This window comes from Dendropsophus ebraccatus, chromosome 1, assembly GCF_027789765.1.
Source record: "Dendropsophus ebraccatus isolate aDenEbr1 chromosome 1, aDenEbr1.pat, whole genome shotgun sequence".
Lineage (NCBI taxonomy): Eukaryota > Metazoa > Chordata > Amphibia > Anura > Hylidae > Dendropsophus > Dendropsophus ebraccatus.
The window spans coordinates 85,579,635-85,723,813 of record NC_091454.1 but is presented as its reverse complement, the minus strand read 5'-3'; the positions used below and the strand labels follow the sequence as shown (position 1 = coordinate 85,723,813).

Here is a 144,179-nt window from a genome sequence, read left to right as displayed (position 1 = left end):
TTGTCCTAATACCCCCAAATAAATTAGAATTGTCCCTTTTCCCCAGCTAAATAGGTATGGCCGCCATTCCCATTAGAGGATGCCATGATGCAATTACAAAGCTTCTGTGCGGCCAGGACAGTAGAACCCCCCCCCCCCACAAGTGACCCCATTCTGGAAACTACACCCCATAAGGAATCTAACAAGGGGGGCAGCGGTGATATGGCCCCCTGGTGACGGCCACATTTGGGACGTGAAAATGAAAAAAATGGTATTTTTTATTTTCACGGCACATGTTCTACATATGTACCTGTTACCAGTGGGGTCCATATGCTCACTGCACCCCTTGTTAGATTCCTTATGGGGTGTAATTTCCAGAATGGGGTCACTTGTGGGGGGTTTCTACAGTCCTGGCAGCACAGGAGCTTTGTAATTGCGACATGGCCTCCATCCTCCATTCCAGCCTCTAAATGGCGCTCTGTCCCTTTGGCGGCTTGCCCTGTGCCCATATGGCACAATATGTCCACATGTGGGGTATTTTCGTACTCAGGGGAAATTACCCTACACGTTTTGCATTTATTTTCTTTTTTAACCCCTTGTGGAAATGGAAAAAATCAAGGCTAGACCAACATTTTGTGTAATTTTTAAAAAATTTTTACTCTAAATCATTGATCTTGTCATGATTTTTTCATTTTTTACAAGGGGCTAAAAGATAAAAAAAAACACAAAATGTGTAGAGAAATTTCCCCTGAGTATGGAAATACCCCACATGTGGACATAAAGCGCCATGCGGGTCCAGGGTAAGCCTCCAAAGGGAAGGAGTGCCATTTGGCTTTTGGAGGCTGGATTTGGATGGAATGGATTTCGAGGGGCCATGTTGCATTTAAAAGGCCCCTGTGTTGCCAAGAAAGTTGAAACCCCCCACAAGTGACCCCATTATGGAAACTACACCCCTCAGGGAATGTAACACGGGGTGTAGTGAGCATATGGACCCCACTGGTGACAGGCACAAATGTGGAACAATGTGGCGTGAAAATGAAATATTACATTTTTTACACTATAATGTTGGTTTAGCCTTAAATTTTTCATTTTCACAAGAGGTTAAAAGAGAAAAAAACACACAAAATGTGTAGAGCAATTTTCCCCGAGTCCGTAAATACCCCACATGTGGACATAAAGTGCCATGTGGGCGCAGGGCAAGCCTCCGAAGGGAAGGAGGTTGGATTTGGCTAGAATGGATGATGAACGCCATGTCGCATTTACAGAGCCCTCGTGCTGCCAAGACAGTGGAAACCCCCCACATGTGACCCCATTCTGGAAACTGCACCCCTCAAGGAATCTAACAAGGGGTGCAATGAGGATATGGACCCCTTGATGACGGGCACATTTGTGCCATGAAAGTGAAAAAAGATATGTCATGAGAAAACAATCTCAGAATCAGCCGGATAGGTAAAAGCATCCCAAAGTTATTAATGAATAAAGTGACACTGGTCTAATTCATAAAATTTGTCTCTGTCCTTAAAGCGTAACTGTCATGGTTTTTTTTTTATTGCAGAAATCAGTAGTATAAGCGATTTTAAGAAACTCTGTAATAGGTTTCATCAGCCAAAAAAGCCTCCTTCTGTACTCAAGAAGCAATCTCCCAGCCTCCCCCCCTGACTTCTTATCTGTGCATTATCAGGCAAACACGTCTTCATTACAGAGAAGCCAGTGAAGACGGGCTCTGCTCTCTCCATTGTAAGCCTATGAAGGGGGGAGGGGCTGAGGGAGATGAGGGAGCAGGAAGAGGTGACATGAAGGTCAGCTGTTTGTAGACTGTCTGGGCACCTAAGACGCTAAATTCAGGGGTCAGAAAGGTCAGTGCTTATCTATGAACTTACTGAGAGAAGATTGCAGGGTGTTGTGCTGTGCAGAAATCCTCCGTGCTCAGTCACTCCTAACAGCCCCTCCCCTCTCCATAGCCACATAATGGACACAGAAATCCTGCTTCATTTGATGTGAGGGGGGAGGCTGGGAGATTGCTTTTTCAGTGCAGAAGGAAACTCTTTTAGTACATAAAACCTATTACAGAGTTTCTTAAAATCACTTGTACTGTTGATATTTAATGTTTTCAGATAAAAATGGCCCTGAAATGACAGCTACGCTTTAAGGCCATTTCAGGCTCTGTCCTTAACCCCTTGCCGCAAAATGACGTTCCTGGAACGTCATGTAAAGCAGGTAGTTAATGCAACATGACGTTCCAGGAACGTCATGGCTTCCCTGCCTCCCCCCTCTGTCCCTAATTGCGATCGGGCAGCAGGAGGAGGCTGTGTCACACAACCTCCTCCTGCTACCACTGCCCGGAGGGAAGCCGCGCTCCCCCCGGGCAGTTAACCCCATAGACGCCGCGGTCGATGTGACCGCAGCGTCTATGGGGAGATTTGTGGCTTAATATAAAGATCGGGCGGCAGGAGGAGGCTGCGGCATGCTGCCTCCTCCTGCCGACACTGCCTGATTCTCCCCCCGGCCAGTTTCACCCCCCCGGATCACTCCCCCCCCCCCGGATGTGCATTACCCAGCCCCCCTCCCCCGTGCTCCTTGTCCTCCCCGTGCTCACCTTCCCTGTGTTCCTCCGTCCCCTCCTCCGATCTGGACCCTGATCCTCTCCCCGGCCTGTTGCCCCCCACCCCCGATCCGTCCCTCCAGCACTGATCGCCCTCCTGTGGGCTTCAGAGTCCTCCGCAACCCCCCCCTCCCCCGGAGCCGCACGAGCAATCGCACGGCTTCGGAGGGGTTACCATAGTAACCCAGACGCTTCCCGGTGCGTCTGGGTTACTATGATATATAACGATCAGGCCCTTGCACTGTAGCAGGAGTCTGATCGTTTGAATGAGTAGTCAGTGTGTAACACTGACTGCTCATTCATTCATTCATTCAATATACAGTATAGTGAATTACAGCACTCATCACGTGCTGTAGTGCATTATACTGTATATATGTACCTGAAAAGTAAAAAACACAAAACACACACACAAACATAAATACATTAATAAATAAATTAATTAAACCAATAAATAAATAATTAACTACATGAATTAAATAAATAAATAATTAAAATAAACAAATAAATATACATATTCCCCATCCCCCTTTATAAATGATCCCCTATAAATAAAGTACACATATTTGGTATCGCCGCGGCCGTAATCACCCCGTCTATTAACCCGTTACGTTAATTATACCGCCCGATTATTGCCATTAACAAAATAAATAAAAAACTAACCAAAATGACATTTTTTTGTTAATCCCGCCCCCTAAAAAATATAGAAAAAAGCTATCAATAGCACACATTTACCCAAAAGGTTTACCACTAAAAGTAACAGCTTGTGCCGCAAAAAAGAAGCCCTTACATAACTCCATTGGTGAAAAAAGTTTAATAATACAGGTCTTACAATATGCAAGACACAAACAGTATATATAGTATAAATGCCATAAACTATAACAAAAGCTATATACAATGGATATCAATGTAATCGTACCGACCTGACGGACAACTATAACATGTCATATGTGATGTATAGTAAACGTCATGCAAAAAAATGGAGAAAAACTGCTGCTAAATTGTGTTTTTTTATTCGTACCACCTCATAAAAAATGTAATAAAAAATTATGAGGGTGTCACATGTCCCCCAGAATGGTATCGATGGAAACATCAACCTGTCTTACACAAATATTTTGGCACCGCAAGGCCTCTGTGACATGATATAATGGCTATAAAAAACCTGAAATAAGAAAAGACCCCAAAAATACACAGGGCTTCTGTCATGTCTGCGGCCTGTGGTTGAGTCAGGTGACGCACAGCAGCCACATATGGGGGATTTATAGAAACATTGGAATAAGGGGAATAAATAGTGAGTGGTATTTCTCAGTTAGTATTTGCTGTGTTAGAGGGAAAAAATTGATTAAAATGGAATATCTGCCAAAAAAAATGAAAATTTTAAATTTCCCCACCAACTTGCTTAAATTTCTGTGAAACACCTAAAGGGTTAATACACTTATGAAATGTTACTTTGAATACTTTGAGGGGTGCAGTTTTTATAGTAGAGGGATTTATGGGGGTAACTAACATACAGGCCCCACAAATCCACTTCAGAACTGAACTGGTCCCTAATAAAATCTGAATTTGAAATTTTCCTGAAAATTTGAAAAATCGCTGCAAAATTTCAAAGCCCTCTAACATCCTAACAAGTAAAAGGACGTTCACCAAATGACGTCACCATAAAGTAGACATGTTGTAGATGTTGCATTAATTATTAGTTCATGTGGCATGGCTATTTTTCTCAGAAAAAGAGAATTTTGAATATAAAGGATAGTAAATTTTTCAAATTTTTGCGCAAATGTTGTGTTATTTACAAAAAACTACTGAGTGTATCAACCAAAGTATACCACAAACATGAAGAAGAATATGTCACGAAAAAACAATCTCAGAATAACCGCGATAGTTAAAAGCATCGCAGAGATATCACTACATAAAGAGAGACAGGTCAGATTTGAAAAATAGGCCCTGGGCATTAAGGCCAAAACAGGCTGAAGAGGCAAGGGGTTAAGGGGTTAAAGAAACCATAGTAAATGTCTTATCGGGGAGGACCACTGACAAGAGAATAGAAAGTAGGATATAAAATAATAGCAATGTTCAATGGGCTATTTTAGCTCAAGTTTGATCAAGAGTGAATTAAAAAGGGCTGCTCTTTCCACTAGGGCTCCCTGATTTTTGCAGCTGACACCTTTACTTCACACTCCTATTACTGCCGAATCTAAGAACAGACTTATGGCTTTATTACACAGCCTGATGCCCTAAGGAAGAGAGTGCTGACCTGTTAACTCAGAACCTGTTTTCCCCATGTTCTAGTAAACGCACAGACAGCAAGTGTGGAGTAGTGGGAGGAGCCGCCCTAACAATGCGTAGATTATTCGAGCGGCCCATTGAAGTCAGTGGTGGTCTGCTGCCACTGCTCCAATTGAATGGAGCAATGCGCTGCAGACTGTTAAATCAGCCGACATTGTGCATGTCGGCTAATTGTTGCCTTTCAATGTGTGCTATTATATTGAACGGTCAGTAATTGGCCAAGTAAGGTGTATAATTGTTCAGTGTAACTAACTTTTTAATTTGACAATTTTCATGTTCTTCTTAAGTAGTTTCCGAGGGTTATCTCAGCAAATTTATTATAGTGCTTGAAAAAGCACATTATTGTAATCCGTATTCTTCTTCTTTTTCTTCTTCCAGCCATTCTTCAGTGATTAAAACAGCCCGATCTGCTTTGCACACAGACTCTGTTCAAACTGCGCTTCGAAGCCCTTGGCGGTGACAGGTGTGCTATCTATTTTTTGTTTTTATCGGATTTGTTGTTTTTAAGAAATTTACTTTTAAAGACCCCTAATTTCCCATAGGAAATAATGGCCCATTGAAAATAATGGCCACACTGTAAACCAGGGCTGTGGAGTCGGAGTCGTGAAGTTGGAGCTAGTTTTGGCTGGAGTCGGAGCTAGTTTTGGCTGGAGTCGGAGTCGGAAAAAAATGTACCGACTCCCGCTTTAAAAAAAAATAGAATTGAATTTTGATATGAATTTTACAAGTTTTGCTCATGAATATATGTTATGAGCAACATTCTACTAGGACACTGGCCCTATTACATAAGGGTGGTCATGGAAAAGTTGTCGGTCACTATTTGGCAGTTTGTTTCTGAGCTGGAAGAGTCCATTGTGTGGGGGGAGATCTCTGCTGTTCTCTTCCTGGATGCTGGATGACTGTATATGAGCAGCAGTGTAATATGAAGATATCCTGTGTAATATAGAGGAGGAGGAGAAGAAGACATAAGCAGTGTAGCAGTAACCTCTGTCCTCAGTGTGGTGTTTTCTCTCTGGGAGAAGATTGTGTGTTTTTCTTCAGTGTTCTATGGCTGCAGCTGTGTGTGTGTGTGTGCGCGTGCTATGGCTGCAGTAGGCTGTGTGTGCTATGACTGCAGCAGGCTGTGTGTGTATGCTATAGCTGCAGCAGGCTGTGTGTGTGTGTGTGTGCTATGGCTGCAGCTGGCTGTGTGTGTGTGTTTGTGCAATGACTGCAGCAGGCTGTGTGTGTATGCTGTAGCTGCAGCAGGCTGTGTGTGTGTGTGTGTGTGTGTGTGTGTGCTATGGCTGTATGTATGTGTGCTATGGCTGCAGCAAGCTGTGTGTGTACTATGTCTGCAGCAGGCTGTGTGTATGTGTGCTATGGCTGCAGCAAGCAAAGTGTGTGTGTGTGTGTGTGTGTGTGGTGTGCGCTATGGCTGCAGCAAGCTGTGTGTATGCTATGGCTGCAGCAGGCCTGTGTGTGTGTGGTTGTGTGTGCGTGCTATTACGTGCTCCCAGTGACCTTCTATATCACTGTGTGACCCCTCTCTATATCACTATGTGTGACCCCTCTCTATATCACTATGTGTGACTCCCTGTATATTACAATGGTTGACCTCTATATTACAGGTATCTGGCATTGTTAGCAGTATTTCTTTAAGTATGGTGAATATTTAGTTAGAATCATGGAAGAGTGTCAGCAGGAAAAGACTAACTGCTCCATCTAGTCTAGTTGTGAGTAGTTCAGGACATGGAGGCTGGAGACTGGCTGCATCCACTGCACACACAGGAGAATCTGCTTTACATACAGTATTCCTTTATTCACTCAGAAGGATCATGTAGGACATTAGGGAGAAGCTGTGATAAATAACTCCCCTGGTATATGACTGGCCATTTATGAAGGAGCAGGAGTCTGAGTCGGGAGTCGGAGTCGGTCCTGATAAAATTCAGGAGTCGGAGTCGGAGTTGGAGTCAGTCCTGATAAAATTCAGGAGTCGGAGTCGGAGCTGCGGCTTACCGACTCCACAGCCCTTCTGTAAACGCTAAACAGCCAATCACAGCACATATGTAAATAGCTGAAATATAGCAGCCAATAGAAATTCTAAGGTCTTGTCAGTCTATGCCTCACAACATCCACACAGTCACATGTCCACTATTGGCCAATAGAAGATGTAAGGTCATTAACAATTTTGTCTCACTGACATGAGTAAGAATGTCATGATAACCGAGCAATGATCTTTACCATTATAAGCAGCAGAGTTCAGTCAGTAAAGTAGCAGAGCTTAGGCAGCCATTTAGCAGAGCCTATACCCGCACTATGTAGCAGAGCTGAGGCAGCCGTGTAGCAGAGCTGATATCCGCACTACATAGCAGAGCTGGGTCAGCCGTGTAGCAGAGCCGATACCCGCACTACGTAGCCAAGCTAAGGCAGTCGTGTAGCAGAGCCCATAGCCGCACTACATAGCAGAGCTGAGGCAGCCATGTAGTGGAGCCGATACCCGCACTACGTAGCAGAGCTGAGCTAACCGTGTAGCAGAGCCGATACCCGCACTACATAGCAGAGCTGAGTCCGTGATGTAGCAGAGCCGATACCCGCATGATACAGCACAGTTGAGTCAGTGAAGTTGCAGAGGTACCAAAGTCGCTCTTAAAGGGAGGTACCAAAGTCGCTCTTAACGGGACGTTACCCAAGCCGCTCTTAAAGGGATGGTACCCAAGTTACTCTTAAAGGGATGGTACCCAAGTAATTCTTAAAGCCGATCTTAAAGGGATAGAACCCAAGTCACTCTTAAAGGGACGATACCCAAGTCGCTCTTAAAGAGATGGTACCCAAGTCGCTCTTAAAGGGACGGTACCCAAGTCGCTTATAAAGGGACGGTACCCAAGTCGCTCTTAAAGGGTCTGTACTTAAACTGGTCTTCAAAGGATGGTACCTAAGTCTCTTTTAAAGGGACAGTACTTAAGCTGATTTTTAAAGGGACAGTATATAGGTCACTCAAAGAGGTGGCACCAAAGTCACTCCTTAAGGGACTGTACCAAAGTTGCTCTTAAATGGACTGTACCAAAGTTGCTCTTAAAGGGAGGGTATCAAGAGTTAAAGTTTAAAGGAAAGTCACTGTTAAAGGGGCGCTCTTTTCAAAAACTATGTATTTTCCTGGAAATGCAAATCTAGTTTTATATGTAAAGTTATATAACTTAGTAGTAATTATTTGTATATAAGAAAATGTAAACTTTTTTGATTTACATTTTTACACTAACAAAGGCCCCTCTACTGCCAGCAATAGCTATGTCAGGTACTGCAGGGCTGCATAAGCACTAGTCCTGACACAGATAACGCTAACACTGTTGCATGCAATGATGGCAATATTGAGCCTCCACTAATGTCTATTCTAGGGCATATTAGCATTAGCATAGACATTACACTTGGGAAAAGCAGTCTGTGTCAATATTACATGATAGTTATCCTCATTTGTTTTGCTCCACTGTGTTGTGGCTGCAGCATTAGAATAGACATTACAGAGAGCTCAGAATTGTTAATGTTGCTTGCATTGCTTTTGCTGTGATTTTATTAAAACACAGCAAAATGATTCTATTTTACCTCAATTGCCCATATTGTTATAAGTGCAACATTATTTGTGCAATTAAAAAAAAAAGTTGGACTCCTTGTGATTAGATTACCATGTGATTAGATCATCTCCATCCCTTGAGTCTTGCCAACAGGGGATCAAAGATCTCTTTGGCATATGCGAGTGTATATTTAAAGCGACTCTGTACCCACAATTTACACCCCCCCCCTCTAAAACCGCTTGCACCTTTGGATAGCTGCTTTTAATCCAAGATCTGTCCTGGGGTCCATTCGGCAGGTGATGCAGTTATTGTCCTAAAAACTAATTTTAAAGTGTTGTTGTCGTATATTTTTTTTTTGCAGAAATTAATAGTACAGGTGATTTTAAGAAACTTTGTAATTGGTTTTATTAGGCAAATATGCCATTATCTGCATTCAAAAAGACTTTTCCCAGGTCCGCCTTCCACCTCCTCTCTTATTCACTGCTAATGAACAGGAAATCTCGACTCTTTTACATCAGTCGGGCCCTGTGTAACCTATGGAGAGGGAAGGGGGGAGGAGGGAAATTAGTTGCCAGCAGGGAGCAGAGAACAAAGGATTACACAGCGGGAGCTATATGCAAACTGTAGGTCAGATAGGTCAGTGCTGACTTCAGAGGAGATAGCCCGGTGATGTAGCTGTAAATTAAATCTTTGTTGTCCTGTTTTGATGTCTCATCTCCCTCAACCCCTCCCCTCTCCATAAGAGAACCATGGAGACAGGGGGGAGAGCTTCAAACTGCTTTTTCATGATTAAAAATAAATTTTTGGGCTAATAAACCCAATTACAAAGTTTATTAAAATTGCCTGTACTATTAATATCTGCAAAACAAATTTAAACAACAGTAACACTTTAAACTTGCAGCCCTGTGTCAAATTGGTGTGGCCTAGATTGTCTATGTTATCCACACACCACTCTTACTATATGCACAAGCCAAAAAGACAGAAATGGCTGCACACCGCACCCATCGTAGCTTATTCAGCTACATTTAAAACCAACATCAGAAGTTAGTATATAATTTGGCCAAACCATATTGCCTCATGTACCACGTGCAGGTCTTCTGATACAGATGAGTCCCTAACCAAAAAACATCACTGTGTCGGTCAGCGACCACAATCCCCGCAAAACATGCGCAAGCAGAGAAGGGGGGCCACGGTATGGCCCGGCAACCGGATTGTCACAGGACCAGACCCTAAAAGGCGCCCCCAGACCCCACAGGCGCCACCGGCGGAAAAAGTGGACGCCAAGCAGCACAAGTGTGAACAAGCTCTTACCTCTCTCTCCATTCCTCTGCAGGTAGAATGGGAGAATACTAGGAGATCCTCCCCTTATGTACACAGGTGCTTCCTGCTAATTTGGATCACATGAGTCTTACAAAGCACAAGTGCTAGCCACAATGAGATGTGCAGCCATTTCTGTTTTTTTGGCTTGTGTCCACTCTTATTATATGGCAGCGTGTGGTGTTGTGAGTTCTTTGGGATTCTGAGGGAATTGAATGGGGTGCTGTGTCAGGTCACCTAAGTGTATCTTCTCTATAGCACACTTGTTAGGCAGACTCCATTGTAGTAAAGTTAAACAGGTTTTATTCTGGTACATTATCCATACAGTAAAACTCCATCAGCCATAACCATCAGAGTGAGACAATGTTGAAATGATTCTTCACATAGGGAGGGTATGTTTCAGGTACCTGTATTTGTCAGTCCTATCCTGTAACAACCTCTGCTGCTTCCCACTGGGCTGGAGTCTCTCTCCCTGTGGTAAATCCTGGTCTCCCTCTGTGGTAAAACTTGGTCTGTAATGTTATTTTCTGGCTCTTTATATAAATCTGACTTTCTCTGTGTGTTTTTACCTCACAGTACAACAGGATCTCTTGTTCTCTTGTTTCTGTCTTTTTCACACAACAGAATCCTGCTTCTTTTTACCTCATATAGCACACACACTGACTCACAGACTCTGACTAAGGTTACAAACCCACTTGGCGGGTCTGCAGCGAGTCTCCATGCTGCGTTTTTGCAGCGAGACTCGCTGCAGATCCCGGCCCTATGCTTTTAATGGCAGACAAACACGCAGCAGGGATGTACATCCCTGCTGCGAGTTTGTCTGCAGCCCACCCCATTAACCCCCCGGCCGCCGGAGCTGATACTTCACCTGATCCCGGCTCCGGCGGTTCCCGATGTCTTCAGCAAGCCGGAGCGGGGACCAGGTGAAGTATATGCTCCAGCCAGCCGCCCGCAGCCCCGGCCGCCCGATCGAAGCCGGGATCAGGTGAAGTATCAGCTCCGGCGGCCGGGGGGTTAATGGGGAGGGCTGCAGACAAACACGCAGCAGGGATGTACATCCCTGCTGCGTGTTTGTCTGCCATTAAAAGCATAGGGCCGGGATCTGCAGCGAGTCTCGCTGCAAAAACGCAGCATGGAGACTCGCTGCAGACCCGCCAAGTGGGTTTGTAACCTAAATCTCCACACAAGATCCTTCTGTGCCCCTTCCCTTTTTCCCAGCATGCAGAGCACACATCTGCCTGTAAACTGCTTCACTGCTGGACAATTACCAATATTATGTGCTGGCACCACTGGCACTCTCTAACTGCCAGACAGTGGTCATTATTACCCTTTAGAGTAATAATCAATATTACCCTGGGCCACATCTATTCCCCCAGGCTTGCACCTCCTCTCCGTCACTACTCTCCGCCCTCTTCATCAATAGGGATGCCACAGGCAGGATTTCTTCCGAGTGAACACTGCACATATGTTGGATCGTTAAACATGCGCAGTGTTCAGACAGGTGATGAATAAGAGAAATGCTAATTCCTAATGTTGAGGTGGGACGGAGAGGCGGTGCAATCCTACGGCATACACACTGTAGGCCACACCAATTTGACACAGGGCTGCAAGTTTAAAAGTTGATTTTTAGGATAACAACTGCATCACCTGCCGAACAGACCCCAGGACAGATCTTGGATTAAAAGCAGCTATCCAATGGTACAAACGGTTTGGGAAGGTCAGATTGCGGGTACAGAGTTGCTTTAACCCCTTAGCGACCCATGATGTATCTGATACGTCATGGTGCCGCTCGGGGTGTTCAGAGAGGGGACCCGCCGGGACCCCGCTCTGAACGGCGCTGATCCCGGCTGACACGTGCAGCCGGGCAGTGCCTCTATTAGCCGGCGCGGGTCCCGTTGCCGCGCCGGCTAATTAAGCCTCTAAGTGCAGCTGTCAAACCTGACAGCTGCACTTAGATGCTGTGCTCTCCGTGTCCCTGGTGTCTAGTGGGACGGATCTCCCCCCCGCGATGCGATCGCGGGGGGGAGATCCGTTCTTCTGCCCGTGCCGGGCCTCAGCGTCGGAATGACGCTGATCCCGACTCGGCAATAGATTGCTATGGCCTGCAGCAGGCCATAGCAATCTATGACCGATCTGATCGATCTTTGCTGTGTATATACACAGCATTGATCTCTATGAGAGATCAATGCTGTTTATATACAAGCCCCCCAGGGGGGCTTCTAGTTAAAGTAAAAAAAAAAGTAAAAAAGTGTTTTTATTAATAAAAAATCCCCTCCCCTAATAAACGTCCAAATCACCCCCCTTTTCCCATTTTATAAATATAAATTAATAAATAAATAAATAAACATATTTAGTATCGCCGCGCGCGTAATCGGCCGAACTATTAATTAATCACATTCCTGATCTCGCACGGTAAACGGCGTCAGCGCGAAAAAATTCCAAAGTGCAAAATTGCGCATTTTTGGTCGCATCAAATCCAGAAAAAATGTAATAAAAAACGATCAAAAAGTCGTATATGCGCAATCAAGGTACCGATAGAAAGAACGCATCATGGCGCAAAAAATGACACCTCACACAGCCCCATAGACCAAAGGATAAAAGCGCTATAAGCCTGGGAATGGAGCGATTTTAAGGAACGTATATTTGTTAACAACGGTTTGAATTTTTTACAGGCCATCAGATACAATAAAAGTTATACATGTTATATATCATAGTAATCGTAACAACTTGAGGAACATGCATAACAAGTCAGTTTTACCATAGGACGAACGGCGTAAATGCAAAACTCCCCGAAATCAAAACAAATTCGTTTTTTTTTCAATTTGACAGCGCAAATGATTTTTTTCCGGTTTCGCAGCATATGTTATGGAAAAATAATGCCTGTCATTGCATTACAATTGGTTTCGCAAAAAATAAGTGCTCATATACGTCTCTAGGTGAAAAAATGCAAGCGCTGTTGACTTTTAAACTTAAAATGGAATAAGCAAAAGCGCAAAAACGAAAATTGGCTTTGACTTTAAGGGGTTAAAGATCAGCACAGTGTGCTGGTTGGCAGTAAAAACTTTTATAAAACTAAGCTGTAACCTGGCTAGGATGTCTCAATATAGTAAAATGATAACCAGGTTTATGGCCAGTGAAATAATTCTGGCAGATTATGATCATACTGTATCAAAGACGCCATATGCTGTAAAATCACAACATGTATGGCCTTTTATGTCTGTGGTATAATGATGTGGAGGGCTCGCAGTAGGGAATCATGGTTCTTTTTGTATGTTCGTTGCCATCAGTTTTTGACATCTAAAAGCGTAAATGAGTATAAAAATATGAGTCTTTTTATGATGCCTTGGGTAGCTGTTACCCAATAAATACTTGTTAAGCATTTTCAAATTTCATTGACCTGTTAACATGGCACTTACATCCTCTAAGTACCAAAGGTTTCATGCCATGAAATGACTCGTAATGTAATATTATACAAATGGTTCTTATCTTATCTCAGGAAGTTAATACATATTTACTTTGTGTAATGACACAGTTTATTCTTTAAGTTTTCCTGTTACATGGTATGTTAAATACTTTATAAAAGCCTCTGCTCTTCAGAAAATATTTCAAGGACCACTGATCTTTAAATACACACTGGCATATGCCAAAGAACGGCCTATAACAGCTATAAGAATATGTGTGAGAATTTTAGGGCCCCCACAAGAATTGTAGAAATCTGTGATCAACCTGTAAATGTGTAGAAGATATCTGCACATAGAAGTCTTTAGTGATCATACAACCGTTTATACCACTATTGGCCAAGCAAGCATGTCATTTTAGCTTAGCCAGTGGAGATACGGTTCAGCAGCTTTTTTGTGGAAAGTGACGGTACCCACATTCTGCTCCCCACCCCAAACCGCTTATACCTTTGGATAGCTGCTTTTAAGGATTCACGGGGCCCCATAGCAAAAAATTTTAAAGGGCTCCCCTCCCCTACGCACAACATAAAGCACTGTGCATTTATATATGCACAGAGCTCTGTACATTTTCCTTTCCTACTTGATTGCTGCAGCCAAGAACAGAGGTCAAGGGTTATCAGTGCAGTGAAGCAGAGATCTCTGTCTTCTGCTTGTTAACCCTTTCTTTGTGTTGCAGCATGTAAGTAAACATTGGGTCACTTACACACTGCAGTACATAAGAGGTTAAGCAGAAAGACACACGCTCTTACCTTCTCCCGTGGGCCCCCCTCCTGCATGGGCCCCATAGCAACTGCCTACTCTGCCTCTATGGTAGCTACGCCACTGAGGGCCACATATGGGGTATTTCTATAAACTGCAGAAACGGGGCAATAAATATTGGGGTGCATTCACTGGTAATAGGTTTATAATTATGAAAAATATTGGATTACAATAAAATCTCTGCACAGAAAATTAAAATTTTAAAATTTCTTGCACACTTAGCTTTTATTTCTGTGACTCCCCTAAAGGGTTAAAAAACTTTCTGGATGTGCTTTTGCAGAGTTTGGGGGTGCAGTTTCTAAAATGGGGTGCTTTGTGGGGCTTTCTAACATACAGCCCCCTCAAATACACTTTAAGGCTATGTTCACACTATGTAAAACTACGGTCATAGTTTTCGCCGCACAACTACATCCATAGTTTTGCGGGGTGGGCTTTATTTTTAATGGGATCCCGGCCGGAGCGTACACACATCGTATGTGCTCCGGCCGGGATCCCGTGCGGTGCCGGAAAAAACTGACATGTCAGTTTTCTGCGGCCGGAATTCAGTGAATTCCGGCCGCAGAAAGACCTGTCAGTTCACACAGTGAAGCAAGCGGCTCCGGCCGCTCGCTTCACTGTGGGCTATAGGAAGCTCTGATGCGGGCGCGCTGATGCGCCCGCATCAGAGCTCCGCGGCCGGAAAGATCACCCGGCCGGTACTTAAGTACCGTTAGAGATGATCCGGGCAGAAACCGGCCGTTCCTTGACCTGGCCGGGGTCACAGAACGGCCGGTCTCATACGACATGTGAACATAGCCTAAACCTGAACAGGTCCATAAAAATATCTGATTTTGAAATTTTAATGAAAATTTGGAAAGTTGCTGCTAATCTTTTAAGCTTTCTATTGTCTAAAAAAAAATGAAAAATAGTTTAATAAATGCTGCCAACATAAAGTAGACATGTTGCTAATGCTATTTAATATATAATTTATGTGGCATATGCATTTTCTGTAGAAAAGTAGAAAAGTTTCAAAGTAGAAAAAATGCATTTTTTGTAATTTTGTTTTTTTTTCCATAAAGATTTGTTATAAGTATCGACTTATTTATCAGGAATGTAAAGTACCATATGTCACAAGAAAACAATCTGAGAATCAGCCGGATAGGTAAAAGCACTCCCAAGTTATTAATGAATAAAATTACACAGGTCATATTCATAAAATTTGTCTCTGTCCTTAAAGAGGATGTACCACCAGGTACGTCCTCTTTAACCTGACACAGGGATAGAACGGCGCAGTCACGGGGAAGCCGCTGCCGTGGTCTGTTTTTCGAACAGCGGCCCGATTCCACTGTACAGTGCCGTTCTTTCCACGGTTACCGGTCTGTGCTCAAGCACTAAATGTAGGCCGGCCTGCCCCCAGTAGGAGGGAATTCTCTCCCCTCTATGACGCAACTCCGTTAAAATCAAAGTAGCCGCTTCAGAGAGGGGAGGGAATTCCCTCCCACTGGGGGGGCGAGCGGGCCTACCTCCAGTGCTTTAGCACTGGCCGGAAACCGTGGAAAGAACGGCGCTATACAGGGGAACCAAGTCGCAGTTCGAAAAACAGACTGCAGCACCGGCTTCCCCAACCCGGCGCCATTCTATCCCTGTGTCAGGTTAAAGAGGACGTACCTGGTGGTACATGCTCTTTAAAGCCATTTCAGGCCTGGTCCTTAAGGGGTTAAGGACTGGGCAGTGTTCAAACAGGGCACGTGCACAGACAGGCGTACTCAACAACTTTTAGTGAAGGTCCACTTACCGGGGTCTATTGTCAGGTGAAGGTCCAAGCTGAACATCAGTAGGAAACGTGTTTTGTTAATTTTCACAAACGTTCAACTATTTACATACAGAATTGCTGCTTATTAGCAGGAAAACTTGCATTTTTTTCTCTCTCAACAGCCCTTTGATATTAGGTAAAAAGGGGGTGACTGCCCTGGTAGTATATAACCCCCCTCGTTGCTCCCCCAGTAGTGTATAGCCCCCCTGTGCGCTCTCCCCCAGTAGTGTATAGCCCCCTGTTGCTCCCCCAGTAGTATATAGCCCCCCTGTGCGCTCTCCCCCAGTAGTATATAGCCCCCTGTGAGCTCCCCCCAGTAGTATATAGGCCCCCCTGTGCTCTCTCCCTGTAGTATATAGCCCCCTGTGAGCTCCCCCCAGTAGTATATAGCCCCCCCTGTGAGCTCCCCCCAGTAGTATATAGCCCCCTGTGAGCTACCCCCAGTAGTATATAGCCCCCTGTGCTCTCCTCCTGTAGTATATGGCCCCCTGTATGCTCCCCCCAGTAGTATATAGCCCCCCCTGTGAGCTCCCCCCAGTAGTATATTGCCCCCCTGTGAGCTTCCCCCAGTAGTATATAGCCCCCCTGTGGTATCCCCAAGTAGTATATAGCCCCCCCTGTGAGGTCCCCCCAGTAGTATATAGCCCCCCTGTGCTCTCCCCAAGTAGTATGTAGCCCCCCCTGAGGTCCCCCCAGTAGTATATAGCCCCCCTGTGCTCTCCCCCTGTAGTATATAGCCCCCTGTGAGGTCCCCCCAGTAGTATATAGCCCCCCTGTGCGCTCCCCCCAGTAGTATATAGCCCCCCTTTGCGCTCTCTGTAGTATATAGCCCCTCTGAGCTCCCCCCAGTAGTATATAGCCCCCCCAATAGTATTTAGCCCCCCAAGTAGTATATAGCCCCCTGTGCTCTCCCCCTGTAGTATATAGCCCCCTGTGAGCTCCCCCCAGTAGTATATAGCCCCCAGTGCACTCTCCCCTTATAGATGGCCCCCAGACAAAAAAAAAACCAAACAACCCACAACTCACCTAGCACCTCGTTCCCCGCTGCGACTGTCTTCTTCTCTTCTCCTGTCGGTCCGGCCCCCGGCTGATACGCGCTCTGTAGGGATGTCCCGGGGATTCCCCAGCAGAGCGCGCACCAGTGACCTCAGTGTGTGCTGCCGGCCTGTACTTCTGGGAAGTTCAGGCCGGCGGCACACACTGAGGTCTGTGGAGCGAGCTCTGCTGGGGAATCCCCGGGACATCCCCAGAGAGCGCGTATCAGCCAGGGGCCGGGCAGACACTGCCCCCAGCCCCACAGGCATACTGACATCTAAGGACAGTACGCCTATGGGGCGGGAGGCAGTGCGGTGGGGAGCGGGACCTCCTAACCGCCCGGGATCCGGTCCGTCCCGGGCGGTTAGGAGGTCTGACCAGGGGTCAGGACAGCTGGCCAGTTGAGGATCCCTGCTCTAGGCCACACCAATTTGACACAGGGCTGCAAATTTAAAAGTTTTTTTTATTGCAAGAGTACGGCACACAAGCGCTGTCTCACAAGAGGAGGGCGGCACATCCAAGGACGCTGTTTGTATGAGCATCCCCAAAGGGAGGGGGGAGCGGAGAACAGGGATAGAGAGGACAGCTTTGAAATAGTTTTCTGTGTCATGAACAGAAGGCAGCAGACTCAGAATTCGGGGAAGGAGACTTCCTTACCTGTCCATGGTCCCCTGGTGTCCTTCTGCCTGTTCACCGCTCACTGAATATGCCGCTGACACTTCCGAGTCTGTCTCTAAATTGTCAGGCTACTCGGGCTTGGAAGTATCAGCGGTGGCTGTGGTGAGTAGGTAGAGCAGGGGCAAGACAGCAGGAAACTGGGGGAGTGTGAATAGGTAAGCATAACATTTATTATTTTCTTTAATCTTTCATCAGCCATTGGCCACACGTCTCTATTACACGTATCGATGCGCAGTTGGCAGCCAATCATATTTAAACTTGCTGAAAGACAATGGTCAGCCAATGAGCGACTCTTTGGGGAATTTACGCTTTGCAACTGATTATCTGTACACATGTGAGTAAACCGAAACGTACGCTCCTACTGTATGTTCGTTATTTGTTTGTGAATGTTTGGCGAAAAAATGTTTTATGTTCGTTTTTGGGATCCGAACCGAACATTCGCTCATCACTATTATAACCAGGTCTAAAAAAGGAATGATGTGAATATGAGCAAATCCAGCACAACTGTCTGTGATTCCCTGGAACATTTCCATTCCTGCAGAGTACATGAAGCCACCTCCAGATCCTGAGGCATCTACACAGGAAAAAAGAAAACTTTTAGCACCTAAACTGGGAGTCTAGTCTGTTTCCAAAAGAAACTATGGGCAGTACCGCATTGAGTCAATGAAGAGAATCACCACAACAGTTTTCACCATATGCATGTTTTTACAAGTTAGCCTTTAGAAACATTGCATATCTGGACACTGAGTCATAAGCTACAGCTGAAGGAGTGTCCAAATAATAACACACAGATCAATTAACCATATCATGATAGCTTTGTGCATTTACCTAAACAGTAGTCAACTACCATTTACTAATAACTTCTGTAGCTAAACATTACACAGATTTATACAGATAGTTCCGTGACTGAAAATAACTAAAAAAAAAAAACAATAAATAAAAATAAATAATAATAATTAAAAAAAAAAAAAAAAAAAATATATATATATATATATATATAATATATAGTGTGGGAAAAGATTTAGTAGAACTAGTTAATTATAAATTATTGCTTATTCTAGGTTAGGGTTAGGGTTTTCAATGTGACAGGTTCTCTTTTAGGTATTTAAAATAAAAATTTATATAATCTCTTATTTAATAAATAATGATTGACTGCCATGGTTTAATCTACTCCTTATAGCAGGGATGCCTTTGGCTGTCCAGGCATGATGGAAGTTCTATGAAGATTACTTGTGCAAAGGATAATGCCTTAAGGCCCTATTCCACGGAACGATTATCGACCATATTCGGACAATATTGGGCGTTACAGCCGATAATCGTCCCGTGAAATAGAAGGCAACGATCAGCCAACATCATTCATGTCGGCTGATCGTTGCAGTCCTTTTTTTTTCAACATGTTGAAAAACAAACGACTGATACAGCAACGATCTGCTGCCATCGCCTTGTGGAATAGGAGCGTCGGCAGCAGACGCTGCTGTATGCTATGGGCTGCCCGGACGATCTAGCGATCACCCGGGCAGCCCCCCCCGGTCCTCCCCGGACTCACTGCTGCCGCGTGGAATAGCGGTGGCAGTGAGCGGAGAAGGAGGAGCAAATGAGCACTGAGAGCGCTCGTTTGATCCTCAAGTCGGCCCGTGGAATAGAGCCTTTAGGCCATTGTTCGGCCGTTGTTCACTGAATACAATAGACTGTGCAAACAATGTAAAGTACGGGTCCCAGCTAATTGGAGTGCCAGCACACAGAAATGGGCTCGCATTCCAATTCAAATAAAGTGATATTCATGTGGCGGATACTATAGTATCAGCAGGGTGAACATCACATACTGGTCGTTGTTTAACACGGCAAACACTGACCAATGTTTATGTGTGAACATTGCCTTATAATGTATGTACATATAAACTGTACTCACCTTGTTGTAGTTCTCAGCTATCTTAAAGGGCTGTTATATTGATTCTAAGCTCCTGGCGCCAATTAACTGTGAGACCAGTTTCAAAAAGAAGAAATCCATCATTGTGATACAGTTGTATTCATTACAACTGATGCGACTTGTCTCCTGAGACTGAAGGACTTAAACATTGTGGACGGTTTATAAAAAGGAGTAAATGAAACACAATACTGTATAATGTTGCTCACATAATCATTTTCTTATTGACATAGGTATACAATCAACTTCAATGCAGCCTTTGAAGTGTACTCTCTTTATTTGGTGCCATTGTAATAGTTCATTTTCTTGCCATACTGTAGCTGGTAAGAAGATCATGTCTTTTGCTGACACATCTTAAATAATAACCACAGATTGGCGGCAAACAGGTAACCACGCTGCTTCTGAGAGAATCCATCACAGCAGGAGAGTGATCGCTTATCGTCCGGGCAGCCCATAGGATACAGCAGCGTCTGCTACCACCGTTCCTATTCAATGGAGCGACGGCAGCAGATCGCTGCTATATCAGTCGCTTGTTTTTCAACATGTTGAAAAACAAGCGACTGCAACGATCAGCCGACATGAACGATGTCGGCTGATCGTTGCACTCTATTCCACGGGACGATTATCGTTCGTAGCGGCCGATATCGGCCGAATACGAACGATATTCGTTCCGTTGAATAGGGCCTTAAGGCTCATGTTTTTTGCATTGATTTTTACATTGTGTGAACATAGCCTATAGATACATTTACATGGTTTTTGAGTAACAAGTACTTTTGGAACGTGTTTTTTCACGTTTCTGTGGATATAGAGGGACATTTATCAAAATGTGCCCCTGGCGTACACCATGAATAAGGGGACGATTCACCCCCTTTCCATGTTGTATGCCAAAAACATCCCCTACTCCCCTGATGGGTGGGTAGAGGCAGCGCTGCAAGGAGGGGAGGAGGATTGACCTCCTCCCATGCTCCATTTATCAAGTTTTACGCCTAGAAACAGGTGTAAACCTCTCCATAGCAGGTATATATTGTGTGCACCTCTAAGTGAATCTGAAGGGGTAATTGGGGGTGGGGCCTAATTTAAGACAGATTAATAATTGTTCCCCATTATTTAACACTAAAAACAGCTGTTTTTTAGTGTCCCATTGATTTCAATGGTAGACAAAACCGCCCGTACTGTTCAGAGATGGGCCTCCAAGAAGTCACATGTCACTTCTTTAATTAGCTTAGTTTTAAGAAGCCTCCTTTATTGGAGTCTATAAATTATAATAGGAGATAGTGGGTGGGTAGGGGTTGTTCTAGACAATCTCTTTTAACATTATTTACCAAAATGGATTATGTCCTCAAGATATGATGTAAGATGAGAATTCAGGAAGTGAGAAATGAAATGCAGGAAAAGAACAGCTATTAAATACAGAGCGGATGAAAAATACAAGGGTTCCATGCAGACTTCTAATAAATCTTGTTGGCCAGTTCAGCCTTTACCTATAAATTTACTGATGCTGCATAATCTAATATTCCAAGACACATACTGTACGAAGCTATACAGTGTCTAGTGTTCATTTCCATGGGATGATATATATCATGACAGCTCCAGTGCCCGTAGTGTGCTGCTGTATCTTTTAACCACTAGTCGCCCAACATAACCTAGGCTTTTATGCACTATGCTTCTATTAATTATAAGGGTAACTGGAATCCACTTTCACATTTATTAAAGAGCATTTCCTTTAAGGTCCTCATACACATTAGACAAAAGCCAACTGATTCTCCCAATATCCAAAATTTATGGTGGCCTCCTGACTATAGGCCATACATGACTATATTGCCATACATGAAGATACCACCACCCTGTTGGGCCCCAGGAACTTCATTTTATACCTCAGTGGCTTGTATACAGCCGGCATCAGTGCAGTGCAGATTGTATCAGTTTAACTGCACCCCTGAAGAAGATTGCCAAATCAAGCAAGAAATGCGCTGGTTGAACTGTCATGTCACTATCATTTAAAAGGTTATGTAGTAGCAGCTATTGGGTAGGGAGTGGGACACAGTATATATTCTCTCAGGTCTGTCAGTCTGTTGGACTGTCTACTATTTGTAAGGACTGTAAGTAAGGACAGATTATTGAAATGGACTGTAAATACTTAGGCATTCCTATTTATTGGATGAAGTGAATACTTGTTTAAAAGGGGATTCTGATATGTGTGTAACACTAATGGTGAAGGTGATTTGGAAAATAAACAAAAAAATAATTATTTTAATAAAAATGATGTGTTGGTTTTGCAAACTTCTTGTGACAGTGTTTTCAGTGAATTTCAAGGGCTTATATCTACAGAATTCCACGTCCCTTTCACATGCGTCCAGCGTGACCAGACAGAAAATACAGTATACGTACTATACTGTTTGGCAGCTAGCAATATGATCTCTTGCCGCATTGAGAAGTGATGAAAGAGTCTCAGATCTTACAACATACAATCAATGTCTCATAGTTTTCACCTTGCGAGGCATTTAGAAAGTTATAACATCTGAAAGAACTCCCAGCACAGAATAATATTATAAATGAATCATGTTTGCCATGTTACTTTATGGATAGACCTAATGTGTGGATTGTGTGTTAAAGGTCTTTTGTAAACTGACATCAATTGTATTCCTTAATTCATTACAGAAGAAAAGAATGACTCATTTATGAGAAAGGCCTGAACAATCACAAAAGATTAATTGGCACCTTTACAGCGTAGATTTAGTGTCACTGAGATGCATGCCTATTACCTCTGCAAGGTCTTCAGCTTCCTGAATGTCCACATTCTAATCAGGATTTAATTCCATCTTACACTTTTGCCAAATATATAAAAGATGGGGCTGAAAACAAGAAATATATACCAAATATGTATACTTTACCCAACATGCATCCACTGACATTATGTTGTATATGGGATCTGAAAAAATGAATAAGTACTAGAGATATCGAGCGTTCGGTATTTGATTAGCTGAGGCTGCTGAACTTGGATAAAGCTCTAAAGTTGTCTGGTAAACATGGATACAGCCAATGACTATATCCATGTTTTCCACATAGCCTTAGGGCTTTATCCAAGTTCAGCAGCCCCCCCCCCCCGCTAATCAAATGCCGAATGCTCGATATTCGCTCATCTCTAATAAGTACCCATTAACAGAAATGTTATCATTGACGCAGATAGGTACAGGGTTAGGTTTTATTCACACCACTTACGTAGTGCTGCAGGCTGAGAGAATACCGTCCGGAGTGTGTACACATGGGGGGAGATTTATCAAATGGTGTAAAATTGAGACTGGTGCAAACTACCCACAGCAACCAATCACAGCTCAGCTTTAGGCAGTGCTGAAAGGAAAGCTGAGCTGTGATTGGTTGCTGTGGGCAGTTTGCACCAGTCTAAATTTTACACCCTTTGATAAATCTCCCCCATAGTATACACTCCGGCCATGATCCCTAGCAGCACCACAAAGAACTGATATGTCAGTTTTCTGTGGCCGCTATTTAGTGAATAGCGGCCATAGAAAACCCTGTCAATTCACACAATGAGAGGCATCCCCATTGCTTAGCTCCTACTAGTCAGTCAGCCATGCGGAAGTAGTTTCTCTAAACTTTCCTAAGTTTGTCAAGTCCTTTGTCCATTAAAGGGGTAGTGCAGCACTCAGCAATTATTCACAGAATAACACACATTACAAAGATATACAACTTTGTAATGTATGTTATGTCTGTGAATCGCCCCCTTCCCGTGTCCCTCCACCCCGCACGTGTACCCGGAAGTGCGGTGCGATATACATACCTGACCTGTGGCGACCCCCCGTCTTCTGTCGATGCAATCTTTAGGAGGCCAACCGACTCGCTTCAGCCGTACCGCATGCCGGCCCCCTCTGCAGCGTCATCAGCTGCTCAGCCGCGATTGGCTGAGCATAACTGTGCTCAGCCAATCGCGGCTGAGCACAGTTATGACGCGGCAGAGGGGGGCCGGCAGGAGCGGGTCGGACGGCCTTCCGAAGATGACGTCTTTGAAGAAGATGGCGGACGGGGTCGGTCGACACGGATCAGGTATGTATAGCGCACCACACTTCCGGGTACATGTGCGGGGGTGGGGGGGACACAGAAAGGGGGCGATTCACAGACATAACATACATTACAAAGTTGTATAACTTTGTAATGTGTGTTATTCTGTGAATAATTGCTGAGCGGCGCACTACCCCTTTAAAGGGAACCAATCACACTAAAATTGGGCATAAAGGTAAGGAAATGTGCTAGTACATCAGCCAGCACGCTTCCTAACCATCCCCCTGTCCCCACCGTCCCATGAACATTCAGCCCGCAGTTAGTTTAATCGTGTCCCGCGCTCTATGCAAATTACCATACAAGTAGTCACGGTGGGCGGGACAGCTGTTCGAGTAGTCACAGTGGGCGGGGTCTTCGTCAAGTAGTCACTGGGTCCTGAGCCGGCTCCTGCGCTGTAATCACGCCCCTCCGGGCGTGTTGTAAGGCGGCGCCTGGTGACGTCACTCGGGGGGGCGGCATTGCACGTCGGCCATGCCGACGTCCTTACTAAACTGTGCATGCGCAGTGCAGCCTGAGAAGACTCTGCTGTACTGCGCTTGCGCAGCGTAGTACAGAAGCGGCTTCGACCACTGTACTGCGCATGCGCAGCTTAGTAAAAACGTCGGCGTGGCCGACGTGCAATGCCGCCCCCCCCCCCGAGTGACGTCACCAGGTGCCGCTTTACAACACACCCAGAGGGGCGTGATTACAGTGCAGGAGCCGGCCCAGGACCCAGTGACTACTTGACGAAAACCCCGCCCACCGTGACTACTCGAACAGCCGTCCCGCCCACCGTGACTAACTTGTATGGTAATTTGCATAGAGCGTGGGACACGATTAAACTAACTTTGCGGGCTGAATGTTCATGGGACGGGGGGGACAGGGGGATGGTTAGGAAGCGTGCTGGCTGATGTACCAGCACGTTTTCTTACCTTTATGCCCAATTTTAGTGTGATTAGTTCCCTTTAAAGACTTTATATTTACCTTCCAGCTACACAGTGCATCAATATTGTATAATATAAATATGAAGTCATGTTATGGGTATGTCCATAAGGCCGCAGGAACATTTGTTATGTGAAGTATATATTTTAAAAAAATGTTCAGATTTTTACATAGCAGGAGAACTTGTCCCTGTGATAAAATTATTAAAATCTACCCACTGTGTGCAAATAATAAAGAACACTGTTTCTCATGCAGAGCTTCTAATTGCCATAGTTATTATACAGTTTTTTTTATGTGTCCTCCTCCTTAGTACATCCAGTTGGACATAAGCTGCAGTTTCAAAAGTGAACATTTTAGCAATTTTCTAATCTTTATAATATAGCCACTGAGGAATAGTAAAACAATCATAGAGGCTGATTTCATGGCCCTTGGAATGGTGTGAAATTACTGGATGGATGCTGAGAAAAGGAAAATATAATAGAGTTACAGGAGCGATACAAAGCGAGCAGGGCTCAGCTTTAAAAAGAAGGTCCAAAACAATAATATGAGATAAGCAGCCTTCATGCAGGGGTTGTGTCACAGTCTGTTAATATATACTGCAGTGTTCCTGTGCCATACTCATAGATTTCAATGGTATATATATATATATATATATATATATATATATATATATATAGTATATAGTAATGTTTTCAGCCCTGGGATCTGGGGCAAAGTCCATTCATGAAGAGACACAGACAAGGTTGCAGTCTAAGGCTGGGTTCACACTACGTATATTTCAGTCAGTATTGTGGTCCTCATAGCAACTAAAACCAGGAGTGGATTAAAAACACAGAAAGGATCTGTTCACACATTGTTGAAATTGAGTGGATGGCCGCCATATAACAGTAAATAACTGCCATTATTTCAATATAACAGCCGTTGTTTTAAAATATTTGCCATTAAATGGCGGCCATCCACTCAATTTCAACATTGTGTGAACAGATCCTTTCTGTGTTTTTAATCCACTCCTGGTTTTGGTTGCAATATGAGGACCACAGTACTGACTAAAATATACGTAGTGTGAACCCAGCCTTAATGCGGTAACCTCCGTAGTTTTATTGGCAGCAGTGGAGGTGCAATGGAAACAGGTACAAAATAACATAAAACAGTAAAATAAAAACCTGCTCGTCTGAGCACTACCTAAACAGTGTTAGTTCCCTCACTAGCACTATAGCAAACAAACAGACTTTGCAGGAGACACAGGCACCTTCTGTGTGCAGCTCAGTAGACCAACACTTTTCCTTGTGTAGCTACCACACCCCCCATCCAGCTGACTAGCTGGCTCTAAATAGGCTGCACAAACTGTGGCCTGGAACACGGGGAGTAGTTACCCACCCAACACTGACTACACCAAGTAAGAACTGTCCCGGATCAGCTGTCTACAAACAGCTATACTAACTATAAAAAGGTGTCAACCACTTACTGCAGCTAACACAGCTGAATTATCGGTTCTTACTTTACCAAGGCCCGATACCTCGGTAACATGTATCTAAAGAACCTAGCTGGAATATATACACCATTAAATACCTTCCGAGCTGCTGTCTCACTATGTATATATAGATAGATAGATAGATAGATAGATAGATAGATATAGATATATTTTTTTTTATATATGCTTGGAAATGGACCGAACATAGATACTAGTAGACTATGTTGGTCCACTGAACTTACTGACCTGGAAAATGTATGTCAAGCTATACATGCTGTGCTGCCGTATCCCCCAAACATAAACTATTTATCTAAAGCAAACCTTAGAAATCTTTGTTTTTGTCAACAAGTCAAAAGTTCTTGTCTGTCACCAGGGGCGTAACTAGAAAGGTCTGGGCCCCATAGTAAACTTTTGTTTGGGCCCCCCTCTTCCCTATGCCACTGTAGGTAATCTCTCTATTTGTTAGCCCTCCGCTCAGTAGATAGCATATATTAGGCATCTCCCCTGGTATTCTGCCAGTAGATAGTGCCCCCATGATAGACATCTCCCCTAGTGTCCCCCATGGTAGGCATCTCCCCTGGTATCCCCCCAAAGATAGTGTCCCCCAAAATAGACATCTCCCCATGTATCCTACCCCCAGTACTGAGTGTCCCCATGGTAGGCATCTTCCTGGGTGGTACAATTACAGCTCAGTAGGCCCGGTGTATTGCAGGGATGGGCCCCCTGATGCAGTGGGCCCCATAACAGCCGCTATGGCTGCTACAGTGATGTCACTTAAACCCCCACTGATCACTATGCAGGTGAGTGGTCCACTCCCAAGCTCATCACCCGATCAAGTTAGAGGTTTCAGTAGAAACGCATTCTAAGAATGAAAAACTAAAGCATAAAGTGTTGCCAGTTCTAAGGAGAGAGCATTTATAGATCCATTTGATAAAATAAATACATAAAATGACTATGAAGATAATTCAGCAAGACAATTATAGAATGGTGGCGCCATCTACTGGATATATCATGAATTACATATCATGAATTGCCATGCCAATAAGTAGTTTTACCTCATTCAAGGCCTGATGCAAGAATATCAGTATTTTACTGTCCTGGCAGACTTAAAAAGCAAAAAGTGAAAATTACTGAAATAGTACCAGTGAGTATTCTTCCCAATCCCTAATGTCCAGATCAACATTCCCACCTAGAATAAAAGCCTATCAGAAGCTTTGGTGAAATATGGCACTGGCATCGGTTGCCAGTGACTAACTGTCACAGTGACATGTTGAAATAAAATGTCATACATAACAGCAGAAACAAGACCTTGTATGGGGCCAGGAAACATCTGACATGAGAGGGGCATGAGATTAGAAAAGTAGATACAACTCTTAACATGTATTAGGGTAAAATCATTATGGGGCTAACAACCACTCCAACAATCCTTTTTACATTATCTTATACTTATTTTAAGCCTCAAACAAATGGCATCGGGGTCCTAGACATCTAAGTGCATCACTACCATTCCTGAAGACATGTTCTTTTTGTGGCAGGAAATAGATAATTTGTGTCTCTTTGTGTTTCTGTGTAGATAATAGTAACTGGGATACCATATTGCTTCTCTAGACAGTACTCTGCTTTACTATTTACAGATACAAGACCTTCCTACAAAACTACACCAAATGAAACCAAAGACTCCAAACTGTACACCAATAAAACCAAAATGTAGTGGCACAAGGAGCACCATTTCCAAAGTCACCCCATGTTACTATATATGGAAGACATTTAGTAATTTTCATAACTGTATTGGGTCTGTGCCTTGCCATTTGCAGTGAGCTGTTGTATTTTTTTTTATATATGGAAGCTTGCAATATTATCTGTTTTATCATTAACCTGAAAACATTTTCCTCCATTGTGTCCCTGTGCTTATATAAAGAGATGAGCGAATCGCTAATCTATACGAAGTTAAACGCTCTGCTCATCGAGGAAATGGACCCCTTAACACATCTCTAATTGTCGTGATCATACTGGCATGTCATTGTACTACTGTATTTGTGGCACAAAACACCCATTTTAAATCAGTGGGTCCACGCAGATGCAGCTGGCTTTGGATGCACATCCGTAATGCTGTCCGTAGTTAAGGACAGAATTACTAGTGTGTGAATAGGGCCATAATGTCCACCAAGGGAATGCTAGTTTCCTAACATTACAAATTACATATTTTTGGCTTCATATTGAAGTGCTTGTGTTCAACTTAATGAGAGTTGTGAATCTGTATACCATGAGCTGGGCCTGGTAGTCCCTGCAGGAAGCTGCTATGACCAAAGCAAAGTATAGGAGGCAGTTCAGTGTTGAACCCCATCCACCCATGGGCATGATAACAGTAATCTGCCCTGAGTCTACAAAAGGTGCATCAATTGCTTCCAAGACAAGTCCTTCCACTTTGCACCTGAAGCGGCTCAATAAAATAACTAATAATATTGGTCTTAAATAACTCAGAATCAAGCAGAGAACATTTATAAATATTAATATCAGAGCCTACAGTAAAATATCTGCACTGAGCTAATATGACATGTATAACACTGTGCAGTCCATTAACAATAGTTCATGAATATTTCATTTTATGTATCAGTTCACATTAGGAACTTCATTCTTAAATTATGCAGCTTGATGAACATCCATAAATCATTGACATCAAGACAGCTTGCCTATATAAGTTTACTTAATCCTATTCTTGTAATGAAGCATCAGCTATTTTCGGTGCTGCGATTCTGAAATGGCTACAAAATTAAACTTGCCATAAATCGATTTAGCTCGAAAACAATTAAGTGAATAGAACCCAAAGCAGCACAGTTTTATTTCCATGACTAGACTGTAACTATAGTCCTTGAAAGTTTGGGAATACAGTGGACCCTTAACTTACAATGGCCACGGGTTACAATATTTTCAACATACAACCGCTCTTTCTGAACTGTTGTAACTTGAGACCAGGCTCGGCATACAATGCTAGACAGTCAGGATTTGGCTTTATCAATATTAGTTATCTGCTTATTTTTCTTCAAATCTTTTTTTTTTTTTTTTTCATTTTGGGATGACATTTTAGAGACTTTAGAACCAATTACCAGTTTTCCATAGCGTTACCAAAGAGTTTTGGTCTCAAGATATATTCAACATACAATGTTCGCCCTGGAACCAATTAATATTGTAACTCGAGGGACCACTGTATTACACTTCTATATTGACCTCAAACTCAAAAATATGAGCTCCTGCACAATAAAAGTAAAAAGGATGGGGTTCACAAGCTTTAGCTCCTCTGGAAGGATTGGTGAGGTTCCTTCTTTTTTTTTTCCCTCACATCTGCCACCTGGTTGGGGGGGACTAGGGGTGTGGGGTTGGATTATAAAAAAAAATAACTTTGGACACGTTCCATTATACGTAGAGCAGATGTTCTCTCCTCAGGTCTGCAGTGTGAGAGCCTCAGGTATGGGATCCCCAGGCAGACACAATGACAAATCATTGTGCCAGCCAGTGGCAAGATCGCATCCCCATGGCTGACTGGCTGTGATACTGCTCACTCTCTCCCCGCTCTCAGAATACCACTCCATAACCAGGGGGTGGGGGCTTCCCACTGAAAGATTCACAGTGTAACTTTGCCTATGTTGAAATAGCTCACAACTGAAGATGAGCTGGCTGTCAATCTTTCAGTGAGAAGACAGGGCAGCCTGGTGATGGAACTGTATATAGAGAGAGGAGGGGCACCAGCAGTGTTACAGATATGCCTCTGTCACAAAAAAATAAGATATATTTTACAAACATGGAACAAAGAATACATATAAAGGTACTGACAGTCTGCTTGGTTAATAAGTAACTCATAACTGTAAGCACACATATAGGCATATACATGCTCTCAGTTTTCCTTTAAAACTTAGACAACCCATGGTGTAGTGGCATGCCGTGGCATCAGGGCCGTATTTACCACTAGGCACCCGTGGTCCGGTGCCTAGGGCAGAACCTTGCAGGGGGCAAGGAGGGGGAAGGAGTTCAGGTCTGGCAGTGTTACCAAGTCACAGTATGGCAGTAGTGGTTAGGTCTGGTGTGGCGGTGTTATCCAGTCATAGTATGGTGGTACTTGTCAGGTCTGGTGTGGCGGTGTTATCCAGTCACAGTATGTCAGTATTGTTCAGGTCTGTTATAGCGGTGTTATCCAGTCACAGTATGACGGTATTGTTCAGGTCTAGTGGGATGGTGTTAAATGTGACGCCTGGAGCTATTACCGCCCAATCTACCAATCCTGTGGTAAGAATTCCCTCAGATAATATGCAGACTGCTCTAATCATTGATTCAGATGGGGGCGTCTTAAGATTTAGTGCCTAGGGCAGCAGTAGCTGTTAATACAGCCCTGCCTGGCGCTGCTAAAGGGGTACAGAGAGGACAATCAACACAGTACCAGCCGGGGACCGCAGATCATCACCGACAAGTAACAAGTGATCCTTGCCGGCTATTTACCATTCAGATGTCACTGTCAAAACTGACAGCAGCATTTAAATGGTATTGTGGGAAACTGAACCGTTATACTTACTGCCTGATGCCTCTTTTGTGCTTCAGATCCTGTTCCGGCTTGGCGATTGCTATAGGATGCAATCATGGTATTGTTCATAGAAGTCCAGTGGGGGATGGGGACTATATGTTTAAATTTTTCTAATATATATATATATATATATATATATATATATATATATATATATATATGAAAAATGCAGTAATAAAAGTTTAAATCACCCCCTTTTCCTATTTTTCAAATAAAATAATATATATATGAAAACTTGTTTAGTATCACTGCATGCAGAATTGCCTGAACTGTTGAATTATAACATTCCAGATGTTGCACGGTACAAAGAACAAAATTGCATATTTTTGGTGACATCACAGGCTGAAAAAACTGCATAAAAAGTGATTAAAAAGTTACATATACACAAGTGAGGTATCGATAAAAACTAAAGATGATGGTGCAAGAATTTCCTAAAAAACAGGGAAAGGGTGCAAGATAGGTTATACATGTATATTAGACATAGGGTCATAAGGCGAAGGGGGATTGTTTAGAATATTGTTCTTGTTACTCTGATAACACCTTTAATATTCTTCATTATATACTTTTCTGTGAGTTTATTAGCAGAATTTCTAAAACAGACCTATCTGTCTGTAGGTGAAAAAATTAAAGAACTATGGCCTTTTAAACACAAGGAGGAAAGTGCAATGGTCCTCAATGGGTTAATTATTATTTTTTTTTTCTGTAATGGAAACACCAATACCAAATGATGCTGATGTTGTTTGGTATCCATTGCAACATTGATATAACAGTACAACTTTTAGACTGAGAACATTGTGTTCATATGGAAAGTTGCAGTATGTTTACTGTGCCTAAGGACTGAATCAAAATGTTCCAGGGAACACTGCTTGATCCAGTGGTTTCAGTGACAACTTGTTCAAAGCAGAAGGACAGTAATGCCATCAGGAATTTTGTGGTCTCTTTCAACTCAAAAAGAACAGCTTACTCCTTATCAATCTCTTCTCTAGTTAGTACAATAAAGTGTTATCTAAAGCGATGTTATTCCAAGGTGACTCATAGAGTGTCCAATAGAGTGTTTGTAAAAATTAAAATCGCTTTCTATACAGACAAAAGTGATTCAATACAATAACACATGGAATCTGTGACAAATTAAAGAAGTCCGGTAAAAAAATTTATTTAAGTATTGTATTGTTTTAAGTTATACAATTCACCAATAGGATGATGGCAGAGGGCCACTGAGGGACACAGGGCACTGGAGGGACACTGAGCATCCCTCTGCCATCATCCTCTCCAGCAGCCACAGCCGACACAGCTCTGGGAGATTCCTTTAAAGGAGTACCCCCCCCCCAAAAAAAAAAAGCACACACAGGATTTTTACTTACTATCCCTCCAGTGATGATCTCTGTTCGAATTTCCCGCCGTTTGGGTCCCCGCCATCTTCGTCAGCCTTCCTTACTTCCGGGTTGCGGAGTAGTGAATGGCAGAGAAAAGGCTGCTGGTGCTCATACGCAAGGCTAGATACGGGACCAGATAGCTTATTATCACACATTACAAAGTTATATAACTTTGTAATGTGTGTTATTTAGGCATAAAAGGTTAATTGCCGCACTACCCCTTTAATATTCTTCGTGTTCTTCTTTTCTGTGAATTTATTATAAGAATTTCTAAAACTGTAAACAACACTACAGTAGTCTTTGTATTTTTTTTTTTTATTGATGGGGTTGACAGGGATAGACTCAAAAAAAGAGAAACGGGGCATGACTTTCCTTTGTATTTTTTTCCAAAAACTGTACTATGTGGACCCAGCATATGGGGTATATTGTCCATACACAAGGGCCCAGATTTATCAAAGGGTGTAAACTTTAGACTGGTGCAAACTGTCCACAGCAACCAATCACAGCTCAGCTTTCAGCTCTGGTGAAAGGAAAGAGGGGCTGTGATTGGTTGCTGTGGGCAGTTCGCACCAGTCTAAGTTTACACCCTTTGATAAATCTCCCCCATAATATTCATACTCATGTTCATAAAATGACCTCAGTGATTACACAGCAGACTTCTGGTAGTAAGTATAAAGAGATACTAAAATACAGTAAATGTCACACCCAGAGGAAGTGTAATAAAACCTCCAAACGTAAAGTAACAGTGTAGACACAGTGCATGGATACCCAACACATTTACAGTGGTTTTGCCTGACTATATGCTTACAGTATAGCATACAGGAAAAATGTTTTCTTTAATAGGAATAATGAATGCAGTTTAAACAATTGGAAAACAATTGGAAAATTGCACAATGGAAAAAGGAGTTGTACAAATGTAATCGATATTCACTGAAGAATACATAAGTTGATATTCAACAAGATTCAAAATATACATTTGTCCAAAAGAACACTAATAGATTTATAATATGCCATATATACTTAGTTCATTATGTTTAACTTAGGCAAGGGGAATAGGTGATGTGTTTCAGAGAACAACACAGAAAAGTGCGTCTGGTTGTCCCCCTGGCCTGACTCTGCCTGGCTCAGATTAAATGACAGGTCTCTCCCAGCTCTGTTTGTAGGGAGAGACCTGTCACTCAAGCCAAGGGGGAATGGGGGGAAGTTAGGAAAACTTCTTTCCCACTGCCATGTCTTGGGTCATAAATAGAGATGAGTGAACTTCAAGCACGCTCATCTTTGTACAAACTTAAATGTGCAGTATTTGATTACTGTCAGCTGAAGAAGTTAGATGCAGCCCTAAGGCTGTCTGGAAAACATGATACAGCCTTAGGCTCTGTGCACATAGAGCAAAAGATGCAGAATTCTGCGGCGGAATTGTCCGCCACGGAATGCTGCCAGCCTCCGTGTCATAATGACACTCAATGGGAGGCTCGCGCGGCTCCACGAGCCTACCATATTTTTTTATTATGACATGGAGGCTGGCGGCATTCTGGCGTTTTTTCTCTGTGTGCATGGAGCCTTAAGCTGTATCCATGTTTTCCAGAACTCCCCGGGGATGCATGCAACTTCTTCAGCCACAGGTAATCAAATGCAGCAAGTTCAAGTTTGGATGAACCCAAGTGTGCTCGAGGTTCACTCATCTCTAGTCATAAACTTTTTTTCTCAGAAACACCGGTGTTTTGGAGGAAAGCATAGGTTGGAATTAATCAATAGTGGCATTTTCTACACCGCTCATATCTAGTATCACCTGTGTCTGCTCTGCTGGATTTATTGATAGGCACATGCCTCTCTGAGAATCCACAGCATGTAGTGGGAGCCTGTGGAAAAATATGGTCAGAAACAATATACCAGTATGATGATATAACCACTGGAATATGGATTTTCTAAGCAGGAGGAGGCCATTAGTGTTAACTGGAGGAGGTAGTTAGCCAAGCCCACCAGAGAGTGGTATTGAGACCCGAAAAGTTATTACCTCCTTTACAGCTTTGGCTATAAACAAATATAGACAATAAATCAACTGTGCCTGAAAGAAAGGGATAAAAGGTCTTACCTGATATTTTCCAAGGTGTTGGCCATTGGCACATGTAATAAAGGATTGATAGCATGGTTAAAAATAGGCAAATCACATGTGGCAGCATCACACGTCTAAAATACATTCTCCTTTCACCTAGTACCCAGCAGGGAATACTAGAATGTGCTATCTTTGGCACGGTTGAGTATACTGCAATATGTCATTGATTTGTCTGGTATTGTTGTATTAAGGTGTACAGTCGAGCCAGATCCCGTCTCAAATATTGCCTAACTGTGGCTAAATATGGTGGAAGTTACTAAGCATTTCTTGTGGTCTTCTTACTAAAGTGCCTCATGTACGCAGATTTGTCTGGTACAGATCTGTAATATAGCGGCCATAACATTTTGTGTCCATATTTTACCACTATTTCCCATTCAATCAGTCTTCTCCCCCTGTGTCCCACAGAGGCCTCCTTTGGAGCAACACACAATGCCACTAACAGAGTGTACGGGATTGGACACATGACATGAGTATCTAGTTTTCCACTTAAAACACACTAAAATCTGTCCTAGTGATTTAGACATACATCTTGAGCTTTGATAGAAAAGTTGTTATACTATAGCTCATGGAATATTTAATTCACTATACACAGAAGAGCTAGAATGCCAGCTGATATGTAGCTCTGTGTTTCCTTCCACCTCTGGTGTTCTGGGATCGAATTTGACCAAAGATAGTGTTTCTTTGTTCATCCTGTGTTTAGAACAGGGCAGAAATGAAGCAGACAGATATAGGCTTGTGAGTGGTATCAACACACCTCCTTCATTAAAGCATTACTGTCACTTTAGGAAACTATTGACATGTCCCCCAGCAGCATAGAATAGCAGTAGCACCAAGTCGGACACAGGGATGAGAAATTAATGGGTATTACTTCTTGCTGGAAACATTTTTTTTTTTTTAACAGGGAACTATAAACAGGTTAGACAAATCTAATCTGCTGATAGCCCCCTATTTTGCAGGAGATGCCGAGGATGAAGGTATGGGGCTGGTTTCAGCCATAGTATGGTGAAATAACCACCAGGTCTGTGTATAAGGCAGCAATGCCAAGATGTCTAAGCAGCATTTATTTCTATAAATTGGGCCACTTATGATAATTATTTTTGTGTCATGGTTAATGATCAGTGATAAACCATTGTTTTATTGCTTATTTTATTTCTGATCTGCTATCATTAGTATTGCGTTCACAGTTTTGTCTACCTGCAATACCTATAATTTAGTAAAGTGAGCGTGCTAGTCCATCTAGGTCTATTGCAGTCGTTAAACTGCTACTACAGCTATTGCAAACTATGACCAAAAAAGAAAACAAATACTGATTTTACGTGATTAATATCGTATGTATCCTCCAGGACGCCACCACCCCGACACGCGTTTCGTTGCCTTCGTCCGGGGGTCCAGGACGCCACCCCCCCCCCCCCCGGACGAAGGCAACGAAACGCGCGTCGGGGTGGTGGCGTCCTGGAGGATACATACGATATTACACTGTAGAAGGTATCTGACTGGCTGGATCCCTGGATATGATGGGGTGGTAATATTTAGGTGAAGGGTGGATAAGAGATTAACTAATTGGCTGTGGGTTTGTTTATTGAATGCACTAGCACTTTATTTGCAATACAAGTATCATAATACCCTACTGTATGAGATTTCAGAATTCATCCCCCTGGTTTGTGATGCAAGTTGTAGGTCAAGGGATCAAGGGATGTGTATTTAATAAAGACATGTTTTTGCTACGTAAAATCAGTATTTGTTTTCTTTTTTGGTCATATCATTAGTATTGCTCAGAATCTAGCAAATCAGGGCAATTATTGTAAATGGGCCTTATATAAGTTCTAAATACAGCTCTGTATGGGACTGCAATGTTATTACTCTAGAAGTTGCAATGGTTGTGTGTTAGTCGTGTGAGATGAATGTTACTATGTTGGCTAATTGTAAAAGTGGTTTTGTCACAAGAAACATTTTCATGCCAAAAGTCCTCAAATGCTTTTACTTAACCCCTTAAGGACCCATGCCGTACAGTAATGCCATGGAATCCAGTCACTTAAAGTATTACTCCTGCCCCCCCCCCAAAAAAAAAAAAAAAACAACAAAAAACAACACAGACACACGGAATATATATTTACCATCCCTCTGGTGACGATCGCTGTTCGAATTTCCCGCGTCCCCGCCATCTTTGGCCGCTGTCATCACTTCCAGGTCAGGGTGGGAGAGAAAATACTGTTGGTGCGTCAGCTTTTTCATTGGCTGTAGCAGATCAAGAGAAAGAAAGACATAAAGAGACCAGGACCGCCCCCCTACTGTATGACATCGACCCAAGACAGTCCACAGTGATTTTGTATGTATACTTCATTTAACTTTCGGGGGGGCTTGGGGTGGGTAGACAGCTTATTAACACACTTTACATTACATTACATTACATTACAAAGTTATATAACTTTTTAATGCTGCGTTTACACGGAACGATTCGTTTGAATTTTCGCGATAACGATCGCATTTGATTGATAATCGTTCCGCGTAAACGATCAAGCGGCGAACGAGAGATCGTTCATTTTGATGTTTGAACATGTTAACAAATCATCGTTGGTCGTTCATTGAAAATTCGCAGATCACTTCGTGTAAACAGTCTTTTACTGATTCACCCTATGTGTGAGATGGGCTTAAATGATCTTAAAACAATCGCGATTTTTTCAAACGATTTATCTTTCCGTCAACGCTGATCGTTATAAAATCAAAATTGTTAAACAATCGATTGGGCGGATTATCGCTCCATGTAAATGTAGCATAATGTGTCTTAATTAAGCAGTTAAAGTAAATGGCTGCACTACCACTTGGAGTCCGGTGGTGCTTTGAAGTAAGCTCAGGAGCTGAGCTTACTTCATAGCAAGTGGGGACAAGCTGCTATATGTAGCCAGGTCCTCATTGTTAATGACGGGCCCCGGCAATCATGCCGCCACCTGTCATTAACCCCTGCAGTGCCACAATTGCGAAACTTACATCAGTGACAGGAGCTAAATACAAACTGATCAGTTATGCCTCATCTACACAAAAGTAGTACAAATGAAAACTAAAAATCATGGCGCAAAAAATGACACCTCACACAGCCATGTATGTGAAAAAATAGAAAAGCTATGAGTCACAATAGGGCCATTGTAATCAACTATTACAATCATCTATTTGCAAAAAAAAGTTTATATAGTATAACATTAGAAAAGCTATATAACCTGCATATCGCTGTATTCAGACTGACCTATAGAATAAAGATAAAAAGTCAGTACTGGTAAGTGCATTATGTAAACAGGGACCCCCCCCCCCCCGGCACACACACACAAACTGCAGAATTGTATTTGTTTCCCAACTTAACCCCATAAATGATATTTTGGGGGTTTCATCATACATGGTATGGTAGATCAAAAGTCGCCTTTATAACATACACCTGTTCCTGAAAAAAACAAGCCCTCACATGGCCCAGTAGCTAGAAAAATAAAAGTGTTATAGCTTTTAGAAGATGAGGAGGAGAAAACAAAAACGCTAAATTGAGAATCGTCCCGGTCCTTAAGGCCATTTTGGGTTCTGTCCTTAAAGGGTTAAAGGGAAACTATCAGCAGGTTAGATGAATCTAACCTGCTGATATGTCCCTATTGTGCAGGAGACGGCGAGGACTAAGGTATGTCTTTCACCTTCATCCTTGGTGCCGTTCTGGTGCAGTTATTCATTTGCTCCACAGTCCCCTTTAAGTAAAAGCATTTGAGGACTTTTGGCATGAAAAGGTTTACCCCCTTTTACAATTTGCCATTACATGAACATTCATCTCACACTACTAACACACAGTCACTCCAACTGCTAGAGTAATAACGCAACCTCACAAATTTGTTTTTGGTTAGATTTAATCAAATTAGCCATTAAATTCATACAGGAGGAGAAAAAATGTTAGATGATGCATACAGTGTATACTATGTATGCTCAATGCACAGAAGCAAGGACTCCTGCAATTTGACAGGAGTCCCTGCTCTTGTATGTACTTTCCTTACTCTAAACTTTCCCACACTGCTCAGATCCATAGCGTACTTCCCCATGTCTCTCTTTTTTGACCTGGGAAATAGATTTGCATCAATAAACTTTCTACATTGCATTGGTTTCTGTTCATTAGACCTGACTTTCATATTATTCCATCATCTGGTGCAAAAATTGCTAGATTCAGAAAATTGCGCGAGTATTTAAGATACAAAGTATTCAGGCATATAGAAATGGATGACATTCATTCAATGAACTATACCTGTCCCACCAATTTGCAAGAAAAACAAAAATGGCGGTCGACATGCTGTCTGGAGCATCACTGGGCGGGAGAAAGGGATTAACCCTAATCACTAGCGCCCATCCAATCAGCTGCAGGCTCCTCTATGGTGTCAGCACCTCCCCCTCACCCTCTATATAAGGTGGTTTGTTTCCGGAGTGGCCAGTCAGCTGTGTGTGGAGGAAAGAGCAGGATTGCAGCAGGCAGTTAGAGCACAGCAGGTAGAGACTAAGGGTGGGTTAACACTATGGAATCGGGGTGGATAATCCGCTGCGGATTCGTCACTTGCACGTATCTCCACTCATGCCATAGACTCCATTCTATGGTCGGGTGAATTCCGCTGTCGGCCCAAAGAATTCACATGTCAATTCTTTGGGTAGATGGTGGAATTTGCCTACCATAGAATGAAGTCTTATTATATGGGCGGAGATGCACGTGAGCAACGGAATCCGCGCGGGTTATCCCAGATACTGGAGTGTGAACCCACCTTAACAGAGCGATTTAGAGACAGGGAGGAGGCCTGATTGTGGGTGATGACAGCACCTCCCCCTTTATATAAGGCGGTGTAGTAATGGAGGTGGCCAGTGGGCTGTGTGTGTAGGAGAGAGCAGGATCGCAGCAGACAGTTAGAGCAGAGCAGGGAAAGACTAAGGGTGGGTTCACACTTCGGAATCCAGGCAAATAACCCGCCATGGATTCCGTCGTCCGTGTGCATCTCCACCCATGCCATAGACTCCATTCTCTAGTTGGGTGAATTCCGTTGTCCTTCCATTGAAATGTCAATTGGCAGTGCTGGCAGCATGAGGGATATGAGAGTGCATCAGTTTTTTTTTTTTTATAAAGTAAAACAAATCTAATCTTCTCATCTGTACAGGTAATCTTTCAGCAGCTCAGACCTTTGTAGGCTCCTTCTCTTTATCTTTTGTTGGCAGGACACACAGCCATTTTCTCTTGTACATTCCTCACATTCAACAACCAATTCACAAGGCAGTGCTCCCCCTGTAGAGACAGTGATTCAAAACCAGCACCAATGACCCCCTCTTGAGCTATGGGGTCTGTTTAGAAAGTCCTTACATGAAGATCCAAAGCATGGTGATTGAGGCAGAATTCCCTGATTGGGTGGGCCTGGGTGTAACCAACCACCAGCCATTGTGACAAGCCACTGAAATAAAGATACAATATATATTGTACATGACCAACCATATACATGATGTCCCGAAAATAAAGTTAAAAGTCCCAACACAGGTTAACATATATTACAGAATCTGTACCATATCTACATTATTCGCTGGGCCCACCTTTTTTTTTTTATTTGCTGTGACATTGCTGTTTAAAGGGAACCAATCACACACAAATTGGCCATAAAGATAAGGAAACGTGCTGGTACATCAGCCAGCACACTTCCTAACCATCCCCCTGTCCCCTCCGTCCCATGAACATTCAGCCCGCAAAGTTAGTTTAATAGTGTCCCGCGCTGTATGCAAATTACCATGTAAGTAGTCAAGGTGGGCGGGCGGCTGGTCAAGTAGTCCCGGTGGGCGGGGGCTTCGTCATGTAGTCACAGGCTCCTGGGCCGCCTCCGGTGCTGTAATCACGCCCCTCCGGGCGTGTTGTAAAGCGGCTCCTGGTGACGTCACTCGGGGGGGCCGGCATTGCACGTCGGCCACGCCGACGTCTTTACTAAGCTGCGCATGCGCAGTGCAGCCTGAGAAGACGCTGCTGTACTGCGCTTGCGCGGCGTAGTACAGCAGCGGCTTCACCCACTGTACTGCGCACGCGCAGCTTAGTAAAGACGTCGGCGCGGCCGACGTGCAATGCCGGCCCCCCCGAGTGACGTCACCAGGAGCCGCTTTACAACACGCCCGGAGGGGCGTGATTACAGCACCGGAGGCGGCCCAGGAGCCTGTGACTACATGACGAAGCCCCCGCCCACCGGGACTACTTGACCAGCCGCCCGCCCACCTTGACTACTTACATGGTAATTTGCATACAGCGCGGGACACTATTAAACTAACTTTGCGGGCTGAATGTTCATGGGACGGAGGGGACAGGGGGATGGTTAGGAAGCGTGCTGGCTGATGTACCAGCACGTTTCCTTATCTTTATGGCCAATTTGTGTGTGATTGGTTCCCTTTAAGATTTATGTTCATAACATGTACTGTAACATAGCTGTGTGTATCCACTCTGTATTATAATGCTGTTTCTATTATCATGGTGTTACGTAGCCACTAGCTGTAACTTCACTATATTTATTATCCCTGTACCACCCTCATTTTATGACAATGCTGGGTTAATTTTTTCTATATACTGACATCACTGTGCGCATTAACATTTTCATACACCTTCACAATGTTCAGTTTCCATGTGCTATGACATTACTATATTTACTATTTGTTTTGTGATATCACTGTGTTCTTTAATCCCACAGAGTGACATTACTGAGTTCAATGTCTATTGTTATGGTGCTTTGACACCAATCAGTTTATTATTTGAGGTGAGCGCACTCAAGCATGTTCAAGTCCGATCGTTTAGCATTTTAATACCGGTGGCTGAAGGAGTTGAATGCAGCCCCAAGGAGTCTGGGAAAACATGGATACAGGCTGTATCCATGTTACACTCATCTTTATTTATTATCTGTGTAGTCACAGAGACAACACCTGGCAGGCCATTTCAAAACATGGCATACCCTTTCTGGGCATAGAAGACTCTTTAGTAAATGATTATTCATGTTACTTCTTTGGTATGTAAAGTTTGGGAGGATTCCCTTTAATTCATCTTCTTTTCATCAAGAATAAGTAGTACAATGTCTGTATTATCAGGCTGAAGTTAATTCATTCCTAGCTTCTCCTGCCACCATGTGAGTAATCATTTACCCATGAACTTTGTATACCCAGAAAGGCTATGTCCTGTTTGGAAAAAGTCCACTATGTGTTGTCTATGTGAATGCAAAATACTGTGATACACCTCTAGTATGGGCGTGAATGTCTCATTACAGTCTACACTGTGTGCTACTACTATATGTATTGCCAATATTATCTGTGAATTATCACACAATTGTATGCATTACCTTTGTACTGTGACTTCATTATATTTATTATTCTCATGGTGAAATGTCTTTCATACATTTAAGCTCTGTGACACAACTTTAACAATTTTTTGACCATTTTACACTTAAGTCGGCCAAACCCCTGGGCGGCAGCAGCTTTACCACAGTATATTGTATATGAGGGTCTCTCAGATGATGTTGGTGGAGATAGGGGTCAGGGCCAGCGTCAGCACCTGGCTTACTATGGCAAGTGCCAGGGCCCACAGTGCCTCTAGGGGCCTAGTCAAAACAATAAGCCAGCCTGTGTGAGCAACTGTACGGGGCCTGGGAGAGAGACAGTGGTCTAATTGCAGTGGTGCTGTCAGGAGCTGGCCATTGTGCTCAGCTCTCACCAACACCAGAGCTTACGGGTGGCCTCCCGCAGCTGCCCACGCCGGAGTGTACAGCCGACCTCACGGCCAGTTGCAAGGGGTGTGCAAGTGAGGTTGTCTTTTGTTCTTAACAGGGCTTTACTGCCCCCGGGTGATCGGTACAGATGTCCAGTGTAATGCTATGCAAAACCACCACCCCTATCAGTTCTCATTGCCTGCGATAGGGCCTCTTTTTTTTTTAGTATTTTTTTCAATCAAAATCAGGAAAGGAACTTACAGAGCAAAATTATAATGGAAAGATTTTCACAGTGTCTGTGTTTTCAACCCACTCCTAGGTTTTGGTTAAAAAATAATGAAAGAACTACTATGTGTGAATAAAGCCAAGAACTTTCCTTTCATATACACTAAGGGCTCGTTCCCACTGAGCAAAAGCAGCTGAATTTCTGCGCTGAATCAGCGCTGAAATTTCAGCCGTTAAAATAGGTGCAGAGCTAATTTCCATTGTGTTGAATGGAAATTCTGCTCTGCAGTTCACACAGTGGAATTTCCGCACTGAACTAATCCGCTTTCCGCCAGAAGAATGAACATGTTCATTCTTCCGCTAGCGGAAGCCTATACAAATCAATGGGGCTCTGATTTTCTGTTTCAGCGCGGATTCAGCGCGGATTCAGCGCGGAATACAAGCGGAATACAAGCGGAAATTACTCGCTGAATCAGCGCGGAAATGGGGAAAAGGGGGGGGAGGAGGATTCTAGTATATGTTCTGGTATAGTCTAGTTTACTCACCAAATACTCGCTGAATTTCAGCGCTGAATGCATGCGGATTCAGCGCGGATTCCTCGAGTATTCCGCGCTGAATTTGTCAAGAGCTGATTACGAGCTGAACACTTTCCTAGCAGAATACGCAGGGATTCTGCTTGCATTCTGCTTATATTCTGCTCGGAATTCAGTGTCAGTTGATTTCAGGCGGAAATATTTCCTTGCGTAATCCGCTCCTTTTGCTCTGTGTGAACGTAGCCTAATAATAACAGAGAATTACCCCAAAAAGGGCAGAACTAGGCATGCAGAGCAGTCAGAAGGTTTTGGAAGACGAACAAGATTGATCCTCCAAAACTAGAGACCTAGTTAGGGAGTCCATGTTATTTCCATGAGGAACTCCTGACGAAGGACTGCCAAAGCTCGCGTTGGGATGTTTACAGGTGTGAGGGCTGCATGACCAACATTTTAGCAAGTACTAGGCTCCCTGGTTTTGTCATTGATATTTGATTTATCTACTGACTCATACGTGGTTTACAATAAAGTCAAGTTATGTGGTTACTGCACTGAGCACTTTACTTCCACAACAGCTCTGAATGTGACGCACATATATTTAAATAGTTTCTTTTTCTCCTTTTGACTTCAACTGGGCTGTGTGCATGTTTACATATACAGGGTACTTGTAAATGGGTGTTTGGTATATATAATTATCATCAGCATAGGATTATGCAGCTTGTACTGCATAATCTTGTACTGTAGACTTGTACTGTATTTTGCACTTAGCACTTTTGTTTATATGGTAGGTCAGTGTGCAATTCATGACTGTTATTTCTCTACGGTGTCATACCCTCCCCTGCTGCAAGTTTGTCTTACCTCCATCATCACAATTCAATTTTTAAATTCATTGTTATGGAATATTATATAACTAATGATTGTCAATATTTGAATGATACATGTGTTGTTGCCCATATTTATTTTTTGTTGGAGTGGGCATTAGCATTAATTATATGAGCTCTATAGAAATTATTCTGGCATTTATGTGCCTCATTTTATAAAAAGGAACGGAAGTATCAAGGGCAAGTCATACTTGTAAGGTAGGTACTAGAGATGGGCGCACAAGTCCGATCATTTGGCATTTAAATACCAAAGGCCGAAGAAGTTGAATGCAGCCTTAGGGAGTCCATGAAAACATGGATACAGCCTATGACATGCTCGAGTTGTGCTCATCTCTAGTAGGTACCTTAGGGTGCTTCCAGTTAGGGTACCCTCACACGTACCGGATCCGCAGCGGATTTCACATAGCAATTTGCAGCGAAATCCGCTGCAATTCCGGGTAAAGTGAAGTTCTATGGGGTCCCATACCCGCATCGGAATTTTCATTCCGCTGCAGATATGTGACCCGACCCCTTTATCCCCTGGCCGCCCACAGCCCCAAGCATAAATTACCTGCTCGGCGCCGCGGCTGTGTGAAGCTCTCGGCTCCCCTCACACCCCATCAGCCAATCAGGGTGAGTTAAAATAAAACAATAAGAATTGAAAAAAAAAAAAAAGTATTTTGCAAAGGCAGGTGGTAAATAATGAGGATGTTGAGGCTATGTTCACACACCATAAAACCCATCTATAACTCCCCTCCTGCTATCTGACACCCTGATACAGCATCTATAGCTCCCCCCACTATATGACACCCTGCTTTACCATCTATAGCTCCCCTGATCTATATGACACCCGGATATACCACATATAGCTCCCCTCCTGCTATATAACACCCTGATATACCATCTATAGCTCCCCCCACTATGACACCCTGCTTTACCATCTATAGCTCCCCTCGGCTGTATGACACCCTGATATACCATCTATAGCTCCCCTGAGCTATATGACATCCGGATATACCATCTATAGCTCCCCTCCTGCTATATAACACCCTGATATACCATCTATAGCTCACCCCACTATATGACACCCTGCTTTACCATCTATAGCTCCCCTCAGCTGTGTGACATCCTGATATACCACCTATAGCTCCCTTATGTTATATGACACCCTGCTACACTATCTACAGCTTCCCCCGCTATATTTCACCCTTCTATACCATCTAGAGCTCCCCCACTATATGACACCCTGATATACCATCTTTAGCTTACCTCATGCTATATGACACCCTGATATACCACCTATAGCTCCCCTCCTGCTATATCACATACTGATATACCATCTATAGCTTACCTCATGCTATATCACATACTGATATACCATCTATAGCTCCCCTCCTATTGAACAACACCCTGATATACCATCTATAGCTCCCCTCCTGCTGTATGACACCCTGATATACCATCTATAGCTCCCCTCCTGCTATATGACACCCTGATATACTATCTATAGCTTACCTCATGCTATATCACATACTGATATACCACCTATAGCTGCCCCCGCCATATCTCACCCTGTTATACCATGTGGGGCCCCCCTCCTGCATGAATCTATGAGGAAAGGAATCCGGCATTTAGCAGAAGACGCGGGAGGACTCCTAGGTGGCGCTAGAGGGCTGCGGTCTCAGCCTCTGACAGAACAGCAGGTTTGGAGTGTAAACATTGTCGTTGGTTTGAATGATCGAGAAGAAGAGACGTTCTCTATGCCTGTGTGATTTATCCGGTAACCGATAGAGAAGAGAAGGTTGGGGCCGTTGTTAGAGGCGACTGCAGCTGCCGTCCTCGCCCTGCGTGCACAGCAGACATGTTTCGGAGGATACTGCAGCTGGTGAGAGAGCTCTATAGCCGCCACACGTGAATGACAGACACTTCCTAGTGAGGGCTGTGTGGGGGAGCGGCTGCCTGTGGACATGTATGTGCTGGGCCTGCAGCCTGGGCCTCACATCTACCTCCATCGTGTAGGCCCGCACTGCCCTCCCGCCATGTAACCATTCACTACCCCAATGTCACATGACCGGTCTTTGTGCTCCTCAGTCACGATACTTCTGTGCAGGAGCTGATCTGTCGCGATATAACATTGCGGGTGGTCCCACTGATCGCTTCAGTGTCCACACACTGTCACCACTAATCACCACGACCATAGGCAGTCATGGAAGGAGTGTATATAGATGAAGGGCATACGAGGCTCAGGCTGTGGTCTCCAGGCTGGGACTGTCCATGTGGCCTGGAAATTGCTACAGGTTGTAGAGCCCTGCTGTCAGATGGCTGGGGAGTCTATAGGGCAGGGCTATGCCATCACAGCAGAGTGAGCCTGACCACATGCTCTGCCAGGCAGTCTAGGGAACATATGTCACCCATCATGTCCTACTTAAAGGGAAGTTTTCCATCTTGTAAAGTGACGGATTTCCACAAGGATCTCTGACTCCTGGTGACCACTCTCCACATCAGAAAATTGACTTTCAATTAAGTATACATTCTTTTTTTTTTTATGCTGCATGTAGTGCTGCAATATGCCATGCTTTTCTTCTTTAACCCCTTCAGGACCGCTCTAATTTTTGTTTTTGCTATTTTTCCTCCCCTAAGGGGGGACATTAATCAAGGACTTTGCGCCTATTTTTAAGCTGAATACGTTATATTTATGAACCAGTATTCGACAGGCGAATATTTTTTAGATGCGACTTTTTAATCTGCCTGTATTCACCCCAAAATTCACCTAACGTCTGACTTGCGCCAAATTTATAATTTTTGCCTTTTTTTTGCGTACAAACTGGTGCAGGCCTACATCCGGTCAGTAACAGGTAAATGTTTGTGCAATTTTTGTGAATATTCTTTTCACAAATTTATGAGGAGTTTGTTAAATCCTTTTTGACGATTACTTTGTAGAAAAATCGCACGTTTCAGACTCAATAATAAATGCCCCCCTAAATATTTTTAAAATTGCTCTATTCTCATCCTTATAACGCTTTCGTTTTTTGGTCAATGGGGCTCTGTGAAGTGTCATTTTTTGCACCATGATCTGTACTTTCTAGCTATACGTTTCTTTCGTATATGCAACTTTTTGATCACTTTTTATTACAATTTTTCTGGATGTCGTGACAAAAAAAAATCTGCAATTTTGCACTTTGGCAGGTTTTTACACGTACGCCGTTTACCATACGAGACCAGGAATGCAATAATTTAATAGGTCGGGCTATTCCGCGTGCGGCGACAGCAAACGTGTTTATTTTTTATTTATATATTTTTTGCATTTTATTGCACAATGTATGTGTGCACAAACCTGCTGATCGTTTTCCTTTACTGTAATTCTTTGTTCATACAGACGTATATGCTGGTGTGTGTGTATATAGGAGGTTTTTTTTTTCATTTCATGGTGTTGCTGTGATTTTCTTAGTTACCCCTCTTGTGTATGCCAGCCTTAGGGCCCTTTTACACGGAAAGATTATCTGACAGATTATCTGCCAAAGATTTGAAGCCAAAACCAGGAATGGATTTGAAAAGAGGAGAAATCTCAGGCTTTCCTTTATTACCTGATCTTTATTTATAGTCCATTCCTGGCTTTGGCTTCAAATCTTTGGCAGATAAACTGTCAGATAATCTTTCCGTGTAAAAGGGCCCTTAGACTGAGACTTGCTCTGTTCATATGCTTAAAAAGTCTAGTGTGTTTTGGCATTATATATATTATATATATATAAAAATATATATATATTATATTTTTCAAGAAAAGCATCCAGACCTCCCTTGAACTTATTTAATGAATCGGCCATGACAACATCATGTGGCCGAGAGTTCCACAGTCTTTCCGCTCGTACAATAAAGAACCCGCGTCAATGCTGATGATGAAATCTTCTTTCCTCTAGACATAGAGGATGCCCCCTTGTCATGGTTACAGACCTAGGAGTAAAAAGACCACTACAAAGACCTCTGTACTGTCCATTCATATATTTGTACATTGTGATCAGATCGCCCCTAAGACCTCTTTTTCTAGCGTAAATAACCCCAAGCTTGATAACCTGTCCTGATACTGTAACCCACCCATTCCCTTAATGACCTTTGTTGCCCTCCTCTGCACCCGCTCTAGTTCAGCTGTGTCCTTCTTATATATCGGTGCCCAAAACTGTACACAGTATTCCATATGTGGTCTGACTAGTGATTTATAAAGAGGCAAAACTATGTTCTCATCTTTAGCATCTATGCCTCCTAATTCAATAGAGGGCCACACCTGTTTATAGCATTGTGTGACTAACATGTGGACTTTAGATTGTGCTGGAGTTTCACCGGGAAATGGCATTCACAGCCTGGTATGCTGACTTGTTACTGATCTGTGACCCAGCCTTCAGTTCTGCAAGACATTGTACATTATTCCCATTACACAATCCAGTTACACTTCCTATGACTCTGGTTACAGCATCAAAATTGACGTCTGTGTCAGGATATAAACAGCTGGAGTTATAAAGTAATGTCAGCTCCTGGTACTGGGTGAGTCAGGGAGTGATGCCGTCTTGTTATGTGGCAAGGGTGCGGCAAGAAGTAAATGATATGACTGCACATAATCCCACTATCCCCCCAACACACCTCATACTCCCAGGAGTCTATGCCGAGATGGTGCTGGGATCCTCACAAGGTTTCCTAGCGGTCAGACCTCCAGTGATCAAACACAACCATTCATGTACATTGGTGACAAGTGTTTATTCTGGGAATAAGATTTATCAAGCTGTCTACTACTAGCAGGGATGTTCTTTGTTGCCCATAGCAACCAATCACAGCTCAGCTTTCTATAAGATGACTTGAAAAATTTCCCCCAATGTTCATTTAATTAATTTTTAAAAACAACTAAAGGTGTGATTTATTAAGACTGATGTTTTATACCCCAGCCTTATATAACAGCCTGCCTGTGTCTGCTGTGCTGCATTTGTCTGGAGGTTTAGGTCTCTTAATAAATCTGATGCATTTGAGCCCCTGCCTTTGTGGCAGCCTTGGGGTGCGTTCACATGTACAGGATCCGCAGCAGTTTTGATGTCACAGATTTGAAGTTGCAGATTTAAAGCAAATAAAATCTGGGCCATCAAATCTGCTGCAGATCCTGTATGTGTGAACGCACCCATAGGGTGCAATCACATGTAACGGATCTGCAGCGGATTTCATGCTGCGAATTTGCAGTGAGATCCGCTGCAGATCCCTGCACTGCACACTTATGGGCAGACAAACTCTCATATATCATTATCAAAAGACGGTTGTCTCTTGGCATCAAAATGACGGCTGTCCAAAAGGATGGCCACAATAGACGTTGTGTGGACATAGCCTGAAAAAGTACTCAAAGTACTAGGTTTAAAGGGGTTGTCAAGAGGAAATCTTTTTCTTTCAGATCAACTGGTTTTAGAAAGTTATATAGATTTGTAATTGACTTCTATTTAAAAATCTCAAATCTTCCCATACTTATTAGTTGGTGTATGTCTTGCAGGAAATTGTGTGTTCTTTTCAGTCTGAACTAGTGCTCTCTGCTGACTGTCCAGAACAGGAGAGGTTTTCTATGGGGATTTGCTGCTTCTCTGGACAGTTCCTGTGTCAGACAGAGGTGGCAGCAGATAGCACCATGTCAGACTTAAAATAAAACACCATTTCCTGCAGGACAAACAGCAGCTGATAAGAATGGGAAGACTTGAGCTTTTTTAATAGAAGTAAATTACAAATCTATATAACCATCTGACGCCAGTTGATCTAAAAGAAAAAGGAATAAAAACTGAACCCAGCAGTAAATGCTGAATAAAATGTTGCTTCTATAATCTTCCTTACATGTGGTATATTGAACACCAGATATGAGTGTTTACGGCCACGCTGGGTGTTCATGTCTAATATAACTCTATATAGCCTATAATTTGGATTATGGCTCCTGAAGTAATGAAGCATTAAAGTAGCTTGACAATAATGGGCGCAGCACAGTCATCGTACCGGAGAAACCAAGAGCGATTGTTATATTTTCATAGCACGACTACAGACATAATTATAATAAAACTAATAGGAAAAAACACTTGTCATGGTCCCTTAAAGAGATGAGCAAACCTCGAGCATGCTCGAGTCCATCTGAACCCATTTGTTCAGCATTTGATTAGCCGTGGCTGCTGAACTTGGATAAAGCTCTAAGGTTGTCTGGAAAACATGGATACAGCCAATGACTATATCCATGTTTTCCACATAGCCTTAGGGCTTTATCCAACTTCAGCAGCCACCGCTAATCAAATGCCGAAAGTTCGGGTTCGGATGGACTCGAGCATGCTCCAGGTTTGCTCATCTCTAGTCCCTTAATGTCTGAAATATGTGATAAGGGGCTGTTCTCATCACATTTCTGTGTATGCGGCTGGTATAATTCTGGATACTGTCAAAATGTCATTTCTATAGGGTCCAGCCCAGAAGACCAAAGCTATTTTACTTGTAATTCTGTTTGGTCTGTTTTATAATGGCATATACACTCACTGGCCACTTTATTAGGTACACCATGCTAGTAACGGGTTGGACCCCCTTTTGCCCTCAGAACTGCCTCAATTCTTCGTGGCATAGATACAACAAGGTGCTGGAAGCATTCCTCAGAGATTTTGGTCCATATTGACATGATGGCATCACACAGTTGCCGCAGATTTGTTGGCTGCACATCCATGATGCGAATCTCCCGTTCCACCACATCCCAAAGATGCTCTATTGGATTGAGATCTGGTGACTGTGGAGGCCATTTGAGTACAGTGAACTCATTGTCATGTTCAAGCAGAAATCGAGACTCATCAGACCAGGCAACGTTTTTCCAATCTTCTACTGTCCAATTTCGATGAGCTTGTGCAAATTGTAGCCTCAGTTTCCTGTTCTTAGCTGAAAGGAGTGGCACCTGGTGTGGTCTTCTGCTGCTATAGCCCATCTGCCTCAAAGTTCGACGTACTGTGCGTTCAGAGATGCTCTTCTGCCTACCTTGGTTGTAACGGTTGGCAATTTGAGTCACTGTTGCCTTTCTATCAGCTCGAACCAGTCTGCCCATTCTCCTGACCTCTGGCATCAACAAGGCATTTCCGCCCACAGAACTGCCGCTCACTGGATGTTTTTTCTTTTTCGGACCATTCTCTGTAAACCCTAGAGATGGTTGTGCGTGAAAATCCCAGTAGATCAGCAGTTTCTGAAATACTTAGACCAGCCCTTCTGGCACCAACAACCATGCCACGTTCAAAGGCACCCAAATCACCTTTCTTCCCCATACTGATGCTCGGTTTGAACTGCAGGAGATTGTCTTGACCATGTCTACATGCCTAAATGCACTGAGTTGCCGCCATGTGATTGGCTGATTAGAAATTAAGTGGTAACGTGCAGTTGGACAGGTGTACCTAATAAAGTGGCCGGTGAGTGTACTTTATTTATGAAACAGGTAGACTACACTATTGGGTGCTATGTTTGCTCTATTGGTTACAATGCTTGTAGGCAACAGTATATGTCAGAATACCTTTTTGATGGGATCCTGGTGTACACCAGTGATGTATAGCTGAAACATGGTGTGAAGACCTCCTATCCTTAGTGTATGTTTAGTATTTCAAATGTAGAATAGAGTAACATAAACTCAAGTTTATAAGTGAGAAAACTGCTGAAAAGTAATTTATTCACTTTATTCATTTTTTTCACACTCTTATTTTTAGACTCTACAGTGAAGTCTCTATGGGTGGCTTACATTACTCTATTACTAAACTGTGACATATAACAGATGTATATCTTGTGAAATGGTCCTGACGCATACCGCCAGTGAAAGCCATTGATGGGGGTCTAGACAGAGTGTTTTCTAGAAACCATGCAACACTTGTCCATGGGTTATGCCTGCTATTGCTGGATAACTGGAAATGGGTCTTTGAGGCTCTTCCTTAGCCCACTTCTGAATGAGGTTGTAGAATTGAAGAAGTTCTAGTAGGCTGGGTTCACACTGCGTTTTTAGCATAATGGATTTGTTTTTTTTAACAGACAAAAAAAATAGTGTCAGCAATGTTTTTGTGTCTGTCAAAAAAACGGATCCGTTTTGATCCGTTTTTTTTATAATGGAAGTCAATGGAAAAACGGATCAAAACGGATGCACGCAAATACATCCGTTTTTGCAATCAATTTTTTTTTTTTTTTTTAAACAACGGATTGCAAAAACGCAGTGTGAACCCAGCCGTATTTGGCGGTTAACAATGTTTGGTTGTGTTACACAATCTTTTTCTGAAAAGTCATGTGTGGTCCACATGTGTGAATGATAACTCATCACTTTTTGTTGCTTTTTGTCAATGTGCCAGCAGATTTAAAAAAAAAGAAAAAAGGAAAATCAACTATTTTGGGCCAAAATACAAGCATGATGCCAAGTAGCCGATGGGAATAAATAATGTTGGTACTCGGTTTATTCTGATACATTGTTCAAATCAGAGAAAGCTAATCCCTTAATCCTGAAAATAAATTATCCCACATGCCTCTAGATTTGCCCAGATCTTGTTTTAACTTCTAGATTTTTCTGGCTTCAGGACTGCAAAATAAGAACTGTTGCCTCTTCTGTTCCTCACAGGGTGAATAGTTATTATTGGTCATCTAATCTGTTAGGGACATGGAATAGAAATGCGAGAGGGTCATATATTGGTCATGTTTTAGGCTTTGCTGCCATTTTAAAAGAAGCTTTGATATGTCTCACAGACATGTCAAAAGTTTTGATTGGTCGGGGTATTAGTGTTTAACCTCTTAAGGACATAGGACGTATGCGTACGTCATATATCCTCACTTGCACTTGCGCTTTGAAGTGCCGCGAGCCCGGGACCGCTGCTATTAGCGGGCACGGTCTGATCGCCGTGCCCGCTAATTAGCTAATCGGAGGCAGCTGTCAAAGTTGACAGCTGCCTCCGATTACCGGAGGCAACGTTTCCCTGGTGTCTAGTGGGGGAGATCGATCGACCTTGTCCCGGAGGAGCGATCTCCGTTACTGATGCCGGCCGGGGACGCGTCCAAGATGGCGCCGTCCTCGGCTCGGCACTCGTTCGTTTTCGGCTGCAGCAGCCGAAAGCAAACGAGTGCCGATCTCATGGATCTCTGCAGCATATCTATGCTGCAGAGATCTCAATGAGAGATCCAAGTGTATATACTAGAAGTCCCCTAGGGGGGCTTCTAGTATATGTGTAAAAAAAAAAAATAAAGTGTTGTTAATAGTAAAAAGCCCCCTCCCCTAATAAAAGTCTGAATCACCCCCCTTTTCCCAGGTTTTAAATAAAAGTAAAGAAATAAATAAATAAATAAACATGTTTGCTATCGCCGCGTGCGTAATCGCCCGAACTATTAATTAATCACATTCCTGATCTCGTACGGTAAACGGCGTCAGCGCAAAAAAATCCCAAAGTGCAAAATTGCGCATTTTTGGTCGCATCAAATCCAGAAAAAATGTAATATAAAGCGATCAAAAAGTCGTATATGCGCAATCAAGGTACCGATAGAAAGATCACATCATGGCGCAAAAAATGACACCTCGCACAGCCCCATAGACCAAAGGATAAAAGCGCTATAAGCCTGGGAATGGAGCGATTTTGAGGAACGTATATTGGTTAACAACGGTTTGAATTTTTTACAGGCCATCAGATACAATATAAGTTATACATGTTATATATCGTTTTAATCATAACGACTTGAGGAACATGCATAACAAGTCAGTTTTACCCCAGGGCGAATGGCGTAAAAACACATTTCCCCCAAATAAAAGAAATGCGTTTTTTTTTTCAATTTCACCACACTTTGAATTTTTTTCTGGTTTCACAGTGTACTTTATGCAAAAATTCAGCCTGTAATTGCAAAGTACAATTAGTGACGCAAAAAATAAGGGGTCATGTGGGTTTCTAGGTGGAAAAATGCAAGTGCTATGACCTTTTAAACACAAGGAGGAAAAACCGAAAACGTAAAAAGTAAAATGGGCCATGTCCTTAAAGGGTTAACCCCTCTTAATTGCTAGATATAACTGGGAGATGTGGACAGCTCTGTGCCAGGGAGGGAAGCACAGGGCCGCAGTGATCTTCTGGCTATATCTCCTGGTCTGTTTTTTTCTTAAAAGCAATGCGTTCCATCATTTCCCTGAAGAAAGTCAGGGATTTGAGCAAATGGAATGGAATGGAATTCTTTCATTTCCCCTCTGCGACATACAAGTTCGTTACTGCCTGTTGGGAGGTCCGGTGTGTGCCACTCTGCCTGCCGGGAGGTCTGGTGAGTGCCAGGAGGACCAAGGAGGTCCGGTGCGTGCTGCTCTGCCTGCCATGAGGTCCAGGGTGGTCCTTCTGCTTTCCGGGCATGTCCACCGCGGGGCCTGCAAGCCGCCACTCTGCCCTGCCTTCATATGCCCTCCTGGGAGATCCATTGAGGACCTTCTGCCTTCCGGTGCCGCTCACCACCGTGCATGTAAGCCGCCGCTCTGCTCCCTGTCTGCCTCCGCCGCCGCCTCTCTGCTCCCCCTACCCCCCCATCCAGGACCTTCTGCGCCTGACCTCCCGACAGGCAGTAAGGAATTCTGCTCCCTGTCCGCCCATCTGCCTCTACCGTCGCCTCTCTGCTCCCCATCCAGCACCCTCTGCCTTCTGCACCGGACCTCCTGACAGGCAGTAAGGAACTTGTATGTTGCAGGGGGGAAGTGATAGAATTCCATTCCATCATTTCCCTTAAAAGGGGTCAGGGATTTTGACTTTTCAGGGAAATGATGGAACGGTGTGGCCATTTCATCAAATCCCTGCCTGTCCCATTGATTCAATGGGATATCTTGTGCGCCTCTGCTCTCCGCTCACGAGAAATCCCATTGAATCAATGAGACATGCAGAATTTCAAGCGGCGTCTAAAGCTCAGGCTGCACTTAAAATTTGGCCTCCCTTGCTCTGTGTGCATGGGCCCTAATGCTGTTGTTCCACCCCCGCTCAGTCCCGGACTTTAAATGCCCAGAGAAGCTTCTCCATCCATACATAGCTGCCACTTTATAAGTTGGGGAGACCCCTTCAAACTGCTGTAGGATAAATAAAATCTGTAGTTTGGTTTCTATGGCTAGATTATTTGTTATGTGTACTGCACTAAAGCCATGAAAGCAAAGAAACAAATCATTTGGGGTTATTCCCATTGCAGAGATGTGTTATATCCACAGGATGTGCCATAAATGAATAGGATACAAGTGTAGATGGGCACTATACTAGTACTGTGTCTTATGCAACTGCACCTGTAATGGGGCGTGCTCAGTGGTGCTAGCTCACAGTAAGGCAAAACTCAAGTTCGCAATGATTAAAGAAATGTTCCTTTATTTATATAAACATATGCAGACTGGGTGCGGACGTGCGCGGGAAGTGACGTGTGGGTCTGTAGAAACTCTCTGTAGCGTGAAACAGCCTGTCACTTTCACCTTGCTGGTGTCGGTCCACAGTGTCCGCACCCCATCTGCATATGAATATATGTATAAAAGAATGTTTCTTAAAGGGGTATTCCCCCCAAGAGCTAAAAAAATGAAATGCTCCCAAACCTAGCTGGCCTTACTCACCAAGTCCCTCTGAGTATTTTGAGCTGTCTCCCTTCTTTCTAGCTGCTGCCGTTACAAGTTTTTTAAAAGACAATCTATAGCCAAGATAGGAAACTACATTTCCCATCATGCAATGCTTCTGCCTGATGATGGTGAAGTAGCAGAGCTGAGACAATGAAGGAGATGATGACAGTGTAGCAGAGCTGAGATGGCGGTGTCGGTGTAGCAAAGCTGAGTTGGGGATGACGGTGTAGCCGAGCTGAGTTGGGGATGACGGTGTAGCAGAGCTGAGTTGGCGGTAACTGTGTAGCAGAGCTGAGTTGGGGATGACAGTGTAGCAGAGCTGAGTTGGGGATGACAGTGTAGCAGAGCTGAGTTGGGGATGACGGTGTAGCAGAGCTGAGTTGGGGATGACGGTGTAGCAGAGCTGAGTTGGGGATGACGGTGTAGCAGAGCTGAGTTGGGGATGACGGTGTAGCAGAGCTGAGTTGGGTGGATGACGTTGTAGCAGAGCTGAGTTGGGTGGATGACGTTGTAGCAGAGCTGAGTTGGGTGGATGACGGTGTAGCAGAGCTGAGTTGGGGGGGTGACGGTGTAGCAGAGCTGAGTTGGGGGGGGTGACGGTGTAGCAGAGCTGAGTTGGGGGGGGTGACGGTGTAGCAGAGCTGAGTTGGGGGGGGTGACGGTGTAGCAGAGCTGAGTTGGGGGGGGTGACGGTGTAGCAGAGCTGAGTTGGGGGGGGTGACGGTGTAGCAGAGCTGAGTTGGGGGGGTGACTGTGTAGCAGAGCTGAGTTGGGGGGGTGACGGTGTAGCAGAGCTGAGTTGGGGGGGACGGTAGTGTAGCAGAGCTGAGTTGGGGGGGTGACTGTGTAGCAGAGCTGAATTGGGGGGACGGTAGTGTAGCAGAGCTGAGTTGGGGGCGGAGCTTGCCGCGGGCGATCGCGGGGGGCGGAGGGGGGTGCCGCGGGTGAGTGCGGAGGAGGCTATGCCGCGGGTGAGTGAGGGATGCCACGGGTGATGGGGGGGGCAGTTGGTTGTGGGGCGGGGGGGCTGTGTGCTGCAGGTGAGTGCTGGACGGTGCGCCGGGAGGCTCTGGACACAGGGAGTGAGCTCTGGGCTGGGGGTGACCGGGTGGCTGCTGTTAGAGAGGGAGACAGTGACAGCTGCGCTGATCACTGTCTCCCTCTCTAACAGCAGCCACCCCATCAGTGTTTTCAGTCACTTCACTGTGCTGGGACTGAGGACACGTGATGCCGTCTCGGAGGGTGCAGGCCAGGAGCAGGGAGCGTGTCGGGTTGGACTGAGGTCTGATGATTCTCTGCAATCCGTGGAGGTGAATGCAGCTGGATAACAGCAAAACTGTGCAGAATCCATACTAACGTTATATTGAAAAGATCAAAAAGCTACGGGTGGGCAGCGTATTAATGCAAAAATAATTTTGGGGGGAGTACCCCTTTAAGTATAATGATGAGTGCCAGGTATTACTTCTTCAATCGTTGTGATGTGCCATAAATGTTTTATAGGTGCTGGTCTCATTCTCTGCATTCTCTGGTCCTGCATGATGAGGCAGACACAGATTGGAAATAGACAAATGGCCAGGCATCTCTTGCACCCCTACATTTGTTGACTTTTTTTTTTATTCCGTTCACCTCACACACCTCTCTTTTTTAGTTTTTCCTTTAACTAGCTTTTGTATATCAATACACACTTTCTTATATTCTCTTACTAACGTTAAAAAAAAAAATTTGACATGTCATCTGGCATGCCAAAAGGTATTGACAGCAGCAGGTTATTCTGAGGTCAAGGGCAAGAAGAAAAGAGAAAAATAGATACATACATAGATTTTTGTGTTTTTAGCAGAAAGCAGCAGCTAAGAACTGAATGGATAATAACAAGTACACTAAATTTTTAGTCTCACCATGGGCAGCAACATATCAAAAGTGGAGTGGAATACCCCTTTAACTAGATCCTGTATGTTTTATGTGTAATAAAACCAAAGTCCTAATTTGCTCCCTTTTCTGTAATAATTTAGCTGTTTTATCTCTTTCTGTGTTGTAGACTCCTGGGAGAGTTGGAGCTCAGAATTCTGAATCTGAATCTTCTGCAACTCCTGGAAACACTCTTAACAATGAGAGTACTTCAGAGGTAAATTACAAGCATCTTTTATAGCTTGCCTTTAGATCTTTCTCTATAAAAAATGTGTAAAAAGCTCTGCAACAGTGACATTGTCGAGCGTACTTGGCTTCCAATTGGATGGTAATTGACATGAGCTTCAAAATCTCATTCAGTTTAAAGGACAACTCCCACAAAAATTTTTTTTTGCTCATTTAACACACATTACAAAGTTATATAACTTTGTAATGTGGTTAAATACCCGGCCTGGCCCCCTTCCCCCACTTTCGGACCCCCGACCCCCCACCCCGGAAGTTAAGGAATGTATACATTACCTATTACGATCGTCACGGTCCTCTTCTCCGGGGCGGCATCTGGTGACGACGACGTCAGAGCCGAGGGGCGGTCCGGGTCTTCTTCCTCCTCGGCGTCTTCATGCAAAGTGAATGGGGATGAAAAGGCTGCTGGTGCACATGCGCACCAGCAGCCTTTTCATTGGCTGGAGCGCATCACATGGCTTCCAGCTTGCTCAGCCCTGATTGGCTGAGCTTGCTGGAAGCCATGTGATGCGCTCCAGCCAATGAAAAGGCTGCCGGTGCGCAAGCGCACTGGCAGCCTTTTCCATCCCCTGGACCCGGAAGTTGGAGACATCGCTGGATGGCGGACGGCGGCGACGGAGAGGCGGACGGCGGGCGAATCGAGTGGCGATCGTCACCGGAGAGATGGTGAGTATGGTGTCTGTGTGTGTCTGTGTTTTTTTTTTTTTGGGGTCCCGCGGGAGTTGTCCTTTAACTTGACTTGTAAAATTCACTGACTTTTTACTTCACTGTACTTTTTACTGTTGTCAGACTAGATGGTGAAAGGCTCCTCTAAGCTGGTCAGTCAGTAGAAGTAAACGATCAGACTATATTGTATTTATGGAATTTATGAAATTTCCAATTTATTGGAAATCCAATCTGCTGGAAACATGGATTAGAAATGTGAGAGGGTCAAATATTGTCCATGTTTTAGGCATTGCTGCCATATTAAAAGAAACTTTGACATGTCTTACAGACATGTCAAAAGTTTTGAGTGGTTGGTGTCTGGGTGTTTAACCCCCTGTCAAATGATAGATATACCTGGGAGACTGCTTGTATATACAGTGAATAAACTCATATGCTTGATACATAAAAGCACAGGACTCAAAAATAGGAAATGAGGATTGAAATTTGACAACTAAACAATGTACAACATTAAAAAAAACAAATAAACAACTTCCGTCTGAGATGGAGACATCATGGTTTCAGCTGGTAACACACAGAAGAACAGGGTGTGTTAAGGTCCTTTTACACCGGCCGATTATAGGAAATGAGCATTGCTAAAAATGCTCATTTGGCCAATAGTTGGCCTGTGTAAAAGTCTCAGCAGTGAACAGGGGTTTTGTAGCCGATAGCAATGTAGTTAATAGCCACACAAAGGATACAGGGGTTGTTAGTAGAGCCCGCCCGCTCAATTAGTTGTGCTGTGTAAAGGCACTGCACGTGAGCATTGATCTTGCTGATCGGTACTTGTTTGCGGGCACAGACCGCTTAAGATTGCCAGGTGTAGAAGGACCTTTACGAGTAGAACTGTAATGTTCCTTTCCCGCAAGTTTATTGGGTATGTGTGTGGGGGGGATGGCTCCACACAGTTATCTTTTCTTTAGATTTATCATAGGTTTTTAATGATGTTAATAGATGGATTCCTCTTGTTCTAACTAATAAGTTTTTTTTTTTAGGGTAATATTTAGCATTTTGTTGATGTCTCCTGGTTGATTCCCCTACTTACCCATGGTCTTATGTGCCCCCAATGAATTTACTAAAAGCAATTTGAGGGTAACAACAGGAAACCTCTTTTTTTTTCTCTTTGTGAATTTGTATCTCATAGTATGAAAATAGGCTCCCTTTAAAGAGTCACTGTTTGCAGAAATCAATAGTCCAGGCAATTTTAAGAAACTTTGTAATTGGGTTTATTAGCCAAATATGCCATTATCTGCATTTAAAAAGCCTTTTCCCAGGCCCCCCTCCTCTTTTCCATCCACTGCAAAAAATCAGGAAATTGTGACTTGTTGCATCAGACGTACCCAGTCTGGTCTATAGAGAGGGGAGGAGGGAGTTAGCCGACAGCAGAAAGCTGAGAACAGAGGATTACAGACAGGAGCTGAGTGAAAGCTGTAATCAGAGCTCAGAGAGATCAGTGGTGACTGTAAGAGGAGATAACGGGTGATGGATTTGTAGATTAGCTCTTTGTTGTCCTGTTTTGGACTTTTATTTAGCTCTCTCCATAGGAGAACAATAAAGACAGGTGGGAGAATTTCAAACTGCTTTTTCATGTTAAAAATGCATTTTTCGGCTAATAAACCCAATTACAAAGTTTCTTAAAATAGCCTGGACTATTGATCTCTGCAAAAAAAAAAAAAAATCACGACAGTGACACTTTAAAAAGTTTAAATTCAAGTACAATACTGAGTATATAGTTTTATATATTCCATCTGCAGGGGTTCATCTGTCCTGTATGCATGACCATGTATATCACTGCCCCAGAGCTTGCTGAACATTACCAGAGTAAACATGCGGAGTCAGGAACAAATGGACAGCAGACATCCAGTGATCTTCCCGATGCAACTGTGGGTCCCCTTATTTCATTGTTTATATAGCCCGGCCTTCTTGCTTGTGGTGGTGGTACTTTGTCATTAAATCAAACCTGCTTCAAAATCCTGAGCTTTGGCCCTATAAAAAAAACATTGAAAGATTGTCTGTCTTTTTCTCCACATCTGCAAGTTGCTGTTCTGCATATCACTCCATACATTTCTTTAGAGGTTTGTGTTTTGCTGTTTTTCTCCTGAATTTCCTGGCAGATAATGTTATGGTGATGCATTGCCAAGTACGCTAACTAATATCAATGAGATTTGGAGTAAAATATTTCCTGTGGTTAATGAATATATTGACACTTCTTCCTTTTTGCAGAAAGACCATATTAATAATTTATGTCCAGTGACAAATTCCCATATTTGTCTGATGAATTTGTGAAAGTTCAATGGGATTCTGGCCATTCCTTACCTGTAGATTGTTCCTAGTTTTAAGGTTTGTGGAAGGTTCTGGCAGTGACTACTCCCCCCCCCCTCCCCCCTCCATTCAAAATACACGCTCTCTCACTGAGCTGAGTGTGCAAGTGTATGAGGGGGAAATACTATAGCTGTGTGTCATTTGAATGTTTGGTTAGTAGCTATGTGAAATCGCCAGACACAGAACATTGAGGTGAGGGATGGGGGACATGGCTGATTTCCTGGGACACAGAAGACTTCATTATTTCCTTATATATTACTTTATAAATTAATGATAACCATAAGAAGACAATAAGATAACACAAGGAATTTTTTTTTTTTTTTTTTTTTTTTTAATACATACAATTGTATGGTATATTCCTACAAATGGACAATTTGACAGCCTGTTATTTTAGTCCCTGCATTGTGGGTGCAGACTAGACTTTTTGCTGCTTCTGATATACTATATAGTCACTAAAAACATCATCAAGCACTCCTACCTCACTGTAGCACACCTTTAGGCCCCCTTCACACGTCCGGAAAATCTATTCAAATATCTTTTGAGGAAATCCAGATGGATTTCTTGACCCATAGGATTATATTAGTGACGGACACCCTTCCATTCTGGAAAGCAGATCAGGATTTTTTTAGAGCCTGTCCTGTTTTCCTCTGGAATTCCGGCATGGACTCCCCCCGTAGAATGCCCCATCTGTGGGAGCGCTGGAATTCTGGATTGGTCAAGAGTTCCCAGAGCGCACCACCAGCAATAATGATCACAAGCCTGTTGTATTTTTTTTAAATCCTCTCCGGTCAGTAAACCTAATAATAAGTTGACGATTCATGTTCCGTAGAGAAGCTCTCAGTATTCATCACTTTATCATTACATTCTGCATTGCAGTAATTGGTAACACCTACAAAGCATTAGGAAAGTCTTCGGACTCTCAGTTATTTCTGCCCTGAGGCTTGGTTTTTACGGTGGTTGGTGTATATACACCTGCAGGCTGGGTTCACACTAGGTATATTTCAGTCAGTATATGTATATTTCAGTCAGTATATTTCAGTCAGTATTGCAACCAAAACCAGGAGTGGATTAAAAACACAGAAAGGATCTGTTCACACAATGTTGAAATTGAGTGGATGGCCGCCATTTAATGGCAAATATTTGCTGTTATTTTAGAACAACGGCTATTATATTGAAATAATGGCAGTTATTTACTGTTATATGGCGGCCATCCACTCAATTTCAACATTGTGTGAACAGATCCTTTCTGTGTTTTTAATCCACTCCTCGTTTTGGTTGAAATACTGACTGAAATATACTGACTGATATATACGTAGTGTGAACCCAGCTTTAGGCTGCGTTCACACTACGTATATTTCAGTCATTATATGTATATAAACCAGGAGTGGATTAAAAACAAAGAAAGGATCTGTTCACACAATGTTGAAATTAAGTGGATGGCTGCCATTTCATGGCAAATATTTGCTGTTATTTTAGAACAATGGCTGTTATATTGAAATAATGGCAGTTATTTACTGTTATATGGCGGCCATCCACTCAATTTCACCATTGTGTGAACAGATCCTTTCTGTGTTTTTAATCCACTCCTGGTTTTGGTTGCAATACTGACTGAAATATACTGACTGAAATATACGTAGTGTGAACGCAGCCTTATATAGTCAGGGCTGTTTCTTTCTAAATCATGTCCAATCAGCTGGATTTACCACAGGTTACTCCAGTCAAAGTGTAGAGATATAGGAGACCAGACCCTAGAGCTAATCAATGGAGCAGCTGGTACCCGTGAATAGAACGGCGCCGTACACGGGAACCGGGCCGTGGTTCAAAAAAAGGACTGTGACACCGGCTTCCCTGCATCAATGCCGTACTATACATGGGTAATACTTAAAGCGAATGTACCTGGTTAAGGCTTTAACCTCTTAAGGACCCATGACGTACCGGTACACGGGTCCTTTAAGAGGGCGCCGCGGACCGGCCGCATGCGATCGGGAGAGATGGCCTGCAGAAATACACTGCAGGCCATCTCTCCCTGTCGGCATGGGGGGTTGTTAACCCCCCATGCCGACAATCGCTGCTATTGACTGATCAGTTCAGATCAGCCAATAGCGGCGATTGGAACCTTTCCGGGCCATCGGTGACCCGATGACCCGGAAAATAATGGCGGCCGGTGCTTTCCGAGGACGGTGCCACGTCCCGATCGCCATGACCAGCCGGCCGACGGCGATCAAAGTCCCCAAAAGTAATAAATACCTGCTCTGGACCCCTCAGCTAGGTAGCTGAGGGGTCCAGAGCAGGTATTTGGCCATACTCACCGGATACCGGGGTCCCGATCGGTGTCTTCCGTGTTCCGTGACGTCATCTTCTTCCGTTCGGGTCTTCGGCCTTTTTCCCTCGGATGACCTCGACTTTTATTCGGCTCTCTGCTGCCCTCTGGCGGCTGAAAAGTGTAATACACTTATCGGCAGCTATAGGGATGTTCAGGATGTAGTAAGTGTTTTTTTTTTTTTTTTTTTTTTTTTTTTCTTCAAATTTTGCTAATCAGCAACTCCTCCTTTTTGGCGTAGGGTGTTTTTTTCTATATCCTACTGCCACAGTCTGCTGATAAGTGCTGCACATAAGTGCGGCATTTATCAGCAACACCATTTTTGGCGTAGGTTTTTTTTTTTATACGGAATGTAAAAAAAAAAAAACGTAAAAAACACTACATAACACTACGCTACATTGAATAAAGTTTTACACTATACCACTACATACCCCATATACCAATCCCTATATAAAAATGGCCCCAGGGCGTTTTCGGTGTCGGACGCATACGCTTTTATTGCCTCCGACAACAAAACAGCCAGTGAAGATGAATGGGGGATCCTTCTTTCCTCCATTCATCCTCATCATCCAGTGACGTGTCTGGGGGTAGCGTAGCGTACGCTGCCCCCCAGACACGTCGTTTCCGCCAGTACCGTCCCAATAAGAGATGACTGTATGGCGTGAAATTCTACAAACTCTGTGAGAGTACCTCAGGGTACACTTACAGATTTAGGGTACGTGCACACTGCGGAATGGTGAAGGATAACCCTCTGTGCATTCTGCAGCTGGCACCCGCCGGCTGACTGATGCAGGCGTGTGTCTCCACCCATGTCATAGACTCCATCCTATGCATGGGCGGATTCCATCGTCCGTCCAAAGAATAAACACATTGGACGGAGAGCGGCATCCGCCCGTGCATAGAATGGAATCAGTCTGCCGGTGGGTGCCAGCTGCGGAATGCACAAAGGGTTATCCTTCGCCATTCCGCAGTGTGCACGTACCCTTAGAGTGTATGAAGGAAGGGACACCTGAATACAGCCGCCAGACGCCACCCCATCCTCTGAGTTAGTGGGAAGATCATTCGGGAACTGATCTTCCCACTGCTGGATAAAGGTTACCCTCTTCCGGTCCCTCGCTGGCCGAGCTACTGTAGCTTGCGGCACGATCCGAAAATATCAGAAGCAGTAATAGAGCCCTAATATTTAGCAGCCATGGAGCGGACCCAGCGCTTCTGGATATGAAGGACCCCGTATCGCACCAGGGCAATATTTTCCAGGTGACGTCCCCCACACTGGAAAACAGGAGACCGCAGAAGAAGTGCAGAGTGTGGCGTAACAGGGGGATCAGGAAGGACACCATTTTCCAGTGTTACACCTGTCCTGATCACCCTGGCCTCTGCATACTGGATCGCTTCAAGGCGTACCACACGTCATTGGGGTTCTACATTTTCAAAATTCTGTCCCTTATTCCTATTTCAGGGGTCACGTTGATCCGGGGATTATTCTGATTGCCATTATGGAGTTGGGAAGGAATTTTTCCCCTGTGATGAGGCTACTGTCGTCTGCCTTACGAGGGTTTTTTGCCTTCCTCTGGATCAACACAGGTTGAATTTGATGGACACCTGTCATTTTCAACCTTATAAACTAATAATTGGCCTAATACCCCCAAATAAATTAGAATTGTCCCTTTTCCCCAGCTAAATAGGTATGGCCGCCAATCCCATTAGAGGATGCCATGATGCAATTACAAAGCCTCTGTGCGGCCAGGACAGTAGAACCCCCCCACAAGTGACCCCATTCTGGAAACTACACCCCATAAGGAATCTAACAAGGGGGGCAGCGGTGATATGGCCCCCTGGTGACGGCCACATTTGGGACGTGAAAATGAAAAAAAAATTATTTTTTATTTTCACGGCACATGTTCTACATATGTGCCTGTTACCAGTGGGGTCCATATGCTCACTGCACCTCTTGTTAGATTCCTTATGGGGTGTAATTTCCAGAATGGGGTCACTTGTGGGGGGTTTCTACTGTCCTGGCAGCACAGGAGCTTTGTAATTGCGACATGGCCTCCATCCTCCATTCCAGCCTCTAAATGGCGCTCTGTCCCTTTGGTGACTTGCCCTGTGCCCATATGGCACATTATGTCCACATGTGGGGTATTTTCGTACTCAGGGGAAATTACCCTACACGCTTTGCGTTTATTTTCTTTTTTAACCCGTTGTGGAAATGGAAAAAAATCAAGGCTAGACCAACATTTAGTGTAATTTTTTTAAAATTTTTACTCTAAATCATTGATCTTGTCTTGATTTTTTTCATTTTCACAAGGGGCTAAAAGATAAAAAAAAAACACAATGTGTAGAGCAATTTCCCCTGAGTATGGAAATACCCCACATGTGGACATAAGGCGCCATGAGGGTGCAGGGTAAGCCTCCAAAGGGAAGGAGCGCCATTTGTTTTTTTGAGGCTGGATTGGATTTCGAGGGGCCATGTTGCATTTAAAAGGCCCCTGTGTTGCCAAGACAGTTGAAACCCCCCATTATGGAAACTACACCCCTCAAGGAATGTAACAAGGGGTGTAGTGAGCATATGAACCCCACTGGTGACGGGCACAAATATGGAACAACGTGGCGTGAAAATGAAATATTACATTTTTTACACTATAATGTTGGTCTAGCCTTGAATTTATCATTTTCACAAGGGGTTAAAAGAGAAAAAAAAAACACAATGTGTAGAGTCCATAAATACCCCACATGTGGACATAAAGCGCCATGTGTGTGCAGGGCAAGCCTCCGAAGGTAAGGAGCGCCATTTGGATTTTGGAGGTTGGATTTGGCTGGAATGGATGATGAACGCCATGTCGCATTTACAGAGCCATCGTGCTGCCAAGACAGGGGAAATCCCCCACAAGTGACCCCATTCTGGAAACTAGACCCCTCAAGGAATCTAACAAGGGGTGCAATGAGGATATGGTCCCCCTTGATGACGGGCACATTTGTGCCGTGAAAGTGAAAAAATGAAAATTTTCACTTTCACTTCACATTTTTCCACATCAGTGGGGTCCATATGTTTACTGCACCCCTTGTTAGATTCCTTAAGGGGTTTAGTTTCCAGAATGGGGTCACTTGTGGGGGGGTTTCCAGTGTTTTGGCAGCATGAGGGCTTTGTAAATGCGACATGGCCCTTGAAATCCATTCCAGTGAAATCCAGCTTCCAAAAGGGTTAAAGGGTTAAAACACTTTCTGGATGTGCTTTTGCAGAGTGTGGGGGGTGCAGTTTTTTAAATAGGGTACTTTGTGGGGCTTTCTAACATACAGTCGCCTCAAATACACTTTAAACCTAAACAGGTCCTTAAAAATATCTGATCTTGAAATTTTACTGAAAATTTGGAAATTTTCTGCTAATGTTTTACGCTTTCTATTGTGTAAAAAAAATGAAATATAGTTTAATAAATGCCGCCAACATAAAGTAGACATGTTGATAATGTTATTAAATATATAATTTATGTGGTATAACCATTTTCTGTATAAGCAGAAAAGTTGGAAAAATGCAATTTTTCACAATTTTTCACATTATTTTGGTTTTTTTCATAAAGATTTGTTATAAGTATCGACTCCAATTTACAAGAAATGTGAAGTACCATATGTCACGAGAAAACAATCTCAGAATCAGCCAGATAGGTAAAAGCATCCCGAAGTTATTAATGAATAAACTGACACAGGTCATATTCATAAAATTTGCTCCGGTCCTTAAGGGGTTAATAGGTTTGTAAAAATGTCTAAAATTCTTTGTTTACATTCTCATTTTGGGGTATTTAGTGTAGATTAATTTTACCATAAGGCCTCAATTTAAAGGGAACCATTCACCCCGTGGCCCCCGGCATAAACTGACATACAGTGACATAAAGTTCAATATACTTACCACATCGCTCCCGGTCCCGTCCCGAAGCCCGTTGTTGACACAGAGAAATCGACGATTCTTCTTCTCCCGCCCATTATGGTAATGAGCGCCGCCGGGTCCGAAGTCCAGCCTTCTCCCCGCCTCCGACACTTGATTGACGCCAGGTCCTCTTCCTCCTCGTCTTCTTTCTTCTCGCCGGATCCCGCGCAGGCGCCGTGACAGTCGTTTCGGCGCATGCGCAGTTCACAATTGAAGCCGCTCCGCAGCTTCACTGTTTACTGCGCGTGCGCCGATTTGCTCTAAGTCCGTATCCTGTTTACCGCGCAGGCGCAGAAGAGGTGACGAGACCATCACAGCGGCGCCTGCGCGGGAATTCGGCAGAAGACTGAAGACTGAAGACGTCAATCAAGTTCCAGGAGGCGTGGATGGGCGGCGACGAGAAGAGGACCTCATGAATAAGTTGGACTCGTCCGTCGTTTCCTATGGACGTTGGACTCATCTCAGCTCATTACCATAATGGGCGGGAGAAGAAGAATCGGCGATTTCTCCGTGTCAACAACGGGATCCGGGACGGGACCGGGAGCGATGTGGTAAGTATATTGACCTTTATGTCACTGTATGTCAGTTTTTGCCGGGGGCCATGGGGTGAATGGTTCCCTTTAAGGAAATGTAAAAAAAAGTTCATATGGCTGCCATAAAGCATGTGTCTAAATGCTGTTAAAAGTTGCTCTGTCACGTTGGCTGTCCATATTACCATGTACAGAAAGTAGAATTGGACATTCTACAATTATGGCATAAAAACCAATAAAAAGTAAATAATAATCATCAGTATCTGATTGTATTTAGTAAAAAAAGGATTGCTATACATTGCTTTACTGTTGGGACATTGCTGTATTTGGTATTTTGCTGTATATTAATGTCTTATGAAAATCACATTTGCAGCAGTGTAGGATCTTTTTTTAGTATACATCTTTTGGTTTGTCTTCTGGCACAGGTCCCTGGAATATTACTAAGCTGGTTTTAAGCAGAAGCAGCACAGTTTGGTTTCCAAGATTCTAATGCAGTATCATAGCAATAGTGTTTAAATGCATGCATTCTGTGAATAATTGACTTTCACGGCCAGTTAAATGCATCCACTTTGATATTAAGACATGTCCCTGAGTGCAGCATGCTTATTTCTTCTACAACAGTCCTATGACAAGGACCATTGCTCTTATTACTTGGTTGACCGCAAAATGAAGTGCTAGTTAAGATTTGTTAAACTCTGTTGTTGATAATGGGTAAATACATTTGTTGTAGCTAGTGTTAGGGCCCTATTCCACCAGACGATTATCGTTCAGATTATCGGTAAATCGTTCGAATCTAAACGATAATCGTTCGGTTAAAATGCAGTTAACGATTAACGACCGAACAAGAAATCGTTGATCACTTTATAAGACCTGGACCTATTTTTATCGTAGCTCGTTCGCAAAACGTTCACAAATCGTTCACATTTAATAAGACATCGTTCGGTCGTTCGCAATAGATACGAACGCAATAGCGAATAAATAACGAAGAAAAACGATTGCAATTACGATCATAAGTGACGATTATCGTTCCATGGAAATGAGTGAACGTTTTCAGGTCTTTCGCAATAGCGGTCGCATAGCGCAAAGGGCAGTTGGCTACATTCACTGTGTAGTGGTGGCGACCTGTAACTGCAGCTCAGCTCCAGCTACACAGGTAATAGAGCCAGCTGCTTTTGACCCCTTTTACTGTGTACTACTTGCAATACTTGCTGTAAATGCAAACCACTCGGATCAAATTCTGTGGGAAGGGCAAGTACACTTGAAGGTGGTTGCCCCTATCCACCGGTTGGGGCATAACTAGCTGATCCGTGTAGGTCCAACCACTGAGACCCCCATTGATTGTGAGAGTGGAAGTCAATTGTCTCCTGAATGAATGGCCCACTAGAGAGCAATGGACTTCTGTTTTCATGATCTGTCAATGTCCCAATGGCCAGACCCCACAAATCAGCCAGTTATTCCCTATCCAGCAGGTAGGTGATACCTTCTGGACTTGGGAACCCCCCTTTAAAAGATCTTATTTACACACTGCTGATATTGCCTGAACTGTGATGTACATTATAAAATCCGCAGTGATGTACCTGATAATGTAGTGTTGCTCATAACCTATGCATACGTAGCTAAATTCACACCTGCGGATTTCTAAACCATTGACGGTGGAAAGATGATTTTTTTTCGTGTGTGGAAACAGCCTGAAAATAGCATCAGGAATGCTGGACTTCAGAGGTGCCTGGAAGCAGTAATTTTCCCACTCCCCCATGAAGGGAAAGACTGGGCTCAGCTGAGCATTGCAGTAATGTCCCAGTGTGGTGGACCAAGCCTGGATATTTGCAGCTTCACTGGTTGGGGAATACATTTTTAGTTGTTTATGACTTTTTGGAAACAGATTACTGGTGTGTTACACATGGGAAGTTCCTTTTGTATGACATGTGGCTCAGATGTTGAAATTGATGAAGAGGGAAATGAATCATGATGTAATAGTCCACTGTGCACTGCCCTATCATTTGCCTATTGAGCTAAAAAAGAAATGGACTGGAAAGGAAATATGGCTTTGTTTCTGGTTATTACATTTAGGCTACGTTCACACAGAGCAAAAGGGGCAGATTACGCGAGGAAATATTTCCGCCTGAAATCAACTGACGCTAAATTCCGAGCAGAATGTAAGCAGAATCCCTGCGTATTCCGCTAGGAAAGTGTTCAGCTCGTAATCAGCTCTTGACAAATTCAGTGCAGAATACTCGAGGAATTCGTGCTGAATCCGCATGCATTCAGCGCTGAAATTCAGCGAGTATTTGGCGAGTAAACTAGACTATACCAGAATATATACTAGAATCCTCCTCTCCCCCTTTTTTCCCCATTTCCGCGCCGATTCAGCACGTAATTTCCGCTTGTATTCCGCGCTGAAACAGAAAATCAGAGCCCCATTGGTTTGTATAGGCTTCCGCTAGCGGAAGAATGAACATGTTCATTCTTCTGGCGGAAAGCGGATTAGTTCAATGCGGAAATTCCACCGTGTGAACTGCAGAGCAGAATTTCCATTCAACACAATGGAAATTAGCTCTGCACCTATTTTAACGGCTGAAATTTCAGCGCTGATTCAGCGCAGAAATTCAGCTGCTTTTGCTCTGTGTGAACGAGCCTTTAAGTGAACCATAATTTGTCTTATCTTTTTTCTCATTTTCTGTGAAAGATATTTTATAAACATTTTGTGTCGAAAGCAGGGCGGGGAAGTCAGTAAGCGTAACTTCAACTTTAGTGTCTGACTCCAGTCTCTGAATACTTCAAAAATGACCTATTGCGGATAATTAGTATTAACAAACTTTCTCTGACAGTTGTTTTTCTCAATTCTCACACGTTAAAAAGAGCATCATATAGTCCAAATAATACAGCAATTCTTTAATTCTTCTGTAGTCGTGCTATTGGGGAGTTTTGTATATGAGTGAATCTCTCCCACAGAAACAGCAGTATGGAGGACATTTTAAAGCAGTACTGAGCAGTTTAAGCTTGGTTCCAGTGATGGGGTTAGGTCCTATAAGACAAAGCGATTTTTTTAAGATAAACTATAATAAACTATATTGTTTATCGTTAACCTGAAATCGTTCACTATATTACACAGAACGATAGTGAGTTGCAATCCTTACTGCGATCGTTTACTCTATCTGATCCCAGCAAATAAAAGAACAATGTGGAATTACACTGAATAAGTGAATAAATGCAGAATTGTCTTAATAGGGCCCTTACAAGAATCAGCAGCATCTCTCTAGGTTTTTCTACTTTTTTTTTTGTGGTGGAACATAAAAACTTTCAGGTAAGGAGCTTTTCCCACAGTTGACGTTTATCACCTGTCCTTCACTTTTCTTTTGCCCCATACTGGCAAAAAATATAATGATAAATTTATCCCTACGTTCCCTAACTCCACTGGTGGATAAAAGGCGTTATTTAATTGGTTACCATTGCTTCAACAAACCTTGCATAAATTAATAGTAAAATCAAATGAAAGGAACTGTGTAATATATCTTATTAGTGCTTCTTTGTCACACCTCCTGCTAAACTAGAAATAAGACAAGAAGAAAAAAGGGGCCGGGAGGATGGCGCCTCATGTAATGCTTTTACGTGCAAATGTATGAAATATAAGTATAGGTGGACTCCCGCCTTTGAGCCCTTTGGGCTTTATGCGTATTACCCTGCTTTGCAACCTGATGAAGGGAGATGGAACTCCCGAAACACGTAATTGCTTATTTTATGTATTTTTACAGATTTTATCCAATAATTCAGCCATTTTATAATTTATTCTCCACTCTTTGTGAAGGAATTTTCGGCAGCACCAGGATACGTACCCAGCAGGCCCGTATCTGCCATGAGGCGAGGTGAAGTGTTCGCCTCAGGCGGCAGATAACACAGCCCTTGAGGGGGGCGGCATCAGGGTCCTGTGTCCTTATCATTACAACTAGTTACAGCTCAGTGCCCAGCCGTGTTTCCTGTCAGTTGCCTCATGAGAAGCGCTGAGGAGGCACTGGAAGCCACAGGTATTCACATCACATAAGACATAGATATAGTGTCTCTCATGCTGTTAACCCTTTCAATAATGCAAAGTTATTATACTCTGCATCACTTACACACTGTAGAAAAGAAAAAGTTACCAGCAGCGGGGACACTATATTATGTCTTCTCTGCACTGCCGACCTCCGAGCTGACCTCAGCACAGTGCAAGAGCAGGAGAAGAGGCATAAAAGTAATGTTCTGCTCTGCTGTTAACTCTTTCTGTACTGCAGAATGTAAGTGATGCACAGTAATACTCTACATTCTGCAGTACTGAAAGAGTTAACAGAGCAGCCCGTTTTATGGCTCTTCTCAGCTCCTGAGGTCAGAGGTCAGCAGTTGCAGATTGTTGTTTGTTTTGAAGCTCTCAGGAGGCCCATAGTGGATCAAACAGTTAAAAAATGTGGTCACCGCACGGGCACGGCGCACACTGTTATCTATAGTGCTGTCCCATAAACACTGCGATGCTGCACTGTGCCTGTGTGGGGTGGGAGGCGCTTTGTCAGTTCTCGCATCAGGCGGCAGAAAGGCTAGAATCGGCCCTGGTACCCAGGTACCTACTCAGACCTGCAACTTACTCTGGGTTCATTTTACAAGCCACTACAAGTGTATGGAGAGGGTATGGTGAGAGAGATTGGAGGGGGATTGACTGAAAAGAACAGAAACTACAGAGATGGCAAAGAGACTCTGTACCCACAATCTGCCTCCCCAAACCACTTTTTTTTTTTTTTTTTTTTTTTTTTTAAACTCAGTTTTATTAAGGATGTACAGCATATACAAGGATCAGGTATATACACAAGGTGCAGCCAACAAACACAATATAGTTATACAAGCATAGAAACAAATATGCATAGTATTCCAGGTACGGCGCAACAGGCGCCTCTTAATTCAAAAGAACTAAAAAAAAAGTCCAGCAGCAGAGAGTCTTTATAAATAAATTCAGCACAAAGGTATTCACCTCATTGTACACAATACATCATAAGGAAAACATAGAGCAGCACAATGAGCATTACGGGTCAGTCGAGACAGGGGACGCTGTAGAGGCGATTAGCACCATAGGTCCCATACTTTATGGAATTTATTAGGGCATTTCCTATGTTTATACAACACCTTTTCATATGCAACAATTTTGTTGATCTGGTTTGTCCACATAGCAAGGTTAGGGGGCCGAGGGTCCATCCACTGGATAGCGATGGATTTCCTAGCTATAAACAATGTCTCTCGAAGCATTATGCGCATGTGGTGCCCCAAACCGCTTTTACCTACGGATAGCTGCTTTTAATCCAAGATCTGTCCTGGGGGTATGTTTGGCAGGTGATGCAGTTATTGTCCTAAAAACCAACTTTTAAACTTGCAATCCTGTGTCAAATTGTCGTGTCCTAGAGTGTGTATGGCCTGGGATTGCAACACCTCTCCGTCCCTCCTCATCACTAGGAACGCCCCTGGGCAGGATTTTTCCTATTCATCACTGCACAGGTGCCTTAACGATCCAGCACATGTGCAGTGTTCACACAGGTGATGAATAGGAGAAATTATTCTAGGGGCATTCCTAATGATGGAGAGGGCGGGTAGGAGGGACAGAGGGGTGTCACAGTCCTAGGACATGGGTACTTTAGGCCATGCCAATTTGACACAGGGCTGCAAGTTTAAAAGTTGCTTTTTAGACCAGATCTTGGGGAAAAAAAAGCAGCTATCCGAAGGTACAAGCTGTTTGGGGTGGGGGTGGGGGTTGTTGGTAGAGTCGCTTTAACAGTAGTTACTGTAAATAACAGGTCCCAGCTTAGAATGCTCTCCATGCTGCTGCTTAGGGTATGACGTAGACGTAGAAGTGCAGGACCTTCTGTTCTGTGTGTGCAGTGTATGATAGACACCATACATGTTAGACTCCACCTGCTAGCTTAGGAACAACTGAAAATTAGTGATGAAGCCTGCTGAGCAGAAATGTGGTGAAAATTCCATATACTAGTTCCCAAAAATGACAGCTACGGTGTACTGTTGCTTTACTCTTGCTGCATTTTTCCTAGAAACGCTATATGTGAGACCACCCTAAATTTGGTGATGGGCCTCTCCTTTTTTTCACCCTTGCTTTTGATATAATGGAAAGCATTATTTTTTCTTCTAGGGCTTTATTTGTCCGCTCTGTATGAAATCTCATGGGACAGCAGAAGAACTTTTTAAACATTATGAAGCGTCTCATGAGCCGTGTAGCGATCCCGGTCATGGAGGAGATGTTAATTCTTCTACAGAAAGGTATTTAGTTGTTTTTATGTATTTAATTTTTGCAGGTTTAAATGTACCTTTCATTTTATTTTATTTTTTTAATCCAGTTAGTTTCTAAATTATTTACAGATTAATTTCATATTGTATTCTTATAGGCAATGAAAGTACATTTTTCTGATACAGCGCTCTAAATCTTTTATGCTTAAGTTAAGGTGTTTTGTAAAAGGGAATTTATTCTGTGTTTAACTCAAACTGTGTAAAGGTGCCCTTACATGTGACGCTATCTGCTGTGACTGACGCGTATGTTCTAAAGAAATATTGTTTTTAGATCAACTGCTGCCAGAGATTTGTAAATTACTTTTAGGGTACGTTCACACTTACCGGATCCGCAGCTGATTTTCTGCTGTGGATCCGCAGCAGATTTCTTTTAAATAACTGAATACAGCATCAAATCTGCACCATCAAATCTGCTGCGGATCCTGTAGGTATGAACTCACCCTTATTTAAAAAAAAAAAAAAACTCCAGCCTTCCAGTACTAATCAGCTGCTGTATGTCTTGTGGGAAGTGATGTATTCTTTTCAGTCTGAGATGGTGCTCTCTGCTGCCTCCTTTATCCATCTCAAGAACTGTCCAGAGCAGAAGTTTTCTATGGGGATTTTCTACTTCTTTGGACAGTTCTTGTCATGGATAGAGGTGGCAGCAGGGAGCAGCACGTCAGACTGGAAAGAATATACCACTTCCTGCAGGGCACACAACAGCTGATAAGTACTGGAAGGCTTGAGTAAATAGAAGTAAATTATAAATCTGTACAACTTTTGCCATGAGCTGATTTGAAAACCTTTATTTTCGCTGGACAACCCCTTTTGTTGCAGATGACACCTGGACATGCTGCTTTATGCATTTGCAAGTCTAACTGCCATCTGCAATCATGAAAACCTTGTGGCAGCCATGTAATAGTGATCTTATGGTGTGTTTACACAGAGAAATTTATCTGACAGATCTTTGAAGCCAAAGCCAGGAACAGACTATAAACAGAGAACAGGTCATAAAGGATATCTATCCTCTTTTCAAATCCGTTCCTGGCTTTGGCTTAAATCTGTCAGATAAATCCCTCTGTGTAAACGCACCCTTAAAGGGGTAATTCCCCCAAAATTATTTTTGCATTAATACATTGCCCACCCGTAGCTTTCCATCTTTCCAATATAAAGTAATTATGGATTCTGCGGCCACCCGCGGCACCCCTGCAAACCGGTCTCACAGCATAGACTGCAGCCCGTGGGACAATCGCCCCCGCACAACCCCCCTCCCCCCGTCGCACATCATAGCCGGCCAAGGCACAAACCCACCCCCCTCCCCCCGTCTCACAACACAGCAGGCTTCCAGCGGCACCCCTATTCCCACACGCCACCCCCCCAGTGTCACAGCATATCCGGCAGCCCGCTGGACAATCCGCCCCCCCACGCAGTCTCATACCATAGCCGTCCGCCCGCGGCACCCCCGCATCACTAACCCTCTGCCTCACACCATAGCCGGCCGCCCGCGGCACCCCCGCATCCAGGCTGGTCTCGCAATATAGCCGTCCGCGGCACCCCCACCCCCCCCGGTCTTACAACATAGCCGGCAGCCCGCGGAAAGGAACCCCCCAAGTCTCACAACATATAAAGAACACCTGTGGTAAAACTTGATTAAATCACCTGTGAAATACTAAGGAAGTCCTCAAAACACATGGTCTGATCTAGACCATTGTATATAAAAAAAACCCTGTTTTCTAAAGCAACCAACCACAGCTTGGCTTTTATTTCTCAGATTGCTCTGGTAAAATGAAATCAGATCTGTGATTGGTTGCTGTGGGAAGACCAGACAGTGTTTTGTCCACAAACAAGTTGATAAATCTGGGCCAGTGACTATTTCTAGACCATTTAGAGTATAGATGTATTTGTTCTTTTTATCTTCTTTTAGAGAGGAGTTATTGCTGCTTCGACAGGAAGTACAAGACCTACAAGCATCACTTAAGGTGAGCATTATTGTCTTATGTTCGTTATTTATTGAAATGGTATTACAAGGAAAAAAAGTATAAATTAAATGCATTCCCTTTAAAGTCACCTTACAAATCAGTGTGAGTCGTACAGATAGGGTCTTTGGACTTGAGTACCTACAAGTTATAGTGGTAAACACAATTTTTTCATAGCTCCCTGAAATAAACATGGAATAAATAAACATTGAAGAATGCAAAGTGGAAGAAATTCTGTATAGTATGCACACAATAGTCTGTGTACATAGTGATAATTTTTTCCTAAAACATGCCGTGAATAGTTGTCATTTCTTTTACATCAGTACATCCTTCCCTCTGTCTATCACTGTTATGCTGTTTTGCATAGAATTACCAGTGAAATGCTTTATCTTAGGTTATTCATGTTCCATACCGTGCAGATCATATGTCCGTGGATGCTCCAAGGGAACAGTAGTCTATCCAGGAAGCTATGAGGCCTACTATCCCCTATTCTCTCTTATATTATCTTTTTCATGATTTAGGAAGAGAAATGGTATGCAGAAGAACTGAAGAAGGAGTTGGAAAATGTTCAAGAGCAACTGAAGCAAGTAATTCCTTTAAGATTTTTGAAGTAGAATTTAAGTCTTTTTTAAGTCTTTTTTTTTTTTTTTTTATGACAAAAATTAAAGCGACTCTGTACCCACAATCTGACCCCCCCCCAAACCGCTTGTACCTTCAGATAGCTGCTTTTAATCTAAGATCTGTTCTGGGGTCCATTTGGCAGGTGATTCAGTTATTGTCCTAAAAAGCAACTTTTAATCTTACAGCCCCGTGCCCTACGGACGGGGCTTAGAATATCTGTGCCCTAACTTTGCACCTCCCCTCCCTCCCTCCTCCCCACCCTCTTCATCATTAGGGATGCCACTGGAACATTTTCTTCATGCTGAACGATCCAGCCCATGTGCCGGGCTGACACAGCTGACGAATAGGAGACAATCGGCCTGGAGCATTCCTAATGATGAGGAGGGCGGGGATGAGAGACAGAGAGGTTGTGCCAGCCTAATGCATACACAATTAAGGCCACTCCCGTAGGGCACGGGGCTGCCAGTTTAAAAGTTGTTTTTTAGGACAATAACTGCATCACCTGCCGAACGGACCGCAGGACAGATCTTGGATTAAAAGCAGCTATCCGAAGGTACAAGTGGTTTGTGGGGGTCAGATTATGGGTACAGAGTCGCTTTTAACTATAATATTACATGTTTTGAGATTAATGGCATTTTGCTTAGTTAAATCTGGATTTTTCCGTTGTTAGCTGTTTTTTTTATAAGAGGCTAGTTCCTCACCAGGAATGCTATCCTTACCTGCAGAAAGACACTAGCACAATAAACTACTAGCATGACTCTGATCAGTAATGGCCTTCACATAAGCTTCAATGGACTCTGTATAGTTGATTCTTCTTTAGTGGCAGTCTAATACCATAGCACCCTTGTATGCACACTCTTACATGTACATAGCTCCTTTCTTTATGTGACATTTCAGTAAACAAACAAAAAACAAACAAATCAGAATTGTTTTATTACATCTAATAGTAATAGGAAGTTGGAGCACACATCTGAATAAATAAATACAACAGATTAATTGTATATTATTATGATGTCTTTGGTGGGATTTCAGGGTTGAGGAGTTACCCACAAAAAATACTTATCATTTCCACTGTAAGTCAGTGGTGGGGAAAGTTTTTTTTTTTTTTTCCTGCCAAGGACCATTTGGATATTTATAACATCATTCACAGGGCTGTAGTTAATCCGACCCAGGCTCAGGTGTGGGCCTAGAGCTTGAACAGGTGTTCTCCCCACTCCTGATATAGATGATAGATGTCTGGTTGCTGAGAGTCCTCAACTTTCTCTGTCAGTATCACAAAGTTAAATGGAGCAGATCTATACTTAAAGGATACTCAGGATAGGGATCACGGCAACCCAACATTATCACCTATCCTTTGGATTGTTGAAAAACATTGTTCACGGCAAAATCTCTACAATTTCTTCCGCTTTAATTTGCTTTCTCCTCTCATTTTTTTTCTTTTTAGAACTCGGTACCTGATGGAGTGACCAAAGTATCATCTACAGGTGATTTATTATAATTTTTTAAGCATAAACAGAGCATGCACTGGGGATCCTCAGAGGGGTCATTGTGAGTAAATATGGAGGACCTATAACTAGAGATGAGCGAACCTGGAGCATGCTCGAGTCGATCCAAACCTGAACTTTCGGCATTTGATTAGCGGTGGCTGCTGAAGTTGGATAAAGCCTTAAAGTGTCACTGTCGTGAATTTTTTTTTTGCAGAAATCAATAGTCCAGGCGATTTTAAGAAACTTTGTAATTGGGTTTATTATCCGAAAAATGCATTTTTATCATGAAAAAGCAGTTTGAAGCTCTCCCCCCTGTCTTCATTGTTCTCCTATGGAGAGAGCTAAAGAAAAGACCAAAACAGGACAACAAAGAGTTAATCTACAAATCCCTCACCCGTTATCTGTTCTGACCATCACCAGTGACCTGTCTGAGCTCGGATTACAGCTGTCACCCAGCTCCATGCCTGTAATCCTCTGTTATCTGCTTTCTGCTGCCGGCTAACTCCCTCCTTCCTCCTCCCCCCTCCCCTCTCCCTAGAACAGACAGGGTACGTCTCCTGCAACAAGTCACAATTTTCAGATTTTTCAGAGTGGATGAAAAAGAGGAAGGAGGGGGGGACCTGGGAAAAGGCTTTTTACATACAGATAATGGCAGATTTGGCTAATAAACCCAATTACAAAGTTTCTTAAAATCGCCTGGACTATTGATTTCTGCAAAAAAAAAAAATATGACAGTGACTCTTTAAGGTTATGTGGAAAACATGGATATAGTCATTGGCTGTATCCATGTTTTCCAGACAACCTTAGAGCTTTATCCAAGTTCAGCAGCCCCAGCTAATCAAATACCGATCGTTGGGGTTCGGATGGACCAGAATCCGGTTCGCTCATCTCTACCTATAACTGACATACTGATGTTCTAGAATCACATTGTTAGCCATGAGGAAAGGCATTGTCAGATCGGTCAGGAAACAGTAAGTATAGTGTAAATAGGTGTACCAGCATATATGCACTTGCAATAATAGATATAAGTAAAGCAGTCAGGGCAACAGGTACTGTGCCGGTTTTCTGCTCTTCCCAATAAACTTGACAAGAAAAGGAGTTTACGTTGAGCACTTACAAAAGGTTGCAACCTCCCCCCCCCCCCCCCACACACACACACAGATTACAGCTCATCACTTAACTTGTAATGTGCAATTACAATGTGAAATTACACTGATCGATTAGTGAAAAAATGCGGAACTACAGCGAACGAATGTGGAATTACAGCAAACAATTAACGATAATTTTAGGTTCAGATCTAAATCAACGATCAAAGACATACGAACGATTTTTCGATCGTTGCCTGCAATTACACAGAACGATTATCGTTTAAATTTGAACAATATAACGATTTTTCGCACGATAATTGTCCTGTGTAATAGGGCCTAAGTAGGAGCTTGTAGTCACTTTTTGGAATTTTTTAAGCTTTCAACATTTGATAGTAAAAATAACCAAAAAGTGTATGTCTTACAGAACTTCAGTCCCTTGAACAGCAGCTGGAAGAAGCCAGGACCGAGATCTTTAATATTAAGCAGATGAAGGATTTGTTTGAGCAGAAAGCGGCACAGCTGGCTACTGAATTGGTTGGTAAGTGATATATTTGTATATATAATGGATGGTAAGGTTTGGTTTATCTATGATATTTATACTTCAGAAATATAGATTGACAGTGTTTCAGACCATCAGACTTCAGCTTTATAATATTTTAATCACTTTTAAATAGTAAATGCTAAGTTTACAGATGTAATCACGGTATTGACAGTGACAGTCCAGTGTGCAAGTGATGTGAGGCTTTTTTTTTTTACCTGTGTATAAAATTTATGTTTATGTTAAATATGTGTAAATCCCTACACTTACTTTGTATTCTTTAATGTTTCAATGTAGAGTTAAAGGCTGCATGTGATGAAGGTAAAGGTCTTCTTGCTGCATCTGAGGAGAAAGCGAAGAGTTTGAATCAGGAACTCCAGATAAGGTCGCGTGTAATAGAAGATCTGAAGACTGAGTTGGTAAATGCTTTTATATTCATATGTAGAGTTGACTAAATATACAGTAATTTGTTTACTTCAAAGAATCTGCAGCACAACCGTATTGTGAAAAATCCAAACGTGATTTATTCCATATCAGTAGAAAATTCCATGCAACGTTTCTGTCTCTTCTCGAGACCTTTCTCAAGCATAAACACAGTGAGTAACACATCCATTTTATACACACGTGTAATCAAATACAATTGATTGTCAATCAATAAAAATACATAGTGCAAGTAAGACATTAACAATATAGGGTCCCATGGGACAAAGTATACATTCGTATACAGTTACTTGTGCATTTCATATATATGTCCCACTAAGTCCTAGTCCTAGTAATTTGTTTAGTTATTTTGCTTTTCTGTATTCTATATATCTGTAACTTTTATTGAACGTTTTCAATCATTTATGACACAAGGTATACAGTAATCCATAAAAGCAAAAACCTGTACCAGCAAAAAGGCACATATCTTGGCATGCAAAAAACCTTCAGGAGCACGTTGGCATGGCTGAAATTGCAAACACACAAAAACTGTTTGCCACTAATGGCAAGATACAGACTCAATACAGATATGAAAATCACTAAAAGCAGCCCCTAATTACTTAAAAAAATCTCCATAAAAATAATGGCTCTCTTAGTTACCATGTGTAAATTGTGTAACCCATCCCACGATAAGGTGGCCTCATGACGGGACAGACCTACACTTTACTTTGGCCTCTGTTTTGCAGACTCCCATCTCACTTCATAAGAAGCAGGACTTCTGTGTCCATTATGCTCTATGGAGTGGGGTGGGGGGTGAGGGGGATAAGTGAACGTGGAGAGGAGAAAAGGCATTCCTGCAAAACACTACATCTTGCAATCTTCTCTCGCCAAGTTCCAAGACTAGCAATAACCTTTTATGACCTGTGAATCCAGCGTTTTATGTGCCCAGGCAGTCTCCAAACTGTACAGCTGTTTGTCTCCTCTCCCTGCTCACTCATCCCTCTCAGCCCCTCTCCCTCTATAGGTTAGAAAGGACTTGGCAAAACCTGTCTTTTAATCTGCTTCACTGTAATGTACGGGTAGATGGCTTTTTTCAGATTATGCACAGATAAGAAGAGAGGGGGGAGGCTGCAAAACAGCTTTTTTAATACAGAGAGAGGCATTTTTCTTAAAATCGCGTGTACTATTGATTTATTGAATTAAGAACTTAGCAGCAGTACAAATTTAGCAGGTACTTCTTACCAATGCTCTTGGAGAGAAGTCTGAGGAGACAAACTGCTGGGTCGGCAGGTATGGTGGTCTGTACCACCACAATACTATAGACACCAAGCCACAGACCTCTCACCAAAACTTTTGAATAGGTGGACATTTCCAGAAGATGTGAGATAATGATCGCACTGCCCCCATAAATCGCCAACACAGTGGAGAAATGCTGCCCTTTAGTTTATGAAGAAGCCCAAGGGTATGATACCGCATCATTAACAGCTTATAATGTGGTTCCTTATAAGCAGTACAGATTGAGGAAGTTGCTGCTCTGTCCCACGTGATAGCCCATTTCTCAGGAGAAATTTTCTTCCCCAGTATTTCCATTTGGTCATATAATTATGCCTGGCATGGGTTCCTTCTGCTGGTGAAGCGAGAATACTGTATATTCTAGAAATTAAGCCTCTGGTGGAGGTACCTGCTCTAGCTCAACTGCTCAAATGCTGTGGGCTTAGTAACTGTTAGAGAACCCAATCAAGATGACATAAAGTGTTGCAACTGTAAATATGTAAAACGGTCTGAAGACTCCAAATCTCTCTTCTCAACATGTTGTTCAGAAGAGAATATGGTGCAGATTAATGGATCCACCACTTCAGCAAATTGGAATAGTGTCTTGGTCCCGAGGTTCGCTCTGTCTGGCATTGAAGACCAGATGGGAATTTTGGGTAAAGCAAGAACAAGTTAAGAGGAGAGATGGCAGAGCTCAGCTTGAATTTGGCAGAGCAGGTAGACCAGACATTCATAGTAAAACAAATTGACCCCAATAGAGATAGGTGTGAGAACATGGGAGGGGATGAGTGCCAAAGAAAGGCAATTGGATTAAATGGAGCAAGCCGTTTTTTCTCAATCTCAGCCCACATCTTATACGCTAAGTAAGAGGACCAAGGTGGTATCTGTCTTAAATAGGCTGCCCAATAAAGATTTGTCACATTAGGAACCACTTGTCCTCCTTCAGCTTTACTGCTCATCATAACGGACTTGGGAATACAATGTCATTTGGAAGCCCATAAAAACTTAAATAGATCTCTTTGAGTTGATTTGAGTTCACGTAATGGTATGCGAACTGGGAGAGTTTCAAAGTAGTTTAGTATTTTAGTCAGTGTGGTCATTTTTACTAAAGCAATGCGGCCTAGGAGGGAAATAAAGTAAGACCATTTAGAAAGTAAGGATATAATTTCTTTGAATAGATTATGTTAATTGGCAGCATACAGTGAGGTGTAAGTGGGAGTTAGTTGTATCTCTAATTTTTTAATGGAGGAGGTGGTCCAGCGGAATTCAAAAGTTGCACTTATGTACACCAATAAATTTCCAGATCATAGCCATTCATTATATACAATATCCATTTTTTATTGAAATTCATATAAAATGCATAAAACCACAAGGTAAAAATACTCCAGTTTCATAAAGAACATTAGATAGTCACATATATTGTAACAAAAAAGGGTATATATACTACCGTTCAAAAGTTTGGCGTCACATTGATATGTCCTTATTTTTGAAGGAAAAGCACTGTACTTTTCAATGAACATAACTTTAAACTTGTCCTAACTTTAAACAAATACACTCTATACATTGCTAATGTGGTAAATGACTATTCTAGCTGCAAATGTCTGGTTTTTGGTGCAATATCTACATAGGTGTATAGAGGCCCATTTCCAGCAACTATCACTCCAGTGTTCTAATGGTACAATGTGTTTGCTTATTAGCTCAGAAGGCTAATTGATGATTAGAAAACCCTTGTTCAATCATGTTCACACATCTGAAAACAGTCTAGCTCGTTACAGAAGCTACAAAACTGACCTTCCTTTGAGCAGATTGTGTTTCTGGAGCATCACATTTGTGGGGTCAATTAAACATAGTAACATAGTGAATAAGGTTGAAAGAAGACTAGAGTCCATCAGGTTCAACCTAGGGGAACCCTACTGTGTTGATCCAGGGAAGGCAAAACCCCCCGTGAAGCAGACAACAACCGCCCCACCACAGGGAGAAACCCCCCCACCCCGACTACGATGGCAACCAGAATAATCCCTGGATCAACGTATCACTGGAAATCTAATGCCCATAACTTGTAATATTGTACAAGAAAAGCATCCAGGCCTCCCTTGAACTTATTTAATGAATCGGCCATGACAACCTCATGTGGCAGAGAGTTCCACAGTCTTACCGCTCGTATAGTAAAGAACCCGCGTCCATGCTGATGATAAAATCTTCTTTCCTCTAGACGTAGAGGATGCCCCCTTGTCATGGTTACAGACCTAGGAGTAAAAAGATCACTACAAAGATCTCTATACTGTCCATTCATATATTTGTACATTGTGATCAGATCTCCCCTAAGACGTCTTTTTTCTAGTGTAAATAACCCCAAGCTTGATAACCTGTCCTGGTACTGTAACCCACCCATTCCCTTAATGACCTTTGTTGCCCTCCTCTGCACCCGCTCCAGTTCAGCTGTGTCCTTCTTATATACCGGTGCCCAAAACTGTACACAGTATTCCATGTGTGGTCTGACCAGTGATTTATAAAGAGGCAAAACTATGTTCTCATCTTTAGCATCTATACCTCTTTTGATGCATCCCATTATTTTATTAGCCTTGGCAGCTGCTGCCTGGCACTGATCACTAAAGTTGAGTTTACTGTCCACCAATACCCCCAGGTCCTTTTCGGAAGTAGTTTTACCCAGTGTTTTACCCAGTGTTTTATTATTTAGCACATAACTGTACTTATTATTTCTATGGCCCAAGTGCATAACCTTACATTTATCCACATTAAACTTCAACGCTCAAAATGGCCAGAAAAAGAGAACTTTCATCTGAAACTCCACAGTCTATTCTTGTTCTTAGAAATGAAGGCTATTCCATGCGAGAAATTGCAAAGAAATTGAAGATTTCCTACAACGGTGTGTACTACTCCCATCAGCGGACAGCACAAACAGGCTCTAACCAGAGTAGAAAAATAAGTGGGAGGCCGCGTTGCACAACTAAGCAAGAAGATAAGCACATTAGAGTCTCTAGTTTGAGAATCAGACTCCTCACAGGTCCCCAACTGGCATCGTCATTAAATAGTACCCGCAAAACACCAGTGTCAACATCTACAGTGAAGAGGCGGCTGCAGGATTTTGGGCTTCAGGGCAGAGTGGCAAAGAAAAAGCCATATCTGAGACTGGCCAATTAAAGATTAAGATGGGCAAAAGAACACAGACATTGGACAGAGGAAGACTGGAAAAAAGTGTTGTGGACGGATGAATCCAAGTTTGAGGTGTTTGGATCACAAAGAAGAACGTTTGTGAGACGCAGAACAAATGAAAAGATGCTGGAAGAATGCCTGACGCCATCTGTTAAGCATGGTGGAGGTAATGTGATGGTCTGGGGTTGCTTTGGTGCTGGTACAGGGTAAAAGGGATTCTGAATAAGGAAGGCTATCACTCAATTTTGCAACGCCATGCCATACCCAGTGGACAGCGCTTGATTGGAGCCAATTTCATCCTACAACAGGACAATGACCCTAAACACACCACAAATTGTGCAAGAACTATTTACAGCAGAAGCAGGCAGCTGGTATTCTATCGGTAATGGAGTGGCCAGCGCAGTCACCAGATCTGAACCCCATTGAGCTGTTGTGGGAGCAGCTTGACCGTATGGTACGGCAGAAGTGCCCATCCAACCAATCCAATTTGTGGGAGCTGCTTCTAGAAGCGTGGGGTGCAATTTCTCCAGCTTACCTCCACAGATTAATAGCTAGAATGCCAAAGGTGTGCAATGCTGTAATTGCTGCAAAAGGAGGATTCTTTGACGAAAGCAAAGTTTGATGTAAAAACAAAGTTATTTCATATACAAATCATTATTTCTAACCTTGTCAATGTCTTTATTTTCTATTCATTTCACAACGTATGGTGGTGAATAAGTGAGACTTTTCATGGAAAACACAAAATTGTTTGGGTGACCCCAAACTTTTGAACGGTAGTGTGTCTGTCTATCTATCTATCTATCTATCTATCTATCTATCTATCTATCTATCTAGTATACTCAAGCAGCACAACACAAAGTCCTGTTATAATGGTGCCAGCAGATTGCCTTGACCAAGGGCTAATAAATCCAATATAAAATAGTCGGCAGCACTCAAAATAATACGTGCAAAAAGTGGTTTATTCCATAAAAAAAATCAGTGTGAGTAAATGCGACATATGCAAACGCGACGTTTCGATGACCTCACGTCATCATTTTCAAGCGTGACTTTGTGAAATAATTACAACTTTATATAGATGTTACAAATTCAACAAGACATTCATTGGTTGTGAGAAAACTATTAGAAGCTCAGCAGCTGTGTAGAGCCAAGTGCACATTAACCCCTTATCACCACATAGGATCGCAGTGTATGCGAATAAAAGTGTCCTGTGAGTGTCCATAGTAGCCTGAAAATTATGGGGAAGGTACATCCCATAAAGTATATTAAAGTCCATTTATAGGTAGATATAAATTCAACATAAACAAAATAGTTTTAATTCATTGCGTGGTCCCACGAGCTCACTACTCCACAAGAGTTTAGACGTAGTTCACATTGGCAGAATGCTTTTTCTGCCAGAATAGGCATACCAGTGAGGTCCAGCTGTCGGTTCCTCTCCTGATTCAGATGTTTGTGCATTCAAAGTACCTTACACCGGCTCAGGGGGGCAGTAACATCGTCTCACCATATAGGATCATCGTCGGTACTGTAAACAAGTTCCGTCCACTTCTGACGCACAGATGTGTGCCGGTGTGTACTGTTCCTGGAACATCTGTGCATCGGAAGTGGACGGAACTTGGTTACAGTACCGACGATGATCCTATATGGTGAGACGATGTTACTGCCCCCCTGAGCCGGTGTAAGGTACTTTGAATGCACAAACATCTGAATCCGGAGAGGAACCGATAGCTGGACCTCACTGGTATGCCTATTCTGGCAGAAAAAGCATTCTGCCAATGTGAACTACGTCTAAACTCTTGTGGAGTAGTGAGCTCGTGGGACCACGCAATGAATTAAAACTATTTTGTTTATGTTGAATTTATATCTACCTATAAATGGACTTTAATATACTTTATGGGATGTACCGTCCCCATAATTTTAAGCTACTATGGACACTCACTGAACACTTTTATTCGTATACACTGCGATCCTATGTGGGGATAAGGGGTTAATGTGCACTTGGCTCTGCACAGCTGCTGAGCTTCTAATAGATTCATTGGTTGTGAGAAAACTATCTATCTATATCTGTGGGGAAAGCACTTATCATAAGAACAGTACAAGGCTCAATGCCAATATCCTACATCTATACGTGCTATTCTCATACCCTCATACTGTATATTAAACATTATTAAGTCACATATAACATGCTCAGTATTGCGCCTTACCCATATTGTAAACGCAAGGAGCCCCAACGCATATTTCCGATCTTCCTCATTGCCCCCTTAGCACCTACACCCAACACACAGTATAACCACATCCAACATCACAGTGTAATATTGGTAAGTAGTTAAGTGTAATGCTACATAGGTTCAGTGCACCTTGGTAACATTAAGGAGAACTGAACTTTAACACAATTTGTAGATGATGTGACATACTTTTTTGGCAAAATTTCCTTGTGGTGTCCTGTAAAGGAAGTATTGACTTTATTCTCTAGACTCATAACCGTTGAGAAATGGGGTGTAACTTCTAAAGTGTTGTGTCTTGCATGGTGAAAGGAGGTTGTTTGTAAATATCAAAATTATTGTTATTCTATGCCATGAAAATAATGGAAGATTTGGACGTTGTAGAAATGAGCCTGGATGTTATCTTCTGTGTCAGTCCAGCGGCACTGATGCATGATTAGACAGATTGAGAACCCTTGTCAACTACTGTGGGTACTTATTACAAGGTACCATGGACATTACTAGAGTTCAATAGAATAGTTGACCTTATGATTGGTTTAGTGGCAACTACTAGTGACCACATTTTCAGTATGGCTCAATGGCATTGGCATTAGCCATCAATTTGTTCTTAGCAAGTGCTCCATTTTCTTAGGTCTGGTATGATAGTGTAGTGGAAGGTCTCCTAGGATTGTATCCATTGGAAGTAGGAAATCTTTAATTGTCATACCAGACTTCTCTGGGGAATCGGAACACTACACAGGACACACGGATCGCAACCCCTACCCCCCCCAATGTCCCGGAGGAGTAGTCCGGCACCTGCCAGGGTCTGCGCCTTAATGGCTCTGGTCCCGACTCGGCACTCGATTGCTTTTGGCTGCAGCAGCCGAAACCAATCCAGTGCCTATCTCATTGATCTATGCAGTATATCTATGCTGCATAGATCTCATTGAGAGATCAGTGTACTTATACTAGAAGTCCCCCAGGGGGGTTTCTAGTATGAGTGTAAAAAAAAAAGTGTTATTATTAATAAACCCCCCCCCCCCCCAATTAAATTTTGAATCACCCCCCCCCCCCTTTTCCTATGTTGGGAATAAAAATAAATAAGCAAAGATGTTTGGTATCGCCACGTGCGTAATCGCCGACTTATTAATTTTATTTGATTCCTGATCTCGCACAGTGATAAAAAGGGATCAAAAAGTCCCATATGCGTAATCAAGGTACCGATAGAAAGAACACATCATGGCGCAAAAAATTACACCTCACACAGCCCCATAGACCAAAGGATAAAAGAGCTATAAGCCTGGGAATAGAGCGATTTTTAAGGAACATATATTTGTTAACGATGGTTTAAATTTTTTACAGGCCATCAAATAAAATTAAAGTTATACATGTTATATATCGTTGTAATCTTAACGACTTGAGGAATGTATAACAAGTCAGTTTTACCCCTGGGCAAACGGCGTAAAAGCAAATACCCCCCAAAAACCGAATGCATCTTTTTTTCAATTTCACCACACATAAAAATTTTTTCGGGTTTTGCAGTGTACTTTATGCAGAAAATCAGCCTGTCATTGCAAAGTACAATTAGTGGCTATAGCTAAGGTTTTTTTTTTTTTTTTTTTTTTTTAAAGCTGTAATTTTTATAAAAATTTTTCCATTCAAAAAATTTTAACAAACACACAAAATGGGATCCCCATTACCGGGAAATCATGAAGTGTACATATACAAGTGATTAGCATGTTATCAGTTCCGCGTAGCACTGTCTCGAGGTGTTCAAATTAGAGACACAGAATCGAAGCAACAAGTATGACATGTACACTTCCAATAAGACATCTATAGAGTCCCCCAACCTGCCAGGTGCTATGACTTTTTAAGCACAAGGAGGAAAAAACGAAAATGCAAAAATTGAAATTGGCCCGGTCCTGTAAGGGTTAGAAAAGGTTCAACAGTTTTTCTTAGTTCAGACTATATTTGAAAGGCAAACAAGACAATTGTACAAAAAATTTTTTATTTTTTTTCTTCATCCTAAAAAAATTAATATGGGCAGCACATTGTTTACTGGATAATCTTCTAGCCTTATGTATAGTTATAGTATTTTTGCCTCACAGCTTCAACGACCTGGAATTGAAGATGTGGCTGTGTTGAAAAAAGAGCTCATCCAAGTTCAGACGCTGATGGACAAAACCACTCTGGAGCGTGAAAAAGAATCGGAGAAGTTGAAAGATGAGTGCAAGCAACTGCAGATGCAAAACGCAAATTCTGAGGTAAACAAGGGGAGGGATGGTACTGGAAAAGGACTTGACATTCTATAACTAAGCCATGCCATCTGCATTATTACATTAGCGTGTTGGGGACTAAATTACTGCATTAGCGTATTGGGGACTAAATTTCTGCTGGTGAAAACTCCCCCCCCCCCCCTCTACACTTAATAATGCAGCCTAATCCATCCATAATAAAACTATTGTGTAAAATTTAGGAGCACATTATTGCTGCAGGTCATATTTGGATATCATAACTGTCTATTATTTTCTCCCTGTTTTTCCTATATATTATCTCCATTCTCGTCTCTTTTGGAGCTGTTGGCCCCTATTGGAGGACTATAAGAGAAACAGATCACTGATCTCAGGGAGACTAGCCAAAGATCACACCGTCAGCTGCTGGTTAAAGCGCTCAATACACTAAAATCCTAGGCGCATTGCTCCCTGATTCCTTATTGGAGGACATTTATCAAGACTGGTGTCCGACTATTCCAGACTTAAATAATGCCCCGCCCCTTTTACCTATTAGCAGCTGGCGGGTCCTGCGCCTGTTGCTGGCTTGCATAGAAATCTGCACCTGTCCCAGAGTAGGTATAGATTTCTTGCAGAACAGAGAGGCATGGGGGATGGAGGAGGACTGTGCACTGTCGCTCAGCACAACCTTTGCGACAGTTATATTTAGTAGGGACAGGCAGGGTATGATTTATCTCCCTATCAGCTATCTGCCCATGGCTGCAGCTCTGAGCATGATGTAGAACTGACAGATTTCTTTTACAAATCATGAATTTAGTTAGCAAAATTGACTGAAAAATAACCACTACTACTTTTCTTACTATTTATTCTCTTTAGTGTTGGCTGCTGCTTATATAATATAATATAATAAAATATAATGTAATATAGTATAAATAATATAAGTAAAGACATATTGTGTATAGTTATTTCTGATCTGTGACTTCAATCTTTACACTAAATATCTGTGTACTCTAGCTGCTAAAAGCACTTTTTTTGCCTGTATAATACCTGTGTTATTGCTACAATGCTATCTGTTTCATCCCAGCTCTGCCGCATCCATACATTTCATTATTGTAGCTGGAATATATGACCAACACTCAGACCAGCAGAGAATTACATAGATTTATATGGAAATTCTGGTTCAGATGACTTCCTAGGAAATGCAGGATGACATTGTTACTCCTGGCAGCTTACAGACCCCTCCCAGCTCCAAGTGTATGCTGCTACTATCCGTATGGGATCGGGGTACATAGTAATACTATACACCTCCCCTAAAGACTTCAGATCTTCATAAAAAACCTTTTGGTGATTGTAGGTCAAATCAATTTCTCCTTATGGCAATATTTGTCTAAAAATGCACCTTAAGGCTATGTTCACACTACATATGAGACCGGCTCTTCCGTGACCCGGCCGGTCTCTGCCCGGATCATCCCGGCCAGTACTTAAAGGGGTAGTGCGGCGGTAAAAAATTATTCACAAAATAACACACATTACAAAGTTATACAACTTTGTAATGTATGTTATGTCTGTGAATGGCCCCCTTCCCCGTGTCCCACCACCCCCACCCGTGTACCCGGAAGTGTAGTGCATTATACATACCTGATCCGTGCCGACACGCGTCCGCCATCTTGTGCCTAGATCCATTTTAGTAGTTTATTACTAAAGTAAAAGTATAAACTTTCAGCATTCATTTTCTACTTTATAATGATAAATTACTGGCCTTCATTTGCAGTTCACCTTTCATCCCATCATCTTTGTCATTTTCTCTTTGTCTGCTTGCTAATGGAGATAATGCCATTCAAGGTAATGGTTGTAACCACTATTATTATATTGTAGAACTGCCTCCTAGGAGGGAGACATTGATATAGATGTAAATTATATCAATCACTGATGAATGAGTCATATTTTTAATATTTTGTCTGTATTCAGTGTCACATTTGGGGTACAGACACAACCCGGAAAGAATACAGTTACACATACTACTTTTGTTGGCTTTGCTTGAGCTTTAAGGGAATCAATCTTCATTGTGCTAATATGGATCCCAGCTGCATAGTATAGATCTTCTGGGCTGATCCTCAAGGCCACCAGCCATGTTCGCGGTGGTAACTTTACATCAGAGAAGAAAGGAGTTTTATTCTGGCTCATGAGGCCGGGAGAGGTGGCAACTAGTCATCTGGGTGGGGGCTGCCTGGGACTAGTCATGGCTCTTTGCCTATCAGCACACTATGCAGGGATGATTGACAGGCCAGAGACTTGCTAGTGCCTTCTCTGCCTGTCAATCATCCCCACACTGTGTGCTGACAGGCAGAGAGCCGTGACTAGTCACAGGCGGCTCCCCACCCAGATGACTAGTTGCTACCCCTCTCCTGGCCTTGTGTGCCAGAATAAGACTCCTTTTTCCCCAATATAAAGCTACCACTGCAGATGCGGCTGGTAGCCTCAGTGAACTGCACAGTAGATCTATACTGTGCAGCTGGGAACCATATTAGTACAATTGTCCTGATTTGTTCCCTTTCAAAGTTTATGGATATCTTTGCATTGACTTTTCTATTGTATATTTCTTTCCTGTATGCAAAGTGAAGCAACTCTCTAAGGACTTATTCCTTAGTTCCATGAAACACTGACAGCATGGATGGGAAAGCCCTGCAGTGGATTCTTTCCCCACCCGGCATGATGTATCAATATGATGTTGGGAGCGGTCTAATGACACACCCGGGCAGGGAAGGAATTCACTGCAGGGCTTCCACATCTGTGCTGTCCTTGTTTCATGGAATATGGGAATAAGGCCAATCGTCCCCTTCACAGGAGGCCTTCAGTAGGCTTCAGGAAACCATCAAGATTTATTGACGGTAGTCAGCTTTTACAGTCAGGAAACCATCAGGAGTGACTTTAGGGTTTCCTAATCAGGAAAAAAAGTGTTGTCAGTATTTTTGGACACAGGAAAGTGTTAGTAAAATAAGTATTAAGACAAAAATAAGACAGGTTCTATAATTTCCTGAAAGGACACCCCTCAAGAAGAATATAACCCTATGGGTTAGGATAAAAAATCCGGACAGATTTTCCTGAAGTTTGAAGGGTGGTGTCCAGTAGTAACTTATTACTATTAGGCTTCTACTCAGAAAAAGATAAGATAAAACCATTAAATCTTCCGGCCAAAATTATTTTTTGATAAGTTATTACTTATGGAAAGTTAAACAAATTTCTAATGTACATTAATTATGGGAAATGCATATATACTGCTATTTCCCTTAAATTAGTAGATAATGGAGTGTTAAAATTCTCTCAGAAACAGTGACATCACGACGAAGGGTGTAATTCCTATGGAGTGTCCAGCAGGGGGCGCTCTATATGTAGAAGTCAATGGGACTTTATTGTTTCTATGGATGTCTATGTAAACTAATGGAATGTACAGTGTGCTTTATTGAATGAATACATCTATAGAATACTATGGGGAACAAGTGTCCTTGCTCCCCAAAGTATTCCATATATGTATTCAATCAGTACATTTGGATATCCATCACATTAAGCCCGCCGCTGCCGCCGCACTTGGCTATTTACACTGAACTACTACTCCCATCACCTGCTCATAGTATGAGCAGGTAATGGGATTAGTAGCTGGGTCATGCCTGCCGCCGCTGATGCCGCCAGGAGGAGCCGCTCATCACACAGGAGCTTCTGTGCAGCCATGATGCCCCCTCCGCTCCCCCCTCCTCCTTCTTCCACGATCCGGGGAAACTTCCCCCTATCCCGGCTGACTCACTGCCTGGTCGCCGCTCTCCCCGGTGTGCGCACTGACTGTCCTCTCCCACACTTGCCGGCCGGGGACACCGGGAGCCAGTATGTGTGGGGGAAGATCGGCGGGGAGTCAGCTGGGATAGGGGAAAGTTTCCCTGGATCGTCAAAGAAGGAGGAGGGGGGAGCGGAGGGGGCATGATGGCTGCACAGAAGCCCCTGTGTGATGAGCGGCTCCCCCCTCCTCCCGGCGGCATCAGCGGTGGCAGGCATGACCCAGCTACTACTACCATCACCTGCTCATACTTTGAGCAGATGATGGGAGTAGTAGTTCATTGTATATAGTCAAGTGGGGGGCGGCGGTTCGGCGGGCTTAATGTGATGGATATCCAAATGTACTGATTGAATACATATATGGAATACTTTGGGGAGCAAGGACACTTGTTTCCCATAGTATTCCATAAATGTATTCATTCAATAAAGCACACTGTACATTACATTACATTAGTTTACATAGACATCCATAGAAACAATAAAGTCCCATAGACTTCTACATATAGAGCACCCCCTGCTGGACACTCCATAGGAATTACACCCTTCGTTGTGACGTCACCGTTTTTGAGAGAATGCTAACACTCCATTATCTACTAAATTAAGGGAAATAGAAGCATATATGCATTTCCCATAATTAATGTACATTAGAAATTTGTCTAATATTCCATAAGTAATAACATATCAAAAAATAATTTTGGCCGGACTTCTCTTTTAAGGTGTCCACAGCATTTATAAGGCTGGGTTCACACATTGTAGAATGTTTACAGTGTGGGAACCCAGTCTAAAGCAGTTTTACTCTCTTAACTTTTGTGTAAATCCAAAGCCATTGGGCAATAAAAGTATAAGAGTCTGGGTTCTGAGAAAATGTGCAGACTGTAGAAGCCATGGTTATGTGCATTGGCTTGTAGAATAAAACAGGTCTATGCTATCTTCAGTTGCAGGTAGTAAATATTTTCTACAGCTATGTGTAGGGGCTCTTGTCTACTAATAATTTCTGGATTGTTCACTTTGCCTTTGTTATACTTTTTATAGGGATGACTGGAAACATGAATAGTTTTTAAAAGGAACATGTGGACAAGAGCATAACTGAGTAACAGTTCCTACAGGCAAAATGATTTATGTTTTCTCCAAAAATGGCAGCACTTTGAGTTAAACATAGCTTTAATAGTTGGATCCGGCTAGTGTTGTGTGTCAGCCACCCCAGCTGCCTCCTTCTTCCAGCTCACTAGGATTTACAGTTGTCTTTTGTAAAGCAATTGCTTCTGATAAATGTGTATTGAATATCTGTATTTGTGGTTCCCTAGTAACTATCTAGCTTCCCTGTATATCTTTTTGCTATATACAGCCTAATTACTTCTTATAAGGTTACATCTAGCATAGGGTTCTTATTTATCCAAAAAAGCATCACATCTTCTTTATTATTATTCCATAAATCGGTAGTACATGTAAATCTATGAATTTATTAGATAAAAGTGAGATTTCCCCCTCTAGCAACCTAGATTTCCTCCATCGCTTTCTGTTAGCGTTCACAACTCTTCAACAGTGAATAGGAGACAGCCTGGAGTAGGTGAGGAAGGGGAAGCTGCAGCAGGTTCTGTAGCTTAGTATCAGTGTGCTATAAGAAGGGATGGGGTGGTCATTTAACAGTGTCTGCTGCTCAGTTAGCATGTGTGGTTGTGTAAAGGGTTATGGAGGAAAGAAGGAATATGTCTATCATTGTACATATATCACACGATTAAGAGTCCGACTACACTGGAAAAGAAGATATGAATTTTTAGAGAAATTATGCAGTTAGGAGGGAAACACTCCAAATCTTCAGGTTACACACATTTCCAACTGCACTACTAATACATCTAGCACACATTTACCTCTGTCTAAGGGGAGTTTAGATTTTATTTTTACAACTGTACTTATGCTTTAGGCAATCATGTTGTGCAGTGATTCCGGTGTGTGCAGCATTTATCAGATCCCACAATTCCTGGGTGGGATGGGATCCTGACACACAGGGTTTTAATTTGTGTTATTTTTATTTATTATAGTGCTTGAAAAGCACTATATTGTAATCCGTATTCTTCTTCTTCTTCTTCCAGCTATTTTTCTGCGCGTAATACAGCCCGAACAGCTTTACACACAGACTCCGTTCAAACTGCGTTTCGAAGCCCTCGGCGGTGTGTGGTGTGCTATCTATTTTTCGTTTCGATCAGATTCGTTGTTTTTAAGAAATTTACGTTTAAAGACCCCAAATTTCCCATAGAAAATAATGGCCCATTGCAAATAATGGCCACACTCTAACCGCTAACAGCCAATCACAGCACATATGCAAATAGCTGAGATATAGCAGCCAATAGGAACTCTACGGTCTTGTCAGGCAATGTCTCACACCATCCACAGTCACATGTCCACTATTGGCCAATAGAAGATGTAATACATGGAAGGTCCTTAACGATTTTGTCTCACTGACATGAGTAAGGTTGTCATGGTAACCGAGCAATGATCTTTACCATTATGAGTACCTAGATCGCTCTTAAAGGGACCCAGGTCGCCCTTAAAGGAACGCAAGTCACTCTTAAAGGGACCCAAGTCGCTCTTAAAGGGACGGGAGCCATGTCGCTCTTAAAGGGACCTAAGTCGCTCTTAAAAGGGACGGTACCCAATTCGCTCTTAAAGGGACGGAACCCAAGTCGCTCTTAAAGGGTCCATGTAGCTCTTAAAGGGATCCAAGTCGCTCTTAAAGGGACGGGACTCAAGTTGCTCTTAAACGGACAGGACGCGTGTTGCTCTTAAAGGGACCCAAAGCACTCCAAAAGGTATGGGACCCATGTCGCTCTTAAAGAGACCAATGTCGCTAAAGCGACCTGGGTCCCTTTAAGAGCAACCTGGGTCCCTTTATGAGCGACCTGGGTCCCTTTATGAGCGACCTAGGTCCCTTTAAGAGCAACCTGGGTCCTTTTAAGAGCGAAATATGTCCCTTCAAGAGCGACCTGGGTCCCTTTAAGAGCGACCCGGGTCCTTTTAAGCGTGAAATTGGTCCCTTTAAGAGCAAAATGTGTCCCTTTAAGAGCAAAATGTGTCCCTTTAAGAGTGAAATGTGTCCCTTTAAGAGTGAAATGTGTCCCTTTAAGAGTGAAATGTGTCCCTTTAAGAGCGAAATGGGTCCCTTTAAGAGCGAAATGGGTCCCTTTAAGAGCAACCTGGGTCCCTTTAAGAGCCAAATATGTCCCTTTAAGAGCAAAATGGGTACCTTTAAGAGCAAAATTGGTCCCTTTAAAAGCGACCTTGGTCCCTTTAAGCGTGAAATGGGTCCCTTTAAGTGTGAAATGGGTCCCTTTAAGTGTGAAATGGGTCCCTTTAAGTGTGAAATGGGTCCCTTTAAGCGTGAAATGGGTCCCTTTAAGCGTGAAATGGGTCCCTTTAAGCGTGAAATGGGTCCCTTTAAGAGCGAAATGGGTCCCTTTAAGAGCAAAATATGTCCCTTTAAGAGCAAAATTGGTCCTTTTAAGAGCGACCTGGGTCCCTTTAAGAGAGAAATGGGTCCCTTTAAGAGTGAAATGGGTCCCTTTAAGAGCGACCTGGGTCCCTTTTTTGAGTGACCTGGGTCCCTTTAAGAGAGAAATGGGTCCCTTTAAGAGTGAAATGGGTCCCTTTTTTGAGCGACCTGGGTCCCTTTTTTGAGCGATCTGGGTCCCTGTAAGAGTGAAATGGGTCCCTTTATGTGCGACCTGGGTCCCTTTAAGAGCAAAATTGGTCCCTTTAGGCGTGAAATTGGTCCCTTTAAGAGCGACCTGGGTCCCTTTAAGAGCGACCTGGGTCCCTTTTTTGAGTGACCTGGGTCCCTTTAAGAGAGAAATGGGTCCCTTTAAGAGTGAAATGGGTCCCTTTTTTGAGCGACCTGGGTCCCTTTTTTGAGCGATCTGGGTCCCTGTAAGAGTGAAATGGGTCCCTTTATGTGCGACCTGGGTCCCTTTAAGAGCAAAATTGGTCCCTTTAGGCGTGAAATTGGTCCCTTTAAGAGCGACCTGGGTCCCTTTAAGAGCGACCTGGGTCCCTTTTTTGAGCGACCTTGGTCCCTTTTTTGAGCGACCTGGGTCCCTTTAAGAGCGACCTGGGTCCCTTTAAGAGTGAAATTGGTCTGTTTAATAGCGACCTGGGTCCCTTTAAGAGCGACCTGGGTCCCTTTAGGAGCAACCTGGGTCCCTTTAAGAGCGAAATATGTCCCTTTAAGAGCAACCTGGGTCCCTTTAAGAGCGAAATATGTCCCTTTAAGAGCAAAATATGTCCCTTTAAAAGCAAAATGGGTCCCATTAAGAGCAAAATTGGTCCCTTTAAAAGCAACCTGGGTCCCTTTAAGAGCGAAATTGGTCCCTTTAAGAGTGAAATTAATCCCGCTAGAGCGACCCGAGTCCTTTTAACCCTTTAAGGACATGGCCCATTTTCGTTTTTACGTTTTCGGTTTTTCCTCCTTGTGTTTAAAAGGTCATAGCACTTGCATTTTTCCACCTAGAAACCCACATGACCCCTTATTTTTTTGCGTCACTAATTGTACTTTGCAATTACAGGCTGAATTTTTGCATAAAGTACACTGCGAAACCAGAAAAAAATTCAAAGTGTGGTGAAATTGAAAAAAAAAAAACGCATTTCTTTTATTTGGGGGAAATGTGTTTTTACGCCATTCGCCCTGGGGTAAAACTGACTTGTTATGCATGTTCCTCAAGTCGTTACGATTAAAACGATATATAACATGTATAACTTATATTGTATCTGATGGCCTGTAAAAAATTCAAACCGTTGTTAACCAATATACGTTCCTTAAAATCGCTCCATTCCCAGGCTTATAGCACTTTTATCCTTTGGTCTATGGGGCTGTGCGAGGTGTCATTTTTTGCGCCATGATGTGATCTTTCTATCGGTACCTTGATTGCGCATATACGACTTTTTGATCGCTTTATATTACATTTTTTCTGGATTTGATGCGACCAAAAATGCGCAATTTTGCACTTTGGGATTTTTTTGCGCTGACGCCGTTTACCGTACGAGATCAGGAATGTGATTAATTAATAGTTCGGGCGATTACGCACGCGGCGATAGCAAACATGTTTATTTATTTATTTATTTATTTGTTTACTTTTATTTAAAACCTGGGAAAAGGGGGGTGATTCAGACTTTTATTAGGGGCGGGGGCTTTTTACTATTAACAACACTTTTTTTTTTTTTTTTTTTTACACATATACTAGAAGCCCCCCTGGGGGACTTCTAGTATATACACTTGGATCTCTCATTGAGATCTCTGCAGCATAGATATGCTGCAGAGATCCATGAGATCGGCACTCGTTTGCTTTCGGCTGCTGCAGCCGAAAACGAACGAGTGCCGAGCCGAGGACGGCGCCATCTTGGACGCGTCCCCGGCCGGCATCAGTAACGGAGATCGCTCCTCCGGGACAAGGTCGCGGAGGAGCGATCTCCCCCACTAGACCCCAGGGAAACGTTGCCTCCGGTAATCGGAGGCAGCTGTCAACTTTGACAGCTGCCTTCGATTAGCTAATTAGCGGGCACGGTGATCAGACCGTGCCCGCTAATAGCAGCGGTCCCGGGCTACTCGCGGCACCCGGGATTGCGGCACTTCAAAGCGGGGCCGCCGCGCGGCCCCGCTTTGAAGTGCAAGTGAGGACATATGACGTACGCATACGTCCTATGTCCTTAAGAGGTTAAGAGCGACCTGGGTCCCTTTATGAGCGAAATGGGTCCCTTTTAAGAGCGACCTGGGTCCCTTTAAGAGCGAAATGGGTCCCTTTAAGAGCGAAATGGGTCCCTTTAAGAGCGAAATGGGTCCCTTTAAGAGCGAAATGGGTCCCTTTTAAGAGCGACCTGGATCCCTTTAAGAGCTAAATGGGTCCCTTTAAGAGCTAAATGGGTCCCTTTATGAGCGAAATGGGTCCCTTTAAGAGCGAAATGGGTCCCTTTAAGAGCGAAATGGGTCCCTTTAAGAGCGAAATGGGTCCATTTAAGAGCGAAATGGGTCCCTTTAAGAGCGAAATGGGTCCCTTTAAGAGCGAAATGGGTCCCTTTAAGAGCGAAATGGGTCCCTTTAAGAGCAACCTGGGTCCCTTTAAGAGCGAAATATGTCCCATTAAGAGCGAAATATGTCCCATTAAGAGCGAAATATTTCCCATTAAGAGCAAAATTGGTCCCTTTAGGCGTGAAATTGGTCCCTTTAAGAGTGAAATTGGTCCCTTTTTTGAGCGACCTGGGTCCCTTTTTTGAGCGACCTGGGTCCCTTTAAGAGCGACCTGGGTCCCTTTAAGAGCGAGCTGGGTCCCTTTAAGAGCGAGCTGGGGCCCTTTAAGAGCGACCTGGGGCTCTTTAAGAGCGAAATATCCCTGGGTCCCTTTAAGAGCGAACTGGGTTCCTTTAAGAGCGAAGAGACCCACGTTGCTCTTAAAGCGACCCAGGTCGCTACTAAAGGGACCCATGTCGCTCTTAAAGGGACGGGAGCCAAGTTGCTCTTAAAGGGATAGGACCCAAGTAGCTCTTAAAGGGACGGCACCCAGGATTAAAGTTAAAAGGAAGTCACTGGTAAAGGGGCGCTCTTTTCAAGCACTATGTATTTCTTTGGAAATGCAAATCTAGTTTTATACATAAAATAATGAGTTTGATCATAGACTCTGCAACAAGATTGCAGCGAGCCAAAGAGAGAAGCACTCAGCTAGATGCTTATCCCACCTTGTTCTAATGATCAAAACTTTTGACATAAACAAGTAGACACAGGGCGTGATACGCCACAAGGACAGCGCCAGGAGCGCACCTCAACACATTCTACCCCAGCAACGTTGAGAAAGACCTTGGATAAGGTCGAAATGTCCACAAGTCGCCATAAAACTTATGTTGCTTTCACACCAATGAGGTGTCATTTGTGAAATAATTATTGCAATATACCTGGCTTTACCTTTCTGCACGCTGTAAATAAACGTCTGAACACTTTTTGCATATGAAAACGAGTGCTATGGATTATTTTTTCTTAACCGAAAAGATTGAACTACCAATAGTTCTATGTCCATACGCATCTAAATAATGCACACCACCTATAAATAAACAATGCTGGACAGTATTCTACATATATCAGAAAATACTTTATTTATTACATACAAAGAAAATTTTTGTTGTTTAAAAACACATATTAAAAAGGGAGCAGAAAACCATACAATGCATACATCAGATGGTATACAGGGCAGAGTAAATGAATAAATAATATAACTACTATATATTAAACCATTGGTGGTATATCAGTCGACCCACAGAGGCAAGAAAGTGCAAAAAATAAATAATGAATGATAATAATCCAAACAAAATAAGTATGAAAAAGTAAAGTAAACCTATATGTATAAGGCTGCAAGTGCAGTCTAAAGTGCAACCAAGTGCAATACCACGTATAGTGTCTAATTCATACAAGTGTATAATCAAACCTCTGGGTACATAGTATATACTCCTGCCCAGTACCACCACTCACCCAACGCTGCGTTTCGCTGTACAAGCTTTATCAAGGGTCGATAAAGCCACCCTTAATAAAGCTTGTACAGCGAAACGCAGCGTTGGTACTGGGCAGGAGTATATACTATGTACCCAGAGGTTTGATTATACACTTGTATGAATTAGACACTATACGTGGTATTGCACTTGGTTGCACTTTAGACTGCACTTGCAGCCTTATACATATAGGTTTACTTTACTTTTTCATACTTATTTTGTTTGGATTATTATCATTCATTATTTATTTTTTTGCACTTTCTTGCCTCTGTGGGTCGACTGATATACCACCAATGGTTTAATATATAGTAGTTATATTATTTATTCATTTACTCTGCCCTGTATACCATCTGATGTATGCATTGTATGGTTTTCTGCTCCCTTTTTAATGTGTTTTTAAACAACAAAAATTTTCTTTGTATGTAATAAATAAAGGATTATTTTTTCTGCAAAACTTTTGACATGTCTGTGATAAAATCCACTGACATTGTCCAGATGGGTTGGCACTCCATACTGCGGTGGTCCACGTGAACAGTCCAGAACGGTAATACAGAAAAGGTCCCGTAGAGTCTTTATTTCACCCTAACATCATAGATGGGAGTCTGAGTCTTTCTCCCATCTATGATATTGATGTAATGTTGAGTGCTGGGATCTTTTCCGTATTATGATCCACATGTCAGGCATGTGTGAACGCCACATGTGTGCAGTGTATTTTTCCTTCCTGTGTGTACCTACACTTTTAACGTATTCCTTTGTTTTTCTGTCATCACTTGATCATTTGAAAATCTCATCAATATCATTATTTCTTTCCTAGGCCACTATTAACCAGTTAAAAGCTGAACTTGAAAAGGGACCCCAGGAAGTTGCAGTATATGTCCAAGAACTACAGCAACTCAAAAGCTCTGTGACTGAACTGTCGCAGAAGAATGAGGTATGTGTCCTGCTCGCCAATGCTTCTATGGAGACTCAGTAGAAATGGTGCCACACCTTTTATAATGTGTTTTTGTTTTCTCATTTCCTCTCTTTTAAGATCTTGATCCTACATTCTGTTTTTGCCAGTTCAGCTCTCAGGTTTATTAGTTTTCATTGGGGAAAACATGGCTTGGTTCCTAGGCCATAAAGGAACTATTTGCTTGGCATAGTTACCATTGTATCCACCCATAAATGTGGCCTTAAAAAATCTTAGTTGCTACTGTTAGATTTATTGATTTCTTTTTTTAAGTTTTGGTTCCTTGTTTCCATTTTATCACTGGCCTGATTTATCTGATTCTGTCACCCCAAAAAGGAAGTCTTTTAATGTGGAGAGCAGTGGTGCCAGGCCGTATGCCTTCTGTTTAGAAAAAAAAAAAAAGGGCACTGCATGTTTTGTTGAGCACTTGAGTATAAACCCATTCCTTATAGTGTTCATACATGAACAGTTTAAGATGCTTCTTGCTTCTAAACCTAATGGTTATCTAGAAACTATGGTAAAATCTAACTTATTAATATATGATTGGATCTCTAAATTTCACAGACCTTGGTTGAGAAACTCCTAAAGAAGGAGCTAGAGTACACTCAGTTGGAAGAGAAACAAAATGAAGAAGTTATGTCCAGGAAGAACTTGCAAGTTAATCTCAACCATAAAGATGTGGAGTGCCAACAGCTCCAAGCACGTCTGTCTGCTAGTGAAGCTTTGCTGCAAACCCTCAAAACGGAGATGGCCGAGAAAGGAGAAGCCAACCACAAACTGAAAGAGGAGCTGACTGAGGTGGAGGTTAAACACCAGAATCTCAAGGCTGAATTTAAGCAGCTTCAACAACAGCGGGAAGAAAAGGAGCAGCATAGTTTGCAGCAGCAGAGTGAGATTAACCAGGTGACATAATTCACATCCCCTATCTAAAAATAATAGTAATATTTGTATGGTGACACCATATTCCTCAGCACTATGGATAAATCATACAAGAGAAGTGTGGGTGTTGCTCACAAGAGCTTACAATCTTTGAGGAAATAGGTTCAGACTGCATTGAGAGGGATGGAAAACAGCTCTGTGTGATGTATAGGGAATATGCAGACCCATCCACTTTATTGGCCTTACAAGAACAGACTGGTGTGATCATTAGACTGACAGTGAGTGCTTCTGCTTGCCGCTGGGGATGTAAGTTCTCCGTGCATTTTGCTTGTAAATTATTTATACATACCTAATAAAAAAAATAGTTTCTCAGTGGAGAACCCAATTAAATTGGATTCTCCCACAATTAGAGGTTATCCACCATCAACAGGATAAGAAAATTGTGGTAGTGCCTGACTCTGACTGCTGATTTCTCCCCAACAATCTGGAGTACAGGAATGGTCCCTGGTCAGAATGAAGCTACAGGGTGCACAGCTGACCAACACTATATTCATTCTCTATAGGAACTCCCGAGGATAGTCGGGCGCTGTACGGGGCTATCTCTAGCAGCTGCCATAGAAAATGACTGGAGCAACAAAGCATATGTGTGAAAGACCTTCCTATTCATAAAAATTGCGTGGGCCCTTCATTCAATTGGGGGCATAGCTTCTGGTTGTGAGACAACCCCTTTTAAAGTTCATACATAATTGGAAAGCAAGAAAAAAAATAGAGCGTTGCTTAAACCTTTCTTTTTTTTTTTTTACTGTAGCCTGCGCCTCTTCAATATTGCTGAGGGTTTCTCTAACTGCAGTTTTTGTATAGTTTAATTTGCTACAATAGTTTTAGAACTAGGCTGGATTCACACTGCGTCTTTACAAATTAACATATACGTTTTATGGGGAAAAAGAGGCTGAAAAACTGATGCAATTGTGTGCATCCATTTGAATCATTTTTTTCCTTTGACTTTCATTATAAAAAAGGATCTAAACGGATGCTTTTTTTTTTCTTTCTTTTTAGCGCACACAAATTCATGGTTGACCAAGTAAACATTTAAAAATAGATACAATACAGGGCTCCAGACTAAAAAATTTACCTAGGAGCCATTGGCTCCTAACCTGAAAAATTTAGGCGCCAAATAGAATATTTGGTCGCCAACATTTTAAAACATGTAAAATTAATGTTATGTTAAATGGGACTTACTGTGTGCAGAGGCCACGGCAGCATCCTCCTTTAGATCCTTTCTTTTCTTAGTTTGAAAACGTTCAACATGGAAACTTGCAACTTGACAACCATATACCCCCCTGCTGCCGGTGTGTTCCCTCAGCCAGCTGCCATCTTACCGGCAATGATCTACTATATAGCCCCTGGCAGCCGATGACATATAGCCCCTGTGGCAATGTATATGGGAAGTGGTACTGTGCAGTGTATACAGACACACACACTGAGGGAAGCGGTACTGTGCAGTGTATATACATATAGACACTGAGGGAAGTGGTACTGTGCAGTGTATATACATATAGACACTGAGGGAAGTGGTACTGTGCAGTCTATACATACACACTGAGGGAAGTGGTACTGTGCAGTCTATATATACAGACACTCAGGGAAGTGGTACTGTGCAGTCTATACATACACACTGAGGGAAGTGGTACTGTGCAGTCTATATATACAGACACTGAGGGAAGTGGTACTGTGCAGTCTATATATATATATATATACAGACACTGAGGGAAGTGGTACTGTGCAGTCTATACATAACCCCCCCCCCCCCCTCGCACCCCACACGCACTGACTACCGCACCTGGCCGCCATCACAACAGACACACTACCAATCCCCCGCCCAGGCCGCGGTCCCCCCACACACATTACTGGCCGTCCGCCACCCCTGCCGTCCCTCCGGTTGTACTCACCCACTCACCCACAATCTAAGCTTGGTGCCGCTGGGGTGAACTTGAAGAACCGCCGGGTGAGGAGAGGCGGGAGAGAGGCGCTGGAGGAGTGTGGCGCCTCTGCGGCCGTCCGTCCAATGAATGACTGACGTGCTGGATGACGTCACTGGAGAAGCGTGTACCCAGTGTGCGGGGACACTCTTCGGTGCAGCGTGCGGAAGGCGGTCATTGTCCTTAAAGAGACAGCGCGCCGCCGGGGCCAGTCGCAAATGGCGCCCAGATTAATAAATCTGGGCGCTATTTGCAAGATGTCAGTCACATTGGCGACCATTTTGGTCGCCATCTGGAGCCCTGCATTAAACAGACAGCAATGGGAACCCAGCTTTACTGTATTACAGCAAGTTGGTGTCATATACGCAACCCTACATCTGACATCTAAAATCATCTTGTTGTAATTGGCTGTAATTTTGTTGGTTATACAGAAAATAACTGTGCAAATGAATAGGCATTGACAGTTTATTGGAAAGTGTTGCATAATTATTTAAGTATTTTTTTCTTAGTGGAAGTGAGTCTGTATGTGAGAATGATCAATGGAAAGTACCTGGCAATAAACTTTTTAATCTTATGTCTTTTTAGCTGCATAGCAAATTACTGGAGACGGAGCGCCAGCTAGGGGAAGCTCATGGAAGACTCAAAGAGCAGAGACAGCTGTCTGCTGAGAAACTGATGGACAAGGAACAGCAGGTGGCAGATTTGCAGCTGAAGCTTTCACGTGCTGAGGAGCAGGTCTGAATGTTTGCTCTGCACTAATATTTCTAGCTACTGCCTGTCTCTGAAGGTCTGAACCTTTCACCTTGTGTAAACTGTTTTATGTTCCAGTCATTCTGCTATGTGTATGTATAAATCCTGTGCTGCTGTTACATGTCAGTCTTGCTCTTTAGTTAGTTTAGATGCAAATAATTCTATGAAATCACCTTTAAAATATTAGATCCTAAAGCTGCTAATAAATTTGGTAAATGATGTTCTCCAACACCTACAGTTTATATTCTCTTTTTCTGGTGTGATTGTTAGTATGGTAATAAAGAGAGAGTCCTTTAAGTGTTGTCCTTATCTTAAAGTATGTTCACATTAACATAAAGCCTATATGGGCTTGGGGGACAACCAGTTACAAAACTTTGAGTGTTCATACGAAGTTGGCGCCATTTTTGTTGCTACAACAGCTTTTGCTCTTCTGGCTTCTAGGCTTTCCTCAGCATTAATAGCGTGTCTGTTGGAATTTCCATAATAGAACGTGTTGAACAAGGGAGTCTGACTTTACTTTCTAGTGTAAATTGTAGTAAATCTTGTGAGTGCATGCAATTGGAGATTTAGACTGGACTGGAGTTCAGTGACAGCCTATTTGTTTTTTTTCGTGTCTATTCTAAATATTCCAACATGGCACTTATTTTGAGTGTATGCAGGACTACATTAAAGCTGCAACAAAAACATGACAAGTCAAAATACACAATAGATTCAGTGCTGTCCTTGAAATGTCTGCTGTATATTTTTGTCTGCTGCTTATTTCAAATAGTTTAATTTGGATTTGTCTGAAAGTGTTAAAGTATAATGTGAACTCTTACTTTGTCCTCAGCTTAAAGAAAAAGTCTCAACTTCAACCGATCTACAGCATCAACTGGAGAAAATTCGACAGCAGCATCAGGAACAGCAAACTCTTCAGCAAACCACTACATCCAAACTACGGGAAGCCCAGGTAATAATATGTACTCCTATATGCCTTGTACACAACAGTGAAGAGTTTCCTATAGCAGGCTCTTTATTAGCCAAACTCTGATAAATGTTCCATGTATTGGCAGAGATGGAGCCAGTTTTTTGCATTCTGTTTTTAAAATCCATTTTTAAACCATGACAACAGGAATTGCAGCCACATTGGATGTTACCTCCTGAATTAACACTTTAACTGATACACTGAAATTTTTAGCCCTATATCTACCTTTTGTCTTTAATTATTCCTATGGGCAATGCAGTGCCAAAGCTTGCAAGATTTATGTAGCGCGCAATGCATAAATACTGTGTGCACCAGTGCCTCTCCATGTGCGCACGCAGTGAAACTGGCGTAGGTTTCTGTAACATTTTTCCGCTGCTTGTAGCCGCCCCCCCCCCCCACCCACCCACTTGCAAATAAATTATTTGCAAAACAAGCATTTGTGTATAGATTTTTTTGCAAATAGGCCCTCTTCGCCACAAAATGGCCTCTGCGCCACATAATAAACGCCCCGCTATGTCTTTTTGTTTAAGAATATTGTGCATACCTATTATCTTTTCTTGTTTATTAACTGAATGTCATTTTCATGTCTACATAAATATTGCAGTTTGTCAGCAACACAGTTGTGCATAAAAATGGGGATTATGGTGGTGCAAACAGTGTTTGTCTTATGAGTAATGGTGTTTGAACAAACATGGACATTGTAGGTTGAAACCCCTCCAGTAACTGACATGTAAATGGAAGAAAATGAGTCCCGCATGTTATGGGTTAGTTAGCTGCCTGTATAAAATCACCATAAAGATGCATTTACATGGGTAGACTTACTGCATTGACTGATGATAAAGCAAGTGAGCACATTCTCGCTTTCATTTTTACATTTTAGTGATCCTAAGTGTTTTTACATACAATTATTTGTGTGATCATCTGTACAAACAACTTTGTGATTGTTGGTGGCACATGGCACCACATGCCACTAGTTACATGACAAGCGATCATTTGGGTGATCATCACCTTGTTTAAGCCTTTAAGACTTTGCACTTTTTTATTTTTTTTTCTTCTCTTCCTAAAAAGAGCCAAAGCTCTTATTTTCCCATCTACAGAGCCATATAAGGGCTTGTATTTTGTGGGCCCAAGTGTACTTTGTAACAGTACCCTTTATTTTATCATAAATTATACTGCAAAACAGGAAAATTTTCTTTGTGAGGGAAAATTGAAGAAAAAAAAAGCAATCCTAATTTGGGGGATTTGTTTTTATGCCAGTCATTGTGCAGTAAAATGTATTATGATTGCAGTGATGCCCATTATGTATAGTTTCTGTCATATTTTATACTTTTAAAAAAATGTAACATTTTTCTTAAAAAATGTAATTGCCATTTTCTGACTCCTGTAACTTTTTTAATTTTTTCCATCTATGGAGCTGTTTTGAGGTCCATTTGTTGTGCCATAATAGATAGTATTCATTGGTACCATGTGTACATAGATTGGTCCTTTTGATCACTTGGTGGGACCAAAACACTGCAATTTTGGCATTTGGTGTTTTAGCCAGTGTTTGGCTGTGCGGGCTGTCACCCCTGAGACAAGTCTGTCTCAAGTGTTAGTTAGTGTCCTGGTGGGACACTGGAGACCCATAGGAGGTCACAGGGAGAGCGTGGAGAGGTAAGTATAGTTTTTGTAATGTTTTATATACATTTGCAATGATATAGATACCCCTTTCAAAAACCCTAAATTAAATCAGAATATGATTTTTTTTTCCCCCACTATCCATTTACCTGATGCTTAATGAATTCTTTCAGAGTGATCTTGAGCAAGTGTTACGCCAGATTGGGGACAAAGACCAAAAAATTCAAAACCTTGAGGCCTTGCTTGAAAAAAGCAAAAAAAATATTTCTCTACTTGAGAAAGAGAGAGAAGACCTATGTGCCAAAATTCAAGCTGGAGAAGGAGAAACTGCTGTCCTCAACCAACTACAAGAGAAGAACCACGCTCTGCAGGAACAGGTATGAAGCTGTTGTGGCATGAGTATACAGTTGTCTTAGTAGATATTTGTAAGAACACTTACAGCCGTTCCTCTGCTCTAGTTATGATGAGTACATATGTCTACGCTCTGTGGATTTTCGTAGTCAAGAAGTTTCACATCTGTCCATTATAATTTTATATAGGATGTTTGTTTTTGTTTTTGTTACAGTTAACACAAGTAACAGAGAAGTCAAAGAATCAGTCAGAAAGCCACAAACAAGCACTAGAGGATCTACATGAGCAAGTACAGGAGCAGAAATCCCAGCTTCGAGCAGCTCAAGACCGAGTCCTGTCTCTGGAATCCACCATTGGAGAACTAAATGGTCAACTAAACGAAAGCAAAGAAAAAATGACGCAGCTGGATCTGCAGGTATTGTTTGTATTATTTTATTGTTTTATTTTCTTCCTCTCAAATCAGCTAATGCTCTTACTAATTGCTTCCTTCTCCAATGTATCCAAAATGCAGCAGCCAGGCTCCTATTTCTGTCCATTAGCTGCGGAGATTACACCACCATGTGTCAGTCCATGCTTTGGTTCCCTATTTATCTTTTTGCATGAGCCAAATGTTTTTGGCCAATTATCAACCTTGTTCCCAATATTTGGCCCTTATAAAGGGACCAGTAATCAGTGGACAAACAAGAAAACGTGTGGGACTTTTTGAGCAGACGTTTAGAAGCAGAAGTATCCAGCCTAGTGCAAACAGGCCAACAATCGCAAATTGCCAGTTTGCACCTTGTGTGTTATCATGTCCTCTCTGTGTACAAAATTGATCAGGATTTTTGCTCTTAACTCAAGAGGCTGCTGTGCAGCAGGCTAAAGAATCTATGGCAGCTAAGTTTGTTGTTTTTTTTTTTTTGGTTATATTTAAACAGATTATAATCCTGCAGATTAATTGCCCAGTCATAGTTATGATCCAGCCATGTCTTGCTTATCCTCACTATATCATAATCCTCTTCCACAGTTATCACTTTTAATTCCTCATTTTTATTAGTGATGCTTCTATGCTTTTGGCATTAGTATACATACACTTAATATACTTATCCATATTTCCTTTCCTCTTACTAGTGGCTGTTCTATCTCCTCCCGCCACTCCACCCACAGTTCCATAATTTAGCCCCATCTCTCCATCTACTCTTCCCCCCCCCCCCCACGTTTGCCACGTTTTCCCAACATTAAAAGGATAAATGATCACACAGGAATAAAACATCTGTCTTATATCTTGGACTCTGAATGAGTTTATTTTGCAGTGGTGTATGTTTTCATAAAAGTAAAATATATATGTTTCACCTCATTTTAGATCAAAGCAAAGACAGAGCTTTTGTTGTCAGCCGAAGCTGCAAAGACTTCACAGAGGGTAGACTTGCAAAATCACTTGGATACAGCACAGAATGCATTGCAAGACAAACAACAGGTTGGCTTTGCTCCAGTACTGCTTTGCATGTAACATTAGTGAGCTACAATGTATATATGATTTTTTTTTTCAATGTGTATAGCTATTTCAGTGCTTGCTAGTTTATGATTGTGTCTCTTTTCTCCAAGTAGGAATTAAATAAAGTCAATACTCAACTTGAGCAAGTAACAGCAAAATTACTAGAAAAGCAAGATCACTGTACACAGCTGGAGCAAACTCTCAAAGAGTACAAAGAGAAGCATCTAAAGTTAGAGCAGAAAGCTGAAGCTCTTGAGGGACAGATTAAGGTGAGTGCCAAGCAATTAGTGCAGGTAGTAGTATTCACAAAAGTATGTAGAATGTTTTGGGTGTAAGTAAAGTGGAATCATTTTGGGGTGTTGGCATACTTTTGCTGGACCGTCTATCCTAAGCCTCTTGGAAATATAATAAACAACCCATTTCTCAGCATAAACAGACTGCCTACAGGGTACAATAAACACCTGGTATCTGACAACTGCAATTTAAATGTTTGCCCTTTAAAAGGCTATGGGAACCTTCTGAATGCACTTTTAATTCTTGCATTGTACTTGTATGGTGAAGAAAACCCTTTTTCTCCATAAGTCTTTATTAAAAATTTGGTTTATATTTCCTCTACAGCCTTCTGTAGTGTTCTGTTATCAGTGAATGGTAAGCTCACAGTCTGCACTCTGGTTTATTAATGTGGAGCTGTGGAGCAGAAGATGAATGAAAAAAAGATTCCTTGTATTTAACTTCAGTTGAGAAGACTATAAAGATACTCTATTCTGTATTGGAACACTTGTAACACGTCACCATAAGTGACAAATGTTTCAGGAAAATGACAAAAAGTATCCAAAGCAATGAACTTTGCTGACAAAAATACTTCAATTATAAGTAACACATGACATCAAATGAGCAACCTCATAATACTTATACAGACCCCCTGTCTCCATAGTGGCATAGGAATTCAGTAGCAATAGAGCAGCATCTTTTTTATGTCACCACCTGTATATGGAGGTTATATTTGTTCATTAATCTGGAGTTAGGTTTATGATATATTGTGCCAATATTTATGAAAGTGAAAAGGGATAGGGTGAGCAGGAGATTCCGTCACTGGATAATCGACTTATACCTGTCCACAAGGGTATTTTATCTAGTAAATGGCAATTCAAGTGTCCATTATTTCAAAGTACACCTATGTGGATGATAAAACTCATGTCACCTTAAGGGTGCCTTCACACCTACCGGATCCACAGCGGATCTCACTTCTGCGGATTTGAAGCGAGAACCACTGCGAATCCGGTATCAATTCACCCCTATGATAGCACATATTCACAGCGCGGCTGCAGTGAGGCTGCCGGCTCCGGTCCTGCTTAGATCAGCTGGGGCTGGGGGATGCGACGGCGGGGCTGTGGGCACCAGGGAGTTAAAGCATATATTCACAGCGGGATGTTAATCCCGCTGCGAATATGTGCTATCATAGGGGTGAATTGATACCGGATCCGCAGCGGTTGTCGCTTCGAATCCGCAGAAGTGAGATCCGCTGTGGATCCCGTAGGTGTGAAGGCACCCTAAACATATTACTTGTCATCAAAAATAACTTTTGACATCTTATCAGACATGACATAGCACTTTCGCACCTCATACACTTTGCACCTCATGCACTGGTCCTTTTTATGGGTCCCTTAAATGAGCTCCCTAAATATCCTTTGACCAGCTTGTTCTGGATAATAGGTGCCCTTCTATTGCATATTAATGGTGGATATTTACATTCCTCTCTCTGAGGGTAACTGTCCTTCAAGATATGACAATATTTTTCTATAGCCTGGTCAATCTTGTAGCTGAATTTGTTGATGAAATGTCTGGACAAAAGGCATACGGGATATAGTTTAATCCCCACCTATATTACTCATCTTGTTACATCTAGCTTCATGTTACATCTATACTGGGTAACCTCTGTCCATGAATTCACATTCCTCATCTCTCTAACCCCAGCATCTGATTATATTCTCAAGTCACAGACCCTCAGGTTAGATAGATGAGGATGCAGGAAATTGAATGCAAATTCATGGATAGAGGTTAGAAGCAAACTCTAACAAGCTAAGTAATAGGGGGTGGGGGGGTCAAACTATATCCTGTATTTCTTTTGTCTGGAAATTTCATTCATTCAGCCATATGTTGCCTTTACCCTCATTTAAAGGAATTTGAATATATACACCACTAATATGCAATAAAAGGATGCCTTTTATCCAGGATAAGCTGATCATAGCAGATTTAGGGAGCTCAGTTAAGGGACCCAAACAGCTTCTTTTAATGAATTTTAAAAGGAGCATGTTAAGTGCTCTAAGTGATACGAGGTGGCAAGCTTTATAATCCTCATACGGGTACTCTTTTGAGATAAAGGTTTCTACATGTGATGCTAAAAACGCCATTTACTTGATTTGCACTTAAATGCACTTGTGGCTTGTTATGTTGGGAAGATTATGCAGTCTGTGAGAGGCAAGGACTTTTCAGGGTCTGGTGCCCTTCTGGATATCCCTTATGGAGGTATAGGGGTATTTGTGCCCCTGCAACCTTGGATCTCTGTTAACATGTCAACAGATGTCAACCAGGTTTGTGCTACTTAGTGGACACTATGGTGGCTGTCCAGGGGGAGACTGTAAACAATTTTTGTCCTTCCTAAGCCCCAGCAGAGGTCAATCCTGGACCCTTGCACCCTGACTCACAAAAAGAACCATGCAAAGCCTTTAGGTAAAGGGGATAGTATGTGAGGGCCCATTTCTTCAAAGAGAGGGTTTTTGACTGCATCCTTTTTGTGTAGCACACTGTGACAGGTTCGGTAAGCATAAGTTGGTCATCTGGTGTAGGGATCCCTTACTCCCCCTCCCTTTTGACTTCCAATAAAGGAAAACTAACAGCAGGTGCTTACATACGAACCAGCTGTTCATGTAGAAGAAGCGATGCTGATTCCAGCAATATTGATCCGTTATTCAGTTTTTGGAGTATTAAAAAAAGTTTCTCGTCTACTGCATCATCCTGCCCTGCCCTCAGGCCCATTCATCGCCTATTATTTATGCATATTCATATATGTTTAAGTAGTGACATCTTCATCCCAGTCAAAGATCATTGTGCAGCAACAGCACCCATGCAGTGCCAGGTTAGTGTTAGATCTGGGCCATGACCATACGTCATGGTGCTTGTTCAAGTAAAAAGTCATCTTTTATCAACTGCAGAATGTTAAGTGGGCGGGGCCTCGTGGCATTAGTGCCACTTAGCCCCGCCCACAATGCCACCATTGGTCCCGCCCCCTCACTAGCCATTGGAACAGGCTGGCCTTAAGGTCTAGGCCCCACCCCCTCTAGGTCGGCCCACCAATGGCCACCAAGGGGGCGGGGCCAACTGCGTCGTTGTGGGCGGGGCTAAGTGGCGCTAATCCCACAAGGCCCCGCCCACTTAACACAATCTGCCGTTCATAAAAGATCACTTTTTACTTGAACAAGCACAATGACGTATGATATAAAATAAGGTGTGAAAACTGCTAAATTTACCCTGTGTAGAGATGGCAGAATTCACAAAAGGGGGTGACAGCATCACTTTAAATATTTAGTTTTTCTAAGAATACTCCAAAATCGCATCACCTACAGGTACATAACAGCAGGTTAGTATGTAAGAACCTACTGTTAGTCTCTTAGATTCTGTTTAATGTTGGCACATTAGATCACTGTTCAGATTCCAAGACACTGAAAAAATACAACCTCCCCATAGAGGTGGTGACAAAATACCAGATTCATATGCCATTTACTTTGGAGCCAGAGGGCCTGAATAATGATTGTGTTCACCTTTTTACAGACCCAACAGAACAAATGAATATCATTATCTATCTGTTCCCTACCACATATGTCTAGCTATGAGGTAGAACAGAAAGTAGACAACATAAAGACCCAAGGAGAAAATGTTTTTGTAGTTTTTAAAACTGTCCAAAGTGTAACTTTTGATGACATTACAGAATAATCTTGTCTATGTGAGTAATGGCAGTAGCTGTTTGAAGAGGACGGTCCCCACTGCACCATGCCGCTCTCCTATGCCAGGATATGCAGTTTTTTTTCCACAAACAATCCAGTTCCACAAAAATGTTTTTTTTTTTTTTTTTTTTGCTGTCTGCACCAAGGGACACAAACTACTTTGAGCTTACTTTGAGCTTTGATGCTGTTGCTGCACAGTAAGACAGAAGGAGAGACAAATAGTCTACACTCTACTGCCTCATCAGCAGTGGTTAAATCGTGGCTATTTAAATGTCTCCCATGCTGCTGCTGCTGCATAGGTTGTATAAAGATACAGGGAAGCAGTATAAATAAGACAGCTAAACATCAAAACAGCTAATCTCTAGAGATGAGTGAACCTTGAGCATGCTCGAGTCCATCCGAACCTGATCGTTTAGCATTTGATTAGCAGTGGCTGCTGAAGTTGGATAAAGCTCTAAGGTTGTCTGGAAAACATGGATACTGCCAATGACTATATCCATGTTTTCCACATAGCCTTAGGGCTTTATCCATCTTCAGCAGGCACAGCTAATCAAATGCTGAGTGATCGGGTTCGGATGGACTCGAGCATGCTCGAGGTTCGCTCATCTCTACTAATCTCCACACAAGCTCTGGGACAACAGACAATGAGAGCTGGAGCCTACACAGGGGAAAACGGTTAAAAGTTGTAAAAAAACAAAAAAACAAAAACTGTACTCACTGCTTATCCGCTGCCAGGGCCTGGTCTCTGTAGCTTAATCTTTCATGGTCCCCTCTTCACACAAGGAAGGAGGCAATCACTGGTTGCAGCCCTAAAAGTTATATTAGCCCTATAACTTATATTAAAATGTAAAAAAATTATCTTAAAGAATAATCTCATGCTCATTTGTACATTGTATTTTCCATAGAAACTAGAAGTGGATCTAGCAAGTGTTAAAGCAAGTCGTGAGCAGTATGTGCAAGATCTTCAACAACAGAAGCAGCAGAGCTCACAGCTTGAATTAAAAGTTGCAGAGCTAGTCAAACAGCTTGAGGATGAGAAGGCATTGTAAGTAACTCTCACCAGTACTAATATATATATAGAGGTTTACAGCTTTTTGTTACATTTTCCTCTGTAAAATCTAAATAAAAAGTCAAAATATTGCATGTATAACCAGAAATAGTACCACAAAACATGTCAACTCATGCAAAAAATAAAAACAAATATGGCTATGCACAAATATTTTTTAAATGGTATAACTTTAATAAGCCATAAAAAGTATACAAATTAGGCTGTTCCTAAACATAAAAATATGTTATTAGAACAAAGCAAACATTTTAAAAAAAAATTACAGTTTGTATTGAAAGTTTCTCTCCCCCCTAAAATAAATGTAAAGTTCAATGCAATTAAAATGTCATATAGTCAGGGTTGGTACTGCCATGAGGCGAGGTGAGGATTTTTCAGGAAGCAGAATCTCGAGTCTGTAAAGGGGTGGCAACTGGGCCCTGTCATGTAAGCATCTGCCCCCCGCTGCACTAGGTGTTTGGGTACACGGCACTGCTAAATCACGACCGCCAGGCAGCTGCTCCAGGTGCACATCAGGCAATCACTGCTCCTCAATGCACACAGTGAGCTGCTCAATCCTTGTTTTTATAAACACATTGCTGTAGCTCCTGGGCTGCCTCTAAGCCCAGCATGCAAATGCCGGAGGCATCGGGATGTTCTTCATAGTGCAAAGCAGAGTGCTGGTGTCTCCCTCCCCTCTTACCGACCACGCTGTTGTAGTGTACCTCCTCATGGCTGGTGCTGGCTCCTAAAGCCGTGGTCTGGTGAGTGTTCATGCAGTGCTAAATGATGTGGTCAGGGAGGTCACAGTGAGTGCATGGTGAAACAGAAACAGATTCCCTCCTCTGCTGCTCTGGACACAGTTTACACCCTGGCAGCGCCCATAATCCATCAATTTAGTGGATTTTAACCCTCTTTAGTCTGTCATTATAACTGGGAACGGAGCTATCACTTCTTTTAGTGCCCTGTGAATCACATTTAAGGAGGGCACTGGACCAGTTTTTGGTGGCTCACGTGTAGCATTGTCATTTTGAGAGGGCATAATGTGTATGATGATAATTTTTGGGAGCACAGCATACTTCACTGTAGTTATCAGAGCACATAATATGGGCTCAGTTTTTGCATTAGACGGCAGAAAAGCTAGACTCGGCCCTGCATATAGTACCAAATCTTGTACCACAAAAAGTAAGCTCTTGCAAAGAAAAAAAACAAGTCTTAACACATCTCTCAGTAAAAAAAAAAAAGTAACATCTCTCAGAATATGGCAACATGCAAACATGATTCCCCCCCAAAAATAAAAAAAATACATTTAACATGATAGTTATACCACATAGAGAATGATGGTGAAAATGAAAAAAAAACTGCCAAATTAATTTACCACATAAAATATTAATACAAAGAGATTCGAGTGTCACAGCGAAAATTACAACTTGCTTGTGTGGATAGCAGTGTTCTGTTGTGTGTGTTTGTGTGTATATATTATACACATCACAGTGTCCTCATGCAGAACCTGTTGTCTCTGTGTCCCTTGAGCACAGTTGGGCTAAATAGTGATCTATAGATTATAATGTATTCTTCTGCATAATACAAATCCAAAAGACTTCTTTTTTTTTTTTTTCCTCAATCAAATGCCCAGAGTGGTTAATGTGAAGCAGGAGGCCCAGAAAAAATCTGATGCCTTTCTCCAGTCGAAGGAGCTGATCTCAAAACAAGAGAAAGAGTTGACTAGCCTCAAGGATTCAGTAGAAAAGCTGAAGCAAGACCTGGAAAAAGTATCAGCACAAAAACAAGAAGCTGTCAGTAATCTGGAGAAACTGAAGCTGGAGAGAGACACACTGCAGAAAGAACTCACAAATGCCAAAGATAACTTAACAAAAAGGACAGAGTCTCTAGAAAAGTCAAAGGGATTGCTGGAGAAGGAAAGACAGACTGGAAAAGAACTCCTCCAAGTCATGGTCAGTATACTGCGGACAATAAATATTTTTTAACCCATCATTATTTAACAATGAAGGCAGACTTTGGTCCTTTGGTGGTGAGGCCGTATTACATGGTCTGACCTGTGGTGTAAAGGCACTTGCAAAACCTACTACACAGCTTGATAAAATACAGTAAATATCAGTATGCTGTTTGTGCAGCCTTTTCCTTTAATCAGCCACGAGACCCCTGTCTGTTATTATATGGGGAAACACGGCAGAGGGCGGATTACCACTCACTTGTTAGCCGAAGGCTCGCTTCACATAGGGCCATTATTTTCCTGATTTGGCAGATAATCGATCCATGTAATAACCCGTTGGCACAGCGCAGTCATGTCAGGGGAAGCGGATGAGCTGAGGGTAAGCCACTTGCAGCCAGATGTCCGCATCATTACTTGTACAGTGCGCTATGTCACACCATGGTTAGGATGTAATTTGTTGTTAGGATGCAGTGGATCAGTTTGTGGGGAGAGGTTAAAGAAAGTGAAACAAGCAAATATTTGTAAGTGCAGACTACAAAATAGGCTTCCGTAATGATGCTGCTGTGCCAAACAGAGCAGTATGCCGCCTACAGTGTACAGTATATTCTTATATACAGTACAGAGGGGGGAGCGGCAGCCTGCCGCGATCCCGGTGTACAGCAGCCTCTGTAAAGGGAGTGGTGATTGCTGCCCCCCCCGCTCTGCTTCTAGCACAGTAAGTGGTAAGTGGTCACTGCTCATTGTGCAGAAGCTACCGGACACCGGGATCATGTCGTGCAGCCTCTTACCTCTGTGTACTGTATATAAAAATATACAGTACGAGGGGTGGGGACAACATCCTGCTCTTTTTAGTGCAGTGTAGCAGTGCTAGAACATAGCACTAGATCGGCAACCACATTGCTTATAGCCCTGCAGTTCCCGACATGAATGGTGGGGGCAGCAGAGGGGCTGTGCCACTTTCTTTTTTTTTATATAACTGTCATTTTTATTGAGATTTTTCCAAACAGAAAAATTTTGTTTTTACATGAACACATATAAAGGTATCCCCGTTACCGGGAAATCCTGAAGTAAACAAAACAAGGCATATAGTGGGCATGTACAAGTAAGTAGCAAAACATCAGTGCCGCATAGCACTCGTGAGGCTCAAATTAAAGACGCAGAACAATATACAGGCCCTAAACACAGGTCCACTAAAACAGGGGGTACAGACAAGACAAACCAACATAGAAGACAAGGGCGAGACAGGAAGGGATAGGTAGAGAGGAACGTAAGGCTCTAGGGTAACCCAGTGGCGGAGAGGAGGGGGGCATAATAAGAGTTCCATGGAGACCAGACCGACTCAAACATGTCCATTTTATTATTAAGAGAGGCTGTTAGTCGCTCTAGGGATCGTAATTCCTGGATCCTAGCCATGAGGCAATCTAAAGTGGGGGGGGGAGGTCTGTTTCCAGCCCCTAGCTATAAGAGACTTGGCGGCTGTTAGGAAAACCAGCAAAAGTTTAGCTTGTTTTTTCCCAAGGAGCTTGGGGAAGAGGTTGAGCAGGCATACTGCAGGGTCCCCAGGGATATCCACTCTGAGGACTGTGGCAGCCAAGCCGCAAACATCCCTCCAGAACTGTTGAATAAGGGAACATCCCCAAAAGATATGAAAGAGGGACCCAACAGCACTCAAACACCTCCAGCACGAAGGGGAAATTGTGTTATTCAATTTATTGAGTAATTCTGGGGTATGATACCAAAGCCTCAACAGTTTATAATGTGATTCTTTATACGTAGTACAAATGGAAGACTTTGCCGCCCTCTCCCAAATAACACCCCAGCATTCCGGTGGAAGCTGTCTACCCAGGAATTCCTCCCATTTTAACATGTATGCGTGTCTCACCAAGGATCCCCCCACAGGTGAATTAATGATGCGATAAATGTCTGAGATTAGCCCAGAGGTAGAGGTGTTACATCTCACTAGCTGCTCAAACGCTGAGGGTTTAGAGACCGTGAGGGAACCCAGGCGAGACATCATGAAATGCCGCATTTGTAGGTATGTCAGCCTTTCGGAAGACGGCAGGTCCGATCTGTCCATGAGTTTGTCAAAAGGTAGCAGGGTCCTAGTAAGTGGGTCAACAATATCTGCAAATTGAAAAAGCTTTTTAGTACCCCATAGTCGTACAGTTTGGGACTGGAGGCCAGGTAAAAAGTCTGGAAAGAGAAGGAAAGAATTAAGAGGGGAGGCTTTAGACAGGAGCCCAAACTTAGCCGAGCAGGACGACCATATGTGCAAGGTAAAGCATATGGGCCCTAGTAGTCGGAGATGGGAAAAGGAGGGAGGCGATAGGTGCCAAAGGAACGAGTTAGGATGGAATGGAGCCAACCACACCTTCTCTATCTCGGTCCATTTTTTGTAGGCTAGATACTTAGACCAGGCTAGGATTTGTCTCAAATGTGTCGCCCAATAGTAATGGAGGATGTTGGGTATGGCTAGCCCCCCCTGGGTTTTACTGCTCATCATCACCGATTTGGGTATTCGATGTCTCCTTGAGGCCCAGATAAATTTAAATATATCTCTTTGGATGGCTCTGAGTTCGGAAAGAGGTACACGCACCGGGAGGGTCTCAAAATAATAAAGCAATTTGGGGAGTATCGTCATTTTCACCGAAGCTACCCTACCCAGCAGGGAGATAAAATGAGCAGACCACTTAGAGAGGAGTGATCGAATTTCCCGAAACAGACTAGGGAAGTTGGCTGAGTAAACGGTAGAGTAGGAGGGTGTCAATCTGATCCCCAGATATCCAAGAGAGGACGGGGTCCACTTAAATTTAAAAACTGTGCGTAGGTGGGTTACCAATGAACTAGGCAAGTTCAGGGGCATAGCTTCGGATTTCGTGGTGGTCACTTTGTAACCTGACAGCGTCCCAAACTTGGTGAGTAAGTCATGAAGAACAGGGAGGGTCGTAACAGGGTCAGACAGGGTGAGAAGAATGTCATCCGCAAAGAGCATAATTTTAGAGTCTTTTCCCCTGATGGAGACTCCATGTATATCAGGACAACCGCGAATGGCCGCCGCCAGGGGCTCGATACATAATACAAACAATAAAGGGGAGAGCGGGCATCCCTGGCGGGTGCCATTCCGAATTGGGAAAGGTGCCGATAGCATATGGGGGAATTTGATAGCTGCCGTGGGCGTAGAGTACAGTGCCTCAACCGCAGTCAGGAAGGGGCCCCAAATACCAAAACACTTGAGAGTCTCAAACAGGAATGGCCAGCCTAAACGATCAAAGGCCTTTTCCGCATCTAGACTAAGAATCAAGGCCCTCCCCGACTGCTGATTGACCGCATCAATAATATCTAATGCTCTTCTCGTATTGTCTCCCCCCTGTCTGCCAGGCACGAACCCCACCTGGTCTTCATTGATGAGGGAGGGCAGCCAGTAACCCAATCTGGTGGCCAGTATCTTCGTGAAAAGTTTAAAGTCTGAATTTAAAAGAGAGATTGGCCTGTAATTTGCACACTCCATGTGGTCCTTTCCTGGTTTGGGGATGAGGGTTATGTATGAATGGGAGAGAGAAGAGGGGATAGGCTCACCCTGCAGAAAAGAGTTGAACAGTGCCAGTAGTCTGGGGGACAATTCCTCCGAAAATGTTTTATAGTAAAGATAGGAAAATCCATCTGGCCCCGGGGCCCGCCCCGACGGGAGGGATTTAAGTACCTCGGCCAGCTCCTCACCTGTAACAGGCGCGTTCAAGTCCTCTATGGCATTGGGTGGCAGGGAGGGTAGCTGGCATCCCGAGAGAAATTCATTAATTCTATCAGCACGGGCCCCAGGGCCAGACGGAAGGGCTGAGGGCAAGGAGTATAGGTTTGTGTAATATTGAGAGAAGAGGGACGCTATATCCGTGGGATGGAATTTCAGCACACCGGTGGAGTCCCGGAGGACCTGGGGAGACCGGGAGGCCGCCCTGTCATTAAGCATATTAGCCAACAACGTGTGGGCTTTGTTGCCCTTCTCAAAGAAGCGCTGTTTGGAGTAAAGGAGGAGCTTCTCTACCTTCATTATTGATAATTCCTTCAGTCGTGCTCTAGCTGCCACCAGTCTCCTCAGTGTCCGAAGGGACGAACGCCGGGCGAGGGATCTCTCTAGGGCTAGTATATCTTGTTTAGCCTCACTAAGAGCCATCTGAGAGTCCCTCTTTTGGCGGGAACTCAGTGCTATACACTGCCCCCTTATTACGGCCTTATGGGCCTCCCATAAGGTGGCCTCGGACTCGACTGATCCTCCATTCTCAAGGAAGTAGGACTGTATAGAGGTTTTGATCGAATCACGGGTGGGGCGAAACTTCAGCAGACTCTCATTCAGGCGCCAATGACAGTGGCGTGTTGGGGTCAGCAGACTTTTCAAAGAAATGATCACCGGCCCGTGATCCGACCAAGAGATTGGGTCAATAGTGGTATTCTGCAGCAGTCTAACAGTAGGGATGTTCCCGAAAAAGTAGTCAATCCTAGAGTGCATGCGGTGTGGGTGTGAATAAAACGTGTATTCCCTCTCCGTGGGGTGATCAAGCCTCCAGAGGTCATATAATTTATGCTTACGAACGAGCTTGCGAAACTCTCTAGAGAGCCTAGCCTGCTCAGGTGGGGCTATTCGGCCAGTGACCGAGTGCCTATCTAGCACATCAGAAAAGGGTAAGTTAAAGTCACCCCCCCCAACTCTGGGGGCTGGGGGATATTTCGCAAGTTTGTTGAGAACCCTCCGGAGAAAGGGAATTTGCGCCCTGTTAGGAGCGTACACGTTACAAAAGAGGAGAGGCTTGCCCTGCAGTGTACCCTCTACTATCACATAGCGGCCACCGGGGTCAGAGAAGGAGGAGGAAATTTGAAAGGGGAAAGAGCGAGAGAAAAGAATAGCAACGCCTGCCGTCTTAGAGCCTTTGGAAGCTGATACGACTATGGGGTATGAGTGGCGTGTGAAGGAAAAAGTAGCGGCACTATCAAAATGCGTTTCCTGCAGGAAAGCCACGTCCGCTCTCACATTACGGAGCTCTCTCAGGGCCAGTCTACGTTTGACGTTAGAATTGAGCCCCTTAACGTTTAAGGAAACCAGCTTAGCCATCAGGGTAACAAAAGAAGTGTGGACCTGCAACAATGTAGCTTACCAAGAGGAGACCACTCACGGACAGATACAGCGCCATGATCACCATCCAGGAGTCACCCGCTCCATCCACTGGACGAACCCTAGAAAAGAAAGGGGGACGGGGAAACAAGGGGAGGGCAGGGGGACGTACACAAACAACACAAAGACACCAAAAATAAACCATAAATTCAAAAAGGTCAAGAGCACATGTCTCAATACCCTGACATGTAAAGTCAGGTAAAGGGGGGCAAACTGTTGTCTGTAAATAGTTGTACCAGTAGTGTCCATCAGCCCGTAGGCTGAACTTCAGTAGCCCCCAGGGGGGGGAAGTAGGAATCACCAACAGATTTAAGCAGGGTAAGTTAAAGAGAGATAACAACATATCAAAAACCAAACCACGCAATTCGAGAATCACCGTGTATCATGGTGATGTGGCCAAGTAACAGCAATGCAAGCAACCACTTCTCCATAGAAGAGCAGAGGGGGGAATAGTTCCCACCAATCCCACTTCACTCTGGAGATAGGGGTGGACCCGACCCAGAAGGAGGGCTCGACTCAGCAGATCTCGGGAGGCGCCTCTTCTGCCGCGTAGCTTGCCATATAGGCGGCGGAGAGGGTGGAGGGGGAGCTATGGTCCATTCCGTAATCTTAGGCATCGGTATGTCGAGTATGTCACAGAAGTGGGATAGGTCTGTCAGGTTACGCAGAATGGCGGACCGACCATTTCTCCTGGCTGAGAGAGCAAAGGGAAAGTTCCATCTATAGGAGGCATCATGGTCCCTCAACACATTCAAAAGAGGTCGTAGGAGGCGCCGCTTCTGGAGAGTGATCCAAGAAAGATCAGGGAATATTTGAAGGGATGCACCATAGAAGTCCAGTTCCCGGAGATTTCGTGCTTTAGCCATGATGGCCTCCTTGACTGTGTGGTCATGCAAACAGCAGATGACATCTCGTGAGACTCCAGTAGTGGGTTTGGGCTTAAGGGCCCTATGCGCCCTATCAAATTTGATCCTATTGGTGGGTGGCTCTCCCAGAATAGAATTGAAAAGGCCTTCAAGAGTGCTTATCAGATCATTATCTTGAGTTGCCTCAGGCAGGCCTCGTATTCTGATATTGTTCCGTCTCCCTCTATTGTCAAGATCTTCTATGTGACGCTGCATGTCATCAAGGGCATGTGACTGGGTGCACACAGTGGAACGTAGTTTGTCAATGTAGTCTCTGGTACAATCATGGTCATCCTCAAGAGAGTGGACGCGCTGAGCAATATGATGCATGTCTTTTCTCACTTCGGCCAGTTCCACTCTAAAGGTCTCCTTCACCTCATCAATTAAAGATTTGAAATCACGTTTGGTGGGGAGTTGAGATAGGAGGTCGTGGACCCCTTGCTGTGAAAGAGTGCCCATGACTGAGGCTTCAGAGTCTGATTCAACTACGGGCCAGTCAGCTCTAGGGGAATCATCAGAGCGGGATGTGCCAGATCCTGATTTAGAGGGTAGGATTTGGCCCCCTTTCTTTGTTTTGTCCCCACGCTGTGCTTTAGGGTTAGATGCCATCATGTATTTTAATATAGGCTGCTGTCTCTTTAAGGGGACAGATTCCTTGTGCTGTCGGCCCTGATGTGGTGGGGACTGTGACGGAGTACAGGGCAGGGGTACCTCTGGGGTACTTACTTCACCTCCTGTAGTGGCGCTCTGCGCTGTCTTGGAGGAGGACGGAGCTGCTGCAGCGTGTGCCTCCACACCGTCTGAGGCACAAGATGGCCGCTTGCCACGTGGCGGGGAGCGCCCGCTCTCACCTCCAGCCAGATAGCGGTCTCCTCTCTCCCCTTCCTCCGGTCGCTGTAATGCAGCAGGGCGGCGGTGCCTCTTGGTCCCTTGCTGCGGCGTCACCGGGCTGTAGGAAGGCGCGGACTGCTGCGTGGAGAGCCGGCTGGATCCGGATGCGGCCGCGCCTCAGGTATGGTACGGGGTGAGAGAAGGCAGGCGGATACCGAGACCCACCGAGGCTGAGGCTGTACCGGGAGTCTTCCTGCACCCCTGCTCCATGTAACGAGGTGAGCCGCTGCGGTGGGGTCGGGTTATGGCCGCTTATGTAGCTGCGTGGTGAGGAGCTCTGGTCTTAGGCTGCTTCCTCCATCGGCGGTTCGCCACGCCCCCTGTGCCACTTTCTATCGCTGCCAGGCACTGGAAGTACATATAGAAATAAAAAGCTACATTTTTTTTTAAGATATATTACAAAGAAATATAACTTTATTGAAGATATCTATAAAAAAAAACATCAGTTTTTGTCTCTTTACTACCCCTTTAATCTTTAATAAAATGTATGTGTTATTATTTTATTAGGAAAAGTCTCGTGATGCATTGAAAGTTAAACTGAAGGCCCAGACAGACTCTACAGCTAAAGAGGTTCAGGAGCTTAAAAATCATCTGTCAGCAAAGGAAGAGGTGAGGCATACATTTCTTAATATGTGGTACAGAAAGCAAGTAAGTATTTTAATTATGGCTTTTTATCAGCTGTCTTTTTATGATTTAGATTTAACAGCTGACTTTTAGAGTATTGCTTTGGGGTCTGTAATGTTTTCCGTCTGGGAAATTTGTTATATCTTTATATTTGTTATAAATCTGTATAATCTTATTATAATGTTTATGCATGTTATATTTTCTTTTATTTGCTACTTGTCTTTATGCATACCTAAAGACTATGGGTTTTGGAAATAATGTCTGATTCTTTAAAAACCAGCAAATTTTTTTTCAAACATAGGGTGATAAGGTGACTATAGAGCTGCCACTACTGTTATTGAGCCCCTGATAGGGCCCAGCTATTTCTCATTTTGCCAGTAATACACACACAGGGAGTTCCTCCCTTAGTTCTCAGTCAGTCACAGCACATAGGGGCGAATTTATCATGTATGGTTTTTGACGTAGAAATGTTGCAAATTTTTGTGCAAAAATTAGCGATCACTACTTGTGTCTACTTGTGTCTGTTCTCAGATTATTTTTAATTGTATGTGTATATGGTCAGTACTACAATTGATTTAAGAAATACTACTTTTTAATTGCTAAAATTGGTGCAAAATGGAGCAAATCCACTCCAGTCCTGTCCACACTTAGGTCTCATTCAAATGCCCACAAAAAGTGCATTCGCGGATCAGCATTTTTTTTTTTTTTTTTTTACACGTCTGCATTTTTTGTCTCCACATTTGTGTGGACATGCGGACCGCAATTGAAGCACATTTCCCCATAGAAATCTATTAGAGCCTCCATGATCCGCAAACTTTCAGCAAAAAATGCTGAACACAACACAACTAGTCCAAAACACTGTACAATTTCTGTGTATCGGCAAAAAAAACAAAAACGGATGCTACGGATGTGCACTATGGATGGATTTTAGCAGATTGCGGATGCCAAAATGCAGACACAAATTTCAGTTAGCAAAAATATACCAACGTGTTAATTTTAATTGGTTAAATGGGACAGCCACTTTAAATCTCGCCTGTGCCATTTTGATAATTTTGGCATGGGGGAAAAAAAGTTCTGCTTTAAATAATATATACTTTCCATATAAAACTATTTTGATAAATTCCCCCCGTTAGTCCTTACTGCTATGCCATGACATAGTACTGAAGAAGTGCACTAGCCTTGAACAGGCCAGTAATTTAAGGTGTTGACATTGCGCGATGACAAGGTTCTTGACAGCTGGATCCTTTGTGATCAGCTCCTCGTCAGGAAAGGGTCACACTACGCATTTAAGAAACGTTGTCATTCTAAGCGTTGTGAAAAGATCTTTACAATTCTAAAACCTTGTTCACACGCCAAAGTTTTTCAGACCACTAAGGATTGTTCTCTCTGAATTAAATTTTTATATTATCGGTTTTGGAGCAACTCTTTTCATGCGCTTACTTAGTGAGTAGAACAGGTGAGTATTGGCACTATTTTACAGTTTTAATTCTTTTTTTCTAGGAATCGAGCAAGTTGAAGACTGAGATACAATCCCTAAATGACAAGCTGCAGAGTTCTATAAAAGAAAAAGAAAAACTTCAACAAGAACTTCAGTCCCAGCTGAAAAAGATCCAGACTACTTCTGATGAAGATAAGAAAAAACTCCAAAAGGATATGCAAGATCTCAGTGCACAGTTAAAGGAGAAGGTATCTATTGTATAGTTCTGCTCCCTGCATTAAAGGAGAAGTCCCACAAACACTAAAATCGGCAAGTGGGCGGGGGCGAGAAAATAAGCTCACCCCACCTGATGCCTCTTGGCGTCGTTTCGGGGTCCCCTGCTAGCTGAGTGATTGCTCAGACAATCAGTGCCTGCCCCAGTCACTCACTGGCTTAGCGGGCAAAAGCCTGGCTGGGACATTGCTGCTGGAAATGCTGGGTATGTGTCTGCTGCTGAACGGGACCTGGTAGCAGCACAACAGAGGCACAAAGAAAGGTAAGTTTTACTTGTTTATTATTTTCTCACTGCCTGCCGATTTTAGTGTTCGTGGTACTTCATCTTAAGGGTACAAACCCACTTGACGTATTTGCTGCGTGAATCAGTCTTAAAAATAAGCAGGCAAAACGCAGGTTGGCTTTATACAATTGTTCTGTGTTAAAATACGCAATTGCGTATTTTTGAAGCGTGAAGCTACATGGGTTTTTCGCACAGGTTGTTAACAACTGATGCTTTGCTAACAACAAGCTTCAAAAATACGCAATTGCGTATTTTAACGCAGAACAATTGTATAAAGCCAACCTGCGTTTTGCCTGCTTATTTTTAAGACTGATTCACGCAGCAAATACGTCAAGTGGGTTTGTACCCTAAGGGTGCAAACCCACACACCGTATATGCAGCGTATTTACTACTGCAAAACGCAGCAAATACGCAGCAGATTAGATCTAAATAACTGAACACAGCATTAAATCTTCACCATCACATCTGCTGCGTTTTTGCTGCGTATACGGTGTGTGGGTTTATACCCTAAAAGTAAGAGCTCTTCAGTTTTAATATACCTTTGGTCCACTCAGTGTTAATGTGCAATGCGACTATATCTGGTAAGGCATAATATCATTACATTCTTGTTGTTAATCTGCCCAAGATCTTCTTGTAAAATGTTGTTGAATATTAATTGGTAAAATGTTTGCTTTTTAAACTAAAATAGCATTCATCCCTAAGGCTATATTCACACACAGTTTTTACATATCTTGACAGATGTTATGCACCATAGTATGTGCAGAAAAGCGCATTAACATAGCTGAAAACTGAATGCTGAACAGGATCCTTTTCCCAGGACCCCAGTAATTCTTATAATCAAATACTGTGCCTGTAATTTGCCATACTTGGGACCCTCTACATAGGGTTCTTTTATGCTCTGTTCATATCTGCATCATAGATTCTCTTTATAAGGGAAGCCACATTGCAGTGCTAAATCCATCATTGCATTGAAAGGATATCTGGTGCATAATGGACCTCATACACTTCTAATAAAAGTCCATTAGGCTCTGTCAAGGTTTCCTTTATTTTGACTTAAAGGAGAATTCCAGTGGGGAATTTTTTTTTTTTTTTAAATAAACTGGAGTCAGAAAATGGCAGAGATTTTTTGTTTACTTCTTATAAAAAATCTTGCAGTTCTTGTTGGCTGCTTTATGTCCGGCAGGACATACAGCAGCCGATACAGCAGGACATACAGCAGCCGATAAGTACTGGAAGACTTTAGAGTTTTTAATAGAAGTAAATTACAAATCTCTGGTATTTTCTGGCACCAGTTGATTTGATACAAACATTTTTTGCTTGAGTACCCCGTTTAAAGAATTTTGCATTATTATTCCTGTCAGATCTGACTGAATGTTCAATAGAGTGTGTATGAACATAGCCTAATTTAGAATATATTACTTAATACCAGATCAGAACCCAGAACTCATGATCTAGCTTCTAGAAAGGGTTCCCAAGCAGGGGACCACCTCTCTTATGTCCATATACTCCATCTGGGCATAGAGTTAGGGGTTTTCTTCTTGATAGAACCATTTAATCTTCCCCACTCTTTACATCCTAAGTATAAATATACTAAGTAAGGTTCCCTTTCTGAGTTCTTAAAATATTTCATTTCAGGTACAGCAAGAAGAAAAACTACAGCAACAACTGACAGTATTGACTGGGGAACTGACATCTGAGAAAGGAAAACTGGCTGATGTGCAGAAAGCCCATGAAGGCCTCCAGGAAAAACTGGGGAACCTCCAGTCAGATATGTATGGAAAAGAGTCTGAAGTTTCTTCTCTTCGACAGGATCTCAAAGTATGTCTGCAAATGTTTTATTTCTGTTCTTGGTAATTAGCTTTTGTATGTTACGTGTTTTCAGGTCTGTAAGTTTGTCACTTCACTTTGGTCAGTGCTGAAATAAGATTGCTAAAAAGCCAGAAGTAAACTCTATTTTCCTTTTTTCCACCACTACTTGTGGCAAAAAAATGAGAAAATAATCTTTGTAGAAAGAACATTTTGGAATAAAACTGATTAGATATCTGTGGTTCAGGCTGAAGGCTGCCTGATTTAAAATGCTACTTCGTGCATTCATCTATACTATATAATGCTGGGGTTGCATGGAAAATAATAAACAACCCATAATCACCTAACACGCTGCTCTATGTTTCCACTGCTGAACGCTCTGGCTGCTATTTCTGAAACAGACTCATCACTGCAGTGATTGCCTGCTCCGCCAATCAGTGGCCTCCGTGATGTCCCATTTCAGTCAGTGACTGGCTGAGTGAGCTGCAACTGCCAAGACAAGTCCATCCCAAAAAAGAGCATACAGCAGGGGACATAGCAAAAAAGAATAATGTCTGGAGTATCCCTTTTAAATCAATCTCACTGTTTGACATATTGGGACATTCTGACTTGATACCCATTTGGCGTCTCCCTATTGCCAGAATGGGTTGTCTCTGCACAGATTTTTGTTTCTCTGAAGAACATTTGTGCATTTAATAGTTTGCCCATTTGTTGTAATGAGTTCCACATAAGGCATCGCTATATTCTATGGCATTTTTTTCAGTAAAATTGGACACTGCTGCATTCCACCATCAAACAGACTCATTTCTAACAATGTTACCAACTACCTAATTATTACAAACATATAGGTGATGCTATCATAACAGGGAAAATCACGGCTTAGAAGCTGCCAGACCTTCTGTCACCCACTTTACCCCTAGTTAATTGTAATTCTGCCTTGAGTTGAAGAACAGGATAATCTGACTGACAAACTTGTCTGCCACATTCCAGTACTAATAAACCATGTAAATGTATGTGTCCTAGGTTCTCATATACTGCATAGGAGCATCTGCTGAGTACATTATGTTAAATTTGAGTATAATGAAGTCTTTCACTTTCGGGAATGTTATGTACCAGTTGATGATAATCTCCTTGTCTGATGCCTAAAAAAACAACCAGCAGTCTATAAGGTTATCAGTGATCTGCTGAGTTTGCTAATGTATTGTACATGCCAATAATGTGTAGTAATGTGTTTTAGTCTTTAGAGGAGAAGCTAATCTTATCCCAAGAAGAACTGAAGTCTAATAGGAATGAAATAAGTAGCCAGACGAAACAGATCAAGGAACTAACCGCAGTAAAGACTACACTGGAGCAGGAAATATCAACAAAGACAAACCAGCTAAAGGAGCATGGGCAAAATCTTCAGGAGTTGCAAAAGCAAAAGGTAAATCGATATATCATATGTAAATATATATGTCTGTGTGTATATAAATAGATATAATGTAATGTAAAACGGCTGTCTATGAACCAACAAGAATCAGATGAATTGCTTGCTGAAATTTCCTAACAAACATGCTATGTTTTCTTTAAAGGCTGTCGTAGACAAAGAATTGAATGATGAAAAGTTGAAAGTGAATAATCTGACTGCCCTCAAAGTTAAGTTAGAAGAAGAACTCACAAAAAAGAAAGAAGAGCTAAAAAACGTCAGAGAAGAATTTCAAAAGGTATCTTATAAATAAGTAGTCGATTTGGTGGAGCATGGGGAAATAGGACAGTACTGGACAGTCATACAGTTTATACAATAGATGTTTCTACATGACAAATGTAAAAAGGAAAAATATATTTTATATTGATGTGAATCAGTTGGTGATTAAAACACCAGCTACAGGGAAGCAGAAATGAGCAAGGTAATGAAAGTGGCTAGTTATTAAAACACATGAGATAGGAGAAAGGCCCCCCTTTTAAGAGCTTACAGTTGGCTATAGGGAAATCTGCATTTTCTTGTACCCCAGCCAGTATCTGAGCTTTTACCAATAATGTATTTAACATTATGCATTCACCAAAATGCAGAGTAATGCCACGAGAAGGAGATATATAACTTGATTGGTTTGTATGTGGGCATAGAACTATAGTTGTGCCCAATGTAAAGTTAAGTGATGTAGACTTCTATAAAGAAATGAGTAATCTAGACACACTAATGATTTGGGACTGAGAGGCCCACACAATGGGTGCAGCACAGGGAAAAAAACAGGACCTAAACATAGAGTTAAATATGAAAGCAAAGGGCGTTGGTGGAGGGAAAAGCAAGAGTGGTTGGTAGATGGAAATGGTAGAATAGAAATATATGACGGGCAAGAGGCAGGTGTATATTTGGATCAATGGGCACAAGCAAAACCACGTCTGCACACAATGTCCAGTAGCTGCACAATGTCATTGAGATTGTGATAAGCACCTACCCCTTCCAGGTCTTCCACCCTGCATTTTAAATTTAATTTTAAAATGACTTTTAAACTTGCAGCACCGTGCCATACGGAAGTATCTTTGCCATAACTTTGCACCACCCCTCCGTCTCTCCTCCCAACCCTCTTCATCATTAGGAATGGCACTGAAACATTTCTCCATGCTGAACATTGCACAGGTGTCTTAACGATCCAGCCCATGTGCCGGGCTGACACAGGTGGGAAATAGGAGACAATCTGCCTGGAGCATTCCTAATGATGAGAAGGGACAGAGAGGGTGTGCCAGCCTAATGCATACACAATCTAGGCCACGCCCGTTGGGCACAGGGCTGCAATTTTAAAAGTAGTTTTTTAGGACAATAACTGCATCACCTGCCGAACAGACCCCAGGACTGATATTGAATTAAAAGCCGCTATCCAAAGGTACAAGTGGTTTGGGGGGGGGGGGGGGTCAGATTGGGGGTACAGAGTCTCTTTAATGTACAGAAAAGTGTGGTCAACCACATTTTTGTGTATGTAAAAAAAGAAAATCCATTTTAATCAGTGTGTGTTTTTATTCCTCTTTTTATAATGTAAGTCAATGGGAAATGGATTCTGCAGTATGGCATACAACAGCATACATTTTCACCATACTTTTTTCCCCTTTTATTGTATACATTAAACTGACAGAAAATCACAGTGTGAACCCAGCCTTCCGAGACTTGGATTCACAGTGAGCGCTGGGGAGTAGAAGGCTTCAGCCGTTCTGCTCCTCGCAGGGGCGTAGCTAAAGGCTGATGGGCCCTGGTGCAAAATTTTAGCATGGGGCCCCCCATCTCACCCGATCAGGCAAAGTCCTATCTAACGTTATATCCAATTACTCTAATGTGCCACCATGTTCTAATGCCCTGTCACTGCCTCCACCTCATGTACTGCACTACTGCCCCCTATAATTAATGGACTGTACTGTGTCATTGTCTAATCATTGTATTCCAATCTTTGACTCTACAGCTGAAAAACTACAACTCTCATCATGAACTGCCAGTTGGAAACGATGGGGGTTGTAGTGCTGCAACCTGAAGAGCCACATACTGCAAAACTACAACTCCCATTATAAACTGTCAGCAGGGCATGATGAAGTTTGAACTTCTGCAACCTGGAGAAGTCACCTGATATCACTTGCAGTCCTATGTAACACCACAGATAACAGTGATATCCCTCTGAGTACAGATAATGTAGTAGTCATCTGCAGTCCTATGTAACACCACAGATAACGCAGTGATATCTCTGAGTACAGATAATGTAGTAGATGTCACCTGCAGTCCTATGTAACACCACAGATAACACAGTGATATCTCTGAGTACAGATCATGTAGTAGATGTCCCCTGCAGTCCTATGTAACACCACAGATAACACAGTGATATCTCTGAGTACAGATAATGTAGTAGCTGTCACCTGCAGTCCTATGTAACACCACAGATAACACTGATATCTCTGAGTACAGATAATGTAGTAGATGTCCCCTGCAGTCCTATGTAACACCACAGATAACACAGTGATATCTCTAAGTACAGATAATGTAGTAGATGTCACCTGCAGTCCTATGTAACACCACAGATAACACAGTGATATCTCTGAGTACAGATAATGTAGTAGTCATCTGCAGTCCTATGTAACACCACAGATAACGCAGTGATATCTCTGAGTACAGATAATGTAGATGTCACCTGCAGTCCTATGTAACACCACAGATAATGTAGATGCAGCACAAGCTGGAGCTCAACGCGGTAAAGATACGGCCATAGGACATAGCTTGGGCCGCGAAGGCAGATGTCTGGAGGAGGGGGCGCTGGTACTTGCTGTCATCTGATTAGGTAAGAGGCCCAATCAGATGACAGCATGTGCCAGCGGGCGCAGCGGGACAGATTAGCGCAGTGCTTCCCAACCTTTTCCACCTCGGGGCACTCCTACTAAATGATGTTCTACAAAATAAGAAAACCGTCATACAGTGACTCACCGGTGATGTCTTCTTTGATCTGAGGCGTCACTTTCCCTTTTCCTCTTCATCCGGCCCAGTCCTCCAAGATGATTCCTTCCAGATACGTTTCATCCCCTTAGAACCTGCGAGACAAACAATTTAGGCTCCGCACATTTCTAGCACCTTCCTTCCCTTCCTCCCTCCTGTAGGCTCCCATAGTAACTGCGCTGTGTGGTGTTATGTGCAGTAAAGTGAGTAGGAATGTGGGATGCCCCCTGTATGTAGGATCCCCTGCTGTGCCCCCATGAGCTAATAATGGCCCCAGAGGTGCCCCATACAATAATAATGCCCCCAGAGGTGCCCTCATGAGCTAATAATGCCCCCAGAGGTGCCCCCATGGACTAATAATGCCCCCAGGGGTGCCCCCATGAACTAATAATGCCCCCAGAGGTGCCCCCATCAACTAATAATGCCCCCAGAGGTGCCCCCATGAGCTAATAATGCCCCCAGAGGTGCCCCCATGAGCTAATAATGCCCCCAGAGGTGGCCCCCATGAACTAATAATGCCCCCAGAGGTGCCCCCATGAACTAATAATGCCTCCAGAGGTGCCCCCATGAACTAATAATGCCCCCAGAGTTGCCCCCTATGAACTAATAACGCCCCCAGAGGTGCCCCCATGAGCTAATAGTGCCCCCATAGGTGCCCCCATGAACTAATAATGCCCCCAGAGGTGCCCCCATGAGCTAATAGTGCCCCCAGAGGTGCCCCCATGAACTAATAATGCCCCCAGAGGTGCCCCCATGAGCTAATAATGCCCCCAGAGGTGGCCCCATGAACTAATAACGCCCCCAGGGTTGCCCCCATGAACTAATAATGCCCCCAGGGTTGCCCCCATGAACTAATAATGCCCCCAGAGGTGCCCCCATACAATAATAATGCCCCCAGAGGTGCCCCCATATACTAATAATGCCCCCAGAGGTGCCCCCATACAATAATGATGCCCCCAGAGGTGCCCCCAAGAACTAATAATGCCCCCAGAGGTGCCCCCATACAATAATAATGCCCCCAGAGGTGCCCTCAAGAACTAATAATGCCCCCAGAGGTGCCCCCATACAATAATAATGCCCCCAGAGGTGCCCTCAAGAACTAATAATGCCCCCAGAGGTGCCCCTAAAAAAACAAACATCCTACTCACCTAATCCGCACTGTGCAGGCAGCAGCTCTTCCTCCTCTTCGGGCTCCATCTTGCGAGCCGCAGGGACGGGACTTCCGGCAGGCGTGATGACGTCACATGATCACGCCTGCCGGAGAGGTCACGGCCCAGCCTCCCATAGGCTGCTGGTATGAAGTGCCGGCAGCCTATGGGAGAGAATACAGGAGGAGGACGCTGACAGGTCCTTCTCCTGTATTCTGATCGCTTTAATGTTCCGCCCGCTCACTGTGCGGGCGGAACATCAAAGCGATCTGTGCAGCCCGAGAAGCTGCGCGGCCGCAGCTTCTCGGGATGCTTAAAGTGACAGTGTCACAAGTGGCAAGGGGGGTAGTGCGGGCCCCCCTAGCGTAGGGGCCAGGTCGCCATGGCGACCCCGGCGACCTGGCTCCTCGGACAAAACCATCAACAGTGTATTGTCTTTGTAATCACAATGACAAGAAAATGTCCTGCATGGTTCTTAGTAAAATCTTTAAGGCTTTATTTATGCTTTACAATTCAATCCACCGAGGACACACAAACAAAACAATATTGTCCTTGCAAATTGGTTTGTCTTTGTTATATACTTTCTCTGATTTCCTACCAGAAAACAAGCAGTCTAGAAGAGGCAAAACAACTGCTAATTCAACAGAAGCTGGACCTGCAGGGTAAGATGGAAAGCTCAGTGGCAGCCCTAAAGCAGGAGAAGGGCCAGCAGCAGTCTCTGAAAGACGAACTGAAAAAAAGGGAAGAAGAATGGAAGAAACAGCATACAGACCTAAAAGAGAAACTGGTAAATAATAGTTTTATATAGGCACTATTGCTTGAGAATCAACAATAATGGTTCTATAAATTAAAATTTTCTAAATATACATTTTTTTGTAGGATGAAAATATGAAAATTCATCTGCATTTCTCTTTTATGTCTTTTTGATCAGATGGCAGAAGGAAAAGAAAGAGAGGAGCAAAAGAAGAAACATGAAGAGAATGAGTCTAAGCTCACCATGCAGATCACAGCTTTAAATGAAAACCTGGCAACCCTGAAAAAGGAATGGCAGAGCAGTCAGAGGAGGGTGGGGGAGCTGGAAAAGCAGACAGATGATTTGCGAGGAGAGATTGCAGTGCTGGAAGCAACAGTCCAAAATAACCAGGAGGACAGGCGGGCACTACTGGAAAGGTAGGTTCCATAAGCTGTTTATCTTCAGATTTTTCATTGACTGTGTTACCGTCCAGCATGCACTTATGAAGTTTTCTCTTGGCGTGTAGCCACTTCTTTAAGCAGACTGGTGCAACTCAATATGACAAAAAAAAAAACTTGACCGCTTGTAGACTGCAGCACAAAGCTCATGTCAGGATGATCCTCTGTGGAATCTAAACCCTTAAAGGAAATCAATTGCAGAGCTTGCGGTATCGGCGGGGGGGGGGGGGGGTCCTTTAATCTTGTATGGATGCTGGCGTGATCTCTGGGCCAGACATGCACAGTACACCAGTCTCTGAACCATGCGTTGTTTCAGGTACTTCCTAGCAATGGCATTTGCATCCATACAAGATTACAGAACAGTTGCCCAATGTAATGCTGCAAGCTCTGCAGTTGTAATCAGGCTTAGACAGGCTTGGTTACAGTTGAAATCTCCCGCCAGCCATTACTACTTGGCCCAATGACTTTTCCCAATGACTAGATAAAGGTAGTTTGCATGCGGCACAGGAAATTGTAAAAGTTAATTTTTGGGGACTAGGAGGAGAGCTGGTAGTGAGTATGTGGCGATTCCCTTTTAAGTTCTTGGGTACAAATATAAGTTACCAAGGGTGCTTTTGCTGTAAGCGTACTGACATTTTCACACATTGTTGGCCTCCATATGGCTTATGATTCTTATTGCCAAACACTCTTAGTGGGTTTTTTTCTGTTCTTTTCTTTCAGGTATCTCAAGAGTGAAGGAGAAATTGAAAAGCTACAAGCCAAAGTAGTTGAGCTACGGAAAAAAGTAGATGAGACCACTTATGCCATGGAGGAGCTTGGCAGAGAAAACCAGTCACTACAGGTAATGGGGCAGTATATTTGTATTTCAACATGTTTTTCTTTATGCTCTAACTAGAGTCCTAGTAGTTTAAAGTAGGCCAGAACAGCTAATCACATTGCAGTTCACTGCCAATCTGTTATGTTTGTCTGATCTTTTGTTCTCCAAAAGGTAAGTGATTGTCAGAGGTGTCTGACAATGAGGAGTTTTGTCAGGGTACTGAAACTCATGACAATCACCTATTGGTGCCTACACTAAACAGTGAACAAAATTTGTATGTTATTGAAGCTCAGCTTCCATTTAAGTGAATAGGAGCTGACCATCAGTTACAGGTTGTCACCGCTAGTGCGGGTGCCAAACAGCCAATCAACGCAGGTGCCAGGCACCCTGTGATCAGTGGATATCTCATCAGTCCATTTCATCAGCTTTCCTGTGGATAGCTCATAAGTCCATTTTGCCCGGAAAACCCCTTCAATCCTGTCTTCCTATTAAAATAGCCAATCCTATTGTCCGTGTTTTAAAGGGGTACTCCAGCCCGGGGGTATTTTTGAGTTATGGACAGCGGCGGTCACCTACCCAGTTCCCCAGGTCCCGGATCGCGCCGCCCCGTACACCCGTCCCGCGGACACTTCCTAGTGTGAGCTGCCACGTGAGACGTGATGTCTCAAGGCAGCTCAACCATTCAGCGGACTCCGCTACGGCCGCTGAATGGCTGAGCTGCCTTGAGACATCACATTACATGCGGCAGCTCACACCACAAGCGGCCACGGTACAGGTGTACGGAGCGGCGCAATCTGGGACCCGGCGCTGGAACCGGGGAGGTAAGTGACCGTCGCCGTCTATAACCACCCCCATAACCCCTGGCTATAACTCAAAAATACCCCTGGGCTGGAGTATCCCTTTAAGGGAGAGTCAGGAAAAACAAATGTTTAATTTATGTGGCTGGTATAATGCCTGAAATAAAAATGTACTTTGTTTAGTAGGACCTCTTTACCAGTTTGTATGATAAATTGCATAAAGGAAGCCATTTTCCTAAATTTACTGTATGTTATTTTTGCATAGATCAAACATAGTCAAGCACTAAATAGAAAGTGGACTGAAGACCATGAAGTACAAAACTGCATGGAGTGTGGCAAAGGATTTTCAGTAACAATACGAAGGGTAAGCCAATAAATGTATTTATATAGACGGGGAATTGAAGAAGAATTCTACCCACCCCCCTGAAAAATAAAACCTATTCACTTATAGAGGAATCAGTAGTGGCTTCCCTTCTGTACAGTTTATAACTGGTCTGGCTGCTGTCAGTGCCCCTACCCCCTGATATCATCTAGCTGATTCCTGCTTCTACTTCTTGTCTGAATTCTTGTCAGTGCCTACAACTCCCAGCATACCTCACTGCACTGTCCCTCTCCTTCCCACCTCAGTCACCACCCACTCTCCGCTCTCTCTCCCAAGTTGGGATTACCTCCCTACATCTGTGGCCCTCCCCCATCTTGTTTGCAGCCTGCACAGTAATTGACCCTTTCCTGACTGTGACCTGCTGACAAGGAAAGCCCCAAAACAATCCACCATGGTAGAAAACACACAATGTGATTTTATTTCTGTAAATCTGTGTACAACGATCATTGTCTACTAAAACTGAATTTGCATATAAATTAGAGCTGGATATATAATACGACTACCATGGGTGTTGTAGTGATGCAAACAGAAGAGCCATTGCTTGTAGTTTTGCAAACTGTGACTCCCAAGTTTGCATAAGTACAACCACCATCATATCCTGATTATAAGGTATGATGATGGTGGTGGTAGTACTAGAAGCATTTCTTTAAGCTGAAATTCCACTACTAGCAATACAAGCATCTTAGTCGGCTAATAGTTTATAATAGAAGTTGTTGTTTTGCTAGTAGTGGACGAAATACATCTACCACCACCATCATCACGCCTTGTAAATCACATATGATGGGGGTTGTAGTTATGCAAACTTATTGTACAATTTTCATAACTGCAACCCCTATAATAGCCTGATTATAAGGCGTGATCATTGTGGTAATAATAGTCGTATTTCTTCAAGATCGAATTCCACAACAAGCAAAACTACAAATCCTTGTTAAGATTAGTAGACTAAGATGCTTGGCATTGTAGTTTTGCTAGTTGTGGAATTCCATCTTGAAGTAATACGACTACTACCACAATCATCATGCCTTATAACCTGCTTATGATAGGGGTTGTAGTTATGTAAACTTATTGTTAAATTTTCATAACTGCAACTCCATCATATATATATTATGTAATGTAATATAATATTATGAATATTATGAATATTAGGCATTATGAATATTATGCATATTAGGCATCATGATTGTGGTAGTAATCCCATTTCTTCAAGATGGAATTCCACAGAACTACAACTGTTCTGTATATGATTAATGTTCTATATACTATACAGTATATAGCACACTAATCATATACAGATCTGAGGTCTTCTACTGAAGAGAGGTCTGTGACATGTCACCTCACTCCTGTGACTCGTCCTTCCTCTCCTGCTCCTACCTTATCATAATTGCAGCCCTGCACAGCAGCCACCAAACAGACCGCACCCCCCGGGACCTACAGCATCCCCGGGACAGGCGGAAGAGACACACTTCAGCCGACACTTCAGGTGAAGAGGCTCACAACAGGCTGAGGGAGGGGAGCAATTGAGAGCAGTGTGTGCTGTGAGGAGGTGCCGCGTCTCTGCAAACATGATGATATCTTGGCAGGCATAGGAAAAACAAGTGAGTTGTGACAAGGAAGTCACAAGTCACTCATTCTCCCTCAGTCTGCTCACGACTAAAATGTCGTCATGTTTGCGGGGACGCACACAGCAAAGCAGCCGCCTCTGGGACATTCAGTGTGCGGGTTCGGGAGGGAGCCTCACAGGGAAAGAGCCTCACAGGTCAGCTGGCGGGGGGAGGCGGGGCTACAGCCACCCTGTCTTAGAGGCAATGGATAGTTGGGCCATTACGTCACGGCCCCAGGGGAAAGTGGGCGGGGATCTTCTTACACGCCCCCAAGTTCAGACCCGGCCTACAGAGAAAACATCACATGCATACTTCACGGCCCCAAGATGGCGCCCGTGATGTGACGACAACACTTTAGGAAGGACTACAATACTTCCTGCAGTAGTAAGTGCAGGAAAAAAAACCCTATATGTGCAGAACCTGTGATTAGTGTCTATTAGTCATTTGTATAACTTCTGTGGGGCAATACAGTACTTTAATATAAGTTTTGGCCGGAATACCCCTTTAAGTAATATTATAGATGTAGCAAAGATAAAGTGACACCCCCTGCCTGGGGGTGATCCTGATCATGAGGAAGGTGGGGAGATAAAAAGTAGAGTCATCACAGACCTAGGACACAGATGCTCCTGGCCACACCACTTTGACTCGCCTACTACAGATTAAGACCACATTCAGACAACGTATAATTTGATAAAACAACGTCCGTTGTTGCAGGTTTGCAACATTGACCGTTATTAAATCACCATGGTCGATCAATTTACTTACTATGGAATCCCTGCCGCAGTGTATACACTCTGTATACACTGTCGCCGGGATTTCATGGCGCCGCACAGAAAACTGACATTGGTTTTGTGACATTTAGTACTGAATAGCGGCTACAGGAAACTGACAGTGCAGACAATGTAAAGTGCTGCTCCGGGCTTAAAAGATAATTTTTTGCTCTAACTAAGACACCAGGACCATTTTAAGACATGACCGGTAAGGATTTGCTCTCGTCAAATGGACCGTACCAATGGTGCACATATTTTTTATGTGTGTCTGGAAATCTCCCAGCCATACAATAAAAATATGCATAGACCCCATTACCTAATTGCGGCAAAAAAAAAAAAAAAAAAAAAATAGTCCATTTGGTTTCCATTTAGGATCTTGCACATTTTTATTTTTTATTTATTTTTTAAACCTGGGCATCTATGTATGACACATTGTGCTAAGAGGCATGTGTCATAACTATATGTAAGTAAGTTACCCCAGTGTAAACTGCCATGGGACACTGCAAAATTCAGTATAAAAAGAGGCTTGCATACAGTGATAAAGCAAACTGTACATTGACTATGGGTTATAATGTGTTCAAATAGTCATTTTAGACTTTATATTGTCACTGAACACATCACAAGTTATTTTATTGTAGAGGATGACTAATTTCATCATAATAAACCATATAAACTACAAAACAGTTTGAAAATAAAGCATTACTAATAGTTGTTGTCTTGTTTCATTGTAATGTGCCACAGAATGGACTTTTTTATTATTATATATAACAGAAACAATTGCTCGTATAGTCTCATGTTTGCCATGCTAATCCCAGAATATTTTTTAATAACATATTTTTTTTTCTTTTCAGCACCACTGTAGACATTGTGGAAATATCTTCTGTGCAGAATGTTCCTCAAAGAATGCCTTAACTCCCTCCTCCAAAAAACCAGTCCGTGTTTGTAATACATGTTTTAGTGATTTGCAAGGATAGTAACTGATCTGTAGACAGGTCTCTGCAAATTACATGTAGTATTTTTGTTATTGCACTTCATAAAGCACTCAAAGTACTTATTCCTTTGGATGAAGATTGTAAAATTTAAAAACACAAAAATTACCCTTTCATTTGTATTATTGCTACAAAGTGAAATTATTGTATTTTTCATGAGACACAAACTGGGGAAAGCATCCTGCGCCACACATCTTGGGTTGTTTTTTTTCTCCGTCTGCTGCCATTTTTGTGCTGTCAGCTGCCTGTAAATATTCGCCTAACAGAAATGTAACAATGTATTTTTTTATACATAATTTGACAGTAAACCAAGAAAACACTTAAGTCTGAAATTTAGTTTTGCTGCCTGGGAGAAAGACTGTAATTCTGTGGAAGGATCTATTTTTTTTCCCAGTACTGATTTACCTTACTAGGTGTTTCTGACTCTGCATGCACACTCTCACTGTATACCTATGAGTGCTTAGGAAATTAGGAACAAGGGTTCTCTTGTCATTTGTACATCTAGATATGTGGACTGGATGAGTTATGTAATGCAGACTCTCCAGTGTTCCTTTTACAGTTACTTGCAGTGTCTTTGATGAATAATGAATACACAGTATTTCTGACTTGTACTTTGTCATACATACTTTGTTCATTTGGGTGATATTTTCAGTGACCTTGCCTCCCATATCAGCTTTGATAAGGACTGGGAAATAAGACTTTCATCAGGAATACTGCAGGGCTAGCTGCAGGTTCTGTCCTTGCAAGATCATGCAATATCCAGATATCCTACAGGTGACAGGCTTGTGTTTTTTTAAGGCAGATAAGGTCATTGTGAGGAATTGAAGAGGAGAATCTGTAGTTTGTGAATATGATGTTTAATATGGTGACATTGTGATTGAATGATAAGTAAAATGGTTTGATTGTATTCAGGTGGAACTAATGTGGATGTTACCATTGTAATGGTTGTAAGGAATTTTATTTTTACAGGGTTTACAGTGCATTTGATAGATCTGTTGATCACTCCCATTGACTAGGTCAGTGTTTTTTTTTGTTTGTATTTTTAAGCTAGGAAGAATAGTGTAGCAGACTATGCTAATTTGCCAGTCAGTGGTAACTAAACATGATGGAGTGCAACTCTGACCAGTGTGAATAGAGCTTAAAGTGTCACTGTCCTTTATAACTTTCAAAATCTATCAGGCTGTAAAACAAAGCTATACTGATCAGAAATCCAGGTCCAGTCTTCTGAAGGCAGCCTTTTAGTCTTGTGCTGGTTGAAAAAAGAAACTAAATACATGAAGTCCCGGCCTGTGCTGAGAGTGACGTCTCAATGCATCTGTCAAACAAAATGACTTCTCTCTGAGCGCTCAGATGACCCGGGAAACACAGGACTTCCTGTTTTCTCACTCTTAGAAATAAAAGAATCAGAACTCAGGAAGTGCTGACTTTTCCATGACAATTAAAAAAAAAATAATGAATGTAACGTTCAAATTTCCTTTATATTACATCTACTGTTGATTTATATTTTGAAAGCTATAACAGTGACATTGACACTTTTTAAAGGAGAAGTCCCACGGAAGTACAAAAACCACAGGCAGGCTGGTGTGGCAGAAAAATAATAAAAAAACTGAACTCAACCATCTTCGTGCCTCCAATGCACCGCTCCTGGGTCCCGTTCACAGCAGCCAGCTGTCATTTTCAAGTACCCGGCTTCCCCAGCTGAAATTTCCATGCCCGGCTGAGCGATCGCCATCTCAGCAAGTCAATGACTGTGGCGGTGTCCTGCCCCAGTTATTAATTGGCTGGGCGGGCAATCACTCGGCCAGGTACATGATGTTACAGCTAGCAGACCTGCAAGTCATCGGCTGATCTGAACGGCACCTGGAAGTGGCGAATCGAAGGCACAAGGAGTTCAGTTCTTTATTATTTTCTGCCCCCACCAGCCTGCCTTCAGTTTATGTACTTCTAGCTTCAAGGAAGTAACATCATTCTAGAAATAGGTGCACAGGCTTTCTATTATTGTAAATAAAGCTGTATCCACTTGGGCCCCGTTCCCACTGAGCAAAACTAGCGGAATTCCGCGGTGGGATTATCCGCCGCGGAATGCCGTTAGCCTCCCGCTCATAATGGGAGTCTATGGGAGGCGCGCGCTCCTGCCCTGTCCGCGCTGAAGAATGAACATGTTCATTCTTCAGCGCGGACAGAGCAGGAGCGTGTGCCTCCCATAGACTCCCATTATGAGCGGGAGGCTAACGGCATTCCGCGGCGGACAATTCCGCTAGTTTTGCTCAGTGGGAACGGGGCCTTAGGGTGGTTTTATTACATTTACATTATATTTTATTTGCATCCACAAGAAAAAAAATGATATGGACCTACTCCTCTCAGCTTAGAAGCGGTTACAGTTGTATCCAGTGTAGTCTGTGCTCTGAATTAAACAACCGGCAATGCAGACACACCAGCCTCACACACAATGGGGGGGAGATATTAAAAAACTAGATTTAAAAAAAATCTAATAGTTAAACTTTGTTGCTCATAGCAATCAGTCAAAACTCAGCATTCCTTTTAAGAGAATGGGTTTTGAGGTTTGTTTTTTTTTAGAATGGTTTTTAAGTTTTAATTATCTTCCTGCATTTTTATAAAAATGCTGTTGTTTATGGTGGTGTTCTGCATTTTCAAAAAAATGGCCTGGGCTGTACTATAAAAGTAAAAATAAAGCAGTACTCAATTGTTGTGATGCTCCATATCTGATGTTCCCCTGGTGTCTTGTCCCCACTGCTTACAACTTCCCTGTGAAATCTCAAAACACTCAGCCAGTCACTTGTAGCCATGGTGATCCACTTCAAGCAATGAATGGCTGAGTGGGCACTTCTTTTGCAAGAAGAGGAGACCAAGAAGTGGTGAGCATCGGGGACAAGGCACTGCAAAAACTACTGATTTCTTCACTTTTCAGCCTAGCCTGTACAATGCTAAAGAAAAATGCTTAAAAAATTTATAGAAAAGCCCTTTAATGCAATAATCAAATCAAGAAATAGGTTTAAAAGAAATGCGAAACATGAAGGGAACATTTTCTTCTTCCTGCTGGATCAAACTCTGACTTTGCTCTGAAAATTGCGTTGAAAACTACAATGGAATTTTTCCAAACATGCTGTGTGTGAAACTCCTGTATTACACTTTACCTACTTTGTACCATTGTAAGTAGGAAAGGCATTGTGCTGTTTGCCACAATTGTAGCCACTTCTCAGTTGTAAAAAGTTTAAAAGAAGTGTACCAGCTGCAATTAACATTCCACACTGCTTACACTGTAATGGTCCTTTTACACAGAACGATTTATCGTTCGTTTTTGCACGATAACGATTGAATTCAAACGATAATCGTACGTGTAAACGCAGCGAACGATGAAACGACGAGCGAGAAATCGTTCATTTTGATCTTTCAACATGTTCTCAAATTATCGTTGGTCGTTCGCAAAAAATTCGCAGATCGTTCAGTGTAAACAGTCTTTTAACGATTTCCCCTATGTGTGAGATAGGGTTAAACGATCACATAACGATTTTTCCGTACAATGTATCGTTCCGTCTAAACGCTGATCGTTATAAAAAAAAAAACATTGTTCATTCAAAATCGTTAATCGTGCGAATCGTGCTGGCTCCACAGCATAAAAAAAAAACATAACCAGAAAATCTAACGTTTTAACTCATAGGAGTCTTTCTCAAGCAACTTGGAGAAAGACTCCTATGGGTTGAAACGTTGCAAGTAATGTTTTCCAACTTACATCTCTGTATAAGAAAGTTCCCATTTACCGATAACAGAAGGGGGTCATTTCATAGGAGCCAGTCACTGATATCCTCATGGCTATAACATACCTGTAACCTTCATGTTTTACCCATACCTTTACAAAGTTTTTGCTCTATCTAGTCGTACTGTATCTGAACCATTCAGATTTTACCTGTAGTCTTCTGCCATGTATACTTTTTTGTTTTTAATGCTGGGTTCACACTATGTATATTTCAGGCTGTATTTGGTCCTCATGTCAGGTCCTCATAGCAACCAAAACCAGGAGTGGATTGAAAACCCAGAAAGGATCTGTTCACACAATGTTGAAATTGAGTGGATGGCCGCCATATAACAGTAAATAACTGCCATTATTTCAATATAACAGCCGTTGTTTTAAAATAACAGCAAATATTTGCCATTAAATGACGGCCATCCACTCAATTACAACATTATGTGAACATAGCCTTTCTGTGTTTTCAATCCACTCCTTGTTTTGGTTGCTATACAGCCTCAAACATACAGCCTCAAATATACGTAGTGTGAACCCAGCCTAAATGTGTAAACCATTGTGATTTTTAGTAGAAAACTAGAAAACTGTGGGCTTGTTTTTGTGTTCCTCTGCCTGCATGTGATACCAAACATGCTTTTGCAATCCAACTAAAGTGTTTGCACCCACCACAGTATCACTGGGAGACCAGACAGGCTAGCACAGAATTTGTATTAAAATTCAGCAACAGACCACTAAAAGTACAGTACCTTCAACAAGAATGAAGTTTTCTAAAACTTTATCGACAAACTGCTGTGGATTGTGGACATTTGCACATTTTATATACAGCATTTCCTATCATTTGAGGATTGTTGATACAGGTTTCAGCCCTTGCAATACAAAGCACTCTTCAGATAGACACCATGGGGGAGATTTATCAAACATGGTGTAAAGTGAAACTGGTCAGTTGCCCCTAGCAACCAATCAGATTCCATCTTTCATTCCTTACAGACTCTTTGGAAAATGAAAGGTGGAATCTGATTGGTTGCTAGGGGCAACTGAGCCAGTTTCATTTTACACCATGTTTGATAAATCTACCCCCAAATCTATATGTCTATGGTTAGCTCCTGTTTCCATTTAATAGCATGACACCGTGTACATAGTTTACTTTTCTTCTCCATCTTGCCCTTTACCATTCATACTGTGATTGTTATTGAGTACATGCATGGTGTTGGAGAGTTTTCTTTAAAAGTCAGTGGACTTACCATAGGAGTATGTGCATTTATTGCTTGTAAGCAGCTTTACATAGTCCATCAGGAAAGGAGATTTAGGTAACTAGCAATGCATACTGTATGTGAGACTAGTGACGCACTGTAAATGGTATTCCCATTCATATGGTGTTACTATAAATTAATATTTTCACAGCTCCTTTATCAAGGCTTGTTTCATTTGCCATTTCTTAAATTATGCCAGATGTCCATGTGACTGAAGGGGTTCATTGATTTACATGTGTTATGCCAAGGTGGCCTCAAGCTACGAACTGTATGGCTTTGCTGTATCATT

At 42.8% G+C, this 144,179-nt stretch overlaps 1 protein-coding gene across 1 annotated transcript; it reads left to right on the top strand.

Moving 5' to 3' along the window:
- The first annotated feature begins 44,917 nt into the window (after positions 1-44,917).
- Positions 44,918-140,925, top strand: EEA1 (early endosome antigen 1). The gene is made up of 30 exons (XM_069974225.1): positions 44,918-45,112; positions 56,853-56,939; positions 59,422-59,550; positions 72,916-73,043; positions 74,974-75,028; positions 75,547-75,612; positions 77,091-77,130; positions 78,646-78,759; positions 79,057-79,178; positions 87,932-88,087; positions 100,212-100,328; positions 100,911-101,249; positions 103,790-103,939; positions 104,784-104,903; positions 106,709-106,912; positions 107,101-107,301; positions 108,229-108,342; positions 108,474-108,629; positions 113,267-113,406; positions 115,040-115,358; positions 122,822-122,923; positions 124,439-124,624; positions 126,568-126,750; positions 127,976-128,161; positions 128,310-128,441; positions 132,932-133,117; positions 133,262-133,500; positions 134,242-134,362; positions 135,401-135,499; positions 138,740-140,925. The coding sequence occupies exons 1-30, from the start codon at positions 45,089-45,091 to the stop codon at positions 138,860-138,862; spliced, it is 4,338 nt and encodes a 1,445-aa protein (XP_069830326.1). The 5' UTR covers positions 44,918-45,088; the 3' UTR covers positions 138,863-140,925.
- The last annotated feature ends 3,254 nt before the right edge of the window (positions 140,926-144,179 follow it).

Coding starts and splice junctions, on each gene's coding strand:
- EEA1 (XM_069974225.1), top strand. CDS start 45,089: ATGTTTCGGAGGATACTGCAGCTG. Junction 73,044..74,973: donor GTTAATTCTTCTACAGAAAG/GTATTTAGTTGT, acceptor ATCTTCTTTTAG/AGAGGAGTTATTGCTGCTTC. Junction 108,343..108,473: donor CATTGCAAGACAAACAACAG/GTTGGCTTTGCT, acceptor TTCTCCAAGTAG/GAATTAAATAAAGTCAATAC.